Source organism: Sphaerodactylus townsendi, linkage group LG12, assembly GCF_021028975.2.
Source record: "Sphaerodactylus townsendi isolate TG3544 linkage group LG12, MPM_Stown_v2.3, whole genome shotgun sequence".
NCBI classification, from domain to species: domain Eukaryota; kingdom Metazoa; phylum Chordata; class Lepidosauria; order Squamata; family Sphaerodactylidae; genus Sphaerodactylus; species Sphaerodactylus townsendi.
Genome location: NC_059436.1, coordinates 56,515,257 through 56,638,061, shown reverse-complemented (window position 1 = coordinate 56,638,061; position 122,805 = coordinate 56,515,257). Strand labels below are relative to the sequence as shown.

The window sequence follows — 122,805 nt, the reverse complement described above, 5'->3', positions numbered from 1 at the left end:
GGCAGGAATCCATCGTTCATCTATCTTCCTAGTGCAGTGGACCTCTGGTGTCTCGGCATGGAGAGGTTGAATGTTCCTGTGGAAGGTTCGGTAGCCCCCAAAGAGGGCTCCGAGCTCTCCCTTCTGGATTTAGAGGAACCGGCGGGAGCGGGTCTCGCTGGTGACTCTTTCCCCTCATCGGATCAGCACGAAGTCTTCCCTTACTCGTTGGAACGAGGGACGGCGAAGACGACCATGGGGACTTACATGAGTCGTTTGGGGCGCTGTCTATGGATCGAGCGCCTGTGGATCGGATATCTACCACGTTTCGGTATGGATTACAAACCTCAGATGCAACCTGTCACGGAGGAGACGGGCCTGACCACTTTTCATGCGGCAACACAGGAGTCCATTGAACGATTCCTGGACTCGTATTTTGGTGATGCTCCCAAAGATCCACCGTGGCATAGCACTGGGGCCCGTCCGAAGACCACCGGTGAAACTGGGACTATACCAGGGATTGGGAGGGGTATCCGTACCGTCTTCCGATCGGACCCCCCAGATCCCGGACCAGCGGCTGCACCTGAGATGCCCCGTGGAGCCACCGGTGGGCGCGACGTCCTGCGTTCAGATGAAGAGGAGTCCGGAGAAAGCCTGCGCTCCCAGCCGGATCTATTCCCTCTCCCATCGAAAGAGAGCTGGGAGGAGGAAGTGGGCCGACTGCGAGATGCCCAAGAAGCATGGGCCCGTGAACGCCAGCTATGGGAAGAGGAACGAGAACAGCTGCAGCAAGAGCGTGAAAACCTGCAAAGAGACCGGGAACGGCAGCGCAAAGAAGTCCAACTCGAATTGGACCGTGCCAAAGATGCGCTGCAACGGCAATATACGCAGAATCTATCCGTCCATGATAAAGTCCTGGAACACTCCAAACTGGACTTACAGCGTCAACGCGATAGCGTTCAGGCCTTGCGTACGCAAAGTGAACTTACTGCAGCTGTTCAACGAGACGAACTGGCTAAATTGGAACGAGAGAAAGCAGCTTTGCATGCGCACCAGGACGCATTGACTTGCAAGGAGAGAGAGCTGGCTGCCTTGGAGAGGGAACTGAAGAGGCAGCAGAACAGGACAACCCAAGTTGGAGTCTACGCTGTCACGGGTACAGCCGGCGCCAGAGGAGCGACGCTGCTGGGTCCTGCTACCTTCCAAGGACCGGCTCCCACCAGAACGCCAGCGGCACCGGCGTTGGTACCTCCACCGATTCCGGCCCCCCCTGCGCAACCGCTGCCTCAACCTGCGCAACCACAGCCCCTGCGGGCGCCAAGGGCCGTGGAGAGGGGATATTACAGACCTCCAATACCTGCCCGTTTCGATGGGACCGCTTCCAAACTTCCCTACTTCATCTTGCAACTCGATGCCCACATGGAGGACTATGACGATTTATACCGGACTGAGCCGAAAAAATACGGGACATTGGCTCAGTCCTGGATGGGGCAGCAACCCGACTGGTTTGTGACTCTTTTGAACCTGCAAGATGAAGATACCGGCGACGGTGCCCGCATTCCTCCAAGCCTTAAGGGCTCGCCTCCAGATCCGGGTGCTGAAAACGAAGCTATCCGCACCATCAAATCTATTCAGCAAGGCAACCGCCGTTTGCAGAATTTGCCCGTGAATTTAGATGCGGCGGCTGCCCGACTCCCTCCTGAGTGGCCTGAGCCGCATGAAATGTGAATACTTCTTGGATGCTGTTGACGGCAAGCTGTGTGAAACGGTGTTTTAATTCGGATCCCCCGCACTATTGCTGATTGGATCGAATTGGGATCCCAGGTGGCGTCGTTTAGATGCGGCGCGTGCCGGAGGTCATTTTCCATGCGCTTAAAACCCACCACTACGACCCCCAAGCCAAGCCCAGCAGCCTCTACCGAGACCACCTCCGAGCGCCGTCGCCGACTGGGATTGTGTCTTTACTGCGGAGGCCCAGGTCATCTGGCTGCCAACTGCCCGAAAAAACAGAAGCCAACCGCTCCGGCCGCGCGCACCCCCATCTGCCAAGCCACCACGCAAATCCGGGCCGCCCCCAACAGGTTCATCTAAGGCAGCTATCGAAGGCGACCCAGAGGAGGGGGAAGCAGCTGTTTGCCTTTCTTCAGTCCCCATGGACATGGGTTCGACTCCAGACGCGGTGAGTGAAGGCAGCGCTCCCATTACAATCCAAGCGTTTCTGGCCAACCCCGCTAAGCATACTCGTATTATAGCCTCAGCCCTTGTGGATTCTGGCTGCTCCCATTGCTTAATGCGGCCCCAGGTGGCGGAGGAGCTAGGTCTAGACCAAGTCCCCCTGGCCAAGCCCATACCATTCACCCAAATGGACGGTAGTCCTCTCGGGAGCGAAGGACCAGCCCAGTTCAAAACGCAGCCGGTTCTCCTCCGCTGCGCCGACCATTGGGAGAAAATTAGTTTTATTCTGGCGCCAGTGGCCAAACACTCCATAGTTCTGGGCATGCCATGGTTGTTGTTGCATGAACCAAAATTCATTTGGAAAGAAAGGATTTTAGAATTCACTGACCCTCCCTGCGGTGAACACATGAATTGGGGGGAAAACTCGGCTTCTACTGACACACCCCCCACCCTGGCTTCATCAGCGATTGCTCCCGATTCTACCGGCATTCCACCGGCTTACCAAGATTTAGCCAGAGTATTTCAGGAACAAGAATGCGATCAGTTGCCACCCCATAGAGACACTGACTGCAAAATCGTAATACAGCCAGGGGCGCAACTGCCCAAAGGTAGAATCTACCGCATGAGTCCCAATGAGGAGAAGGAACTTCGTGCCTTCTTAGACAAGAACCTCGCCCGCGGGTTCATACGGCGGGCCACCAAACACACACATGCTGCTCCTGTATTGTTTGTAAAAAAAAAGATGGGTCTTTACGGCTCTGCACAGATTACCGAGGACTCAATGCAGTCTCCCTGTCCAATAAATACCCTTTGCCATTAATCAAGGATCTTTTAGATGCATTGGGCAAGGGACGCATCTTTACTAAGTTGGACTTGAGAGAAGCTTACTACAGGGTCAGAATTGCTGAAGGCTATGAACACTTGACTGCATTTAACACAAAGTTTGGACAGTTTGAATACTTAATAATGCCATTCGGGTTAAGTGGGGGCCCCGGAGCTTTTATGGCCCTTATCAACGAAGTTCTCCATCATTTATTGTACAAGGGTGTAGTAGTATACTTAGATGACGTTTTAATTTATTCACAAACCATGGAGGAGCATGAAGCATTGGTTCGGGAAGTATTGAAACGTTTGCTCAACAACTCCCTCTTTGCCAAACTTTCCAAATGCTGTTTTCACCAAACCTCTATTGACTATTTGGGTTACCGGATCTCGCCCGAGGGCCTAAAAATGGACCCTGCTAAGATTGATGCAGTCCTCCAATGGCCTGCCCCTACCAGCCGAAAAGAACTCCAATCTTTTCTAGGTTTTGCTAATTTCTATCGTGACTTTATACCCCAATTCGCTGAACTGACTCTCCCACTCACAGACCTCTTACGCACTAAGGGTAAAGATCCACAAACTGCCAAGCCCGGGGCCCCCCTTTCCTGGTCTGAAGAATGTCAGACAGCCTTTCAGCTTTTAAAATCTGCTTTTACTACCGAACCTATCCTGAAGCACCCTGACCCAGATCTCCCGTTTGTGGTTCACGTGGATGCCTCGGACAAAGCGCTTGGGGCAGCCCTGTTGCAGAGAAATAAAGATGATAGGCTGGTTCCGTGTGCTTATTTATCAAAGAAATTCTCCGTGGCGGAACTCAACTGGCCGGTAGGGGTTAAAGAAACAGCGGCCATCAAAGTAGCACTCTCCACTTGGCGCCACTGGCTGGAGGGCTAAACACCCTTTCAAGTTTGGTCGGATCACAAGAACTTGGCCGCCCTCTCCACCCCTCTCAAGATGTCCGCGAAGCAACTTCGTTGGGCCGATTTCTTTTCTCGTTTCTCTTTCGCGGTCCATTTTTTCCCCGGAAAAAACCAATAAACTGGCGGATGCGCTCGCCTACCGAGGAGGGTGGAGCTGCCCTTCACGAGAGACATTCCACACTGTCCTCTCCCCCTCCCAATTGGGGCTGGCTGTCACCCGATCTCAGACATCCACTCCTCCGCCCATTCCCAGCCTGGTCTCTCCTTTCCTACGGGAACTCGAGGAGGCGGGGCTGCGCGAGCCTCCGGCGGAGGAAGGTGACTCCCAATTGCGTTTGGAGAATGGCGTTTGGCGGCGGGGATTGTTGGTACGATGCCTCCCCTCCGTAAGCAGGTTCTCGAGGCCTGTCATGATGCCCGCTTCGGCTGGACATTTTGGCTTTCTAAAAACTCTGCATTTGGCCAGCCGTCAGTTGTGGTGGCGCACGAAGCGAAAAGACATTGAGAGGTATATTAAAGGTTGCTGTGTTTGTGCAAAAGCCAAGAAAGTTCCGGGAGAGCCCCATGGTCTGTTGACATCTCTCCCGGTGGCCTCCGCCCCTGGGAAGTCATCTCCATGGATTTTATTACAGATTTGCCAGAAAGTCATGGCAACACGGTCTTGTGGGTGGTGGTGGATGTATTTTCTAAACAAGCCCATTTCATCCCATGTGCTTCCATCCCCTCCGCGCCTAAGTTAGCGCGTCTGTTCATTCATCATTTTTACCGTCTACACTCCGCCCCCGTTAGGGTGGTCTCCGACCGCCCCCAATTCATTTCAAAGTTCTGGAAAGCTTTTCTAGGGTTGTTAGGGGCCTGCCCGGTTGCCGCCCTACCACGTTCAAAGTGACGGTGAGTCAGAGAGAACGAACAGAACCCTAGAGCAGTATTTACGTTGTTACACCAACTACCACCAAGACAATTGGAGCGAGCCGATTCCGTTTGCAGCATACGCCTCTAATCACGCGGTTCACAGCAGCACACGAAAGACCCCCTTCGAAATTGTGTCCGGTCGCTCCTTCCCGCCGTTACCGCAACTACCTGCGGAAGCATTGGATCCTCCAGAGTTTCAGCAGTGGATTTCATCTCTGGCCGAGGGGTGGAAAATGGTCCAGGCTGCATTACAACAGGCTAAAGACTCCCAAAAGCTGCAAGCGGATAAGCACCGCTCGGATTTCCCTCTGCGTGTGGGCGCCTGGGTGTATTTGTCTACCAAAAATCTCAGAGACGTGCATAAATTTTCAAAACTGGGCAAAAGATTTGTGGGACCTTTTCAGATTACTAAAGTGATTAATGATGTCACTGCCCGATTGGACTTGCCTAACTCTCTTAGTAATATCCATCCTGTCTTCCATTCCAGTTTACTCAAGGAGGCTCCCGTTTCCGATGCCTGGCACGACCCGCCGGAGAGACCCCCACCGACTATTATTGATGGCCACAAGCATTACGAAATTGACGCCATCCTGGACTCTCGCTTTAATCGCAAACGCTTGCAATATTTAGTCTCTTGGGTGGGGTATTCCTCTGGGTATAATCAATGGGTTTATTCCGAAAATATTGACGCCCCCGCCCTCATTTCTGCTTTCCACAGCCGTTTTCCGCACAAACCTGGGGGGGAGAGGTCTTTTTTAAGGGAGGCAGAGTGTAAAGGATTCAATGGTGTTGATGAGCGGGTCAGCCGCCTGGCCTTGACTACATTCCACAGCCCGGGCGATGGGCCAGCTTCTCTGGCGGAGACCTTATCTCTGCGAGGGAGATGAGACCTCCATTCCCATGGGAATCCGGGAGGGGGGATGGGATGGACAGAGTTATAACCTGTGCTTCTGGCGGGAGATCTTATTCCTGCCACTGTGTGTACGTGAGCTTTCTAGGATGTCTGAATAAACGGTCTTTTACACCCAAAAAGCCTTTTATTTCTGCTTCTATGGAATTCCTTACACCTACGCCATCATTGAAACATTTAATCACTGAATGGCTTTCTGCTTATTAAATTCTTTTTAAATTTATTAATTTAATAATCATGTTTATTAATTTAATTTGATATTATTGACTTTATTGTGTGCTCTATTTCTATGTTTTGTTCACCGCCCTGAACCCTCCGGGGGAGGGCGGTTTATAAATATAATAAATAATAATAATAATAAGTTTGGACGTACACTTGTCCTCTTTAAGAAGTGCAAATTGATCAGATATATTTTCTTTTAATCACTTTTCAGTAGCCATCTCTCCAATAAAAATAACTAATAATTATCTACGCTATTAATCATTCCATCCATACGACACCAGATACAATTTACCATTTGGTATTTTTCTCAGGGCCAAAAGGAACTCCACAAACATCAGACACCTGTAAAATGAGCACAGGGGCCCCCCAAGGCTGTGTACTTTCACCACTTCTCTTCTCTCTGTATACCAATGACTGCATCTCAAATGATCCATCTGTTAAAATACTGAAATTTGCAGATGATACAACAGTGATTGGTCTCATTCGAGACAACGATGAAACCGCATACAGACGGGAGGTTGAACAACTAGCCTCGTGGTGCCACTGGAACAATCTAGAACTGAACACACTTAAAACCGTAGAAATGGTGGTAGATTTCAGGAGAAACCCTCCCATCCTACCTCCTCTCACAATACTAGACAACACAGTATCAACAGTAGAGACCTTTAAATTTCTAGGCTCCATCATATCTCATGACCTAAAATGGACACCTAATATCAAAAATATCATTAAAAAAGCACAACAAAGAATGTTCTTTCTGCGCCAACTCAGGAAGCTCAAACTGCCCAAGGAGCTGCTGATACAGTTCTACAGAGGAATCATTGAGTCTGTTATCTGCACCTCTATAACTGTGTGGTTTGGTTCTGCAACCCAACAAGATCGACACAGACTTCAGAGAATAATCAGAACTGCAGAAAAAACAATTGCTGCTAACCTGCCTTCCATTGAGGACCTGTATACTGCACGTCAAAAAAAAGGGCTGTGGTACTGACCCCTGCATCCTGGCCATAAACTGTTTCAACTCTTACCCTCTAAACGTCGCTACAGAGCACTGCACACCAAGACAACTAGACATAAGAACAGTTTTTTCCCGAATGCCATCACTCTGTTAAACAAATAATTCCCTCGATAATGTCAAACTATTTATTATATATTTATTATATAATTACTGCACTACTTTTTTCATCATTCCTATTACCCATCTCCTCCCAATTATGACTGTATGACTATAGCCTGTGCTGACATTTCATTTTATTTTATGATTTTACATTTTATGTTTTTATTACTATTGATTGTTTCCTGATTGCTTACTAGACCTATATGACAATCATTAAGTGCTGTACCTTATGATTCTTGACAAATGTATTTTCTTTTATGTACACTGAGAGCATATGCACAGGAGACAAATTCCTTGTGTGTCCAATCACACTTGGCCAATAAAGATTCTATTCTATTCTATTCTATTCAAAGGGTAAAGATTATAAAAAGCAGTGAGAAGCATAGAGGTTTTCTAGCTCAATAGAAGCTACCAATGGAGAGTGATCAAGAAAGCCTGAGACAAAGCAGACCCAACCGACAGAGCTTCTTTATTAAAGAATGAAAAATGACAGACAGAATCATAACATCCTTTGATTATTCTATATACAGTGAGGTAGTCAGGAAAAATCATACTTAAGCACTGGCCAGGTTGCCAACAGCCCCCAGTAATAGGCTGGAGACAAAGTAAAACCATCTGCAATGCAATAATTAGGCCTGATCAATGGAACAGGAAAAAAACAATTATGACAGGACATTACAAACACAGAAGGTGCCCAGCGTGCAAAATGAATTAAGAATGTAAGGAAACTGTGATCACTGAAAAGGGCTTTAGGAAGTCACTGAGAGGCATTTCCAATTGAAACTCCTCTAATATAATTTACAGGGTATGATGTTTGTATAATTTATATTATACTCCTCTGCATGGGAGCCCCCCGAGGGGTCCAGGGTGGTTACGCGAGGCAGGCGGGGGCCAACCGTCCCGCCTTCAAGACCCCAGGAGGGGTCCCCTAACAGCATGGCTGATTCAGCATTAGAGCAGTGGTCCTCAAGGGTTAGAGAGGTTCTCCTGTCTTCTAGGAAGCCCTCCACTAGATCGTACTCTTATAAATGGGACAGATTCATGAAATGGGCTGGTAGCTGGGGTATTGTACTTGCGATCTGTTTGCTCTCACCAATGTGTTTGACTACCTGTTGTTTTTGAAGGACTTTGGATTTTCTGCAGTTCCAATTAAAGTACATCTGATTCTACCATTTCCTCGAAAATAAGACATCCCCTGAAAATAAGACATAGTAGAGGTTTTGCTAAAGTGCTAAATATAACGCATCCCCCGAAAGTAAGACGTAGCAAAGTTTTTATTTGGAAGCATGCCCGTCAACCAGAGAATGCAGCTGTGGAGCGGAAAATAAGACATCCCCTGAAAATAAGACATGGCGCATCTTTAGGAGCAAAATTTAATATAAGACACTGTCTTATTTTCGGGGAAACAGGGTATCAGCAATTTTTGCTTTTGATTTGGGAGTGGGTTCACATTCCCTGTTTGCTCACTTTCTGTCTAAATGATTCCTTGTGGAACTGAATCATTATCCACCCACCTGTCAAGAGACCCACCCATCACTGGAGTTTCACATTGATGCTCTCCAGGCTGATAGCCAAACCTTTTGAGTTGATGGCCAAGTGTGATTTCAATCTGCTCTCCTATGAAACTGCATTTCTAGTCATTATCGGCTCAGCCAGGAGAGGTGACCCTCAAGCACTGGGGATCCACTTTTCACAGCGTTTCACCCTGACCAAGTACTGCTCTGGAGCACCTCCCTATGGTGGGGCTGGCTTTTCCTAGGGGGCAGGAGATAGCCTTGCCCGTATATCCATCCCCCTTCTCCCTCGTCACCTGCTGACCAGGCTCTCCACACATGGGATCTTTGCAGGGCTTTGCTTTTCTATAGACAAAGAGCAGCCCCATTTCGGAAGGGCAGGGATCTCTTGGTAAGCTTCAAGGGTTAGGGTTAGGTAGGGAAGTCACCTCACAGATCCGCTTGGGCCTGAGACCCCCGCTGGTGCCCAGTGGGGGTTCCTGCTCCCGGGACTAGCGCCCCAGTGGCCTCTGCCACATGAACTTCTAATGTCAACATACTGGACATTGGTTGAGCAGCAACTGGGTCCTCTCCCACGACATTTGCAAAGCATTATTTGGTGGGTATTGATACATGCAAAGATGTGGCTGCTGGGAGAGCGGTTTTGCAAGCAATATTTAAGTTGACAGCCTCATCCTGCCCACCTGCAGGCGACTGAGCCGGCTCCTTTCCCACGGGGTGCCTGCATAGAAACCCACGGGATGAACCAGGGCGACAGGTAGGTAGGTAGGTAGGTAGGTAGGTGCTGCACTTCTGACCCCTGAGCTGGTTGTGGCCCGCCTCTGCATGGGAGCCCCCCCCCCCCCGAGGGGTCCAGGGTGGCTACGCGAGGCGGGCGGGGGCCCACCGTGAGGGGTCCCCATAAATGGGCCGTGACAGGGGGGCGAGGGGGGCCCTGCGCGCCTTGAGGCGCCGCACCCCCAGACCTCCGCCCCCTCCGCCCCGGCCCCTGGTGGGAAGGGGGGGGTCTGGCCACGAGCCGACCCCCGTGCCGGCAGCGCAGGGCGGAGCGGGGGGGGCGCTTCGGGGCCTGCCGAGCGGGCTCCCTGGCGTCGCCGCCCCCCCTTCACGCCCGCCCGCCCGCCGTCGGGGTGCTCGGCGGTACTAGTGGGGCGCCGGCGGGGGCGAGCCAGGCTGGCGGGGCTGGGGTCGGCGTGTCCGGGCCTGCCCTGCTTCCGCGCCGCCCGGGCCTGCTCCTCGAAGGGCCGGCCGACGTGGCACTCGTGGCCAGGAAAAGGAGGAGCAGGAGGCGGCGGCGGCGGCGGCGGCAGCAGGAGGAGGAGGAGGAGGAGGAGGAGGAAGGCGCCCGAGCGCCGCCACTTCCCCGGCCAGACCAGCGGCAGCGGCGGGCAGGAGGCGCCCCCCCCCCCGCCACACACCCACCCGCCCCCTCCGGAGCGCCCCCGCCCTCTCCACAGGCCATGGGGAACAACGACCTGATGGGCACCGCCGAGGACTTCGCTGACCAGGTGGGCGCCGGCGGGGGGGGACTGGGGAGGGCCCGGCGGGCAGCAGGGGAGGGGGCGCGGAGCCTCCTCTCGGCCGAGGCCCCCCCCCCCCCGTCTCCGGGCGAAGGAGGAGGGGGCGCTCTTGGCACCCGCAAAAGTGTGTGGGGGGGGAGGGATCTGGCCCCAGCTGTGTGTGTGGGGGGGGGGGGTCCAGACTCAGGGGCTGCCGGCCGTGCCCTCCCCCGCCCCACAGGGCGGAACAGCCGCCCTGGTCCAGCGGGCCCAGATGTCTCCCCCGCCCCCCCCGGCCACTTTGTGCCTCTGCCCCCCCCCCCCCCCGCCCGGCAATTAACAGTCGTACTAAGAACGTTTGGGAGGGAGGGCCGGGGACCCCGGTTGGTCCCGTTAGGGGTTTCTGAAGGGGATCGACCGGGCTCCTGTTGAGTCCCGTCCCGGGAATGGAGACCCTCCTTGGAGGAGACGGAGGGCAGCCCCCCGCGTTGAGGAGGGGTCTGGTCGCCGCCCCCCGCCCCCCGGTGCGTCTGCCTGCGGAGTCCACGACTCCTGATAGCGTCGGGGATTCTTTTGTTTCCAAAATGTGAAGCAGAAAAGTTGTTGCTGGGTGAGTCGGGAACGGGGCCCTCAACTGGTTCGCTAAACCAGAGTGTTTGTGCCGAGTGAGTCTGCGCATGGGCGGGGCGGCGGGGGGGGAGGTTCCCCCCCCCCCGGCCTTTAACCCCTGTTTCCTGCCAACCTGCACTTGGGACTTCAGGCAAGAGCAGAAGAACCCACTGGAAGGGAAGCAGTTAAAATGGGGATTCCTTGTTTGCTGGGTGAGCTTGTCTCCTCCCCTACAATGGAGGATCAGATGTGGGGGGGCATTTCCTCGGAGGCTGGGTGTGCAGCCTGTCCTGGGTGACACTTTTGTGTGGTTGTGAGCAAGTATTAGAGGATCCGTAACTCCAAAGCACTCCATGGCCTCCCTGCTCTTTCTAGTCTCCTGGTTAAAAATATGATTGCAAAAAACAATCCGATTTGCTTGTTCATGCTGGGAGCTTGCCAAATGCCCGGCCTCCCCAGATTGGGAGCCGCCTGGCCCATGGCTGAGTGCATGAAGATTCCCTGGTTTCATTGCCACAGCCCTCCTATGGTAGCCGGTTCCTCATTGGGCCTAAAATAAAATTTAAAAATGGGGACTGAGAGGAGAGAAGCTGACCCAAGCAACTTCTCGGGTCTCCCTTCAACAAACAGAACACCCATATGGTACGGTATTGAACGCAGACAAAAAAGGAAAGGGAAAGGGAAGCGTAGCAAACAGCTGCTGTGAAATTCTGCTTGTTTTCCATTAACACGCAAGTAACAACTGCCCGGGCATATTTCCACAGAGGTACAACCAACATTATCGCTTTGTCGCCTGTAAACTGTCCCTGTAAAAGTGTACTGAGTTTGGAGCTGCATCTGTCCTTGTTGGCTCTGTGATGTTGAACATGTGTCTGTGATGGGCCATGCGTGCCTGAAGCAGCTTTGTGTCTCTGGCCGGTCATGAGGTGTCCCTTTTTACACAGGAGTGCTGCAGACATCCTGCAAAACTTTCTGTCTGGAGTAGCAAAGGACTGTATATAACAGTGATGGCGAACCTTTTTGAGAGTGAGTGCCCAAACTGTAATCCAAAACCCACTTATTTATTGCAAAGTGCCAACACGGCAATTTAACCTGAATACTGAGGTTTTAGTTTAGAAAAAATGGTTGGCTCAGAGGTGTGCGTTACTCAGGAGTAAACTTGGTGGTAGCCGGTGGCTTTGCTTTGAAGCAACCGTGCATCTCTAGGGTGAATCATGACCCTAGGAGGGTTTACTCAGAAGCAAGCTCCATTGCCAGCAACCGAGCTTACTCCTAGGTTTTGCGCTTTTGTTCTTTGCATGAAAATCAGTGGGGTTTAACAGTGCTTAACAGGATTACCTACACTGCTTCCCCAAAACTTGGTCTTAGGTTTAATGTTAATAATCGATCCCAGCGGCCCAGGCCAGCCTAGATGTGGGGGGGGGGGGGGGCTCTGTTTGTGCGTGCCCACAGAGAGGGCTTTGAGTGCCACCTCTGGCACCCATGCCATAGGTTCGCCACCACTGGTATATAATTATCTTAGAACAGCCTGCTTTCCAGGGACTGGAAGAGGCAAAAAATGACCTCCTTGCCCGGGGATAAAAAGTCTTCTGGAAAGTTTGATTACTTCGTAGCTGGACTTCTCTAATGCCCTCATAGCCAGAGCGCTCACAGGGACATGTGGGGTCACATGTCCCTGGGCACATGCCAGGTGGTCATGGGGGGGGCCCAGAAAATTGCCCCCACACCCCTCCCCTTGGTTCTGCCGTGCCAGGCTGCTCCGAAGGAGCAATCTGGCTGGCCCGCCACCAGGTGCCCCTCGGCCCGGCAGACAGCAGGCTCCCGCAGGCTAATGTAAGTAGGGTGCAGGGGGGAGGTGGGCGGTGGGGGGTGCTCGGAGTAGGTTTTGCCCCAGGCGCCACCCCTCCTGCCTCTGCTGATAGCTGTGCAATGTTTTGGGACAACTCTGGGATATAGCTGCTTGTTTTATTGTGGTCAGTCTAGTCCGGGGACACCTTAAAGACGAAGTTTATTACAGCACGCACTTTCTCAAAGTCAGAGCTGGCTTTGTGGGCTGTGTCTGCCCAATATGGATAAACACTTCCCAAGTCTGGTGAAGCGAGATCCGCTTCACAGAAAGCTGATGTGGGAATAAATGTTGCCAGCCCTTCTCCGGGTGAATGCTGTGCTGAGTGCCAGCATGCCTTGCGCCTGGGACTAGGGGATGCCAGGGGTCAACCTCTGTCCAAGTCATGAGCCTGACTGTGAAGTGTGGGGCTGTAGAGCACCAGTTACGGTCATTTACCTTTCTTGTGGTCCAGACCACACACTGCCCCTGCTTGGCTCCCTTTGCTGGCCTCCTGCCCCTTTCTGCATCCTATGCAAGCACCTTATCCTTACCTTGGGAGCACTCCCAGACCCTGGTCCTCGGCCTTGACCCTCCCTCTTCCAATTCTCCCCCCACCCCTGCAGTGGTGTATCTGCCAGAGGGACATGGGGGGTCAATTGACCCCAGGCACCCCCCATTTGATCATGTGGGGGCCACCTCTCAGCCCAGCCCCACCAGGTTGCTTCTTCAGCTGGCGGAGTCTCCTCCAGCTGAAGGAGCAGCCTGGTGGGGCCAGGCTGAGGGGTGCATGACAGGCCTGTGGCAGGCTACTCCTTCAGCCAGCAGGGCTGAGGTCCTGAAGGAGCAGCTGGGCCAGGAGCCTGCCGGGCACCCCTTGGCCCAGCCTCGCCAGGCTGCCCAGGCCTGCCACCAGCTAAGGTACGGGGGGCAGGTGTTGCCCCAGGCGCCATTTCCCCCCTCTGCACCCCTGCCAGCAGTTCTCCCCTTGCAGCCTTCATGGTCATAATCTCCTGCCTCCTCCAAAACTCAATTGTCTGGTGTAGCTCCTTCACATCCCCTTGGTCCTCCAAGGTCATCATCCTGTCCCCTCTCTCTATTGCCTGGAACTCTAGCGGCCCAAATCGTCCTCTTTATTGTTCAGTCTAGTGCAGAGTGTTGTTCACCCTTTAGAGCCCATGGGACAAGCAGCAGGCCTGCAAGCAGCATTTGGTCTTCTTTGTCAAGACCTTGAGATTGTCAGCTCCTCAAAAGTATGATCAGAGTAGGGTTTGTGCGTTTGTGCAATGGGACGCTGCTTCATGGAAGGGCTTCTGAAATACCCTGTCTGACAAATTAAAATCCAGCAAAAACTTGCAGTCTTTCTATCAGTGTGAGATTTTGAGCCACTCCTTCAGATAAGTGATTTCTTGCTTGCCCTGAGAATAACTTACAACAAAAACAACAACCTTTATTAGGCATATAAAACAGGTTCTAGTATGTTACCAGACATTTGTAATGTACAAAGCAAGAGTAAGATCGAAACAGAGGAACTGAGTCTAGCACTAGACGTTACTTAGTTCCATCGCTTGAAGGAGAAATTTTGCTGCTTTTTCCAAGAGTCCCTGATGTCCGTGTTATTTAACAGAAACCCCACAACAAAATTGTCAGAGTCTCTTACAGATTTGTCTGAGGCCAGCCAAGGAGAGAGATTCCTGATATCCACATATCTCAGACAGTCGAGTATAATGTGAACAAGAGTCTCCACTTGATTTTTGCAGAGTGGACAAACCCGATTCTGGAGAGGGGTGGATAAATAGCAACCCTTCGTAATGGGAGATGGGAAAGTGTTGCATCTGGCCCTTGTAATAAATCCATCTCTGTTGGGGTTCAGTTAATAATTCAAGTTATTTGGCTATGTGCCCCTGTTCAGGTACAATTAAAAAAGGGGGGGTGAGCATGATTTATTTGCTTGCCCCAATAAGAGATGATATTCCTGCTCTAAGAGTTTGCTCTAAAATGCTCTAAAATGTTTGCACCCATTTTTTACAAAAACCATCACTTTCTTCTTGCACTTAGTCCCCCAAAAGGATCTTGTGGCACCTTCAGAGTTTTTTTGCATGTAAGTTTTTATGGGCTAGAGACAACTCCATGGGATGCTTGTGATGGAAGGGGCTTGGTTTGAGCACTGGGTGTTGGAGCCACTGCTGGCTGAGGTCAAAGGACTAGTCATCACACTTGGCACTTCTTTAGTTTTACTAAAATCTAACATTTATGTTGCACAATTCATTTCCAGGCTAACATGAAAGCTTTTCCTGTTTCCCATTTAGGGCTGGCCCCTTCATCCCACGGTTGGTCTTACAAGTCAGTTGGTGTCATGTGTAGCCACTCCCAGTCCTTTTCCAGTGCAAACTTCTGCTTTGGAGAAGGGGCCCTTGAGAACAGAGCAACTGCAGGGGAGATGCGTTGCTTAACTTTTTCTCCACCTGCCATTTATACCATTTCAGATTGCTTCCCTCCTCTCCCCACAAGTGAGTCTTTCTCTGTGGGGCTTCAATTATGTGTTTGCTAAAGTCCCCAGTGCAAATTCTGTGGACGAAGGGACTGTTCTCAGTATTTGAAACCTCACAAGGGAGAAAAAGCTTTTCATGAGTGACTGGGAATGGAGAACTTGCAGTTGCCGGAGGAGTCCAGAGACCCCTCTCCCCCTGTCACTTGTCTGATCTCTGGTCTCTTCCAGAAGAGGCTTTTAAAAGAGGAAGTGTTGGACCGGTTCAGGCTTTGATCTCTGTAGAATCCTGGACTCTAACATTTGTGCTGGACCTAGGTTGCAAAGGTGGGCTGTGCGTCCCAATGCTTTGCCATTCTGTTGCAAACCAGTTGTTAACGTTTCTGCAGAGGAGCAGCTATCACTTTATACTGCTGCTGAAACACTGCAGTACATAACTGTATGGTGTGCAGAGATTTTAGCAGGTTGCAGCTACAGGCTGCATGTATTGGCACAGTTGTCAAGCGGACACTCATACTGGAATGAGTGTTCTTAGTCTTTAAGGTGCCCTGGGCTTCTGTGTTATTTGGGTAATGGGGAATTCCTGAAAAATATTGGTTTAGTTGAAGCTTGTTCAGGTGAATAGGGCGGCAAATTGTGTATCCTAATACTACAGTCATAATCACTGCTGTGTCAGTCGGAAAACTGAAAGTGGAAACTGAAGACCCACACAGCTGTGGTGTGCCCTATCATCAGTTGTGCTCAGCTAAAATACTTGGAAGAAAAAATAGGTTGACCAGTTATATTCTGAACACGGATTCTCCAATTCTGGTGGCCCTTAATAGCCAACTGGTGTTTGTAGTTGCTTCTACTATTACCACCTCCCTCAGGAACTCTGGCATGCACTGGAGACTTTGGAGTGGAGGCTCTCCTTGCACTGGACACCCAAGAGTGAGGAAGTGGACTGGAAGAATATCTGGCTTCTGAGGTTATGGCAGGCAGACTGCACCCTGCCACCAGGGCCACACCCGGTGCTCTCTCTCCCTGCCCCGCACTCCCAACCTGGAAGGAATCACGGCCCTGGTAAAGCCAGTGTCATCCCCTCTCTTCTGTGCTTCTCCCAGAGTTTGGACTGTGAAAAAAAGCCCCAAAGCACAAGGTGGCAGGAGGCAAAACGCTTCTTTGCCTCCACTGCGTTTCGCCATCCTGGTTGCAGTAGTTGTTGTAGAAATGGGTTCTGGCGGATGGATTGTCCTTGTTACAAGCAAGTTATGGTTGGAGAAAGCTGAAGGAAAGGAAGATCCACAAAGATGGCAAAGCTGTATGCATCACTTGCCCTGGTTAACTGTGAAGTTATAAAGGCATCTGTTGGCTTTTTGCTGCTTATTATCAGAAACCAGTTACACAATCTATGTGTAATGTTAATTAAGGGTTTGGGGAAGGGTCTGGCTGCATCTGATCAGAGGTTAATTTGGTTACGGCTTTTCACAGTGAGCTGCCATAGGATCTACTGTACCGCCTTGGACTGATGAGCAGTGGGGGGATCTTTGGTACAGAAAGCAGACATCTTCTTGTGGCTCTGGTTGTATGTGTATTTCTATACAAAACCAAATTCCTTCATGGAGAACGGTTCCCACTAAAGAGAGCAAAGCAGAGCAGCTTCCAGGTACCAACAGTCGCTGTGCTGTGCCGCCCAAGCCTGTGCTCAGTGTGACCAAGGACTGGAGGGCAGCAGCGTTATACTGATAGACTTGGGTGGCACCAGGACGACTGCCGGCACCTGGGCATTGCTGTGCTTTGCCTTCTTTGTAGGAACAGTTCTTCGCAAAGGCTGTCAGCATGGCTGCAGGAGGAAAGACAAGGAAGTGAGCAGTTCTGGAATAACCCCCCCGCCCCCCATTCATCTCTCCCTCTCTCTGTGCATTCCCGCGGGAAGGAATAATTGGTTGTCCTCAAAGATGCCTTTGTGGTAGTGGTCAAACCTGCTGTTTGCCTCCTGGTTGCTGTATTGCCACAGTGCTTAGTGGTGGCTTCCCTCCCCTTGGCCGCAGTGATGGGCAGTTTGGTGATGCTTAAATAAGGCCTAATACGGGTTAAGAAAGTCATAATATCCATAGAGAGCTCCCAGTGCATCTTAGCCTCGCTGTCTCCCAGCTGCATGGCTACATGACAGACAGCTGTAGTAGCCAACTGAACACCGGTTTCACCGGCCTTGCCCCTTCTCAAGACATTTCAGGCAAACTCCTTGCTTTTTAAAAAAGTTGGTGCTCCCTGCAGTATTTATTCGTTATATGTGCTCGGAGAAAGCCAGTGTGGCGTAGTGGTTAGAGTGCTGGACTACAATCCAAAGACCCAGCTTCAAATCCCTGCTTTGCCATAGAGCAGGCAGGTTGGCCTTGGATCAGCCATACGCTTTCAGCCTGGCCTTCCAAGGGTAAAATAGGAAAAGCAGGTCCTTTGCGCGCAGAGGCGTAGGCGTCCGCCACCCACTGCACCCCCGTGCCCCATTTACCTTAGCCAGCAGGGGCCTGCCACGGGGTGCCCCTTGGCCCCGCCCTGCCAGGCTGCTGTTTCAGCTGGTGGAGCTGGCTGAAGGAGCAGCCTGGCGGGGTGGGCTGAGGGGAGGGGTGTGGGGGGTGATTCTCCACCCCCACGTGACCAGCTGGCATGCGCCCAGAGACATGTGCCCCCACATGTTCCCATGAGCACTCCGCCTCTGTTTGCATGACATTTTTAAAATCTCGCTCTCCCTGTGCACATCCCCCTTCTGTTTCAGTAGCCCCCTCCACCCCACCCCCACCCCCCTGGGCAAACTGCACATGGTGCTGCCAGCATTTTCTCTCCACTGGTTATGGGGCAGGTTGATTTTTCAGTGTAAAAGAATGATTTTGGGGGGAAATGGTTAAGAAACATCCCACCCTATTTTCACCACACACTGTCCTGGTCAACTCATAGATCCATCATTGTTTGGAAAGCAGACACTAGTCAATCTGCCATGTTATGTTTTTCTCTGCACAAGGGATGGCCAATTCAAGCTGCCATTAAAGTAAATAATGCAAAGGCACGGCTCAACTGTTCTATGCCCCACGAAATTGGATTCTAGGAGCAAAAACTGGATTGGAGGTTTTACAGTCCAAAAAATTAATTGCACTCCTCAACTTCCCTAGGTGTGTCCCAAATGCATTGTTATTCTTAGAAATAGGGGTACTTCCCACAATGACACACTTTTGTTTAATGGCTCTAAAATACTGGCATAGGTTCATTTTTAACCTGGGTGCAGGACTGGCGATGAAACTAAGACAGGACAGTTCCATCAGTCATTGGTCCAAAGCCACGGGATGCATTGGTCCAAAGCCCTGGAGCCCTTCGGGGATAGGGCGGTATAAAAATCCAAAGAATGAATGAATAAATGAATGAATAAATAAATAAATAGGATACTCTTCGTTTCTTCTGCATGTGGAATATGGCATTGTCTTAAGATTAGCCAGTCAAAGACTAAGGGATATTGCCTATTCAGAACTCTGGCTCTGTGTGCATGCTTTTTATCCCCCCACCCACCCTCCCCTCTTTCAATTGGAATCACATTTACAGGTTCCTTCCAGATTGCTGGGTATTTAAAGAACCGCAGGGTCCTTCCTTATGTTTTTATGTTCTTTCTATGTTCTAAGTGTTGCATCCTCTTTGCTCATGCCAGATCAAATGTATTACCCTCTGAAATGCTCTGTGGCAGATTTGCAGGCATCCCTCAGACCTCTGGACTAGGCCCCTGTTGAAAAGAAGGATGCTGATACAGTGGAGAACATTCTTCTTTCTCGTGATTCCTTCAGGTTGTTACAACAATAGCATTTTTATCCCTTGCTGAAGTATGTTCCCAGTCAGTCATCTCAGTTTTTTGAGAAGTTTTCATTAGAGTGTAAAAATCCAAGGATATCGTTAATGGGTGTTTAAATTCTTATCTGAGGTCTTGAAAACCCATGAACAAATTAGAAAAATACTGAAACAGTGAAAGCCTTCACCAATACAAAATACTGAATATTTTTTTCTGCTACGTATACATGTGGTACAGGCTGGTTTACTTCTGTGTTTTGTGTACTGTGTTCTTTTCTGTTTGGGTATGAATAAATGTAATCTTACTCCCTTGTGATAGTCTTTTTTTCAGATTGCTGAATTCTGTGGGAAAAAGAATCTACTTGTTGTAGTGTGGTGTGTAGTTCAGCTCTTGGCTCTCAGGCCCGGGACAGAATGGGTCCCTGGCCTTGACTTGGGCCAGGATGCTTTCAGAGCAGCCCCTCCATTCACCAAATGGTCTGTCAGCCTTTGTTAGGGTTGCCAATCTCCAGGTAGGGCCTGGAGATAGTGGATCTCTGGACAGCTCTCCAAGGTTACACGAAGACATTTGTAACGTCCCACCTGGAGATGCCAGGGACTGTACCTGGGACCTTCTAACCAAGGCCCGAACTGCTAGACCCGTGGTGGCGAACCTTTGGCACTCCAGATGTTATGGACTACAATTCCCATCAGCCCCTGCCAGCATGGCCAATTGTAGGGGCTGATGGGAATTGTAGTCCATAATATCTGGAGTGCCAAAGGTTCGCCACCACTGTGCTAGACCTTTCAGGGAAGAGCTGCAGGTCATCTCATCATCTTTCTGGGTAGATGGTGACTTTCAGCGTTTGTTTTAATCTGGCAAGCTGTGGAAATTGCTGCTTCGTTGAGTGATGGATGGTGATAAGGTGTCTTGCCTGGTATGACTCAGAATTCAGCTTTCTGTCTACCCGGCATGCCTCTTCCTGTTTCCACTGCCAGTGTCTAGAACCAGCACAAAGATCTCCCTTGTGGGGGAGGGCGCAGGTCTCTGTGATGGAGGAGCATCTGCTTGGCATGCAGGAGGTCTCCGGTTCAATCTCCGACAACTCCAGTTCAAAGAAAACCAGGTGGCAGGCGATGCCACCCTTGAGAGCCCTTCCTGCCTCAGTAGACAGCAACCATCCCTGATTAACCAAGGGTCTGACTCAGTATAAATATGCATATTTGTGTTGTCTGTTGGTAGAACAAACTCAGTCATGTCTTCGTGACTGCTGACTGCATGCATCAAGGGCTGAGTTGATGCCTTCCTTCCATGAAGAAATCAAAGAATAAGAACAGATCAAGGCACCAGCTATAGATAAGCAAACCCCCTTGGGCCTGCTGCTTGAGGGGATCCTGTTTTATCACTTGGGCCAAATCAAGTGGTCACTTTTCTGAACTGCACCCCTTCAGACATGGGGTGTGTGGGGGGCGGGCGTGGGTGGGCGTGGGCATGCATATATGTGTGTGAAACTGAGGTGGGATCTACTTCCCTGGTATGGTACCCCCCCCCCCATATTCCATTTTTGGCACCATTCTGCCCCCAAATCCTGTGGAGAAAGGATTCAAACCAGTGAGGGTGGGTGACCACTGGACAAGATGGTGCCCCAGCCCTGGCATCCCTTGCTCCAATGGTACAAAATAATTAACAGTTAAAAGACAACAGGTAAAAGACAGCAGTTAAAAGACAGGTAAAGGCTGTTGTACACAATGCTCTGGCATATTCTCAGTGGGGGCATGAAATCTTCTTTTGTAGTTTGAGTCCGACAAAAGAGCAAGCATCAGCTGGGCAGGGAAGGGGCCCTGCCTACCTGGAGGAACTCCTGCACCTGGTAGTACTCCCCCAGCAGGTGGGAGGGCTTTCTCAGGGATTCGCCAGGCACCTATGCTTTATGGGTCTAGGCACCTTTCTCTTTACTCAGGATTTGGCGAACTTCTCTGGAAGCCCCTCTGCAGCTGCTGATCTGGAGGGGGGGGGGTGAGGGAGTGGGGGTTAATTTCTTGTGATGATTTTATTGCCTTGTTTTAATTGCTGCTGTTTTATTTATTTAGCTTTCATTGGGACGTTTTATTGCTTTAACTTTGTTGTAAGCCATCTAGACACTTTGTATGAGGCAGGGATCGAAATATCTGTTCAGTCACATGCAGAACAAAAATGCAGCAGAACTGCCAATCCTCAAATGTGACTGCCCATTGTGTCTCAGCAGGAGTCAGTGTTCTAGATTGCCTCCTTCCAACTGTGTTTAAAGATGGGTTGAGCTACTTGGTGGGCGAGACTTCTGTGCACTGTAAAAGTCAGTTGACAGAGTAAAATAGGCTCCCAAATATACTTTTATCTGCTATTGGAAGTTCAGAGAAACACTGATACAACTAGGAGCAAATCCCTTTGAAGGCTGCCTTCAGAGAAGAGCCCCCCTCTAGTAAAACAGATTTGGTGCCTCCTCTGTCCTGCTTCTTACCTGCTCTTCACACCTGTTTCCTCCTTCTTCTGGCAGTTCTTGCGGGTAACGAAACAGTACCTTCCCCACGTGGCCCGGCTCTGCCTGATCAGCACGTTCCTTGAGGATGGCTTTCGCATGTGGTTCCAGTGGAGTGAGCAGAGGGACTACATTGATGCCACATGGAGCTGTGGCTATTTCCTGGCCTCCATCTTTGTGTTCATAAATCTCTTTGGACAATTAAGTAAGTGAGGCAAGGTGGCTTGTGTGACTCTGTTAGTGGACAGCATTACAAACTCTAAACCAGGAAACTTTAAATTCTAATCTCCGGCTGCTGAGCACAGTTGGATGGATAAGTCTGGGTTTCTGGTGTATCACTGGGCTAAAAGAGATTGCGAGGATAAAATGGGAATATCATCAAGCCCCACTGAGCCCTTAGAAGGGGCGGGGGAGCCAGTCTTCATCTGCCATTGCTAAAGCAGACCTCCAATAAAAAAGGCAGAGACTTGGTATAGCACAAGGGCTGTGTGAGCCAGGACTGCCCAGCTCAGGATCACAGCTCCGTCAGTGGCCTTGGGCAAGCGGCACTTCTTTCAGTTTCAACTCCCATGGCCTTATTCCAAACAGGGCCATCTGTCCATCTAGCTCAGTCCTGCCTCCAGGGGCTCATGGGTGGGAAAGCCTTCCCCAGTTGCCGGAGAACCTTCAGCTGCCGACACCGGCAACTGAACTAGGAACCTTCCCCACAACAGGCTGGTGCTGGGGCCTGAGTGGTGAGCCCTTTCAGCCTCGTCAGTCCTTTAGTCCATGTTGCTCAGCATTGACTACTCCAGTGGTTCCTAACCTTGGTGACTCTCGAGTCCAAACTCCCTTGGTGTTGGAGACTTATCCAGGGCCAGTTCAAGAGTTTTTGGCATTGGATTGTTGGCCAGAATCAACTAGCTGTCATGCGTTTTTTGGGGCTGTGTGACTGTGGTCTAACGTTTCACCTGCGTCTGTGGCTAGCATTTTCCGAGGCATGTCACAGCAATACCACAGCTGCACAACCAAGAAAACCCACAACAGCTAGTTTTTGGCATCCTTAGCACTCTTCTAGTTGAATGTTCCATTTTCTACCGTGGACATTCAGATAAGATTTGGAGAAACCAACACATGTCCCACAAAGGGTACAACTGTCCGTTCTGTGAGCCCCTAGCAATTGGTGTTCTGAAGCACACAGCCGTTGAGTCTGGAGGTCTTGTTCCAGCCTCTGACCACCTTCTTCTTCTCCATGACCCTCTGCTAATCATCGCCCCACTCCCCAAGATTTTAAGAAACTCACTCTAGTGTACTTCAGGACCAGAGGCGTAGCTAAGGGAAATGGAGCCCAGTGCAAAATCGGAGTTTTGCTGCCTCCCCCCCCCCCCCATTCTGTTTGTGTTTTTTGTATTTTTTAGTGTTTTTTCAGTATCTGGCCTGCAGGGGGTGTGGCTTTTAGGCTAGCAGCATCAAAATTTCAGGGTATCTTTAGGATACTCTCCTGATGATACCTCCCAGGGTTGGCGAAGTTTGGTTAGGGGGGCCAAAGTTATGGACCCTCAAAAGGGTAGCGCCATCTACTATTAGCTCCCATTGGAATCAATGAGAGATGGGGCACCCCCTTTCGGGGGTCCATAACTTTGGACCCCCCAAACCAAATTTCACCAAACCTGGCTGGTATCAGCAAGATACTATCCTGATGATACCACTTAAGTTTAGTGAAGTTTGGTTTAGGGGGTCCAAAGTTATGGACCCTCAAAAGGTAGCCCCATCTACTATTAGCTCCCATTAGAAACAATGGGGGATGGGGCACCTTCTTTGGGATCCATAACTTTGAACCCCCTGAACCAAACTTCACCAAACTTGGCTGGTATCAGCAGGAGTGTCGCCGGACAATATCCTGAAATTTTGGTGCTGCTATCCTAAAAACTGTGCCTCCTGCCGGCTGACAAAGTAAAAACACTAAAAATATTAAAAATACATTTTTGCTGCGCCCCCAGGCACGCGCCCGGTGCAACGCGCACCCCCCTGTCCCGTGGTAGCTACGCCGCTGCTCAGGACACATTTTATTCAACTCTTTAGCAATTAACAAGTGTGTGCAATGAACAAAGATATACATGAATAATATCTATGAATAATAGAATCATAGAATTGAAAGAGACCACAAGGGCCATCAAGTCCAACCCCCTGCAATGGCTTGGAAGATAATATTTCCAGGATCAGGGCTTCATTTAACCCTTGTCAAAGTGTTATCTCAAAGTGAAGTTTGTTCTTACAGACGCTGCTTCACACATGATGGTTTTCCAAAAGAGTGTCAGACTCTCGAACGTGGGGCAACCTGTAACATAAGCCTCCACATCCCCCCTCAACGTCCTCCACCAAAACTGTCTATGGGCCAAATGCAATGTTTTCACAAGCCCAAAGTGTCCTGCCGATTTTACATCATGACATCCCTGCAAAGCTAGAAGGCACGCTGCCGGAGGCACATAGAGTCGATCCCCCTTCCACCAGAACTCCCCCCGTTTCTCCAGTTGGTCACCACCCTCATCCTGCGGCATTTCAAGGGCCCCCGCCCCCCTGAGGGCCTCCACCAGCGATGCGGGCACGGCGGGGGGGCTGGGGCGACCCGCCGCTTGACTATGGGTGACGACTGCCAAGCCCAGTTGGGACGGGGAGAACACTATCCCGATTGGAGCGAGGTCCCCCGGGGAGGGATCAGGCAACCGGGACAGGGCGTCAGCCAAGCAATTCGACTTCCCGGGGAGGAAGTGCAGCATGAAGTTGAAACGGGAGAAAAAGTCAGCCCAAAGAAGTTGCTTGGCAGACAATTTCCCCAGGGCACGAAGCACTGCCAAGTTCCTATGGTCAGTCCACACCTCGAAAGGGAGGGCCGCGCCCTCCAGCCAATGGCGCCAGGCAGTCAAAGCGCACTTGATCGCCCCTGTCTCCTTGTCCCCAACTGTCCAGTGATGCTCTGCCCCTGAAAACTTGCGGGATAGATAGGCACAGGGATACAACCTCCTATCCTCCGTCTTCTGAAGCAGGGCAGCAGGTGACCCGCCTGCAGCTCCGTCCTTGCCGGCCATGGATCCGAGTGCGGGTCAAACTGGGAGATCCTGCTTAATGTCAGACTCTCGAACGTGGAAATAACAGAGACCCTAGGAAAGTCCAAAAGCAGTTTATTCCAGGTGACACAAAGAGTAACAATGTAAAGCAGGATCTGAGCTAGAGAGCTCAGATCCAGGACTTATATCCTTTAATCCCTCCATTTCGCCCCACACCAAATGTCCATTGTAATTTCTACTACAAAGCTACAAAGAACCTGGGAACCTTTCACACCTCTTTGAAGATGGGCTGGTGCGAGGAGATTGCTAACAGGAGATTGCTAGGAAGAGAAGAGGGAAACAGGAAAACAATTGCAAATCACACACAGCAAGACATCAAGATACTGACAGGCATGGTCCTGACAAAGAGAGAGTTTCAGATAGTGGCCTTGTTGGCCTGCAGTAAAACAGTGGTACTCGAATCCAACAATTTGATTAGAGACCGACAAGATTTTAAGGGTAGAAGCTTTTGAGAGTCAAAGCTCCCTTTGTCAGATACTAATAATGAGTATATGGTCTTGTGGCGATGGAAAAATTGGAAGATTTGGTTCAGGATGGGCTGGTTAAATGCATGTGTAACTCAGGAGAGACTCCCACAGATTTCAATGGCACTGACCCTCTAATACAGGGGTAGGGAACCTTTAACACTCAAAGAGCCATTTGGACCCATTTTCCATGGGAAAAGAAAACACTTGGAGCCGCAAATAATTTTTGACATTTAAAATAAAGATAACACTGTATATATTGGGTTTTTTTACCTTTTACTCCGCTCATTCTGAGAAGCGCATGGATGTGTCCGCCCTGCTGCCTCAGCAGAGGCTGGTGGAGCAGAGATAGGGCTTGAGCGGCACCGGCCTGCACCGGCCACTGGGAAAACACCCGCGCCTCCGCTCCAGACGGGGCAAAGTGCGAGAGGGGAAGTCTGTGCTTGCATGCCCCAGCCGGCCAGCCGGGCAAGTTGGTGCACCCGCCTCTGCTGCCTTTGCAGGGTGGGTGCAAGGAGATAGAATAGCCAGCGGCTCGGCTCATGGAGCCGCAGTGCAAGGGCAGAAGAGCCGCATGCGGCTCTCGAGCCGCAGGTTCCCTACCCCTGCTCTAATACCTCCATAGGATGGCAGCTGGCCTGGAACCAGGAATCATCCCTCTCTGTGTTTTTCCCCTCCCTTTCTCAGGTGGCTGCATCCTGGTGCTGAGCAGGAACTTTGTCCCATACGCCTGCTTTGGATTGTTCGGGATTATAGCTTTACAGGTGGGCAGTGGCTGCAACTCTGAACTCTGAGATGCCCTTTTGAAAAATTACCATCTGCCTTTTTCTTCACCTCTTATCTCTGTGCGGTATTTCTCACTTTAAAAAAAAATCTATTTGGAGGGTGGTCTGGGTTCTACTTTAAGCAACTTTCCAACAGCACCACCCCACAATATTATGTGGCAACCATTGGAGGCTACAGGTGAGTGTGTGGCCATTTCTTTGTGCTGCGGTGGGCTGCTCTGCTCTACATAAAAAGTGGGGATCATATTTTTTTGGTAATTTGGAGGAGGGCTGCCTTCCGCTCCTTGGAGGCATGGCAAGATAAAAATGTAAAATTATATATACTTAAAATTATATGTAGACACAATCTTGAAAAGCAAGTGCCTCTAACACAGTTTGGCCCGGCTAAAGACTCCACAATTATGGAACAACCTCCTCTGGGAAGAGTGGCCGCCCCCTCACTTCAGAAGGCAGCTGAAGATGGTTTTGTTTAGAATTGCATTTGATCAAAGCAGTCCTAAATTGTGATTTTAAAAATTGTATGTATTGTTATGTACTTTGGGGTATTTGTATATTTTATTCCCATCAGGGAAAACAGCAGCTAACAAATGTTTTGACTAAATCAATAATTAGGAGCCCGAGAATGACACAGGATGCTTCCCTCTCCGTGGAGGCTCAGGTGACCACCATTGCCAGAGGGCCATTTTCCCATCTTCACCAGGCCAAGCAGCTGGTGCCCTGTCCACCTCTCCCTGATTTAGCCACAGTGATCCATGCAACAGTCGCTTCCAGATTAGACTACTGTAGCTCCCTCTGTGCAGGGCTACCATGGCACCTGCAGGACCGCCTCTCCTCATACACACCCTGGAGGGCATGCTCTGCGAGCAACAACCGATGAGTGGTCCCTGGCTCTAGAGGCACCCGGCAGTCCTCAAGCCAAGCCTTCTCGGCTCTTGCCCTGGCCTGGAAGAACGGCCGAGGGAGACCCGGGCCTTGAAGGATCTGGCTGCATTCCGCATGGCCTTCCAGACTGGAATGCCTGTGGTTGAGGCAGAGGCAGTTGCATCTTAACTGGCCTGCCTACGCCTCCCTACACCGGTCTTCTTTTTACTTCCTCACCTGTTTTGGGTTTTCGTCTTCCTGTACTGTTCTTTTCCTTCATTGACTGGTTATCCCATATGGGATTTGAGCTGACAGGGCACCAACTGGAATTTTGAAACCAATAAGGCTTTTAATTGGACTAGGTGTACTAAGCATTTTTAATTGATTGTACCTTTTTAACTTTTAGCCACCCCAAAGCCTGACAATAATCCCGTATGGATGAAAATCTCAATGTAAAATAAAATTCAAAAACAATCAAGTTTTGGCGGAAAACAATCCCGCGCATTGATCTTTACAGAGTAACATCACCCAAAGGTGAAGTTCTCTGCCAGGTGGAGTGTATAATCCCAACATTATTAGTAGAGGTCATAACAAAGCAGTGGTGGTGGGATGTTAAAGGGAACTCAGTATGAGCAGCTGTGCAGCCAGATACAGAGTGCCTCTGCCTTCATTTCACTGCTCTGACTGTGGGGTGGGCTGACTGGGAAAATTCTCGGTGGCACCGCGCCCCTGCACCTCTAGAAAGCCCCTGGTGGCCTCAGCTCGGGTAAGCAGAGCTGGCGTGGTTCCCTCTCCCCCCCCCCCCCCATGGCACTGGTGGTGATGGCAGTAAATGCAGAGGGAGTCTGCACTAGCTGTCATCGTTGCCTGGCCTGGGTTCAAATCCTGCCAGTACTGCGGGTCCCCCAGCCCTGCTGAAATTTCCCCATCTGCCCTTGGCTCTGATCCCAAAGAGGGTGGAGTTTTTTTAAGCCTTACTAGGAGGATCGCTTTGAATATTTCAGGGTTTACTCACACATAGTTTGTTTTTTCCTAGACAATTGCCTACAGCATTCTATGGGACCTGAAGTTTTTGATGAGGTATGGATAATTTTGATGGCCTTCTTTTGTTCACTCCAACTTAAATGTTGCTTGCTTCTGATTGGGGATGGAAGAACTGAGTGAAAACTGTCCACAACAGCCTTGAGGATTTTAAGATGGCTCTGAGACAGCTGGAGGCTTGTCTCTTCTCTTGTCTGGCTGGTCTTCATAAAGGAATGGGAAGCTCCCAGAAAAAAAAAATTCTTGTATGCAGGCATGTTTGAACTTCTGTCTGTATCCTCTGTTGTCATGGTTTTTGGATGGTACATTGCAAGATCAGTTTTTGAGACTTTATTTTTTTGTACTAACTGTGCCTCCCCTGTTGTAGAAATCTCGCTCTTGGGGGTGGTCTCCTGCTGCTCTTGGCTGAGTCTCGGTCGGAAGGGAAGAGCATGTTTGCTGGCGTGCCCACCATGCGGGAAAGCTCCCCGAAGCAGTACATGCAGCTGGGTGGGCGCGTGTTGCTAGTCCTCATGTTCATGACGCTACTGCATTTTGATGCTAGTTTCTTTTCGGTAAGTGCTCAGACGTTTTTTAAAAACCCGCCTCTCATGAATATCTTAACTAGAAAGAACAGGAGAATTCTTCTATCTGGATGGCAACCGGCCTCTTTGGCTCTCCTATTAAGACAGCAACTGTCAGCCGCTAGTCACCTGCATAATGGCCAAGTAGTTATTGAAGCAGCAAAGGCATCCTGCTTAGGTCCAGGGCAGGGGTCGGGAACCTTTTTCCCTCAAAGAGCCATTTGGCTCACCCTCCCCCGCTCGCCCGCCCGCCCACTTATCGCGCCGCTCGGCCCACTCTACCATTCTCACCGCCTGCAAGGCAGGCGTAGATGGTTCCGGCGGTTTCGCCTGGACCGCTCGCTGGAAAAGTTTCCACCTGCCTCGCGAATAAATGGTTGGTATGCGGGCAGGGAGGCAAAGTGCCGCGCCACATACTTTGCCGGCCGCTGGCGAGTGACGCCGCCTTCTGCCCTGCTGGCTGCAGGGCTGCAGCATTTTAAATCGGCATGGCCGGCCTGAAATAATGCGCTCGCCTCTGCTGCTTGCAGGGCGTATGTAAAATGACTTATCTGCTCGGCCTGTTCGGTCGTCACCGGAGGCTTTGTCGCCTGCCGGGGGAAGATCGGAAGTTCGCCGGCTCGGCTCATGGAGCCGCGCAGAATGCAGAAGAGCCGTTTACGCGAGTCGCTGGAATCTCGACCCCGTATCCAAAGTAACTGGAGCAGGGGGCCGAGCTCTGAGCACCCTGTACCAGCTTCAGGGGGAAATTAACCGGCAATTTAATTGATAGACAGACGTCTTACCTGGACTAACCGGTCTTTGTGTCCGACGGCTACCGCCAGTCCTAATCGGACTTCTGCCCGCTTGCCCGAATGAGCTGGTGAATTTGTACCCATGCCGCGAACGAGGTTCCCTTGCTCTGATTGACAGCTACTTTTTTAAAACAGGGAACTCCTGCCTTGAGGTTAGGTGTTCAACAGCCGCCTTCTGTTGTAGTCAGTCCTAGAAAACACGCATGTATATACGGCGGAAGTATAGTGAAGGTGTCGGCCACAGGATTTCTTTTTTTTTATTTTTTTTATTTTATTTATTTCTTAGATTTATATACTGCCCGATCCCCGAAGGGGATCTTTGAATGAAACAAAATTTCCCAGTTTAACTTGCTATTCCCATGTTTTGTAAATGTAATTTTCTAAACCTAAGGAAGATGGTAAAAGCTAGGACATGAGCATGAAAAAAAAATGGAAGAGCTGCCCTGTGTGTTTTCTGACTTTAGTCTGAAATCCCATTGGCGACCTACATTCCAGAATGCCAGGGGCAAATGCTTTAACCTCTGCCGGTAACCAACAGGATGCTGTTCATCATTGGGATGATGCACCACCGTAAGGACTCTTGGTGGCCAGGCCTGGGGTGCCAGGGCAGCAAGCCTGCAGGGCATCCTGGGCGATATCCCTGCTGCTAATTAATCCCGGTGACACCGTACCCCACATCCTGAAGTTTTCACCGAAGAACTTCGTACTACTCGTCCCATGAACACGGATTCATTGCGGTTCTGGCGTCTCCTTTGCCTTTAACTCAGGTGTTTTTCCCGAACCGCCTTGAATGTAAACCACTTCAAAACCAATGCCTCCAATCCGTTAGATTATGGGGAGGTTCAGGGACAATGTGGTTTTAAATTTCCTGCCGTAGAGAATGATGCAAATGCCTTCCAGCCAATCAGAGCGCACAACCTTTTTTTGTTTTGCGCCAGCTGAGTCTATTGTTTTAACGTAAAACGAAAAGCAACCACATTTGCTTAAACGTAAGGCACAATACGTCGAGCAGCGGCAAAACCAAAAGCGGCCCCACTTTTGCAAGATCATCTAAGGGGTGGCAGACAGGCAAGGTCTGGCCCAAGGAGAGGCAGCCCAGGGGCTGGTGTGGTTCTTTAGGGGCATCTGACTACCAGGCATGCCCCCTAGAAGTACCAAAACATACGTAACCGCCATGTGCTCATGATTCGCGAATTTTTTTTCGCGACAAAAATAGTCAGTCCACCCCCCCCCCCCCCCGGCAACACGCGCCTGGCTGTTACTCAGGGGACAAGGAAGGAAGAGTTGCTGAGCAGATCGCGTGTTCAGTCGCGCGGTAGTGGGGATTGGTGCAACCGTTGCGCGTGACACGGAGTATTTTATTTTGCCTCACCATTAATATGCTATGGTGGGGAGGGCAAAACCCCCATTTAAAAAGGTGAAGCTGCCCCCTTTTGAAACCTGGTTGTATCTGTATTTAATTTTCAGTGGGGATTCGGCCCTGGAGTGCGGGTGGTACCGCGTTCCATCTTCAGAGCTTTTCTAACGTGTGTGCTCTTTCCTCTCCCCTGCCCTGCCCAGATCCTGCAAAACATTGTGGGTACAGCTTTGATCATCCTCGTGGCTGTTGGTTTTAAGACCAAACTGGCTGCCTTGACCTTGGTCATCTGGCTCTTTGCCATCAACATCTACTTCAACGCCTTCTGGACCATCCCAGCCTATAAGCCCATGCATGACTTCCTCAAGTACGACTTCTTCCAGACCATGTCAGTCATCGGAGGCCTCCTTCTGGTGGTGGCGCTTGGCCCTGGGGGGGTCTCGATGGATGAGAAGAAAAAAGAATGGTAGAGGAACCACCACTCATCATCTCGAAGCCTGGGAACTGACTCTCAAGAGGAATTCAGTGGAGCGACACCCCCCATAGATGTGCCTGAGTTCCCTGGTTTCAAGGCACAGGTTGTTTGGAGAGAGTTCAGTTTTTAAAAAGTGTACAGCCACGCAGATAATCCAAGATTAGATCATGTGTTGTAAGGAACATTTGCTGGGGTCATTGTTTTGTAATTCCCTAAAATTGAAGAAACTTGCTCGCTGGAGCCACACGTACCTCCCAAGTGGCACAACCAGTCGCCAACTCTCGAGCCCCTTTGATTTTCAAAATAAGAAAAAATTTAAACTACTGTGATCAGATAACCTGTTGTATACTTTCAGTGTGATGGTTAATTTTTATTTGGTTTTGTTTACATTCTTGTAATTAAACGAAGTCACCTCCCAGGTTGAGAGCTGGCAGCCTCGGGGCAATAGGTGGAGTATTGTGCCAGTGCCAGAGGCATAACGTAGTCAAGCGGAGCCCGAGGACAAAAATTTGAGCCCTGCGTAACTCCATGGGCGGCTACGCTGCCACCCCGTTCCAAACGTCACTATTTTTTTACACCAGGTAGTTTCAAAGTCACCATCACATTATAGAACATGCCCTAACCTACAAATCGGAACATTGCTAATAGGCCATGCCACGAGCAGGTTCTAAAAATTTTTGAAAAATCGTTTTCTAAATGCTTCAAAAATGTTTCACACTGCTGTGTTTCCATTTTATGGTGTATGGCCAATCCCGGCAACTGGAGTGAAACAGCATCACCTTTAACGCAAAACTTCAACTCGCGACCCCAGATTCTTCCCTTAAGGTAGATTTAAAAAGAAAATTTGGGTTCCCTAGCGAACGAGCGCTGGAATCCACCCCCAAACAGCATCACTTTCAATGGTGTTTAAACCAGGGAGCCTGCATCCTCCTTTTAAATCCAAACTTTAAAGCGTAGAATCAGTTCCCAGTTGCAACATTGAAAGCGCATTGCTGTTTTGGGGTGCATTCTCCCCCACCCTGAAATAGTATCACTTTCAGTCGCTTAAATCGGGGACTTTTGATTCTCCTCCTCTTTAAATCCATGCCCAAGCGGACGGATTTAACAGGTTCTGGGAGGGTGGCAGCCGTCAGGGGTGCATTTTCGATAAGATAAGAAGCACCAAAATTTCAGAGATTTTTCGAGGATCTCCTAGATGATGATCGTTCATTACTGCGAGGTTTGCTTTAAAATTCAAAGTTGGCGGAATCCCAAAACCGTAGCCCCCCCATCCTATTAGCTCCCATTGGAAACAATGGGGGATGGGGCATCCCCTTTGGAAGTCCATAACTTTGGACCCCCTGAACCAAACCTCACCAAACCTGGATGATACCTACCGTATAGTATTCCTAAAACCCCCCTGCAAACAAGGCGCCGGGCGATCCTAGTAACTGTGCCCCCTGCAGGCTAAACAGAAATAAAAATGCATGTAAAACCCCAAACAGATTCGTAAGGTTTCTTATGCTTCCCACAAGGGGGCACCTGGGGACATTTGACTCCCCATGTCTCCATTGCAGATACGCCACTGGCTTCTGCCCATGGAATGTGCTTTTCTGAAATGCATCTGAAATTCAGAGTGCAACCGGAGAGGGCTTTCGGCAAGCCATCCGCTTCTTTAGCCTGGGCCAGCTTGAAATCTCTTCCCTTAAAATCATGGGCGTTCCAGAGCCGTCTCGAGCTGTATTATCCCCTGGTCTGCAATGGCGAATATAGCAGTGACCCCAAGGGCGAGTAATTTCCTGATGAACACCCTTTTAGAGGTCATCTGAAATAGCCGAATTCTACCACACCTGTACCAAAACATGGTCATAATCGCAAAGAGTAGAAACTGCGATTCGGCCGCAGTCCTGGCCTCACCTGCCTTGTACAGAAGAACATCAGTTTTTACTCACTGTAACTGGGCTTGTTTAAGTCCATGTTTATGCAAAAGTATCAACCTCCTAAAACTTTGGGATTTTGCCAGCTGCCGTGGAACCCTACAGCTACTGGCCAAAGCAAGCTAAACGCACTAAACCCCTCTCTGTACAGCAATGGTCTTGCCTGCACCTAGTCCAGAGTAATTTCTGGCAGACTGACTGTAGTTTTAAGGAAGGTACATGCATGCATCTCTTGGGCCAGGTCCAAGTTGGATGGGATACCAGCCACATGGACCCCAAAGGGAAATCCAACAAGATTAGAACAGTCTCTCCAGAGTGCCTTTTATGAGGTCATGCCAAATGACACGTTCCAGGCTGGAGAAGATAAAAATGTTTCAAAAGGAGAATTCCTCAAGATGTGACACAGTCTGGGAGTGTTGCTTCAAGGAACACTCAGGTGTTTGAAGCAAATGATGACAAAAATCAACACCAGAGGCCATTAACAGTGGCTTGCTGTGTGTGCCCCCCACCCCCCCTGAGAAATGTCCCTGGGTGGAGGTTACAGACAGTTGCTCAGGTGGCCTTGCAGGTATAAAAGGAGCGGCAGCTACAGTGGCAGGGACTATGGCTATTGATGTGTGGACTATTTTTTCTGCCTGTCCTGAACCTCCCTACTATAAGCTTCATCTCTGTACATCAAGCCCCTCATAATTCTATTGCAGAGGATGGCTAAAAGTCACATGGGAGGCTGGAAGCAGGAGACTTTCAAAGCCCGCCCGTGCTTGAAGAACTAGGTCTCTATAACCCGATTTTGCCCTTAGAGGGAAAATATGATCCGTGAAAGCAGTTCACGTGCTTCTAAGCAGTACTTTAAGTGCTATAGGGGTTTCTAATCAACGTGCCATGAAGAATTTACACTACAGTATCTCACCAAGGTCAAAGAGCAGCAGGTTCAGCCCTGAAACCAGCAGAGACAAACGGAGCTGCTTTAGGATTGCAACAACTGTCAAAAGTAAGTGAGGCTTCGGGGATGGGAAGACAGTTGGGTCCCCCAGTCATGTTGGCTATTTTTATAACTTAGCCACACCCAAGAACATGCTCCTAAATTTTTTTTCAGAGATTTTAGTTCAAGGGGAAGAACTTTACTGCCACCTCTCTTTCCAAAAGGAAGCTGGTACATGTGTGTGCCTTCTGTATCCCAGACACTGGGGGCAAGCCACTCCAAGATAGCAGATGGTACCAGTTTGACTCATAGCACCATTACCCCACACCAAGTATTGAGGTCTTGGGGGCGGGGGGAGCGGGAGAAGAGAGGCTTGAACAGCCCCCTGGCAAGTGGCACTTGGAATTCTTAACAGCAGCTGCTGCAATAAGCACCAAGATGAATCAACTAGACCGTCTGCTGCTGTTATTAAAGTCTTTAGCACTGAGGGTTGCAGATTTGGGAATTACCTGGAGATTTGGCAGTGGAGCCTAGAGAGGGGTGTGATGCCATAGAGCCCTTCTTGCAATGTTGCCGTTTCTCCAGGGGAACGAATCTCTGTAGGCTGGAAGACGTTTGTGATTTCAGGAGATCTCTGGGTTCAACCTAGAGGTTTTCACCCCTATAAAAACTGAGGGATTTCTGTACTATGCCCTTGACCTAGAGACACCGCAAGAAAGTTTTCCCCAAGGATCTGTTTCCCACACTGCCTCGGTTCCTGCATAATATGTTGCTGGAAGGGAATCCAGCAACTGGTTTACATAAAAGGGTCAAAGGTTGAGAGGCCAAAATGAAGGACAGTAGCAAAAGGTTCCTGGGGAGGGCGGGGGGATGCTGCTAGTGGCCCATCTTTTTGGTGCCTCTCACAGGTATGCACATCACGCCGTGACTCAAGCACCATCAGTATGCACCTCCCCCTGCCCCACGCCACCCTCTCAGCAGAGTTCTGTCATTGGGCAAAGCCAGGCGGTAAATAGCCATCTTTGCCAGCTTCCCTGGCAGGCAAGGAAAAACTGCCTTCAGCAAGTGATCAAGTACAGGAGGGTAGTCTTTTTTAAGCCCCCAACAATGGCACCAGCAAGAACCAGACATCTCTGGTGTGGACTCCTTTGCAAGGGATGTATAGACTGCACATGGAAAGTGTATAAGCTGTGTTTTATGTTTCTGAATAAAATCACATATGCAACATTGGACCAGGACAGCCACACGCAGCTCACTGAAGAGGGTCACACAACATTCCTTTCCGAGAGCTCTTGGGTCTTCTGGGCTGACTTTTTGAACTTCTTCTTGATGGGGCCTGTCTGTTTCTGCAGAAGGAAAGATGGGTCATATCAGCAGAAACGGGGGGACGAGACCAGGCAAGGGCGTTGGCTTCTTCAAAAAACAAAACAAAAGCAAAGTGCCCAGTCGTCACTGTGGAAACCCACAAGGGCAACCTGATTAAGGCTTCCAAATGAGCCATCATGCAGGAACTCCCTCAGTGCCTCTTCCAGAGCCCCTTAAGCACCATGAGCTCCAAAACTTACTGCCCACATTTGTGGCTACTTTTTCCCCCACTTGGCCACTTGATGCACTGCCTGAAATTACAGAGCTGGGCTCCCCTGTTAGCGCCTCCGACCTGCAGTGTGAGTTGGGCCATGGCACCTCCTGGGCAACATGCTCATCTATCCTTTCAGCCTTTGATGGCCTCCACTTGCCCCCTCCCCAGCAAATATGTCATAGAATCTTTTCAACAGACACCTGGCACGGAAGAGCCCCCAACTGAGAGGCAGGCACCAGGATGCAAAGGGATCAGAATGCTGGGTTAGGATCAGAAAAGCTTGGGTCCAAATGCCCTTTCAGCCATCACGATCACTGGTCTCCAGGCCAGACCCCCTTTTGATCTGAGCTACCTCCTAGGGGGCTGTCAGGGTCAGGTAGGAGGCTGGGATAACACTGCGATGTACAGGTATTGGTATCGACATTATTATCATCCCCCCCGCTCAGCCCTCCTGGCTCACGTTTCTTCGTTTGCCTCCCATGGCTGAGCCCACATCCACGGCCTCGTCTCCATCAGCATCAGCTGTTGCTGGCTTGGCTGCCTCTTCGTTGCCGTCTGTCATGAATACATCGCTGTCCTTCTTGCTGACTGGAGGTCCTTTTGGAAACATCGCTGCTAAAATATAAAAGAAGCCAACTTCAGATCTACACACATGTGGATAGTATGATGGCAACTCTAGCAGAGAGCAGCACTCTGGGTCTAGAGAACAGGATGACAACTGGGCTGAGACAGACATGTTCAGGTGTGGAGTAGATGGATCTGACCTAATGTCCATCAATGCTAACTTCCAATCCTCAGCACTGAACTGATGTCTCTTCCCTGACCTTAGATGCTGCGCAAGGACACTGGGCCCTCTGAAAAAGGGTCCACTGCCTCAGAAAGCAGTCTGTCGTCTACAGTGGACCATTACACACCTCATGGCTGCTGTAATGTGTGGGAAAACCCCCTTTGAATCAGAGGATAAGACCAAATGGTTGGGATCAGTTAACACTGATTAACACTGAGACCCCAATCATGCTGTCTTGCCTTTACAGCATAACACAGCAGCAGATCACAGGGAAGCTGGCAGGGATTACCACCCCCAGCCGTGCTACCCCACCGCTCCGCTTCATCAGTCATGGCAGGCCTGTCCATGGACTCTGTTTCTGCAAAGCAAAGAAGAGACTCCTGGAATGAGCAGTGGTGTGTCTCAGCCCACATTCTAAGATGTCAAGAAACCCTTCTCATTCTGTACACACACACATCTTGTAAGCAATGTCCTTGTTTGATGTATGTCCAAGGCTTTCACGGCCGGAATCACTGGGGTGCTGTGTGGTTTCCGGGCTGTATGCAATTCATGCATTCACCTATTGACCTTTATCTTCATTGTTACTCCCAGGCTACAGACTTCTTTGTGACTCACATGCCAGGCTACTCTATTCAGAGGGCCTCACCTTTTGACCTCACAGTATATATACTCCACTTGCTTTCCATTCCTACTATCAGATCCTCTGAAGATGCCAGCCACAGATGCAGGCGAAACGTCAGGAGAGAATGCTGCTAGAACACTAGAATACAGCCCGGAAACCACACAGCACCCCAATTTCCTTGTTTCCTTGGCTACCCTCTACATTTCCACCTGAGGAAACCAAGTCAAGGTCAAGCAGGGGTGACTCTTAGGCAACTCGCTGCAGCTCCTCTTCCAGGTTATGCTGAGGCCTGCAGTCCCCTCCCGCCGCCATTCTTACTCACGCGGGTACAGGTCGCTCATGCTGTCATCTGTTTCCTCACCATCCTCATCACTGGGCGGAGGCTCCCAAAACTCCCTCTTCTGGTGGGGCTGCCGGCTGCCGTTTGGCTGATTGTTCCGGTGCCACTGTCGACGTGGCTGCCTCCGGAGAAGGCAGGCCGGGACATACTCCACACCCTCCTTCTGGCAGTCTTCATCTGCAAGGGAAAAGAGGTCTTAGGGACTTCTTTTTCAGAGGTTACATCAACCTGGCTCTTGGAACAACACAGCAAAAAGCCCCCTAAGGTTCACCGTGTTTTTCCCCAGGAGCAAACACAGCCACCAGGCCCTGGAAACATGGAGCTCAGGAATCCTTACCCATTTGACACATAAACTGAGCAGAAGCTTGGAATGACTTCTTTGTTGGCCCCGGGAATTACTTCTTTGTCATCATCGTTCCCCTCGTCCCTTCCCCCCACAAAATCTATCTTCTCTGGCAAGGGCAGGGTGCACACTCCACAGCTGCTTCCCCTGTAACCATTGAGCGGCCTTCAGGAGAGACTCTGCCCATCCCCCACTCTTGATGGTAGCCAAATTCCCCAGCAAAAGGGTCACCGCGGAAGCATTTTCAGACTCCTCAGAATTCTCCAGCAATACCTTCCTGGCTGGACATCCTGGCGGGCAAAGTTCAGGTGTCAGCTGAGAATTGTGAAGACTGAAAAGGGAGAATTTTATCTTGAAACGTCGTGCCTCAAAGAAGAAAAGAATCAAATGTCTTGGAAAAAGTTCCCTTCTCAAAATGGCCTCCACGGCCATTTCAGAAGTTGTCTATCATAAAAAAGAAATGAAAAAACCCACTATAACCCAGCTACACAAAAAGTGGTGCAATTTATAAAGGTGTGTTGTAATTATGCAAACAATTCAAATTGTACTTCACATACAAAGCTATGATGATGTCAACAGTCTCAAATCAGTGATACAATGCTGTGCCGTTGTTAGCGTAGCAAGTGCTGTAAATGCAACAAAGCAGTCCAAAAATAGTCTCAAAAATCCATAGCAATTTTGTCACGGAGTAACGTCAGATTTTGTAAGGTTGTCTGATGTCAATCCCCTGCTCAGGCAATAAAACATTGTGAGGTTCAAAGGATTTTATTGAAGGCAGGTGACAGATCCTCAATGATTGAAACAACACCTTGTAGAGAACAGGTTTATTCATTCAGAGGACAGCTTGGAAAAGCCAGAATTGACTTTTCTGCGTGCAAACAGCAGTAATATAATTAGAGGGGGAAAACCCCCAATGTAAACAGACAACAAAATATGTAGGCAGTTTGATAAGAGCAAGAGTCCGCTGGAGTTGACCTTGGCCAGCAGCTGGTAGTGAAAGCAGCTAGAAACAGTACACAGAGTATAATTTCCATCCCCCAAAAGCCCAAAGTGCTAAGCAGCCCCAGCACCCGTTAGGTATCCTGACAGCAGGTCAGGAACAGTAGAAAGACAGTTCTGGCGAACAGTTGATAATATGGATAGCACACTCTCCGCCCCCACATGGGAACAACAGAGATAGTAGTGTCCAGCCTGGAGGCTCTTCCCAGCCGTAAACCTCAAGAACAGAACTAGGAGATAAGTCGGCAGCTGCATAAGCAAAAACGCTCCCAGAGAATTCCCCCCTCCCAAACATGGCAACTTGACATCTGACATGAAATACTGTCTGACTGTAGGGAACACAGCTGCTCCTGGCTTTACACAAGTTTCGCTGAAACGTGGTCACTATTTCTTGTCTATACTTCCTTTTTGTATCATGAATCCTAATAGTTTCTCTGACCTTTTCTCATGTCAATTTTTAACTGTGATTACAAACACTACTGCTCTGAAGGCAAACTCTCTTAAGTGGAAACTGATCAGAATTTAATTTAAAAGAATTTTAAAATATAAGCATTGACAAGGAGTAGTGGCCACATTCTCTGTACAATGTCTGACATTACTCCGTGACAAAATTGCTATGGATTTTTGAGACTATTTTTAGACTGATTTGTTGCATTTATAGCACTTGCTACGTTAACAACGGCACAGCATTGTATCACTGATTTGTGTTTTTGTAAGGTTGTCTGATGTCAAGTTGCCATGCTGACAAGTTGCCATGCTGACATCATCATAGCTTTGTATGTGAAGTGCAATTTGATTTGGGGTGCTGTGTGGTTTCCGGGCTGTATGGCCATGTTCTAGCAGCATTCTCTCCTGACGTTTTGCCTGCATCTGTGGCTGGCATCTTCAGAGGAGATCCTCTGAAGATGCCAGCCACAGATGCAGGCGAAACGTCAGGAGAGAATGCTGCTAGAACACGGCCATACAGCCCAGAAACCACACAGCACCCCAGTGATTCCGGCCGTGAAAGCCTTCGACAATGCAATTTGAATTGTTTGCATAGTTACAAACACACCTAAATTGCACCACTTTTTATGTAGCTGGGTTATAGTTTCTCTTTTTTAATTCTTTTTTATGATAATTTGTGATCTATAACCCATTGGGTTGTTTGTATATGTATTATGGCTACTTGGAATAACGTTTTTGCCATTTCAGAAGTTGAAAATTATTCTGGAGAGCTTTGGACCCTGCCACTTAGGTGTTATTTATTTACAATAGATCATTTTTGTGGATTTTTAAAATCATATTGTAACTATAATCCACCTTGAATCTGATTCTGGAGAAAGGTGAATTGAATTACAATGCTGTAAATTAATTTATTAACAAACTAATCAGAATGATATAAGGCAACTCAAACACCTGGAGCAAGAGTTGCCAGGAAGACATACATCTCTTTAAGGCCTTCTGATACCGCCGCCCTCGAACATGATGCAGAACTTGTTCGGGAGTTCTGTTGAAGTGCCGAAGGGTGAGCTTGCAGAATAGCAGATGTCTCCAGGAAGAAACAAGAAAAAGGATTCACATTAAAACTTCCAGATAATCAGTCCATAAAGCAGTTAACAAAATCGCTAACACACAATCACGAACCTTAGAACAGCAAAAACCACACACCACAATCTTCAAAGAACGAACAGCTCTCAATCCACTCCGAATGCTTTGAGGAAAAGCATCACCTTCATCTGGCGCCTGATGACGAAGATGGAAGGTGTCGGGCTTCCCTGAGCATGGAGTCCCACAGCCTCACAGTCAGTGCCAAGAAGCCTCTGCCACCACACAATAGCCAGGAGCAGCTGCAAGATGCCCCTCTGAACATATTCAAATTCCCCCCCACTCCTGGCCACAGGCAGGCTCTGACTGAATGTTCCGCCAACCAGACCTCGACAAAGCTCCATATCCTGACTGCTGCTCTGCCTCTGGAGTAGACACAGATCACCCCACCTTAGTCTGTGATCAACGGACTCCACGCAGAGATCACACCAACTGGGAGTTAATGTCAGGGGCCTGCTGAATCTCATGCGATCTTTCTTGTGTGTAAAATTGTATTATATGTTTCCTACAGGCTACCAAACCACTCCCAAGCCACATTCAAGATGCTGGTTCTATTCTTAAAAGGCTGACATGGTTTGGGTCCAGGGTATCCAAAGAACCATCTCCTCTTCCTCATTCCTGCCCAGGAGTTAAGACCACAGGGAGCCCTGGACTGTCCCACCAATCAACTAAGCTCATCTGGTGGACACAACAGAGGGGGCATTTGATTTAAGCTGTTTTTTGTATTCTACTTTACGTATTTTATATTATAAGTTTTCTTGAACTCCATGAGGAAGAAAGGCAGCTAATAAATGGCAGCTAAATACATAACCTGCCTCGAGGGATTCCTTCAAATAAGTGGAAAATTGGCTGTAAAGTGTCTGAATTATTTAGGTAATTTGTATATAACACTGTCTCAAATAGTAACTTGGGATGGAGATGTTTCAGATTAGTCTGAATTAAAGTGTTATTTCATCCTATGTTCATTGTGCTTCTGACAACTTAAGGAATAAAACTATTGTGTTGTTCCTTTACATCCTGTTTCAAAAGCTTCAGTATTCTGAAGCAAAAATAACATTTTTGATTAGGAAACCCCCCTATTCTACAATGGCTGCAATTGAGGATATAGACATGCTACCACAGAGGAGGGAGCTGGTTCTACAACACTTCCTGAAGTCCTCTGACATTAAAACAGGGAGGGCAACACCTACGGGTTCTTGGTGCTGGGCACAATGTGGGGCTCATATTCACGATAGTCCCAGGTGCTAGAGACTTTGGTCAGCCGAAGGTATTTCTTGCTGGCAGTGTAGGCTCGAAGGGTAGCCAGCTGGCGTGGCAGCTCATGACCAGTCAACGTGCACTGCACCTGGGTGAGCAACACAAGAAGGGTTTGACTCAGCAGGCATCACTTGGCATGGGACAGAGGGGAACTCTGCACATGGCCAGTCACTCAGTCCTCAAACACATTCATTTGAACACAAACTACACATAAAAGATACCCTGCAATGTTCACACACACTGGAATTGCCTTGGGACTGGGCAGAGAGGGAGGTGGGAGAAGCATGTGGGAAGGAGACTCTTCCGTCATCTGTTGTTTTGGGCTGGGCACACACGGAAGACTCTTAAAGCAGTTAAAGAGCAGGACGAGGATCTGGGAAGCCCAGGTTCAAATCCCCACTCTGACCAGCAAAACTTTCCAGGTAACCACGGTTCAGTCGCTCTCTCAGACTCATCTACCTCACAGAGTTGTGGAGATAAAATGGAAGCGAGAAGAACTAATGCTCGCTGCTTTGGGCTCCAACTGGGAGGGAGGGAGGGAGGGAGGGAGGGAGGGAGGGAGGAAGGAAGGAAGGAAGGAAGGAAGGAAGGAAGGAAGGAAGGAAGGAAGGAAGGAAGGAAGGAAGGAAGGAAGGAAGGAAGGAAGGAAGGAAGGAAGGAAGGAAGGAAGGAAGGAAGGAAGGAAGGAAGGAAGGAAGGAAGGAAGGAAGGAAGGAATCAGTGGGCAAAGTTACTTGGGCTGTATTGTCTAATCATGTGTAGTGTAACGGATGCGCCCACACTGAAGGGCTGGTGTGTGTGAAAGGCCTAATGAAAAGGCCTTAGTGACAGCCAGAGTTATACAGAAGGATCCACTATACAAAAGAACCCACTTGATTGGTCAACAAAGGCACAGTTGCCTATGGCCAGGGTTAGGGGGAGCCAAAGTGCTGGAATAAATAGACACAGCAGAGCCTGTCAGTAGATATACACGCTCTGAAGAGATTCAGATACACAGATCAGAAGGAGCCAGAGTTTGACAGAGAGCGGTCTGTCAGGTCTGACGGTGAAGGATTCTGTCTTAGCCGACTTAGCTGACAGAAGTCCAGTCACTCTACAAGCTGAGGAGGCTTGTCAGAGAAAGGAGGCCCTGTGTTTGGTGCAAAGTGACGCGCCAGTCAGTGGCTTGACAGTGAAGACTGTCCAGACCTAGAGTCTGCCCTACCCCTGTGTAACACCAGTCTGGGAAAAGCCTGATCCAGAGGCAGTGAAGCCAAATTAGGATTAGTGTGAGTGAGGGAGACTATGTGTGCCTGAATCTCACTGGGCATAGGCTGTGTGTGTGTTTTCAGTGGGTTGTGGATCAGAAAGGACTAGTGTCTAGTAGATCTAGGGGGTGCAGGGTCTGAGCCCTGCAGAAGAGATATTCTGCGGGGGTCTGTGTGGGTGTGAAACCTAAGTAACATCTGAAACTCTAATTTTTAAGTGAAAAGAACCTCAGGAAACTATCAAGTTTTAGTACCTCTCATGTTTCAGTTTAAGATGCCTTTCTTTTGTTTTTAAAACAAATTTAATTGGTTAGAATGAAAGTTAGACGCAGGGTGGTCTGAAAGTTAGTGTGAGAGAGGTTGAAGAGTGCCTGTCTGTGAGACTAGAATTCCAGCCAATTTTGGGTTCCCTCCATTTTTGATATGGAACTCTGAAGGACAATCCCCTCAAACCAAGAGCGAATGTGAGGTGGGATCCTTTATTATATTTGGCAGCCAACAGCAGTTTTGGGATTCCTAGTTCCTTCCCTTTAATGGTGGCAGCAGAGTAAAAAGAAGATCCCTGAACACTAGTTGGGGATATTTTGGGTGGCAAAGGAAACCCCACTGGTCAGTTTACTGGGAACCTTGATTGTAGGCCACGTCCCGTTACAATTGGTGGCTAGTGGTGGGATAATATCTCTCCCTCGCCCGGAATATAAGGACTCCGTTACATGTAGTGTCCCCAAGAACACAGGCCTATGCTGGACTTGACAATGAGCATCCTTGTAGAGGGCATGTGAAATAGCTAGATTCACTGCATTAAACTGGCAGGAAGCTGCAACAGTAAGCGATGGGACAGGATTGATAGAAGGAGTTCTCGTAGCTCTTTTAGGCAAGAAGGAGACCATCAGTCTTGTTTCACTGTAACTTGCTTTGTTCAAATCGGGAGATGTAGAGTTTTGGGGCGTCTCGATGTAGCACTTGAAGTATTTTAGGTGGTCCTGGCTCTGGAGTTCTGAGGGTTTTTGAGCAGGAGGGAAGCAGGCACCATCACTGCTAAGAGAACGAGATGAGCCTCTCGGACCCCCTTGGATATAAAAATGGGTAAGGAACACCCATCACACCTGATGAACAAAAAGAACGGGAAGCCATGCAGGCGCTTCAAGCCAAATGTAAGTCACTTTCTATACGGCATAACTTTCTATATGGCATAACAAGCAGATCAGCTTCAACTGTCCTGGTTTCCCCCACAAAACTGGGATCTGATTAAAGTGATCAGAATTTTAAGAGATTCCCCCGAAAGCACACACAGATAAGTGACATTCCGGCGTCCTGTGCATGAGAAAGCACAGACCCGTGGCTGGTGAAGCTGCCTGGGCATTTCTGCATTCCTTTCTCAGGACCTTTCTAACCTCATTGCTGCAGTTTTGAGGTGGCTCACAAAATGGGATAGAGGGGCTCCGAATGGGAGGTAGTTGATAGGGTAGGTGGAGTTTGGGGATATATATAAGATAAAATTCTCCGTTACCAACACTCTGTTTCCCAGTCTGGCCAACCAGACCCCACAGGAAAACCAACAAATGGGGCGTGGAACCCCACCTCCCGCAGGAATTCAATGGTACGCTGCAGCTACACTGGGACCATAATAACCATCAGCAAGCAGATCAAGATGACCTCGGGCCAGCCACATGACCTACCTCCTACTCCAGGAATAAAATGGGCTGGGAGAATTACGTGAGCCATTTCTGCGCTCCTCTGCTGGGGAGAAAAAAGAGGAAGGCCAAATGAAGCACAACATGCTTACCCTTTGGGATGAGAACGAGAAAGCCATTCTCACCATCCGATTCGGTATAACCATTTATTAACTTTTGATTGGCTCACGTGATTTGAGCGGATTTAGTAAGCCTAACAAGCATTGTAATGCCGCCCAGAGCTCCTCACAGTGGGCGGTGTATGAAATCCAATCAATAAAACAAACAAACAAATCAATAAGAGCTCCCTTTTCCTGCCAAATTAACCTTTGAGGCGCATGTCTTTGCATCCCCCACCCCGCAGCCTCCGCTGACCTCCCCCCCCTCCCGGCTCCCTGACCCGCCGGCCCCGCCAATCTCTCGGCCCTGTTCCTCTGGCGAAGGCTGAGGTGGCCACCCGTGCCGCCCGGCGGGTCCAGCAACTGCCCGAGAGGGCCGCCCTGGGGCCGGGTCAGCCCGGACTAGACTGCCGCTGGGCGGGGAGGCTCCACGAAAGCCTCCCCGGGGGGCCCTGCAGCGGAAGCCCCCTGGCGGCGGCGGCGGCTCACCCGCGTGCCCGAAGGGAGGAGGCGCAGGGCCGGGTGCCGCTGCAGGAACCGCTCCAAGGTCTCCGCCGCCGCCGCCGCCGCCGCCGCCGCGGGCTCCTCGCTCATGGCTGCGCGCCGCTGCCGCTGCTGCTGCTGGGCCGGCGTCGGGCAGGGGCGGGGCTTAGGTTGCCTCCCCCGGCGGCGAGGGGCCAATCCCAGCGCCCCGCAGAGAAAGGGCACGGCGCCCTGCACTTCCGGCGGCCGGTGGAGAGTCGGCGTTGGCGGGGCGCGAGGCGTTCTACCCTTCTGCTCTCTATGGCCGGACTTTGGGAACCGGAAGAGGCCCTTCGAAACTTCGCGCTTCCAACTCGCTCGCGTCCAACAGGCCAAATGAACAAAATAAAGAGTAAAGGGGAAATCATCTTTAGTGCGTCACTTCCGATGATGAGGGCGCGCTCTCTCCTAAGCCAAGGTTTGTGCTCTACTACACTGTCAAAAACCATAAAGGTCTTGAGGGTAGAGCGGCATTCCATTCCAAATCCGGCTTTAGCCCACTCTTGCCTTTGCCTAACTTTTCATTCTAATAAAGCGTCTGTATGTCAGATCCGCTAATTGGAGGAAGCAGAACACCTGCGACCCGGAAGAGGAGTTCGGGGAGTAAAATGGCCGGCTGCTTGCGGTTGCTATGCGATTGTGGCTTGCGGGGGGTCTGGCGCGCTGGGCAGGTAGGGGGCCGAAGGGGCTCTCCTCGCAGGGCGCCTTTAGGACGGGGAGGCCTTCGTGCCTGCGGGGGGGGGGGGGGGGGGTATAGTGATTAAGAGCAGGTGGACTCTGATCTGGAGAACCGGGTTTGATTCCCTGCTTCTCCACATGAGCAGTGGACTCCTATCTTGTGAATCAGATTTATTTTCCTCTTCCTCCACCTGAAGTATGCCGGGCTGACCTTGGACCAGTCACAGTTCTCGCAGCCGCACCCACTTCACAAGGTGTCTGTTGTGGAGAGAGGAAGGGAAGGCATTTGTAAGCCCCTTTGAGTCTTCTTGCAGGAAAGAAAGGCGGGGTATAGATCCAAAGTCTTCTTCAATGCTGGGTTGGGAAATGAGGAGGGAGGGACTTAGGCAGGGTGGAAGGCCACAGAGTCTCCCTGCCAAAGCACCCATTTTCCTCAATAGTCTGGAGGTCAGCTGTAATTCTGGGATATCTCTGGCCTCACCTGCAGGCTGGCAGCCTTGCCTGTTGAGGTACTATTTGGAAGGAAAAAAGCAGGTTCGGGGTGATGTTGGCCGTTATCAGGTGGGGCCTGCAGAATTCCCAGAATCATCGCTGATCTCCAGGGGGCAGACTCGGGCACCACATCTGGGCATGCCCCCAACAATGCCTGCATATTGTCATTTTGAAACTAAAATGGAAGTTTGCCTTATCCTGTGTTTTTCATTGGGAGGGAAAGCTGTGTGGTGTTCCCGGATCTCAGAAGTTAGGCAGGGTTAGTACTTGTAAGGGAGACCTCCAAGGAAGACTCTGCAGAGGAAGGCCATGGAAAACCACAGCTTCTGTCTCAGTGGCCCTGAGAGCCCCTTGTTGGGATTGCTGTAAGTCAGCTGCAGCTTAATGTCACTTTACACTCACACATTATTACAATGCAGTGTGAGTAAATTCTGATCATCTCATGTCTTTTCTCCAGAGAGCTCAGGGCAGTGTACATAATGGTTTCTTTCCCTCTCTGTGTTTTATCATATCCATAGGTTTCTATAATGTGCAAAATGTAAATAAATAAGTACTGCATATACATATGGGTTACAGTGGACACAACAATCTATATACTTTTAAATCATATTCATGCCTTATCATTATTCAATAATGTAAACCTATGCCTATCGTATCTTCATATATAGTATGTGCAACAATATAGATACACAACACACTTACATTTACTCTCAAAGGAGTTGATTCAACCATAAAGGCTATTTCCCACTTTTGAATGAAGAACACCGGCACCTTGCCTATAAAGCACTAATGCATATCAGCTGGATTCTTGAAACTGATTTAAAGTGGTATGCATCCCTACAAATGGCAAGAAAAGTCTCTAGGTCTTTATTTAAACCAGAAATGTGACTTCTGAATTTAAAAATAATTCTATTTTCTGTTTATAAAATTAGTTTATGTAAATCCATATGGAAAATGTAGTACTGCAAATCTAAGGTCCTTATGGTTTGCTTGCACAAAAGTGTGTAACCATTGGTTCATCCATCCTTCATTGTTTAAATATATCTGTGCTCAACAGTGCACACTTTCACCGGTCTCAAGGTCATCCCCCGTATATTTTATTGCTGGGACAAAAAATAATATAAATACATTGTGATGTGTTGTAATTTGAGAAACCCTGACATTTCCACGCTACTCCTGAGAAGACGTCCTTTATCTCTTTGACATTCAAAGACAAAGTACACTGTCTACAGCTTCCACATTTGAAATGCCCAGTCAAAATAGGTTTCACAGTCTTCCCTGGGTAAGTTTGCTTTCACCAGTCTGTTTCAAATTGGATGTCCCTCTATATCCAATACGGGGTGGAATGGAGCACTCAGGAATCTCCTTGACTAAATCCTATTATCTGCTTGATATCCATGGCTTTGTTGGTGAAATCCAAAGCCCAAGTGAGTTGTGATACTGCTGGTTAATCTCATTAGGGACACTGCAGATTTTATTTTTAAAGTGGAAGGGTTATTTTGCCCAGTGGGTAGCACATTGGTGACATTGGATATGGCAGCTTTGTGCACCGATATTTCCCACGAGGAAATCAGATTGATTCCGTTTGATTTATTGGTCATCAGAGTTCCATTGGAACCTCCTACACATTTTTTTACTTTTAAATTCAGAAGTCACATTTTTGGTTTAAATAAAGACCTAGACTTTTCTTGCCACTTCTTGTAAGTGTTGTTGCACATACTATATATGAAGATACGATAGGCATAGGTTTGCATTATTGAATGATAAGGCATGAATATGATTTAAAAGTATATAGATTGTTGTGTCCACTGTAACCCATATGTATATGTAGTACTTATTTATTTACATTTTGCACATTATAGAAACCTATGGATATGTAAGGCTAAATACGAAAGCTAATAAGATTTCAAAAGTTCTGAAGAAGATTTACGAAAACACTACATCGCGTATGGCGTGTTCAGCGTCCATTCATAATATGAGGAGTTGTATCTCCCATCGTCATTGATACTTTTTGGACAGAATTACTGCAAAATAACTGCAGTGGTTGGATATTTAAAGGACAATTATAGAGAAACAAATGGTTACATGGACTTCTTTCTGTTCTGTAATTTGGTATAAATGGTGTTACTTATGTTAATTAATAAGTGTATGTTGACATTAATATAATACGGTTTATGACTATATATAAACTCATAAGGATTTACATCATAGTTTGAATTGGTATGTTACTTTAATTGCTGGAGCCTGGGTGCGATGCGTTGAATTTCAGCACTATTTAAGTGGCACCCTACATAGTTTTTGGTTTGAGTAAAGATTTAACCCCAGATGTTTCTGATGCTAATGACAGTGGCATTTGGATTCCACTATTTCCCAGTATAGTTTTTATGCTGGAAACTTGACTCTACTGTTTCCTAAAATGATGTCTGAATTCAGGCTTTGATGTTTGTAAAATGGTAATTTAATTTTGCTTTTAGCTACCAAACCATCTGAACAGAAGGACATTCTATGGATGCCCCCACTCTAAAGCTATCTGCAACCTGGTATGGCTACGAAGAGGTGAGTCATGGGGAGGATTTTGAGAGGGACATGGTGATATTTTTGTTGGATCCTATTTGGAGCCTCTCCTAGAAGAGGAAGAGGACCATGTGGAACCTCACGTGGAGAGACTGGTCTGAATGGATCAGTTGATGTTAGTTCTAACTATCCATTCTTCTTGTATCCAGACATTTAGGTACCACCTGTTCCCTCAAAAGAGCCCAAGAGGGTGCTGCAAGGATTTCATGCCAGCCATTAACTGGCTACAGTTGTTGCTGACCAGGCTCTCCCTTCCTAATTAGTTTCTCTGGTCTGTTGGGACTGTGGGAAGGTGGAAAAGCAGTTGTGTTGCCAACAGGCAGGGTGTGGCCAGGTCCAGCCACGCAGGGAAATGTGGGCAGCAAGCACAAGGGTGGTCAGTTCACAGTCCAATGAGTCAAGGCAGGCAGCAGGCAAGGTCATAGTCCAATAGGTCAGGGCAGGCATGGGCAGACAGCCCCAGGTTCAGAGCACAGGAATCCAAGCACACAGGGAGCTATAGCAAGCTTGGGAAGACCCAGCAGGAGGTGCACTCATTGTATCCAGGCAGAACTAAGCCCAAGGCAAGGTTTATATTAGAAGCTCTGATTACTAAGGCTGAGATCCTGCAAGAGCTCAGTCCTCCTCCGATGCAGATGCCTCCATCTCCCAGAGCCTTCTGCCATACCTGGCAGAGAAACAAGCACTCCTCCTTTGGCTCTGTAGCTGCTGCTGCTGCTGTTTCTGCCTCCTTTGCACAGCTGGCTCATCACAGGGCTGGATGGAGGACTGCAGGTTCTCTCAGCTGTGAGGCGTCAGGTGAGGAAGGGCTGGTAGCTGACTCTGCTGCCTGAACTTCCTCACGAGCAGCCTGCTCTGGCTGAACAGTGTGGTCAGCTTCTGCTTCCTCGTGAGGAGCCACTTCTGAGTGCCCGGCATTGGCAGGTTCTGCATCTGAGTCCACAAGGCTGGCCCATGACAGCAGTTGGAACTCCTGTCCTTTTCTTTAGGACAGGATTAGCTTTCAGTTGCCTTGAGCTGCTTCCACACTGGGCTACAGCTCGGTAGAAGAGTCTCTGCTATGCATGCAGAAGTTCCCAGGTTCAACCCCTGGCATCTCAAGTTAAAGGATGTGGCAGTAGGTGATGTGACAGACCTCTGCCTGAGACCCTGGAGCGCCACTGCCAGTCTGAGAGGCCAGTGCTGACCTTGATAGACCGGTAGAAGGCCACTTCATGTGTGTGCTCACCAAAGGATGGTACTTTTATTCTGTGATGCACAGTTGTATGCATTATTGTTGAAAAGTCACTGGATACCCCTGGTGGGTTGCATTTCTTGCCAGATTACTTAGAGATTTTCTGCAGATGGCATGAACACTTTCCATCTTGCTTTGTTCCCCCAGAGATTTCCCAGTGGCCTTGTTCATCTAAAATTTTCACCACTGCTGCTGCCAAGTCAGGAGAAGATGCAGCACTCAAATGGGGACTCCTTGCTATCCCTGTGGCTACATTTTGTCTTGGCACGTGGCAGGTGAGCTTGAGGCTTAGTTTTTGGAGACGCTGGGTGGAGAGCTGGTGCAGCTAAGTGTGTGAGCCAGACGGATCTTGGTTTCCTCAGCCAAGAACTCACTGTGTGGCCTAAAGCAAGCCTCCCCTGGAGTCGGTGGGTGATGGTGTCACCGACAGCCCTGAAACAGTTGTGTTAGAATGGCAAGTTTAATCTGCATCAGTCTCTTGTGCTGTCACAACTGGCAGTTAGTTGATGCTTTTTGTTGCTACTGTTGCACAATCTTGTATACTCTGCTGGAAAACTAATTTATTTAATTGTTCACTTTCCCAAGATGTTGTGGTGCTTTGGCAGACAGAGATTATGTTTGTTCAGATAGACAGCTTGGGTGACAGAGTGCCTGTGCTTGCTTAATGTTTGCGCTCTCTTCACCACTATACAGTGGTTCTTTCTCTCATTCTGGCAACATAGAAGCCTCTCCGGCACCTTCCCGAGAAGGGGGGTGGGTAGATGGCCTCCTGTCTCTTCAGTGATCTTGCAGATGGACTTTTGCTTTCTTTCACTTTCCCTATTCTGCCTTTCGTGGGAATGGGGAGGAGTGGGTGTGGGCTTTGGAGGGGATAAAGCAAGGGTCGGATATGCAAGGGGTTAGAACTGGCTTTTGCAAAGCCAGGTGCAATCTGTTCATTTCAGTAAAGGCTTCTGATTTACAATGATCCAGAGTCTGTCATTGAATGAAGTCATAGACCTGACATAGTTGTGGCACATGAGGGGGTGCTGAATGTCCACTGCGGCTGTTACACAGTGAGCTTGCACTGTGGCCTTAGGACTTCTTTCTTTCTTTCTTTCTTTCTTTCTTTCTTTCTTTCTTTCTTTCTTTCTTTCTTTCTTTCTTTCTTTCTTTCTTTCTTTCTTTCTTTCTTTCTTTCTTTCAGTCAATTGCATACTCTTGTTTTCTGCCCCTTCTTCCCAAGCTACTTGGTGAATCATAGATATGAGCTCGATTTGTGTCCATTAGCACCTTAGAGACCAGAAAGATTTTTGGGGTATAAACTTCAGAGAGTCAAAAATCCCTTTGTCCAATAACAATATGTGAGCTTTGTTAAATTCTGAGAGGGGAAGGTAATTTCATTTTGCTATTGGTTCGTGTCAGTGTCATTTACCGGGCATCATGTTGGATCTGGTCCAGAAAGACATGAATTCAGATGACTGGGACATTGTTCCATCAGGCCTCTAAATGTTTGGGCATTTATCAGGTTCAGCGGCGGAAATGGAAACTGAAGCTGATTGCTGACTTGGAAGCACGAGTTGCAGCACAGCCAGTCCCGCTGCCACTTGAGTAAGTACACGAGCCGGCTTACAGTCCATTAAAAATGGGGGTTTGTTTTCTGCAAATAGTTGTAATTTTTTTGACCCAGCTTTTGAATTGAAATGGGTGAAGTTTTTTTTCTAGTGGAAAGAAGGTATTGAGAGAACCTTCAGCTGTACAAATTCTGCCTCTCAGACTGCTGTCAAAGGCATAGGAGTGTGGCAAAGAAGAGGCAGAAGGGCCTTGTTGTGGCCAGCCCTCCACATTCCGCCCTCACTGCCTTGTCTGACAGTGAGAGGACTTTCCATGTCTTCGAGAGCAAGAGCATCCCCTGCGCTCTGCCCTCAACCTCTCCTCCAATAGATGTTCCTCGGTTCGAATGCAATTCTTTGTCTTACCATTTTCTGTTCTTCTGTTCTTCTGTAGCCTCCTGGAATTGAAGGAGTTGGAATATAGGCCAGTTAGAGTCCGGGGTTACTTTGACCATACAAAGGAATTGTACATCCTTCCACGGTCCCTGATAGATTCGGAGAAAGAGACCAGAGTTGCTGGTCAACTGATGTCAAATCCAGAGAGTGGAGGAAATGTGATTACACCCTTTTACTGTACAGATCTTGGGTAAGTTGGTTAACAGTTAGAAGGTTTAGACAGAACTGTGGTTGTATCATAGACACTGGGTGTGCTGTACAAGCTAGAAGACTAGAAACCTGTTCTGCTAATAAAAGTAATTATTTTGATTTTTTGAATGGTACCAAAATTTGTTTCTGAGGCCATGTGTGATTGTGGTCTCCATCTTCTGGGCTGAAGTTCCTGCCTGTTGAACCAGTGAGGGATAACAATGGGAAGAGACAGTGGCTCAGGAGTAAAGCATCTGCTTAACATATAGAAAATCCTGGGCATCTCTAATTAAAAGGACCAAGCAAGTTGGTGCTTTGGCAGGGGAAGTGCCGGGATCCGGCGGTAGAGCATCTGGCATAAGAAGGTCCGAGGTCCAGTCTTCAGCATCTCTAGTTCAAAGACTCAAGGTAGAAGTTGATGTGAAAAACCTGTGCCTGACACCAGGGTGATCCACAGCCAATTAGAATAGTCGAAATCCAGTTAAAGGAGATAAATATAAATTAAGGCATAGGGAGAAATTTACTAGCCAAAGAGCTTATAGAGCCCTGGCAGGGAGACATTTCCTGGTGTGGGAATTTCCTGGTCATGCATTCCCACCGAGTTGTTCCCTGTATTACCTACCAAAGGTGATGGTTGAAGAAAGGGGTTATTTCCTAAAAACGCTGGGCAGGCACCAGAAAAGACGCCAGCAGGTACATTGGCACCCACACGGGCCACACTGGGGACCTTTGTTGTAGCCAGCACAGACCTCACTGGACCAATGGTCTGATTCAGTTTAAAGCAACTGTAATAACAGTTCTTTTTTTTAAAGCCTTTGCTTCCCTTGTGAAGGCAGCTTCCATGAGCAAAAGATGAAAGCTGCACAGTTGTTCATTGTGTTTATGGCCCCTTGGGATGTTGCTGATTACGCAGAAGTGTTTTCTGCTGTTCTGAGAATTTTGGCAGTGCAGCATTCAGAGAACAGCACCCAAAAACAGAGCCTGCGCAAATGTTTTGGAGGGCCTCATAGGAGGCCTGTATGTGTCCATGTCAGGAGAGATGGTTAAAAAACCAGAGTATAAGTACTCAGAAGGGGTCACCTATGTGGACACAGAGAGAGAAATCATTTTTGTGTCATTCTTGTAGAAATACAAGCGTGCAGGTGGTAGAGCGTATTGCTGCATATGCAGGCATCCAGGAAAGCATACACTGTTGGTTTCTCCCTCCCTCCCTCGCATGCTACCCCTCCCTCCCTCCCGTTCCTTTGCATGCCACCTCTCCCCTCCCCCTCCGCTCCCTCGGCTAGGGTGGGCCATGTCCAGATGCTGGGCTCCTCTCCCTTGCATGCCACCCTCACTCCCTCCCTGCCTTCACTCCCCTTCCCTTCTATGCCACCCCCCTCCCTCTCCTCCCTTCCCTCCACTAGGTGGGTGGGCCATGTCCAGATAACAGGCCCACTCCTTCCTCTTCTTTGCATGCCACTTTCTGCACACATAGAATAACGCACTTTCAATCCACTGTCAACGCACTGTCAATTGTGTGTGTGTGTGGGGGGGGGGGGGTTTGCTGGAAGTCTCATTTCTTCCTGTCTCTCCCTATTTTGTCTCACAGAATCACAATTCTCGTCAACAGGGGCTTTGTCCCCAGAAAGAAGATGAAGCCAGAGACCAGGCTGAAAGGGCAGGTAAGGCAGGTACAGCCACACCATGACGGCACCTGGGACACCAGGTTCTGTCCCTGCAGTGCAGCCCTAACCAGAATCCGGCCTAACCAGAATAAGCCTCTTCACATTAATGAACGTGGAAGGGCACAACTGTGCTTAGGACGATGCAGCGAGAGAGCCATGTAATGATTTTGCTAATAGCATAGTCGTGCCCCAGTGGCCAACTGATCCCTGTTCTAACCTGTTAGATAAGCCAAGACATTTTCCCATGGTCAGGAGCAATGTGATTTGATGGTTAGGGCCTAAAGCCACTGGCTTGATAGGTGCTTGCTCATGTGACATACAAACAGGGCTGGGTGCGTAATAGGAGTCACTGATTTTTGCAGCCTCTTCCAACAAAGCCAATGGGTGTGTTTTTTTAGAACTTACTCCCTCGGCATCTCAGATGGGTGGTGCTGTGGGAGTGCGGTGTAGTATTCTCCCTTGTACATCGTAGGTTGCTTTGTCTGTTTCTTGTTGGAGGAAAACTTGCCTAATTAGAGAGACTGGTCTAAATCCCCTTCATTACTGGGCATCTTCTTCATCATCTTTTTGGCTTCTGACACAGCATCGTCCACATAAGGGATAGAAGCCTGGTTTGTTAAAATGGAAGCTGCGATACTCAGGAAATTGAGTGCTGTGCCCTCTTCTGTGCTTTGTTTGTAGGTATTGAATACATACGGCACAGCATAGTATGCAAGCTTAGGCAGGTGCATTGTACAAGAGATCTCACAGAAATTCAGCCAGTACACTCACAGAATTTACTGACAAGGGCTTGGAAATCTTTAAGCAGGATTTGCAAAAACAGAAGAGAGCTGCTATCTGGCTTGTTTCAGATCCGGGAAGAAATTGCGCTCACTGGAGTGGTGAGGCTGTCAGAAACCCGCAAACCCTTTGTCCCAGAGAACAACGTGGAACAGAATCGCTGGTATTATCGAGACCTGGAAGCTATGGCCAGAGTGACTGGGGCTGAACCCATTTTTATAGATGCGGATTACAGTAAGTCAGCCATCCTAAATTGGGGAACTGACATTGACAGCAGTGCAAAGGATTCCAAAAAGTGGTGCTCAGCTTACCGGGGTGATAAATAGTGCATGGCTGTGACCAAAAGGAAAGTGGCCTCTCCCAGGAAGAGTCTCTGGGTGCTGGCAGAGAACTGGGCTGTGTTGCATTTTTCAATGAAAGGCATCTATTTTCCCACAGGCTAGTCGAGATTCAGAGAGCCAGCACGTTATAATAGTTAAATGCAGTGGACTCTTGGGGAACCAGGTTTGATTCCTCACTCCTCCTTATGACAGCTGTCAGTTTTCTCAGAATTCTCCCAGCCCACTCAGAGGCAGGGAACGGCCAACCACCTCTGAATCTCTCGCCTTGAAAATCGTACAGAGTTGCCATCAGTCAGCAGTGACTTGACAGCACTTTCCACTATCACTTAGGAGTCACTTCTGTCTCTCTTTTGCATTCAGAGAGCACAGTTCCAGGGGGACCAATAGGAGGCCAGACAAGGGTGACCTTGAGAAACGAGCACATGCAGTATATTATTACTTGGTGAGTAAGCCTTTTTCTTCTTGCAGGGAATTAGGGAACAGACACTGGACTTTACTATGTAGTTGAATGCTGGCAAGGCTTCTGCCCACCCCCACCCAATGCATGGAGAGGCCAATCAGTAGACTCACCATCCTTCTGCCACTACTAGCACTTCCAGCTCTCCCGCTGGTCAAATGGTGATCTGCATGTTATGCCTGACTCTGGCTGGAGAAGCTGCCGAAGAAGCCTGGATTCTTATCCCTGCTGTCTGCTGTCCTTCCAAGGGGATGCAAGATGCTAGCGAAGAGCAACTGCTGTCACAGTGGAGGCAGCAAAGCTGGGGTTAGACAGGATATCCCCCCTGCAGTAACCTTGTTAGGTGAATCAGGGGCCGCCACTCCCTCTTCACAAATCCCGTGAGGCTGTTGCAATGGAGCAGAGTGAGCCACACACGCTGCCCTGAGGTTGTGCTTGAAAACCAGATCAGGAGGTTGTGCTTGAAAACCAGATCAGGAGCTGCTAACCCACTTAAGCTCTGCACCAGAGCTGCACCATTAAGTTCAGCATGGTGGATTCTCCTGAAATGACCTTTGTTCCTTTTCTGCAGGTATGGCTTGTGTGCAGCTACATCTTACCTGTGGTACAAGAAGTTCATCCAGAAAGTGCCCCTCTGAACCTCATGCAGGGTTAATGCAATGCCTTTAAGACCAGGTGTCTTCTGCTGACAGAGACTGCAATGACGCTGACTGTTTTAACAGTCACTAGGAATGTGACTGGAAGACAGTGTCTAGATATCCCAATGGAAGCTCGCCAGTTTCTCACAAGCACAATTCATCATTGGAAGACCAGGAGGTTGCTTCAAACAAAGGATAACAAACCCAGAATCATTAAATATGGAAAGTAGTGTGGAGAGGAGAGATAATAAGATGTTTGTTTTGCTGAAGGCTGTTATTCTGCAACTCAAAAAGCATGCTGAAAATTAGTGACTGCACAGAAATCAGGTTCTTGAAATGGTGGTAATAAATTATGAAACTTTTGCAGCTTTTAATTATTTTATGATTACTAAGAATCAAACCCTGCTATCTTTTTGTACTATGCTGCCTTGTGTTTGAGATTTGGCTGCATTTTGTCCTTCCTCTGCATTTTTATTATCATTATTGGACCCTCAAAAGGGTAGCCCCCATCTCCTTAGCAAAGAATGGGGGATGGGGCACCCCCTTTGAGGGTCCATAACTTTGGACCCCCTAAACCAAACTGCACCAAACCTGGGGGGTGCCATCATGACAGTCTCCAGATGATACCCTGAAAATTTGGTGCCGATACATCCAAAAATGCGCCCCCTGCAGGAGCATTCCAGAAATTTGCCCAAGAATCTTTGTTCTGCATTGAGTTTTCTGTATTGCTGTCAATGGGGGTTGCAGGCTGGGGGGGGGCACATTTCTGAAGGTACAGTCTCAAAACTTTCAGGATCTCATCAGGAGACTGCCCTGATGATACCCCCCAGGTTTGGTGCAGTTTGGTTCAGGGGGGCCAAAGTTATGAACCCTCAAAACTGTAGCCCCCATCTCCTATTCGCTCCCATTGGAAACAGTGGGGGATGGGGCACCCCCTTTGGGAGTCCATAACTTTGGACTCCTTGAACCAAACATCACCAAACCTGGGGGGTAGCATAAAGACAGTCTCCTGATGATACGCTGAAATTGTGGTGCTGATATGTCTAAAAATGCACGCCCTGCAGGCACCAATGTCCTGGTGCAAAAAAAATTTGGTCGTGGTGGAGTGGCCGCCCATGGGGGGGCGGGGCATCCAACTCCCCCCCCCACCCCCCCCCACCCTCCCCCCCCCCCCCCCCCACCCCCCCCCCCCCCCAACCCCCCCCCCCCCCTCCCCCCCCCCCCCCTCCCCCCCCCCCCCTCTTCTCCCCCCCCCCCCCACCCCCCCCCCCCCCCCCCCCCCCCCCCCCCCGCCCCCCCCCCCCCCCACCCCCCCCCCCCCCCACCCCCCCCCCCCCCCACCCCCCCCCCCCCCCACCCCCCCCCCCCCCCACCCCCCCCCCCCCCCACCCCCCCCCCCCCCCACCCCCCCCCCCCCCCACCCCCCCCCCCCCCCACCCCCCCCCCCCCCCACCCCCCCCCCCCCCCACCCCCCCCCCCCCCCACCCCCCCCCCCCCCCACCCCCCCCCCCCCCCACCCCCCCCCCCCCCCACCCCCCCCCCCCCCCACCCCCCCCCCCCCCCACCCCCCCCCCCCCCCACCCCCCCCCCCCCCCACCCCCCCCCCCCCCCACCCCCCCCCCCCCCCACCCCCCCCCCCCCCCACCCCCCCCCCCCCCCACCCCCCCCCCCCCCCACCCCCCCCCCCCCCCACCCCCCCCCCCCCCCACCCCCCCCCCCCCCCACCCCCCCCCCCCCCCACCCCCCCCCCCCCCCACCCCCCCCCCCCCCCACCCCCCCCCCCCCCCACCCCCCCCCCCCCCCACCCCCCCCCCCCCCCACCCCCCCCCCCCCCCACCCCCCCCCCCCCCCACCCCCCCCCCCCCCCACCCCCCCCCCCCCCCACCCCCCCCCCCCCCCACCCCCCCCCCCCCCCACCCCCCCCCCCCCCCACCCCCCCCCCCCCCCACCCCCCCCCCCCCCCACCCCCCCCCCCCCCCACCCCCCCCCCCCCCCACCCCCCCCCCCCCCCACCCCCCCCCCCCCCCACCCCCCCCCCCCCCCACCCCCCCCCCCCCCCACCCCCCCCCCCCCCCACCCCCCCCCCCCCCCACCCCCCCCCCCCCCCACCCCCCCCCCCCCCCACCCCCCCCCCCCCCCACCCCCCCCCCCCCCCACCCCCCCCCCCCCCCACCCCCCCCCCCCCCCACCCCCCCCCCCCCCCACCCCCCCCCCCCCCCACCCCCCCCCCCCCCCACCCCCCCCCCCCCCCACCCCCCCCCCCCCCCACCCCCCCCCCCCCCCACCCCCCCCCCCCCCCACCCCCCCCCCCCCCCACCCCCCCCCCCCCCCACCCCCCCCCCCCCCCACCCCCCCCCCCCCCCACCCCCCCCCCCCCCCACCCCCCCCCCCCCCCACCCCCCCCCCCCCCCACCCCCCCCCCCCCCCACCCCCCCCCCCCCCCACCCCCCCCCCCCCCCACCCCCCCCCCCCCCCACCCCCCCCCCCCCCCACCCCCCCCCCCCCCCACCCCCCCCCCCCCCCACCCCCCCCCCCCCCCACCCCCCCCCCCCCCCACCCCCCCCCCCCCCCACCCCCCCCCCCCCCCACCCCCCCCCCCCCCCACCCCCCCCCCCCCCCACCCCCCCCCCCCCCCACCCCCCCCCCCCCCCACCCCCCCCCCCCCCCACCCCCCCCCCCCCCCACCCCCCCCCCCCCCCACCCCCCCCCCCCCCCACCCCCCCCCCCCCCCACCCCCCCCCCCCCCCACCCCCCCCCCCCCCCACCCCCCCCCCCCCCCACCCCCCCCCCCCCCCACCCCCCCCCCCCCCCACCCCCCCCCCCCCCCACCCCCCCCCCCCCCCACCCCCCCCCCCCCCCACCCCCCCCCCCCCCCACCCCCCCCCCCCCCCACCCCCCCCCCCCCCCACCCCCCCCCCCCCCCACCCCCCCCCCCCCCCACCCCCCCCCCCCCCCACCCCCCCCCCCCCCCACCCCCCCCCCCCCCCACCCCCCCCCCCCCCCACCCCCCCCCCCCCCCACCCCCCCCCCCCCCCACCCCCCCCCCCCCCCACCCCCCCCCCCCCCCACCCCCCCCCCCCCCCACCCCCCCCCCCCCCCACCCCCCCCCCCCCCCACCCCCCCCCCCCCCCACCCCCCCCCCCCCCCACCCCCCCCCCCCCCCACCCCCCCCCCCCCCCACCCCCCCCCCCCCCCACCCCCCCCCCCCCCCACCCCCCCCCCCCCCCACCCCCCCCCCCCCCCACCCCCCCCCCCCCCCACCCCCCCCCCCCCCCACCCCCCCCCCCCCCCACCCCCCCCCCCCCCCACCCCCCCCCCCCCCCACCCCCCCCCCCCCCCACCCCCCCCCCCCCCCACCCCCCCCCCCCCCCACCCCCCCCCCCCCCCACCCCCCCCCCCCCCCACCCCCCCCCCCCCCCACCCCCCCCCCCCCCCACCCCCCCCCCCCCCCACCCCCCCCCCCCCCCACCCCCCCCCCCCCCCACCCCCCCCCCCCCCCACCCCCCCCCCCCCCCACCCCCCCCCCCCCCCACCCCCCCCCCCCCCCACCCCCCCCCCCCCCCACCCCCCCCCCCCCCCACCCCCCCCCCCCCCCACCCCCCCCCCCCCCCACCCCCCCCCCCCCCCACCCCCCCCCCCCCCCACCCCCCCCCCCCCCCACCCCCCCCCCCCCCCACCCCCCCCCCCCCCCACCCCCCCCCCCCCCCACCCCCCCCCCCCCCCACCCCCCCCCCCCCCCACCCCCCCCCCCCCCCACCCCCCCCCCCCCCCACCCCCCCCCCCCCCCACCCCCCCCCCCCCCCACCCCCCCCCCCCCCCACCCCCCCCCCCCCCCACCCCCCCCCCCCCCCACCCCCCCCCCCCCCCACCCCCCCCCCCCCCCACCCCCCCCCCCCCCCACCCCCCCCCCCCCCCACCCCCCCCCCCCCCCACCCCCCCCCCCCCCCACCCCCCCCCCCCCCCACCCCCCCCCCCCCCCACCCCCCCCCCCCCCCACCCCCCCCCCCCCCCACCCCCCCCCCCCCCCACCCCCCCCCCCCCCCACCCCCCCCCCCCCCCACCCCCCCCCCCCCCCACCCCCCCCCCCCCCCACCCCCCCCCCCCCCCACCCCCCCCCCCCCCCACCCCCCCCCCCCCCCACCCCCCCCCCCCCCCACCCCCCCCCCCCCCCACCCCCCCCCCCCCCCACCCCCCCCCCCCCCCACCCCCCCCCCCCCCCACCCCCCCCCCCCCCCACCCCCCCCCCCCCCCACCCCCCCCCCCCCCCACCCCCCCCCCCCCCCACCCCCCCCCCCCCCCACCCCCCCCCCCCCCCACCCCCCCCCCCCCCCACCCCCCCCCCCCCCCACCCCCCCCCCCCCCCACCCCCCCCCCCCCCCACCCCCCCCCCCCCCCACCCCCCCCCCCCCCCACCCCCCCCCCCCCCCACCCCCCCCCCCCCCCACCCCCCCCCCCCCCCACCCCCCCCCCCCCCCACCCCCCCCCCCCCCCACCCCCCCCCCCCCCCACCCCCCCCCCCCCCCACCCCCCCCCCCCCCCACCCCCCCCCCCCCCCACCCCCCCCCCCCCCCACCCCCCCCCCCCCCCACCCCCCCCCCCCCCCACCCCCCCCCCCCCCCACCCCCCCCCCCCCCCACCCCCCCCCCCCCCCACCCCCCCCCCCCCCCACCCCCCCCCCCCCCCACCCCCCCCCCCCCCCACCCCCCCCCCCCCCCACCCCCCCCCCCCCCCACCCCCCCCCCCCCCCACCCCCCCCCCCCCCCACCCCCCCCCCCCCCCACCCCCCCCCCCCCCCACCCCCCCCCCCCCCCACCCCCCCCCCCCCCCACCCCCCCCCCCCCCCACCCCCCCCCCCCCCCACCCCCCCCCCCCCCCACCCCCCCCCCCCCCCACCCCCCCCCCCCCCCACCCCCCCCCCCCCCCACCCCCCCCCCCCCCCACCCCCCCCCCCCCCCACCCCCCCCCCCCCCCACCCCCCCCCCCCCCCACCCCCCCCCCCCCCCACCCCCCCCCCCCCCCACCCCCCCCCCCCCCCACCCCCCCCCCCCCCCACCCCCCCCCCCCCCCACCCCCCCCCCCCCCCACCCCCCCCCCCCCCCACCCCCCCCCCCCCCCACCCCCCCCCCCCCCCACCCCCCCCCCCCCCCACCCCCCCCCCCCCCCACCCCCCCCCCCCCCCACCCCCCCCCCCCCCCACCCCCCCCCCCCCCCACCCCCCCCCCCCCCCACCCCCCCCCCCCCCCACCCCCCCCCCCCCCCACCCCCCCCCCCCCCCACCCCCCCCCCCCCCCACCCCCCCCCCCCCCCACCCCCCCCCCCCCCCACCCCCCCCCCCCCCCACCCCCCCCCCCCCCCACCCCCCCCCCCCCCCACCCCCCCCCCCCCCCACCCCCCCCCCCCCCCACCCCCCCCCCCCCCCACCCCCCCCCCCCCCCACCCCCCCCCCCCCCCACCCCCCCCCCCCCCCACCCCCCCCCCCCCCCACCCCCCCCCCCCCCCACCCCCCCCCCCCCCCACCCCCCCCCCCCCCCACCCCCCCCCCCCCCCACCCCCCCCCCCCCCCACCCCCCCCCCCCCCCACCCCCCCCCCCCCCCACCCCCCCCCCCCCCCACCCCCCCCCCCCCCCACCCCCCCCCCCCCCCACCCCCCCCCCCCCCCACCCCCCCCCCCCCCCACCCCCCCCCCCCCCCACCCCCCCCCCCCCCCACCCCCCCCCCCCCCCACCCCCCCCCCCCCCCACCCCCCCCCCCCCCCACCCCCCCCCCCCCCCACCCCCCCCCCCCCCCACCCCCCCCCCCCCCCACCCCCCCCCCCCCCCACCCCCCCCCCCCCCCACCCCCCCCCCCCCCCACCCCCCCCCCCCCCCACCCCCCCCCCCCCCCACCCCCCCCCCCCCCCACCCCCCCCCCCCCCCACCCCCCCCCCCCCCCACCCCCCCCCCCCCCCACCCCCCCCCCCCCCCACCCCCCCCCCCCCCCACCCCCCCCCCCCCCCACCCCCCCCCCCCCCCACCCCCCCCCCCCCCCACCCCCCCCCCCCCCCACCCCCCCCCCCCCCCACCCCCCCCCCCCCCCACCCCCCCCCCCCCCCACCCCCCCCCCCCCCCACCCCCCCCCCCCCCCACCCCCCCCCCCCCCCACCCCCCCCCCCCCCCACCCCCCCCCCCCCCCACCCCCCCCCCCCCCCACCCCCCCCCCCCCCCACCCCCCCCCCCCCCCACCCCCCCCCCCCCCCACCCCCCCCCCCCCCCACCCCCCCCCCCCCCCACCCCCCCCCCCCCCCACCCCCCCCCCCCCCCACCCCCCCCCCCCCCCACCCCCCCCCCCCCCCACCCCCCCCCCCCCCCACCCCCCCCCCCCCCCACCCCCCCCCCCCCCCACCCCCCCCCCCCCCCACCCCCCCCCCCCCCCACCCCCCCCCCCCCCCACCCCCCCCCCCCCCCACCCCCCCCCCCCCCCACCCCCCCCCCCCCCCACCCCCCCCCCCCCCCACCCCCCCCCCCCCCCACCCCCCCCCCCCCCCACCCCCCCCCCCCCCCACCCCCCCCCCCCCCCACCCCCCCCCCCCCCCACCCCCCCCCCCCCCCACCCCCCCCCCCCCCCACCCCCCCCCCCCCCCACCCCCCCCCCCCCCCACCCCCCCCCCCCCCCACCCCCCCCCCCCCCCACCCCCCCCCCCCCCCACCCCCCCCCCCCCCCACCCCCCCCCCCCCCCACCCCCCCCCCCCCCCACCCCCCCCCCCCCCCACCCCCCCCCCCCCCCACCCCCCCCCCCCCCCACCCCCCCCCCCCCCCACCCCCCCCCCCCCCCACCCCCCCCCCCCCCCACCCCCCCCCCCCCCCACCCCCCCCCCCCCCCACCCCCCCCCCCCCCCACCCCCCCCCCCCCCCACCCCCCCCCCCCCCCACCCCCCCCCCCCCCCACCCCCCCCCCCCCCCACCCCCCCCCCCCCCCACCCCCCCCCCCCCCCACCCCCCCCCCCCCCCACCCCCCCCCCCCCCCACCCCCCCCCCCCCCCACCCCCCCCCCCCCCCACCCCCCCCCCCCCCCACCCCCCCCCCCCCCCACCCCCCCCCCCCCCCACCCCCCCCCCCCCCCACCCCCCCCCCCCCCCACCCCCCCCCCCCCCCACCCCCCCCCCCCCCCACCCCCCCCCCCCCCCACCCCCCCCCCCCCCCACCCCCCCCCCCCCCCACCCCCCCCCCCCCCCACCCCCCCCCCCCCCCACCCCCCCCCCCCCCCACCCCCCCCCCCCCCCACCCCCCCCCCCCCCCACCCCCCCCCCCCCCCACCCCCCCCCCCCCCCACCCCCCCCCCCCCCCACCCCCCCCCCCCCCCACCCCCCCCCCCCCCCACCCCCCCCCCCCCCCACCCCCCCCCCCCCCCACCCCCCCCCCCCCCCACCCCCCCCCCCCCCCACCCCCCCCCCCCCCCACCCCCCCCCCCCCCCACCCCCCCCCCCCCCCACCCCCCCCCCCCCCCACCCCCCCCCCCCCCCACCCCCCCCCCCCCCCACCCCCCCCCCCCCCCACCCCCCCCCCCCCCCACCCCCCCCCCCCCCCACCCCCCCCCCCCCCCACCCCCCCCCCCCCCCACCCCCCCCCCCCCCCACCCCCCCCCCCCCCCACCCCCCCCCCCCCCCACCCCCCCCCCCCCCCACCCCCCCCCCCCCCCACCCCCCCCCCCCCCCACCCCCCCCCCCCCCCACCCCCCCCCCCCCCCACCCCCCCCCCCCCCCACCCCCCCCCCCCCCCACCCCCCCCCCCCCCCACCCCCCCCCCCCCCCACCCCCCCCCCCCCCCACCCCCCCCCCCCCCCACCCCCCCCCCCCCCCACCCCCCCCCCCCCCCACCCCCCCCCCCCCCCACCCCCCCCCCCCCCCACCCCCCCCCCCCCCCACCCCCCCCCCCCCCCACCCCCCCCCCCCCCCACCCCCCCCCCCCCCCACCCCCCCCCCCCCCCACCCCCCCCCCCCCCCACCCCCCCCCCCCCCCACCCCCCCCCCCCCCCACCCCCCCCCCCCCCCACCCCCCCCCCCCCCCACCCCCCCCCCCCCCCACCCCCCCCCCCCCCCACCCCCCCCCCCCCCCACCCCCCCCCCCCCCCACCCCCCCCCCCCCCCACCCCCCCCCCCCCCCACCCCCCCCCCCCCCCACCCCCCCCCCCCCCCACCCCCCCCCCCCCCCACCCCCCCCCCCCCCCACCCCCCCCCCCCCCCACCCCCCCCCCCCCCCACCCCCCCCCCCCCCCACCCCCCCCCCCCCCCACCCCCCCCCCCCCCCACCCCCCCCCCCCCCCACCCCCCCCCCCCCCCACCCCCCCCCCCCCCCACCCCCCCCCCCCCCCACCCCCCCCCCCCCCCACCCCCCCCCCCCCCCACCCCCCCCCCCCCCCACCCCCCCCCCCCCCCACCCCCCCCCCCCCCCACCCCCCCCCCCCCCCACCCCCCCCCCCCCCCACCCCCCCCCCCCCCCACCCCCCCCCCCCCCCACCCCCCCCCCCCCCCACCCCCCCCCCCCCCCACCCCCCCCCCCCCCCACCCCCCCCCCCCCCCACCCCCCCCCCCCCCCACCCCCCCCCCCCCCCACCCCCCCCCCCCCCCACCCCCCCCCCCCCCCACCCCCCCCCCCCCCCACCCCCCCCCCCCCCCACCCCCCCCCCCCCCCACCCCCCCCCCCCCCCACCCCCCCCCCCCCCCACCCCCCCCCCCCCCCACCCCCCCCCCCCCCCACCCCCCCCCCCCCCCACCCCCCCCCCCCCCCACCCCCCCCCCCCCCCACCCCCCCCCCCCCCCACCCCCCCCCCCCCCCACCCCCCCCCCCCCCCACCCCCCCCCCCCCCCACCCCCCCCCCCCCCCACCCCCCCCCCCCCCCACCCCCCCCCCCCCCCACCCCCCCCCCCCCCCACCCCCCCCCCCCCCCACCCCCCCCCCCCCCCACCCCCCCCCCCCCCCACCCCCCCCCCCCCCCACCCCCCCCCCCCCCCACCCCCCCCCCCCCCCACCCCCCCCCCCCCCCACCCCCCCCCCCCCCCACCCCCCCCCCCCCCCACCCCCCCCCCCCCCCACCCCCCCCCCCCCCCACCCCCCCCCCCCCCCACCCCCCCCCCCCCCCACCCCCCCCCCCCCCCACCCCCCCCCCCCCCCACCCCCCCCCCCCCCCACCCCCCCCCCCCCCCACCCCCCCCCCCCCCCACCCCCCCCCCCCCCCACCCCCCCCCCCCCCCACCCCCCCCCCCCCCCACCCCCCCCCCCCCCCACCCCCCCCCCCCCCCACCCCCCCCCCCCCCCACCCCCCCCCCCCCCCACCCCCCCCCCCCCCCACCCCCCCCCCCCCCCACCCCCCCCCCCCCCCACCCCCCCCCCCCCCCACCCCCCCCCCCCCCCACCCCCCCCCCCCCCCACCCCCCCCCCCCCCCACCCCCCCCCCCCCCCACCCCCCCCCCCCCCCACCCCCCCCCCCCCCCACCCCCCCCCCCCCCCACCCCCCCCCCCCCCCACCCCCCCCCCCCCCCACCCCCCCCCCCCCCCACCCCCCCCCCCCCCCACCCCCCCCCCCCCCCACCCCCCCCCCCCCCCACCCCCCCCCCCCCCCACCCCCCCCCCCCCCCACCCCCCCCCCCCCCCACCCCCCCCCCCCCCCACCCCCCCCCCCCCCCACCCCCCCCCCCCCCCACCCCCCCCCCCCCCCACCCCCCCCCCCCCCCACCCCCCCCCCCCCCCACCCCCCCCCCCCCCCACCCCCCCCCCCCCCCACCCCCCCCCCCCCCCACCCCCCCCCCCCCCCACCCCCCCCCCCCCCCACCCCCCCCCCCCCCCACCCCCCCCCCCCCCCACCCCCCCCCCCCCCCACCCCCCCCCCCCCCCACCCCCCCCCCCCCCCACCCCCCCCCCCCCCCACCCCCCCCCCCCCCCACCCCCCCCCCCCCCCACCCCCCCCCCCCCCCACCCCCCCCCCCCCCCACCCCCCCCCCCCCCCACCCCCCCCCCCCCCCACCCCCCCCCCCCCCCACCCCCCCCCCCCCCCACCCCCCCCCCCCCCCACCCCCCCCCCCCCCCACCCCCCCCCCCCCCCACCCCCCCCCCCCCCCACCCCCCCCCCCCCCCACCCCCCCCCCCCCCCACCCCCCCCCCCCCCCACCCCCCCCCCCCCCCACCCCCCCCCCCCCCCACCCCCCCCCCCCCCCACCCCCCCCCCCCCCCACCCCCCCCCCCCCCCACCCCCCCCCCCCCCCACCCCCCCCCCCCCCCACCCCCCCCCCCCCCCACCCCCCCCCCCCCCCACCCCCCCCCCCCCCCACCCCCCCCCCCCCCCACCCCCCCCCCCCCCCACCCCCCCCCCCCCCCACCCCCCCCCCCCCCCACCCCCCCCCCCCCCCACCCCCCCCCCCCCCCACCCCCCCCCCCCCCCACCCCCCCCCCCCCCCACCCCCCCCCCCCCCCACCCCCCCCCCCCCCCACCCCCCCCCCCCCCCACCCCCCCCCCCCCCCACCCCCCCCCCCCCCCACCCCCCCCCCCCCCCACCCCCCCCCCCCCCCACCCCCCCCCCCCCCCACCCCCCCCCCCCCCCACCCCCCCCCCCCCCCACCCCCCCCCCCCCCCACCCCCCCCCCCCCCCACCCCCCCCCCCCCCCACCCCCCCCCCCCCCCACCCCCCCCCCCCCCCACCCCCCCCCCCCCCCACCCCCCCCCCCCCCCACCCCCCCCCCCCCCCACCCCCCCCCCCCCCCACCCCCCCCCCCCCCCACCCCCCCCCCCCCCCACCCCCCCCCCCCCCCACCCCCCCCCCCCCCCACCCCCCCCCCCCCCCACCCCCCCCCCCCCCCACCCCCCCCCCCCCCCACCCCCCCCCCCCCCCACCCCCCCCCCCCCCCACCCCCCCCCCCCCCCACCCCCCCCCCCCCCCACCCCCCCCCCCCCCCACCCCCCCCCCCCCCCACCCCCCCCCCCCCCCACCCCCCCCCCCCCCCACCCCCCCCCCCCCCCACCCCCCCCCCCCCCCACCCCCCCCCCCCCCCACCCCCCCCCCCCCCCACCCCCCCCCCCCCCCACCCCCCCCCCCCCCCACCCCCCCCCCCCCCCACCCCCCCCCCCCCCCACCCCCCCCCCCCCCCACCCCCCCCCCCCCCCACCCCCCCCCCCCCCCACCCCCCCCCCCCCCCACCCCCCCCCCCCCCCACCCCCCCCCCCCCCCACCCCCCCCCCCCCCCACCCCCCCCCCCCCCCACCCCCCCCCCCCCCCACCCCCCCCCCCCCCCACCCCCCCCCCCCCCCACCCCCCCCCCCCCCCACCCCCCCCCCCCCCCACCCCCCCCCCCCCCCACCCCCCCCCCCCCCCACCCCCCCCCCCCCCCACCCCCCCCCCCCCCCACCCCCCCCCCCCCCCACCCCCCCCCCCCCCCACCCCCCCCCCCCCCCACCCCCCCCCCCCCCCACCCCCCCCCCCCCCCACCCCCCCCCCCCCCCACCCCCCCCCCCCCCCACCCCCCCCCCCCCCCACCCCCCCCCCCCCCCACCCCCCCCCCCCCCCACCCCCCCCCCCCCCCACCCCCCCCCCCCCCCACCCCCCCCCCCCCCCACCCCCCCCCCCCCCCACCCCCCCCCCCCCCCACCCCCCCCCCCCCCCACCCCCCCCCCCCCCCACCCCCCCCCCCCCCCACCCCCCCCCCCCCCCACCCCCCCCCCCCCCCACCCCCCCCCCCCCCCACCCCCCCCCCCCCCCACCCCCCCCCCCCCCCACCCCCCCCCCCCCCCACCCCCCCCCCCCCCCACCCCCCCCCCCCCCCACCCCCCCCCCCCCCCACCCCCCCCCCCCCCCACCCCCCCCCCCCCCCACCCCCCCCCCCCCCCACCCCCCCCCCCCCCCACCCCCCCCCCCCCCCACCCCCCCCCCCCCCCACCCCCCCCCCCCCCCACCCCCCCCCCCCCCCACCCCCCCCCCCCCCCACCCCCCCCCCCCCCCACCCCCCCCCCCCCCCACCCCCCCCCCCCCCCACCCCCCCCCCCCCCCACCCCCCCCCCCCCCCACCCCCCCCCCCCCCCACCCCCCCCCCCCCCCACCCCCCCCCCCCCCCACCCCCCCCCCCCCCCACCCCCCCCCCCCCCCACCCCCCCCCCCCCCCACCCCCCCCCCCCCCCACCCCCCCCCCCCCCCACCCCCCCCCCCCCCCACCCCCCCCCCCCCCCACCCCCCCCCCCCCCCACCCCCCCCCCCCCCCACCCCCCCCCCCCCCCACCCCCCCCCCCCCCCACCCCCCCCCCCCCCCACCCCCCCCCCCCCCCACCCCCCCCCCCCCCCACCCCCCCCCCCCCCCACCCCCCCCCCCCCCCACCCCCCCCCCCCCCCACCCCCCCCCCCCCCCACCCCCCCCCCCCCCCACCCCCCCCCCCCCCCACCCCCCCCCCCCCCCACCCCCCCCCCCCCCCACCCCCCCCCCCCCCCACCCCCCCCCCCCCCCACCCCCCCCCCCCCCCACCCCCCCCCCCCCCCACCCCCCCCCCCCCCCACCCCCCCCCCCCCCCACCCCCCCCCCCCCCCACCCCCCCCCCCCCCCACCCCCCCCCCCCCCCACCCCCCCCCCCCCCCACCCCCCCCCCCCCCCACCCCCCCCCCCCCCCACCCCCCCCCCCCCCCACCCCCCCCCCCCCCCACCCCCCCCCCCCCCCACCCCCCCCCCCCCCCACCCCCCCCCCCCCCCACCCCCCCCCCCCCCCACCCCCCCCCCCCCCCACCCCCCCCCCCCCCCACCCCCCCCCCCCCCCACCCCCCCCCCCCCCCACCCCCCCCCCCCCCCACCCCCCCCCCCCCCCACCCCCCCCCCCCCCCACCCCCCCCCCCCCCCACCCCCCCCCCCCCCCACCCCCCCCCCCCCCCACCCCCCCCCCCCCCCACCCCCCCCCCCCCCCACCCCCCCCCCCCCCCACCCCCCCCCCCCCCCACCCCCCCCCCCCCCCACCCCCCCCCCCCCCCACCCCCCCCCCCCCCCACCCCCCCCCCCCCCCACCCCCCCCCCCCCCCACCCCCCCCCCCCCCCACCCCCCCCCCCCCCCACCCCCCCCCCCCCCCACCCCCCCCCCCCCCCACCCCCCCCCCCCCCCACCCCCCCCCCCCCCCACCCCCCCCCCCCCCCACCCCCCCCCCCCCCCACCCCCCCCCCCCCCCACCCCCCCCCCCCCCCACCCCCCCCCCCCCCCACCCCCCCCCCCCCCCACCCCCCCCCCCCCCCACCCCCCCCCCCCCCCACCCCCCCCCCCCCCCACCCCCCCCCCCCCCCACCCCCCCCCCCCCCCACCCCCCCCCCCCCCCACCCCCCCCCCCCCCCACCCCCCCCCCCCCCCACCCCCCCCCCCCCCCACCCCCCCCCCCCCCCACCCCCCCCCCCCCCCACCCCCCCCCCCCCCCACCCCCCCCCCCCCCCACCCCCCCCCCCCCCCACCCCCCCCCCCCCCCACCCCCCCCCCCCCCCACCCCCCCCCCCCCCCACCCCCCCCCCCCCCCACCCCCCCCCCCCCCCACCCCCCCCCCCCCCCACCCCCCCCCCCCCCCACCCCCCCCCCCCCCCACCCCCCCCCCCCCCCACCCCCCCCCCCCCCCACCCCCCCCCCCCCCCACCCCCCCCCCCCCCCACCCCCCCCCCCCCCCACCCCCCCCCCCCCCCACCCCCCCCCCCCCCCACCCCCCCCCCCCCCCACCCCCCCCCCCCCCCACCCCCCCCCCCCCCCACCCCCCCCCCCCCCCACCCCCCCCCCCCCCCACCCCCCCCCCCCCCCACCCCCCCCCCCCCCCACCCCCCCCCCCCCCCACCCCCCCCCCCCCCCACCCCCCCCCCCCCCCACCCCCCCCCCCCCCCACCCCCCCCCCCCCCCACCCCCCCCCCCCCCCACCCCCCCCCCCCCCCACCCCCCCCCCCCCCCACCCCCCCCCCCCCCCACCCCCCCCCCCCCCCACCCCCCCCCCCCCCCACCCCCCCCCCCCCCCACCCCCCCCCCCCCCCACCCCCCCCCCCCCCCACCCCCCCCCCCCCCCACCCCCCCCCCCCCCCACCCCCCCCCCCCCCCACCCCCCCCCCCCCCCACCCCCCCCCCCCCCCACCCCCCCCCCCCCCCACCCCCCCCCCCCCCCACCCCCCCCCCCCCCCACCCCCCCCCCCCCCCACCCCCCCCCCCCCCCACCCCCCCCCCCCCCCACCCCCCCCCCCCCCCACCCCCCCCCCCCCCCACCCCCCCCCCCCCCCACCCCCCCCCCCCCCCACCCCCCCCCCCCCCCACCCCCCCCCCCCCCCACCCCCCCCCCCCCCCACCCCCCCCCCCCCCCACCCCCCCCCCCCCCCACCCCCCCCCCCCCCCACCCCCCCCCCCCCCCACCCCCCCCCCCCCCCACCCCCCCCCCCCCCCACCCCCCCCCCCCCCCACCCCCCCCCCCCCCCACCCCCCCCCCCCCCCACCCCCCCCCCCCCCCACCCCCCCCCCCCCCCACCCCCCCCCCCCCCCACCCCCCCCCCCCCCCACCCCCCCCCCCCCCCACCCCCCCCCCCCCCCACCCCCCCCCCCCCCCACCCCCCCCCCCCCCCACCCCCCCCCCCCCCCACCCCCCCCCCCCCCCACCCCCCCCCCCCCCCACCCCCCCCCCCCCCCACCCCCCCCCCCCCCCACCCCCCCCCCCCCCCACCCCCCCCCCCCCCCACCCCCCCCCCCCCCCACCCCCCCCCCCCCCCACCCCCCCCCCCCCCCACCCCCCCCCCCCCCCACCCCCCCCCCCCCCCACCCCCCCCCCCCCCCACCCCCCCCCCCCCCCACCCCCCCCCCCCCCCACCCCCCCCCCCCCCCACCCCCCCCCCCCCCCACCCCCCCCCCCCCCCACCCCCCCCCCCCCCCACCCCCCCCCCCCCCCACCCCCCCCCCCCCCCACCCCCCCCCCCCCCCACCCCCCCCCCCCCCCACCCCCCCCCCCCCCCACCCCCCCCCCCCCCCACCCCCCCCCCCCCCCACCCCCCCCCCCCCCCACCCCCCCCCCCCCCCACCCCCCCCCCCCCCCACCCCCCCCCCCCCCCACCCCCCCCCCCCCCCACCCCCCCCCCCCCCCACCCCCCCCCCCCCCCACCCCCCCCCCCCCCCACCCCCCCCCCCCCCCACCCCCCCCCCCCCCCACCCCCCCCCCCCCCCACCCCCCCCCCCCCCCACCCCCCCCCCCCCCCACCCCCCCCCCCCCCCACCCCCCCCCCCCCCCACCCCCCCCCCCCCCCACCCCCCCCCCCCCCCACCCCCCCCCCCCCCCACCCCCCCCCCCCCCCACCCCCCCCCCCCCCCACCCCCCCCCCCCCCCACCCCCCCCCCCCCCCACCCCCCCCCCCCCCCACCCCCCCCCCCCCCCACCCCCCCCCCCCCCCACCCCCCCCCCCCCCCACCCCCCCCCCCCCCCACCCCCCCCCCCCCCCACCCCCCCCCCCCCCCACCCCCCCCCCCCCCCACCCCCCCCCCCCCCCACCCCCCCCCCCCCCCACCCCCCCCCCCCCCCACCCCCCCCCCCCCCCACCCCCCCCCCCCCCCACCCCCCCCCCCCCCCACCCCCCCCCCCCCCCACCCCCCCCCCCCCCCACCCCCCCCCCCCCCCACCCCCCCCCCCCCCCACCCCCCCCCCCCCCCACCCCCCCCCCCCCCCACCCCCCCCCCCCCCCACCCCCCCCCCCCCCCACCCCCCCCCCCCCCCACCCCCCCCCCCCCCCACCCCCCCCCCCCCCCACCCCCCCCCCCCCCCACCCCCCCCCCCCCCCACCCCCCCCCCCCCCCACCCCCCCCCCCCCCCACCCCCCCCCCCCCCCACCCCCCCCCCCCCCCACCCCCCCCCCCCCCCACCCCCCCCCCCCCCCACCCCCCCCCCCCCCCACCCCCCCCCCCCCCCACCCCCCCCCCCCCCCACCCCCCCCCCCCCCCACCCCCCCCCCCCCCCACCCCCCCCCCCCCCCACCCCCCCCCCCCCCCACCCCCCCCCCCCCCCACCCCCCCCCCCCCCCACCCCCCCCCCCCCCCACCCCCCCCCCCCCCCACCCCCCCCCCCCCCCACCCCCCCCCCCCCCCACCCCCCCCCCCCCCCACCCCCCCCCCCCCCCACCCCCCCCCCCCCCCACCCCCCCCCCCCCAGGCTGATGGGAATTGTAGTTCCTGAACATCTGGAGAGCCGCAGGTTCCCTACCCCTGCCCTAGAAGCTTTAGCTTATAACTGTGTGTAAATGAAGTAGCCCCCACTGAAGGAGAACGACAAATTGGAACCTACCATTGGAACCTACGTCTTCTCTTCAGTGGGGCCAAGTCATTTACTTTTTCCCACCATAGGGTTAATCTAAAAGGTGAGATTTATTTTTCAGGTTAAGCAGAGCTTGTTGGAGGGGGAGGGGAAGGACGGCTCCTGCACTTCTGGGGAGGAGCACGTTTTCTATAGCCCTGCTCGGACAGTGAGGAACATGACTAAACTGTGTATGACTGATGAGAAGACACCTTGTTAGGTTCCAATTCATCTTTCCGCTTCCTTCTGCAGATTGAAGAAGAAACCCAGGTGTCCCGGGCAACCCAAGGCGAGCAAGACAACTACGAGATGCACGTCAGAGCAGCCAATATAGTGAGTCGGGGTGGCCTAACCCACTGGAAGGAGAGGCTGGGGGGCAGGTCCCACTGTGGTTGGTTCCTAAGCTGTTTTAGAGATGCCAAATCTACCTTTAGCAATAATGATTGGCATTTTCTCTCTTCTGTTTCCTCTCCTGCCTGCTCTGTTTAATGAGGTACATGGGATTAATGATGTCCTATGGCAGATGAGCAAGGACAGGCAAAGGGGGGTTCCTGCTGCATCAGTACTCTTACAGGCAAGTGCTGGGGGCTACTGAAAGGACTGTTTCTGCCTTCTACAGGTCTGAGTAGGAAGGATGTCTGAGGGGCTTGCCTCAGCTAGGAGGTTTTGGTCTCCCCAGAATGTAGACTCTTGTCTTTTTTTCTCCCTCTGAGTTTACCAAGGGTACCTCCTTTGCTAGCACAGGCAAAGTTGGAAGAGGCGAGCAAATAAACTCAGCAATGCAAGACATATTGTTGTAGGAAAAAGAAAAGAAAGAGACAGCCTGGTGTAGTGGTTAAGAGCAAGTGGACTCATTTGATTCCCCACTCCTCATTCCTGCTAGGAGACCTTGGGCTAGTCACAGTCCTTCGGACCTCTCTCAGCCCCACTTGCCTCACAAAGTGTCTGTTGTGGGGAGAGGAAGAGAAAGGAGTTTGTAAGCCTCTTTGAGCCTTCTTACAGGGGGTATAAATGATGGGGGGGGGTATAAATCCACATTTTCTTTTCTATGGCCATATATACTTGCAGCTCTTTGGGAAATCTGTCACCCAAAGGGGCTTATAATTTAACATATATACCCTGATCTGGACATCCCAAGCTAGCCAGATCTCACAACCTAAGCAGGGGTCAGCCCGGCTTTAATACCACCAAGGAAATCCACAGTTGCTGTGCAGAGTTAGGCAAACAATTTCTGATCTCGTCCCTTGAAATTCCATGAGGGATTGCCGTAAGTCTGCTGCAACTTGGCGGCAAAAATGGAACAGAAAACAAGTGCTTTCAGGAGAGTGCATCTCCACTGTTTAAACTTCTGACTCTTCCAAGTAGATCCGGGCTGGGGAGTCCCTCATGAAGCTGGTCTCTGACCTGAAGCAGTTTCTGATCCTCAATGACTTCCCCTCAGTCAACGAGGCCATCAACCAGCGCACCCAGCAGCTGCGCGGCCTGCAGGAGGAGTGTGACAAGAAGCTGATTGCGCTGCGGGATGAGATCTCCATCGACCTCTATGAGTTGGAAGAAGAGTATTACTCTTCCAGGTACAAATAAAGCCCTGCGAGATTGAGGCTGACCCCGCGCCTTGGCCTGTCTCTGACCTTTAGGCAGCAGCTGCCCTGGCGGACTGCTGAAACATCTGTGCTCGGGCAGCTGACTCTGCACTGGGAGGGAGGGGGGCCAAGCCCCATTGCAGTTGGGTTTGCATTTTCTATGGCAATTTAACACCTCTGTTTAGGTGGCCATCATACCGTGCAAATCAGGGCTTGCTCTGTGGAGATGCAGAAACAGAGCAACTTCCCTAGATGGCATTTCCAGGTTTCTTTCAGTCAATATTTTGGCTGTAAGTGCAAGAGTCATAAACATCACGGACACTTCCATTGTATTTCTTTTGCCCCATATATTACCTTATCAGCTTTTGTTTGTTTGTTTTTGTTCAGGGGAGGGGGGTGTATTTTGGTTTCTTCTATAACCAGCAGAGAAATATATGATGCAATTTAGAATCCCAGGAAGCCTTTCATAATTTTTACATCAACTGTGTTGCCCCCTAAATGGCTTCATACACATGAAAAGCATCTCTGTGCTTTGGTGTTGCTTTGAAGCATGGATGTTTTTTGTTCTATGTATAATTTTAAAAAATAGTTAAGACACCCCACCCCACCCTCCACCCCATTTCTGAGCTGGTGAGCAACTAGAGATGAAGATGCTTTTTAGAAAGAGTCACGAGCTGACAGAGGACTTATTCTAATGGGATCTCTTTGCAGTCAGCGTCTGCTTTGCAGGTGCATCAACAAAAGTTACTTGCCTTTGGAGTTTTACTACCCACCCTAGCCACAAGACAGTTCATGTGTAAAACTAAGAAATGCCTGAAACAGGAATCTGCTTTTTTAACTGCAAAACATCTGCTCGGCATCTTCTTGTTGCCAAAGACCAACATAGTGGCAGGTGCAGTCACAGATAGAAGATAAATCCCTTTGCCTCAATACCATTTCAGTTGATCCCGAGGGGGAGGGGGGGGGGGTTATCCAAAGGTTTGTTTCTTATTTGTTCTGAGATAAAATTGAACATTTAAAGCATTTTCCATGATCTGGCTTGTGACTTAAAAAAAAAAAGTTAATTGGGCATCAAAGGCTGTTTTTTTTCTCCTGTCCTTCATAAACTATAAATGACATTTGGACCGTGGGCACTGGGAGGCTTTGTGACAATCAGGTGTTTTGTCTCCTGCCCCTTTTCCAAACAGAACTTATTTCAAAGGTTTTCCTTTGGACTGGTTCTATCCTAGTAATCAGTTTTGCTCATCTGTTACTTTTTATAGCATTACTCTAAGAACGTAGATAGCATCTTTGCCTTCTTGCATGACAGTTAATGAGTCAGTCAGTCAATTCAGGACTTTCAAATGGAGGGATCTCTTTGCAGTGGGATTGCTAGTCCAATGAAATCTCCATGTTCGAAGGCAGTGTACCTGTAAATGTTACATGTTGACAAAGAACAAAAAGTGGCCACGCCTTTCAAGCTAAGCCTGTGAACTTCATCAGGGCTCTGGGAGACAGATTATTGGACTAGATGGGGTGTTGACCTGGTCCCGTGAGCCTGTTCTTCAGTGACCTTTAGGCCATAAACCTTCCTTGCCCCAGCTGAGCTGCCTCTCCTCCCTGCTGGCCCTCCTGTCCACAATAGATTCCCTTTTGTTACCTGCCCCATTCTGGATTCACATTTCAAATGACATTTTGTGTCAAGTGCACTAAAGAAGCCAAACTCTTACCATGGGTAGAGGTACATCTGGTCAATGTGGCCTGCAGTGCAGGTTCTCTGCAGTTCTCTGATGGGGGATGGACTGCAGCAGGACAGCGTGGAAGAGCACGCTTCTGGTGTTAGAGCCAGGTGAAGCCATCATGCCCTGTGGTCCTGGGAGGGGGAATTACATGTTAGAATCATAAAGTTGGAAAAGACCACAAGGGTCATCAAGTCCAGCACCTCCTGAAAGATGGCCATCCAGCCTCTGGTTAAAAACTTCAAAAGAAAGAATACTACTACTTCTCTCTTTTCTGAAAGTTTGGTCATCTGTTCCAGGAAGGCATCATCCAACTCTTCAGTCTGGCTTGGGGGTCTTTAATAGACCCTTCAATGAGATCACTGTTGTTTCTCTCCCCTTAATTTTTACCCAGATGTTCTCAACCTGGCTTCTAGGATTGAAGTCATGGACCTGCTCACAGATGTAATCATCCCTGACATGTAATGCTGCTCCTTCTCCTTTCCTAGCTGATCTACTTCTCTGAAATAGATTATTCCCCTCACTTGTTACATTCCAATCATGAGACTCACTCCACCAGGTTTCAGTTATGCCTATTATATCATATTTGCTTTGCCGTGCTTAGAGTTTGAGTTCATCTTGTTTATTTCCCATGTTCTGTGCATCAGTGTAGAGACATCTAAGCCCGCTCATTCCCCCTGGCTGCTTATTTAAGGTTTTTTCCCTCCCACTGTTGGGGTTCTTGAACTATTTCCTCAGTTCTCTCTATAACCTTCAGATTATTATCACTAGATAAATTCCCTCCCCAACATATCTCAGTTTAAAACCCTCCTGATCAGGTTTGTGAGCCTCCTAGCAAAAATGTTCCTACCTACAGCCGTAAGGTGCAATCCATCCCTTGCCAGGAGTCCATCTTCATGAAACTGCAGACCATTGTCCAAGAAGCCAAAACATTCTTGGTAGCACCACCTGGGAAGCCGGTGCTTCACCTCCACTGTTCTGTTGTGGTTCATTGGCACCTGCATGTTCTCACCCTCCCAGGCCCCCCTGCTGGGCTGAGGCAGCTGCCCCAAATCTCCACTTCCCAGGCCCAGGGCCACTTCTCAGACTCCAGGTTTTATGTGTGGCTAAAATAGTGGGCTTCTGATGCTGACAGATTAAGGTGATATTATGTCATACGTCCGGGATAATATTTTCAGCACTGAGTCACACCTACATCTGTTTGTGTATGTATACCCCCCCATACCTCTGAGAGCTAACGTATACATATATCTTATATTTGTACCAAAAATATGTCCCCAAAACCTCGGCAAATAATTATTATTTTATTATAAATAAACAGCCGTGAGCAAAACCACCTGTGGCTGCAGTAGTGGACTTTTTTTTTAAATTGAAAAGTGGCCCATCCTTTGGGCAAGCAGCTCCTTTTTCCTCCTCTGTGTTCACAGCTTGCTTCTTTGCCTATTTTTGTTTCCAAAACTTCTGATATTTCCTTGTTTCCTTTTGCATCTTCTGTGCACTTCAGAAGGGGGCTTATACCTGGGACGAGGGCCCAGAGAGGGCCTTTGAAACTCCTGTGCCATGCCAGGTTTGACCATGTGTGTTTATGCATGCACAGACATTGCCTGATGTAGCAATACAGCACAAATGCTCTCTACTCCTCCCTCACTGGGATGTCCATGGGCCTTCCCTGCACCCACCCTGCCCTCCTCTTCCCTGAAACACCCTCCTTTGTAAAAGCTTGAAAATTAGTCTTTATCTGTTGAGGAAAATATGCAGCAATCCATAAAGGGAGATCGAGCCCAGCCCCCTAAGGGAGGGCCGGAGAACCTCGTTGTGGCGTCCAGTGACCATTTTCTATTTCCTTAACGCTTGCGTCTCTTGCTTTTCTCCCTCTTCCCTTCCTCTGCTGCTACTTTCCTCTTTCATCTCCGTCCTGCCTTTCTTCTGCCGGGAAGCTACAGTCTGTGTGACGGCAGTGACCTTCCGCTGTGTGAGGCCTACTGGAGACAAGAACCTGCCAGGGGCTCCCCTGAAGACCTCCCCACACCTCTGGCAGCCACCATGATGGAGCAGAGTATCCAAGCTTCTCAGGGGCCCACCGCCTCGCACCCTCACGTCAATGGGCATGGAGCCGCCCCCACGGAGCATCCCTGAAAAGGACCCCTCTGCCCCCAGGCCTGGCTGAATTTTGAGCGAGGAAGGATCTGGCTCTCCGAATGAACCCAACGGCTTCCAGCTCTCCAGAAGTCTGCTGCATTTGCTGGAGAGTGTTTCTTAAGAAATGTCAGAGGGTAGCTAGCTGGAGGTGGAGCTCATAGTTGTAACAGGACACCGGCCTTGTTTGTGGCAAAACATTTGGGCTTCAGCCAGTTTGATGCAACTGCATGAGAGTTTCAGATAGGGCTGTTTGGGGTTTGATAGCCTCAGAGGGTTGGTCAGCAGCAAAACTGTTAGATTTGAGTCCAGTAGCAGCACCTCAGAAACCAGCAAGATTTTTGGGGTGTGAGACTCAAAGTTCCCTTCATGTGTTGTATCTGACAAAGGGAGATTTAACTCTCAAAAGCTTATGCTCTAAGCATCCCGTTGGTCTTGAAGATGTTACTGGACTCAAATCTAACTGTTCTCTTTGAAAAACAGATGTTCATATAACATGGTGCTTGTATTATTTCAATTTCAGGGTTTCCATATTTTATCAGCATTTTATTCCCTGGACCCAAAGGGAGTTAAGTTTCAGGAAAATCTACTTCAGTAACATCGGCAATCCAGGTAGGTCGTCTGGAGGGTGGGATTAAATGTCCTTTGTAGGAAGGGGCAGGACTGGGGGAGCTCCCCCCTGCCCCACCCCACCCCACCCCACCCCACCCCACCCCACACTGCCTTCTGGCAGGCAATAAGCAGATGGAGCCTATTCACACCACCAGCCTTGGCCCAGGAAGGCTTTTTTTCTCCAGAATCTCTGTGCTTTCTGTCTTTTAAAGGCATGGGGGCAGTAAAACAAGCAGGGACTGATGCCCTTGCTTTCCACTGGCCTTTAAAATATCCCATTGCTCTTGCAGCTCTTTAGAGTAGCCTGACACAGAAAAATAGGTGAGGTTCCCTTGGCATGGAGGAGAAATGAGTGAAAAACCTCTGCCTGAATTCTTGAGTTAACTCTGGCAGGGTTGGTTTTTTAAAAAGGAGAAAAAGCAAAAACCTAGAAAGGTGCTGATTGTCAGACTCTCGAACATGGAAATAACAGAGACCGTAGGAAAGTCCTAAAGCAGTTTATTTCTCACAACGCGTAGAGTAACAATAGAAAGCTGGATTTAAGTTAGAGAGCTTAGATCCAGAGACTATATCCTTCAACACCCCCCCTGTATTGCCCCACACCAAATGTCTCTTACAGTTTCTACAACATTTGTACTACAGAGCTTCAAAGAATCTGGGAACTGTTCACACCTTCTTGCAGATGAGCTGGCGCCAGGAGGTTGCCAGGGAGGGAAGAGGGAAACAGGAAAGCAGTTACAGGAAAACATTTGCAATTCCCACACAGCAAGACATCCGGGCACTGACAGGCTTGGTCCTGACACTGACAACCACTGTTCCATGCTGCTCAGCCCTAAATACTTGGGTGTCCTGTTTTCAGTGTTCTTCCACCAGATCAGCCATGTAAGCTAAATCAGTACTACCCTCTCCATCCTGCGGATACTAATTGCGTGCCCCCACCTGGTCCATTTCCCAATCTCGGTGCCACCTGCAGCTTATCTGTGACTAAGAACCACACAGTGTTTCTCCATTTCCTCTGGAGTTTTGTGGGGGACCAAAACTGCAGTTCAGAGCACACTTTGCTGGAATCAGTGCAATTGACTGAAATGCTTAGTAATCTTGCTTAGAATTGATCCCTTCAGGATATCAGGATATGGCTTTGAGCCCCATTCAGAAGGGGGGAGTGCCACGTGGCCACTCTGGTGAATTTGGCCACACTGGAGTGCTTACCCTGGTGGAGGGGTGATTTTGCCACTGTGGGGCTGCCACGGCCCTCCCCAGCACAGGAATGTGACACCAGCAGCCACTCCCCCCCAGGCATGATGGGGTCATGGCCACGGGAGGGGTCGACTGCATTGCTGGCAGGTGTCAGATAAGGCATGGTCTCTTCGTCTTCTTCCCCCACTTATGAGCTTTATGGGGTGTGTGGGAGGTGTTGCAATGGGAAGGGCCCCGCAGAATTCACTTCCCTGCTGCCGCCTCTAACGACAAAAATGCCCACTAGCTGTTGCAAACCTATTCTGCAGTGTAAGCTAGAGACTGGAGCAGATGTGTTCTTGAGCCCTCTTAGACGTGTGGAGCTGCTGAGGGCCCCTAATTTCCTGGTCCTACACCTGGGCCTTTAACAGTAGGATGACATGCACACACTAAGAAGCCACAAGTGCATTTCTCCCTGCTTTCTGGTGGCAGCAGCTCTACCTTTTTAATGTCTGTGTACTGTCTTATTTCCCTGCCCTGGATAGCTGATATCAGAGGATAAGTAAGGTGGACTCTGCCAAGTAGTTGGATGGGAGACCTCCAAGGAATGACAGGGTCATAATGAAGAGTCAGGCAATGGCAAACCACCTCTGAACATCTCTTGCCTTGAAAACCTCAATAGGAGTCATGATCTGATGATCAAAAAACAAAGCAAAAAAAATCTTGCTGCTATAGACCCAGGAGTTAAGCCAAATTTTACAAGCTGGTAATCTGGGCTATAAACATTTCAGTGTCTGCAGTCTGTATGTAGGAATACATGTTTTTTTCCCTTTGTGTAAGCTGACTGAATAAAACCCATTGAGTTTTGTATTGTTACAAAAGATGTATGTGGCTGTTTTATTCAGCTGGAAATGCACAGACTACAGAATGACAAGACCAAAGCTGGAAAGAAAAGGCAACTCCACCTGGCAAAGTATTTGTCCATATCCAGTTCCGTTTCACAGGGAACAGCAGACTCCATGGTTATTTATTCCTTCCTTTCTACCCTGCAGTGTGACTTGCAAGCATTTTTAAACTACTGAAATAACAACAAGCTCAGCAGCATAAAAAACTGAGCCACCAGTTCAGTAAAATGTTAATACCGGTCTTGTGGTATCTGACAGCATCACTTTGCCACTGTGTAATCCACCTTGCATCTCTGTGAGAAGATGGGTTGCAAATGAAGATAAACAATACACCCAGGTGGGGCTGTAAGAGGAGAAGACTTGGGTGACTTGAGTGCAAGAGAATTCCAGGCCAAAAGAGGGAATGGCACAGCCCCGTTTTATTAAATTGCTGCTTATGAAGAAAATAGCTGCCATAATGCTGCCTGCTTTCCACAATTTGGATGGTCATTTGTGAGAAAATGTGTCCTGGATTTTGTTCTCTGCTCAGGCCAAGACGAGGCTTCTCTGACAGCAAAACGTGCAGGCTGTCGGACCTTGCAGGGTTCAGTGTCAGCCAGTTTCTGTTAAATGCCCGGGAGAAACAAAATGCATTTCCTTAGATAGGCGTGTTATTCTTTTCAGCGGCACTTCCCCCCCTTGCTTGCGGAGGAGGTTTTGTGCATCCCTGGGGATGATGCCTGTCGGGCTTTGTGATGCTGCGACCGGCTTCGTGCCGCCACCGGCGGGATACGGGGCCGGGAGGTCCCAGGTGGCGCCGAAGGGGTCGGTCCAGCACGCCGCTTCCGTTCCGGCCAGGGCGGCGGGCAGGTCTCCAGCCGGGACCGAGGACAGGCGCCTCCCGCAGCCACTGCAAGAAGCGTTGCCCACTCCGGGGCGCATGCGCACACTCAGCAGCTCCGCCGCCTCCCATAATGCTCGCGCTCTGAAGGCGGCCCAGCGGAGCGCCGAGCAGGCGGCGCTCGGCCATCGACTCGCCCTCCTGTGGAGCCGCGTGGCTTCCCTTCCGCGGCCGGCGGGGCGGGGTGAGTGGAGGGAGGGAGGGAGGGGGCTGCCGTGGGGTGAGGGTCGCGCGGCAATGGAGCGAGTGGCGCCCGGGCGGAGGCGGAGGGGGCCGCGGTCTCGGCTGTTTGTTTAACCCGCCAGGCCTGGTCTCGTCCTCCTGCCTCCGCGTGTGCGGGGACGGGGCGCCCCTTCGTCAGCGGCAGGCCTCCGGGGGGGGGGGGGGTTGCCTATGACTGTGCTTTTCCTGCGTGGGCCCCCGCCTGGACACGTGGCCTCCTTTTGAAAAGTGCGGCGTTTTCTTCCTCCTCCTCCTCCAGGCTTCCTTTGCGCGTCCCAGATGAGAGGCGGCCTCGCTTTTGGAGGCCAAGAGGGACGGAGCCGCTCGTCTAATTGCGGGTCATCCCTTCGCCAGGCCTGGCTCGGAAATGGCCACTTTAGCCTGCAAGGACTCTTATTTGCAGCGACTTGCGAAGAAGATTTGCACCCCGGAGATTCAGGAACCACGAAAGAGGAAACCCGGTACAGGTTCAGGAGTTTTCATTGTTCTGTGCGGTTGTTGCATTAGCAAACGTGCTTCCCCTTAATTTGCAACCTTGTCCGGGCAGAGGGCCGGGGGCTGCAGGTGGTTACTCTACACAGCTTGTGATAGATGGATTCTTTTGGTCTTCAGGCTGAATGTCCTGGCGAGTTAATTTCTGGCAAAAAGAGTTGCATAGTTCTGTCTGCGGATGCTGGGAAAACAAATTTTATACTCAAGACTTGACTGGACTCTTTGAAAACAGACCTGTTGAAACCTCTCTCTCAACCCCCACCCCTCTTCCTCTCCCAGCAGTTTCCACCCATGTTGGGGATATTCTTTCAAATGATTGAATTACAACATTTCTCCAAAATTTGGGGTATTTGGGCTAATGCATGTACTCTTTCTGATAAGCTTCATTAAAACAGTTTGCAATTTAACTATAAGAAACCCAATTACGAGTAATAGAAATGGGCTTGGGCCTTTGACTGTTTCTGGCGAGTTGATGGTTTCAGCAGCCTGGTGCAGTTTGTCTCCTGTCTTCCTTTCACGGCACAGAGAAAGGGCTCCCCCCCCCCCAGGTGGCTGCCCTCCAGCTGTTGGGGACCCCATCAAGACAGAAAGCCAATGCTCCCTGGTCTGCCCCTCCTGGCACACCAAAGAAAGGCTTAGGTTGCTTCCTTCTCAGGGAATGAAACTCACTTATCTGCCTTCACGCCTCCTCAGGAACTGGATCAGGGGATGATGGTGCTAAGCCAAAGAAGAGAAAGAGAAAGAAGCCAAAGAATCGAGCTCAGGTTGTGGGGGTTCCCCCCGCAGGCAAACCAGCAGTGACTGATGCCTGCAGAGTGGCAGCTGGGCCAACAACCTTGGGTCCAGGGCTCCGAGCTGCATCAGGTGCCAGTGGATCCGCAGCTGCTGGGGGGAAAGGGAGCGGAGGCCAGAATGGCATTTCAGGTAAGGATGTTTCCGTAGTCATCAAGAGTAGGGGTTGGCTTGGTATGACTCCAGGTTTCATCCCAGTGGGGCCCCAAAGATATTTGCAAAACACACAAAGAGAAAAAGCGCAGTAGTACAACACTCCTCATTTTGGACTTGCCCTGGATCTCCTTCTCTGTTTCACTTGGTTCCTCAGATGCTCTCTGACTTGCACCTCTGGTCATGCCCAGGCGGAATACTTGGGATGGAGGAGAAAACCAGAGCTGAGCTCGGATCTCATTCAGCTGGCAAAGAGCTCAGTCATGCCATCTGGTGTGCCCCCCCCCCCCAGGCATTTATTCAGGTTCTTCCTTGCTTGGGGGAAGAAGTGGGAAAGTGAGACAAACAAGGTATGGGGGTGGAAGAAAGTCAGGGGCCACTGACAGGCCCCTTTCCTCTCCCTCAGGATGGGTGGGCCACGAGAAGAGCCAGTAGGTGGATGGGAATAGAAAACAGGGCTGCACTTGTTTATAACCGGTGTTTATCAAGTGGTCTTCTGTGCAGGCATGCATCCCCCCGCCCCATTGTGGACTTTGTGGAACCTTGGTTTCTTAGGGACTCCAGCAACTTCACGGGGAGAACTGAGGGAACAGCACCCACCTCTTGGTCATGGGGGAAAGCGCCAGATGGAGGGGAATATTCCTTGACAGAAACCTTGGGTTCATTCCTGTAGCTAGTGGAACATGATGCTCTATAGCTTTCCAAGACCTTTTGCTAGTCCAGAATACTCAGCCTTTCCTTCGGGCATTTTGGAGTGTGCTCTGCATGCTGCCTTTACTTGGTGCCACGGCAGAAAATTGCTGGGTCACCTGCCATCTTGTGCATCATAGATAGTGATGGATTTGAAGATGGAGAAATGGGGTAGGGATGAGCTGGATTCTGTTATGGTATGTTTGTGCAAACAGAGCAGATGTGGATGTCTGAGTGTACCATTTTACTCATCTGCAGAATTTGTTCAGGTTTATGCAAGGAGTTGGGCTGGATATCAAAAGCCCAGCCTCTCTTGCACCTCTTTAAATAAAACTCCTACCATTCATTTGGTTTCTGAGAGCTTGAGCAGTCCCCAACCTTTTGTGAGCATTTGGGCACATTTAAAATTCCAACAAAACATTGCAGGTGCCCCAACAAAATGGGTGCTGCTGGAGGTGGAGCCAGCTTCAAAATGGCTGCCATACTTCAGATTCTGGTGCTGTGGTAGCAGCCCCTGCCAAAGCGACATTTTAAAAAGCCTGCACTGCCCTCAGAAGCCTTGCTGGGTAAAAGCCCTCCTTCACCCACCCACGTACTAAAGACGCTTGGCGGGCACCAGAAAAGTATCAGTGAGGACCATCATGGCCACAGGCACTTTGTTGGTTTAGTGGGCATTGATCATGTATGATAAAGCATATTGATATAATTTTAGGGACTATAAACTTGCTTATAGTGAGCAGCAGTGGCGCAGGAGGTTAAGAGCTCGTGTATCTAATCTGGAGGAACCGGGTTTGATTCCCAGCTCTGCCGCTTGAGCTGTGGAAGCTTATCTGGGGAATTCAGATTAGCCTGTGCACTCCCACACACACCAGCTGGGTGACCTTGGGCTAGTCACAATTCTTTGGAGCTCTCTCAGCCCCACCCACCTCACAGGGTGTTTGTTGTGAGGGGGGGAAGGGCAAGGAGATTGTCAGCCCCTTTGAGTCTCCTGCAGGAGAGAAAGGGGGGATATAAATCCAAACTCTTCTTCTTCTTTTTAAAAAGAGAAGCCGAGATTGTCAAGAAACTGTACAGGCACCTTTTGTTCTGTGTCTCTGGGGCTGCCCTCTGGCACTTTAATGTCACTTAAACACCAGTTACAAAGGGGATGTGTCCCCTTTGCTGTGCCTGAGAGCTGTACAACCTGAGGTGATTTTTTTTCCTTCCTAAAGAGCTGAAAGTGCCCATCTTGGTTTCCAGCCCCCCAAGCCCCTGAACTCCATGGTGGGTGAAACAGCAGACTTGGAAGCCAGAGAAGTGGGACAGTGTGCTGCTTTACCCAGCCACGTGACTTGGTATCTGACATACTAAGTCTTTGTGGTCTTAAGCATGCCTCTCATTTGGACTGAGGAGCAGGCACGGCCTACTGTCCAAGAAGCAGAACGTGTCCTTTCATGGTTTCACGAGTGCCCTGCTGCTTCCCAGTCTCTTGCCTGAAGAGTCCCCACCCTTCTTTCCATGCAGGTGGCAAGAGTGGGCCTGATTCTTTTTGCACCGTGACTTTCCTGCGCCAGATGCTGCACAAGAAAATACAAGAAGTCTCTGGTCAGGTAGGATATGGCCTCATTAAAGTGACTGTTCTCAAGGGGTGGCAAAGACCTGAAAGTTAAATCAGTTATAGATGTGTGGCTCTCACCCCCCTCCCCACCAGTTTTTATCCTAGCAATTCTGTACTACTTTGCTGCTTATTCGGATCCTAACTAAAATGGCCCAAAACCTGCGAAGGGTAGGTTTTGCAATTAAAATAAACTGAAGAAGTTTTTGTTGCGATGTTGCATGACTTCTGAGTGTGAGCTTTGACAGGAGCTATTTTAGTTCAGAGTATATCTGCTTCCATGTTTAGGGGCGAGGGTATTTTATGTGTAAAATATACCCTCCCAAACATGTGATACTTAGTGCAGCACTCAACTTCCTGACAGTCTTGGTTAATGCATCTCTCACCTTCTCAAAACATCACATTTCTACACTGAATGGCTGCAAAGATGGGGGTGGGGGGTGTATGTTTTTTTGTACCTCCTTGTTACAAGTATCATACCCCTGGACCCAGGTGCCACCCGTGCCTGGGGTCTGGGGCAACAAAGACAGGCAGAATAAATTGTGCAAATAAACCAAAACCAATGGATTAAGCATAGTTGTGTAGCTTTTGACATGGCAGTTTGGTATCATTTTTGAATCTTTTAAAGTGCAAAGTCTTCTCTGCCTTTTAATATCTAAAGTTTGTCCAGGTCCCATAAGCAATTCTGCTTTCTTTTCAAGTTTCTGTTTCTTAACAGGGACGGTCCAAAGAGCTTTCTCCGGCTGCACTGAAGAAGCAGCAGCGAAGGAGATATGAGAAGGAAAGAAAGAAACGCCGAAGAAAAGAATTAAGAATGGGGAAAACTGAAAAGAAAGAAGCAGAAGAGGTGTCAATGGGAGCCACCTTGGAGCTCCCAGCTGCCAAGACTAATTGCAAGTCTGAGATTGTCTTCAACAAGGTTGAAGTGCATGAAGGGCAGCTGAGCAAAGTGGAGAGGAGGAAAGAAAAGAGGCAGGCTTTGAAAGGCAACCTCACTCCCCTGACAGGGAAGAATTACAAGCAGCTGTTGAGTCGGCTGGAGATACGGAAGAGCAAGTTGGAAGACCTGAAGGACAAGAATGAGAAGAAGGCCCAGGAGCTGGAGACCAAGATGAGGTGGACCAACGTCCTCTACAAAGCCGAAGGCGTCAAGATTCGGGATGACGAGGACCGGTTGAAGGCGGCCCTCAAGCGGAAGGAGCAGCGCAGGGCCCAACGCCAGAACCAATGGGAGAAGCGAACTGAGCAAGTGGTGGAGAAGATGCAGGAGCGCCAGGACAAGCGCCACAAGAATCTCCAGAAGAAGAAGCTAGCTAAGATGGAACGAAAGAAAAGCAAGGCCCGCAAGAAGGGCCGTGTCTTGCCAGAGGACCTTAAATGAGCTGGACTTGGGGGATATCTCACCTGCTGCAAAATGAACATTAATGGGACATTAATAAAACAATTAATGGACATTAGTGGAACTGTTGTCTGTAATGTCTTGGGTGCTGTTTGTATTTTTGGACCCAGGGAAACATCAAGCAGACCTTTCTGTTTGTCTGTGTGCCTCATCCTGCCACAGTGTTAAAAGAACACAAACCTGGTTCTGCCTTGAACTACTTAACAGTAAGCTTAATTTCTGCGGGACCTTTCCCCCCCCCCCCCCCCCCCCGGAGTCATGTGTCAAATTTCCTTCCATGGGATTTTTCCAAGCAACTTTACCAGACTCTAGTGGTAGTGGAGATATAGTAACTGAGCCAGTGTTAATAATGGGAAAGAAAAATTAGTGAGTCTTTATTAAAGCTGTTTATAGACCATCTTTTTTTTTACTCAACATAGTTTACGCAATTTCAAGAATTTTTACCAAAGAAGGCAAAATTAAATTAATAAACCATCCATGCAAAAAGACAGTTAATGAGATTTTACAAGGTACGCGAACCTACCGGAGTCCTTGCAAGTTAAAGCTGTAAACCAAAATGTCTTGCATCTCTTCCTAAACTGAGGGAAGGAGGGCGGCACCCTTCCTGACCTCTTTAAGAAGACAGGAAGTGGGAACCCACAAAGACTTTCTTGGGGGCATCCCATTTCTCCCTTCCGCCACTATTTCCTCTTTCCTTCATGGTGTCTCCCCTTTTCCTGCTTCTCTTTTTAGAGATGCCAGATCAAGGTTGGGCTCCTTCCCAAGCAGCAGCCAATCCACCTTTTTTCTGTCCCTCTGTATGACACTTTCCCTCTCCCGCCTGCCCACAGCAGCCTCTACATAGGGCAGCCAGAGAGCCAGGTCCACTTGTGTGTGGGGGGAGGACCTCACTTTTCTCTGCATCCCCCTCCCCACACTATTTCCTCTTTCCATTCCCTCGCCTTATTCTCTCACCCATTTGCCAACTCTCTTTTTAGCTACATCCCATGTTCAGCTATGTTTATTCATTTTACCCCAATTTTCCTTATAATGGAGACCAAAGCAGCTCACTTTATTTTCCTCTTCTTTTTTTCAGGTTAGGCTGAAAGAATCTGACTAGTCCAAAAATTAACCAGTGAGCTTCCAAAGCAAGATAGGGAATTGTAACTGATTTGAGGTGAGTCCTGGAGAGTTCTCAGAATTACAACTAAACTCCAGACGACAGATCTGTCCCGCTGCAGAAAATGGCTGCCTTGGAGAGTGGATCTCCAGCCCTCCTCTGGAGGTTGGCAGCTCTAGTTCTACTGGAAGAAATGGCTGCTTTGGATGGTGGATTATATACTTCTGGAGTCCCTTCCCTCCTCAAACTCTTTCCCAAGGCATTATCCATCAAATCTCCAGAAATTTTCAAACCTGGAGTAGGCAACCTTATCGCTCTCCCGGAAAGAGCCCCTTGAAAGGAGGGAGGGGCCACCCTTGGCGGCAAGGGTGGAGGAGGTAACTGGCATTCCCCCTCAATACCGGGATTACAGCAAGTTTTTGAGGAGCAGGAGTGTGACAGAAAGGCGGACTTAAAATTGAATTAATCCCGGGGGTGCAAACTACCGAAGTGAAAGTACCCTTCCATCACCCAGATATGATCTCTGTCAATGCAAGTTGTTACCAACAGCAATAAGCTAGGAAGGCCCCTCAATCACCAGGCACTGTTCCTGACACTCCCATTCAACAAACTACTTTTATCTGCCCCTCTAAAGGTTTCTGTTCCCCTGCAGCCTCTGCTTGGTAGAGTGGTAGGATCCTTAGGTGGGAGTGATCATGTTTTCCTGGAGTTTGTTATACAGTGGAAAGGAGATGCTAAGCATAGTCGTACACACATTCTAGATGTTCTCCCCATCTTCAAAAAGGAGGACCCTAATAATTACCGTCCAGTCAGCCTGACATCAATGCCAGGGAAGATTCTGGAGCCGATCATTAGACGGTCTGCCAGCACTTAGAAGAGTGTGATCACAAAAAGTCAGCATGGGTTTCTGAAAAACAAGCCATGCCAGACCAATCTTATCTCTTTTTTTGATAAAGTGACGAGCTTGGTAGACCAAGGGAATGCTATGGACGTAGCATACTTGGATTTTAGTAAAGCTTTTGACAAGGTGCCCCATAATATTCTCGCAGGTAGGCTAGTGAAATGTGGACTAGGTAATGCAACTATTAGATGGATTTCTAATTGGTTGTCTTATCGAACTCAAAGGGTGCTAATTAATGGCTCATCTTCATCTTGGAAAGAAGTGACTAGTGGGGTGCCACAGGGTTCTATCCTGGGCCAAATGCTATTCAATATTTTTATCAAAGACTTGGATAATGGAATGGAGGGCATGCTAATAAAATTTGCAGTTGACACCAAATTAGGAGGGGTAGCTAATACCCCAGAGGACAGGGTCAGAATTCAAAATGACCTAGGCAGATTAGACAGCTGGGCCAAAACAAACAAAATGAGTTTCAACAGAGATACTACACACAGGCAGAAAAAATGAAATGCACAAATAATAGGATGGGTGACACCTGGTTTGACAACACTACATGCGAAAGGGATCTGGGAGTCTTAGTAGACCATAAACTAAATATGAGTCAGCAGTGTGATGCAGAGGCCAAGAAAGCCAATGCAATTCTGGGTTGTATCAATAGGAGTATAGTGTCAAGATCGAGGGATGTAATTGTACCTCTCTGTTCTGCATTGGTTAGACCTCACCTGGAATATTGTGTACAGTTCTGGGCATTGGCTGGATTGGGTCCAGAGGAGGGCAACCAAAATGGTAAACCAAAAAGGGTCTGGAGTCCATGCCCTACAAAGAGAGGCTTAGGGAGCTAGGGATATTTAGTCTGGAGAAGCGTAGGTTAAGGGTTAGTCATGATAGTCATTTTTAAATATTTGAAGGGATGTTCTGTCGAAGAGGGAGTAAGCTTGTTTTCTGCTCCCTCAGAGACTAGGACACGGAGTAATGGATTCAAGGTGAAGGAAAAGAGAGTTTACCTAAATGTTAGGAAAAACTTCCTGAACATTAGGGCTGTTCGACAGTGGAATTCACTACCTCGGAGAGTGGTGGAGTCTCCTTTGGAGTTTTTTAAACAGGCTGGATGAGCATATGTCGGGAGTGCTTTGATTGTGTGTTCTTGCATTGCAGGGGGTTGGCCTTGATGGCCCTTGTGATCTCTTCCAACTCTGAATGTAACGAACTAGCAAAGTCCAGGCCATGGGTCAGCAACCTTTTACACTCAAAGAGCCATTTGGACCCATTTTCCATGGAAAAGAAAACACATGGAGCCGCAAATACTTTTTGACATTTAATATGAAGATAACATTGTGTATTTTGGTTTTTTACCTTTACGCTTTGTATAAAAAATTATAGTGTATTGCTTATGAAATCCATGAAGTACTACAAAGAAAAATATAGGATTTTATAATAGCATTTCTGATTAATTCCACAGCATTGGATCAACACAATTATTTCACTTTTGGGCTCACCCTGGAAATAACATTATATCATTGATCCTGGATGTGATTTTCAGAGCATTTTTTTCCCTGCCATCCTGCCAAGTGGTGGCAAGCAGAAGATCAGAGAGAGAGAGAAGTGATAGTTGGTGCAATAAAAAAGATATCAATGTTAATACTTTCTACCTAATCTGAGGGACAAATTGGGTTGTTGATAGATGCATTAAGCTGGAATGTGGATGTAGTCATTTTAGTTTTAAGTTCTACAGACTGCAAGGAAATCAGTTCTGCACAGTCAGACTCAGGGCACAAACCATTAAGGCAGCATGTGATGGATATGCTGTGTGATAGATATGCTGTGTGGTGACAGGTGGGTCACTAGGGAGTATGAGGTGCCAGAGTTCTGTCAGAAGCTGGTTATGGTGTTTCCCCTCTCCCTCCAGTGGCTGGGCTTGACAATCCTTCCCACCTTCCCTTTCTGGGGTGGTGTTATCCCCGTCTGTGGCCCCGATCTTAGGGGGCCTGAAAAACGTCAAAGACCTAAGCCACAGGCTAGTCCCCACCCCCAGGACAACTCTGAACTTTCCTTTGCTTCCCCTTCTCTTCAGGGTCCACTTCTTGCCCACTGCTTGGGCCCTTTCCCCAGTCTATTTCCTCCTTTCCTTCTTGTTCGAACTCTACTATTTCCATCCAGCTTTCTGTTCCCTTCTCAGTTCTTCCCCCCTCTGGGAGTTTTCCATGGTATTCGGCCTCCTTTTCTGCTGTTTTTCCCCTCCCTGGGGTTTTTATCCAGCTCTCTGCCTCCTCTCTTTCTGCCTCTATCTCTTGTTCCTCTTTCACAGTCTTCTCTCCTCTCTAAAGCCTTCTCTCCTCTCTAAAGCCTCACTCTCCGTTCCACCCTCTACCCTTCTGTCCATGGCCTCGCTCATCCGCCCAACCCCGCCTTAAAAGCTGCACCAGTGCCTTCTGGGGCATTCCTGGCCTCGTCCTGGGGTCTCGTTTTCATGCCTCAGCCAGTCAGCTGCGGCGTGTTTTCTCCTGCCTCCCGGTGTCCTGCTGCTGCCTCTCTGGGCCTGCCGGCAAGGAAGTCAGCCCCAAGCGGGGTGGTGCCACCGCGTCCCGCTTGCTGGCCTGTCACCGCAGTGCTCGTCCCATCGCCCTGGAGGCTGGGACCGGGCCAGGGACTGCTGCTGCCGCTGGGACTCGGGGCTGTGCGGGCTGACGGGGGCCCGATGCTGCTGCCAGGGTGCGCAGCTGCATGGCTGGGCCAGTGCCTGCCATCGCCCCTTCAAGTCCGGGGAGGGGCCTCCGGGCCACCCCCGGACACTGGTCACCACCTAAGCCTGGAAGCCTTCCCAAACAGCTTTTTCTCCCCCACTGCAGGGAGGGGGATTCCCCACACTCCCGCATGAACAGGGAGCGTGCAGCCAGCGGCCTGGCCTGAGCCTGGTGCCGATTTTTCTCCCCCCCCCCTCTCTGCAGGGAGGGGGATTCCCCACGTTCCCCAGGAAGGGGCAGCCACGCCGGGAGCCGCACCACAAGGGGGAAAGAGCCGTTTGCGGCTCGCGAGCCGCGGGTTGCCGACCCATGGTCCAGGCCAAAGTAACCGTTCTCAGTTCTTTATTGCACTGGCAATCATAGTCGCGTACAGGCAATGTGAGGTCTGATAGAAGATTTTACACAGTGGCATATCACATTCCCGCCAATACAGAATAAACAAAGCATAGTTTCCCACAGGCAAGTAGAGATAACCTACAAGCGAAAATCCCCATCCCAGGCAGAAAGCCAGAAGCAGCCGGCAGCCACCTCCCAAGGACAGACCACACACTCACCACATCCTGACATTCCGCCCCTCTTAAGATCCCCCTCCCCCAGCTTGTGAGGGAAAGCTTTATGAAATGCAGAAACTAAGGTAGGGGCGTGAACATCCAAAGCATTAACCCACTGATTATGACCAGTGGGAAATCCCACCCATGAAACAAGATATTGTAAGCGCTGGTGGTGCTTGTGGGAATTCAGGATAGCGTCGATCTCGTAATGCTTGTGGCCATCAATCAAAACTGGCGGAAGAAATTCCCGAGGGCCGTGCCAGGCATCGAAATCTGGACAGACCAGACACCACATCCTGACACTGATTCTACTTGGGAAAATTACAGTTGTTGTCCACAATGGGGACCAAAGCAGCTTCCATTAGTCTCCTTTTTATTCACACAACATCTCTGTAAGGTAGGTTAGGCTGGAAGTATGTGACTGCTTCAAAATTGCCACGTGAGCTTTTGCAGCAAAATGGGGATTGAAACCTGGGTCCCCCAGACCCTCCTCTGGAGCTCTAATGGCTATGCCACACTGGCTTTGATAGGGTGGGTGCTGCTGAAAAGAAGCTAGGCCTGGTTGAGTCAAGCAAGTCAGATGGTATCATGCCACCCAGAGGTTGCTGCCAGGACTAGGGTTGCTAATTGCCAGGAGGGACCTGGAGGTCTCCCAGAATTACAACCAAACTCTAGATAACAGCACTGTCTCCTTGCGGCTGTGGCATTATATTCTGCTGAAGCTTCTTCCCTCCCTAAACCCTGCCCTTCTACCTCACGACAAAATCATGAGGAATTTCCCAACCTGAAACTGGCATATTTTAAAAAGATTTCAGACTTTCCTCAAATCTGGGGCTCTTTTCAGGCTTGTAGAGGGATCTGTCTGGCCTGTTCACAGCTCCAGTCACCAGATTTAAGTATCCTCAGGTTTTGCCAACTTTGTTGTTAGTATACTGGCAATAAAGCCTATTGTGTGAAAAAATACAATGGCCTGTAGAAAACTTGTTGAACATTTCTATCATTGTTCATGAAATATTAAAAAGCAAGATGTGGAAGTGTTTGCAGGATGTGAATCCTCCTGGGGCAAGAGACGCGGAGCCCCTCCTGCTCACGCACCTGCACAGGTCTTTAAAAAGCGAGTCGTCACTGATAAGCCTAGTTTATATACATATCAGAGGTTGAAGAGTTACCCAAGTAAGTGCCAGTTTTTTCAACTGAACTAAAAATAATAATCTGGCACCCAGCAAGTATGTTTAAAGCAGCTGTCAGTGAAGAGAGGAAAACCAGGGTTAAGAGGCACTGAATACAGTCCACCTGTTGTTTAAATAAAACAAGACACGTCAGTTTGCTCACAGGAGAAAGAAGGCTACAGAAAAACCCTGTGAGCATCAGAGTTTAAGGGCCATGAAATGTTCACTCTGCCTAGATGCAAATAAGATAAGGCTGGTGGCTGATAAGAAAGGCAGTAACCAGATGTCACAACTTCCTCAAGCGGTAATTAATTCAGTTAGAACCTTTTTAACCCATTATTTCCGCATCTCAGATATTTAAATTGTGCTGCGAGCTTAAACAGTTCAAATAAACAACAAAAGACATCCAAACAGAAAGAAGAAAAGTGCAGCAAAACTGAAAATACACACACACACACACACGGTCATTTCCAACATGCCCACTAACTACAGAGAGAACCTGTTAATCTGCCTCATTTCTGAAGTGGAGAAACTCTGGGCAGGGCTTTGGCACGTGATTTTTAAGCTGTCCAGTGGTCATATTATGAAAGGAGATCACTATCACTGTTGAGGCCTAAATTAATAGAATTCACCAAGAAGTGTTGTATTAATATATTGTCGAAGGCTTTCACGGCCGGAATCACTTGGGTGCTGTGTGGTTTCCGGGCTGTATGGCCGTGTTCTAGCAGCATTCTCTCCTGACGTTTCGCCTGCATCTGTGGCTGGCATCTTCAGAGGATTTGATGTTGGGAAAGCAAGTGGAGTATATATATCTGTTGGAGTGTCCAGGGTGGGTGAAGAAACATTGTTTGTGAGTAACAATGAAGGCAACCAGGTCAATAGTTGAGGGCATCTGAATAGAAGTATGAGTAACAATGAAGTCTATAGCATAGGAGTAACAATGGAGATAGCAAGGTCACTGGTGGGAGCATCTGAATAGAAGTTTCCTGGCCTCTGATCCTCTGAAGATGCCAGCCACAGATGCAGGCGAAACGTCAGGAGAGAATGCTGCTAGAACACGGCCATACAGCTCGGAACCCACACAGCACCCAAGTGTTGTATTAATTCAGCAGCGTTGTGTCTATTTCATTCTTTTACTAAATAACGGTGTTTCAAATCAGCAGAATGTCTTGAAAGACTAAAATATTCTTCCATTGTTTTCTGCATGTTATTTTTAATGTTATATTTTGGTGGATGACAAGCCAGTGTAGTAAAGTGATTAGATCAGGGGTCTGCAACCCACGGCTCGGGAGCCGCACGCAGCTCTTTCAGCCTTATACTGTGGCTCCGCATGGCCTGGAGGTCGGAGGGTAGTGTGGGCATGTCTCTCCAGCCCTCCACAGCAGCGCTGGAAGGAAAGGTGAGCGGAGGGGCCAAACCGGAGGCGGCTCTGTGCGCAGCCGCCTCTCCGGCTTGGTAGATCTTCGGGGCCGTGGAAAACGGGTCCAAATGGCTCTTTGGGTGGTAAAGGTTGCCGACTCCTGGATTAGATCATCACATTGTGGATATGGGAAAATTTAACTGAAGTTCTACCACGAAACTTGGTGGGTGACCTTGAGCCAGTTCTACACTCTTGGGATAAAATGAAGGGAGAATAACATAGCAAGATTTGCAGGGGAAATGCCGTGGATAAGCAGGTTCATGTTTGTTTGCTTGTTTGTTTGCTTGTTTATTAGATTTTAAACCACCCATTCCCGAAGGGCTCTGGGCGGCGTACAGCAGGCCAGCAACAACAATAACATAGTAATATTAAACAAAGCAGGCCACGAACAACATTATACACAATAATAACTAAGTTAATTTAAAACAATTTACAAAATCTGTAAAACCATAAAAACGCAGCAGCAGCAATATTATATGGCGCCCGATCCCAAGGCCGGGAGGGGACAGTAGTGCTAATTAGATATTATATCGGGCATGCCATGTTATTTGGAGCTATTAGTGCTCTTGACTGGTTAAGGGAGTAAAAAAAAGTTGGAATCTCGATTGGGTTGGCTGGATCCTGCTTTCCTGCTTTCCTGTCTCTCTCAGGCTGTCATTGTTGCTGGGTAGCTGCTTCAGCATGGGGCCTGTCTGTAAAGGGAAAGATTTGTCTTCCACCCCATGACTTATCCTAATCTCCTATACTAGCCAGCGTGCATTCACTTTCTAGGCTCCACTGTGATTTCATGGCATCGCATGCTGGCAATGCTGTCTGTCTAGAACAGCCAGGTCAGTTTCTAGATGAAAGAAAGCTGACATTAAGGCAATGTTGGAGGAACTTGCAGGAAAACATTTCAGTCTCCCAAGATGCTCTGTAACTAACCTGAAAGTTGCCTTCCTTCAGCAAAAGATCTCTAGTGTGAAATTGCTGCATTAGAGCATAGCAGAAAGTTTTTTTAAAAATATTTTTATTGCTTTTCCAAAAGGTTGAGAAAGGAAATATACATTGGTTACTTCTCCATTTTGTGAGCGCAAAATAGTACAATCAACAAATAATTTAAAAATAAAGTAATTTCTCAGACGTTACTGTCTAGACTAATACAAATAGTTTGCTGCTCTTCCTTTCTTATCTACCCCTCCTTCCACCCTCTTACCCCCCTCCCTCAAACCCTCCCCTCTGACTTCCCCTCTACTTATCTTCCCTTGCTTTGCCTGATTAACTACGCATGTTAAATTTTAATATGTATTCGATCCTGTACAAATTCGTTAAAATCATAGAGGTAAATATTTCTATAATCTACGTTCGTTGTAAGTGGAATGACGTTCTTCAAACTTTTTTTATATAATAAATCCACGGCTGCCACGTTGAGTAATACTCTTCGGTTGGTTTTCCTCTGAGATTAAAAGATATTTTGTCCATTACGAACATTTTTTGAGTTTTAGTTCTCCAGTCCTCCAGGGTTGGAATTTCCGCTGACTTCCACTGCTGAGCTATCGCTATCCTTGCTGCTGCAATCATATGAAACAATAAATATTTACATTTAAAGGAGATCTTTTCTTTCAACAGGGCTGGATCTAAAAGGTAAGTCTCCATCGATTTTTTATATTTAAATTTTAGTATATTGTTAATTTGTGTATGGATCTCCGCCCAGTATCTTTTTATGTGTTTACATGTCCACCATAAGTGGATAAATGTTCCAGGTTTTTGTTTGCATTTCCAGCACATGGGGGAAATCTTAGAGTCTATTTTATTCAGGATGGTGGGTGTTATATACGTTCTAAAATACATTTTGAGATTGTTTTCCCATATAGCCGCGTTTGGAGTGAATCTATATATATCTTTATAAAATTTTGTCCACTGTTCTAACGTTATAATTTCTTCCGAGTTTTGTGCCCATTTCACCATATTATTTTTGATCATCTCCTGTTCTACTTTTTGTTCCAACAGGATTCTATAAATTGTACTTATATTTTTAATATCTTGTCTAATCAAGGCTATATCCAGCTCTATCTTATTTTTCCCTATTCCCCAGTTTTTCTTGTCTTCTTTCAAACTGTTTTGTAGTTGTAGGTACGTATACCATTGACAAGTATTTCCTTTTATAATAATATCATCTTTGTTTTTCATTATAGGTTCTTCTTGGTTCCACTGAATTATTTCCTCATATCTTGGCCAATGCTCTTCAGAACTCCTTTCTCCTCCAAACATGGATTCCAATCTAGAAACCCATGTGGGCATTTTATTATAGAATTTATTTCTGTATTTTATCCATATTTTTAAAAGTCTATTCCTAATAAAATGATTTTTAAAGATTTTGTCTGCTGCTTGTTTGTTCCCTTTCTGTGGCCATAGGCAAGCATGCCAGCCTTTTTGAATGTCATGCCCTTCTAGCTGTAACAGCTTGCAATCACATAGTAGAATCCATTCTTTCAACCATGTGATTGCTGCTGCGTCATGATATAATTGTAGGTCCGGAACTCCCAAGCCTCCTTGATTTTTATTTTGTATAATCCACTTATATCTCACCCTTGGTTTTTTTCCTTCCCATAAAAACCTGGTTATTTCTCTTTTCCATTTTTCGAAATTTACTTTAGATACTATGAGGGGGATATTTATGAAAAGGAAAAGGAGTTTGGGTAGGATGTTCATTTTTATTATGCTAATTCTTCCTAGCAGGGAGGTTTGTATTCCTGACCATTTTTTAAGTTCTTCTTTAATTTTTGCCCATTGTAAGTTGTAATTGTTGTGAATTAATTTATGGTTATTCTCTTCTAGAGTTACACCCAGGTATCTAATTTTTTTCCCATTGTTATATTTATTTTGGCTTCCAGGCTTCTTTTTTCTTTTTCTGTCATATTAATTGCAAACATTTTAGTTTTTTTGAGGTTAATTCTGAAGCCTGCCAGCTTTCCATAGTCTTCTATTATGTTTAATACTTTGGGTGCTTTATTTATTGGATCATCGATAATCAGGGCTACGTCATCTGCATATGCCAGGATTTTCGTAGAGTATTTTTTGATTTTTATCCCTTTCAGGAATTCCTGATGTATTATATTTCTTATTAATATCTCTAATGTTGTTATAAATAATAGTGGGGAAATTGGGCATCCTTGTCTAGTGCCCCTCCTGATTTTTATTTTTTCGGTAATATCTTCATTTATCTTAATCACAGCTTCTTGCTCTGTATATATTGCTTTTATCGCCGTGAGGAATTGATCTTCTATTCCCAGTTTCATTAATACTCCTAACATAAAGTCCCAATTAATTTGGTCAAAAGCCTTTTCCGTGTCCACAAATATTATTGCTACAGGTAGATCTGGTTTTTCTTTTAAATATTCTAGTATGTTGAGGATTTTGCGGATATTTGTATTTATGTGTCTTCTAGGGAGAAATCCTGTTTGTTCTTCTGAAATATAATTGTTGAGAACTGTTTTAAGTCTACTGGCTAGGATACTGGTAAAAATTTTATAATCTAAATTGAGGAGGGAAATTGGGCGAAAATCTTTTGTCTCTAGAATTTCTTCTTTGCTTTTTGGTATTAGGGAAATAAGGGCTTGATTCCACGATTTTGGGATTGTTCCCGATTTCATAATTTCATTATATAATCTTTCCAGGTGGGGTACTAATTCTTCTCCGCTTCAATTGTAATAAATTGTTTGTAATTTGGGTTGTAGTTAATAGTTCAAGTTGATCTTTAACTAGTTTTATTTGTTTTATTATCGATTTTTTGTCTTTTCTCTTTTGTAATTTTTGTTCTAGTTCTTTCAGCTTTTTTTTCCAATTTCTGATTTTCTCCTTCTCTTATTTTCTTTATTTTAATTTCTTGACTTTTTAGATAGCCCCTCATGACTACTTTATGTGCTTTCCACAATATATTCTCATCTTTTACCGTACCTAAGTTTATTTCCCAATAGTCTTTCAATTGTTTTTTAAGTTCCTCAATGTTAGATAAACACCCTAGGCTCCAATCTTTCATTATTCATTTCTTATTCCTTTTTTAAATTTGGATTTCCCATCTTATTGTGTTATGATCAGATATTACCCTGGGTTTAATTTCAATTTTTTTTGTATTTATGTCCATTTTTTTGAAGCTAGAATCATGTCTATTCTAGAGTGTGATTGAAACCTATTTGAGTAAAATGTATAATCTTTTTGTGTCCCTGCTTTATTTCTCCATATATCATGGAGATTTAGTTCTTGAATCATATCGAAGAACACTTTCGGTAACTTCCCTTCTTTCTCTTTTTGTTTCTTGTTTCTTTCTTCTCTTGTTTTCTGTTTGCTTTTTAAATTTTTACTAGGGTCTATTACCCCATTGAAATCCCCTAACAGAATCAATTCCTGCCTTGGTGTTTTTGTTAATTTCTTCTTGAGTTTCTGATAGAATTCTACTTTCTTTTGGTTTGGGGCATAAACTCCCACGACCAAGGTTGGCATGTTATCCAGCATTATTTCGATCCTCAGAAACCTCCCTCTCTTATCTTTGAATATTTCTTTGGGTTGAAGGTAATCTTTAACATATACTGCCACCCCCCTTTTCTTTTTCCTGTAGCTTGCATGAAATAATTTTCCTAACTTTTTATTATCTATGTATTTTTCCTCCCCACTTTTAATGTGTGTCTCTTGTATGCATGAAATTTGTGGGTTTTCCTTAATTAAGTAAGCGAATACATTTCTTCTTTTCACAGGGTGATTTAGACCATTTACATTACAACTGATTATATTCAGTCCCATTAACAAATCCCCCCTCCCTACTTCCCTTTTTTCTTACTTTTCTTGGAAAGTCGATGTGAGTGAGTTTGATTGTTTCTGTAAGAACTCTTGTGCTTGGGGGACCGTAACCAGGTTGATTCTTCTTCCCTTCCATGCAAACGATACTCCCTCGGGTATAATCCAACGGTATGTTGTGTTTGTTTCTTTAAGCAGGTTTATCAATTTTTTATAATCCTTCCTTTTCTGCTGGATGGAGACCGGTAGCTCTTTCATGATGATGATTTTTGCCCCGTCTAACTTAAAGTTCTTTTTTGAGTTAGCACGTAGTAGTTGATCTTTTAAGTCCCTTCTTACTACGTTTATCACTATGTCCCGGGGGTAGCTTCGATTTCTGGAAGATCTAGTGTTCACTCTGTAAATCTGGTCCACTTCTCTTGGAATATCTTCTCTTTGCAGTCCCCATATTTCTATTAGTAGAGGCATTATTCTGCTAATTGTGTTTTCATCTTTGACTTCTGGGACCCCTCTTATCCTCAGCATTCTCTCCTTTTGGGTGTATTCCAGAATTGCTAAAGTATCATCCTGTCACATGTTGTGATCGCTGATGTTTTCTACTGCGTCTTCTATCTCTACTAGTCTAATTTCTTTCTCTTTCAGATCTTCCTTAAAGGCGAGTACTGCATCTTCCAACTTTTTTATGTGACCAAGTTCTTTTTTTAAGTCTTTTATTTCTTCTTCCATTCTGGTTAATCTCTCTTTAGTTTCTTGTTGAAAGGTGGCTGTCTCTTTTTGTGTGCATAATGAGACTTCTAGTAGTTTCTCTATTTTGGCATTAAGATCTGCCATTCTCTCAGGAGTTTTGGGGTCACCAAATCCGTTTTTTAAACCTTTCAGTTCATTTAGTTGTGTTTGTCTGGACTTTATTCCTGACGTCATTCCCCTTGCTTGGGGACACTCCTTCTGTTCTCGGGATTTTCCCTCCCTCTCACTTACTTCAGTCAGCTTCAACTTCAACCTTGCTTATTTCGCTTTTGTTTTTTTTTATTCTTTTTATGGGCGAGCTTCAAATCTTTTTGATGCTCCAGCTCCCACGTTCCGTTCTGTTTGCTAAGACCGGAAGTCCCAGAGCTCCTTCACTTTGTTTTGGTTAGTAATTTCCTCTCTGGCGGCGCCTGTTTTTTACGTTTCGTTAGTCAACTCTGAGAGTTCTTAAAGGGCGCAACACCAGTTCCCGGCGCCTCCCCAAGTCTTAGCTATCCCCTTTACCCTTTCCTTATGGTTGCTGTTGCTCTCAGCGTCGACCGCACCGGTTAAAAGTAAGCCGTCAGTTCTGTTTTGTTTTCTTGTCTTTTCTTCGGGTCTCAAGTTGGGACGAGCAGCGCGTCACTTTCCCTCGTCTCCTGGATGTCTCTCCCCGAAGTTTCCTTCTCGTCTTCCACAGACTATTATTTTATTTTCTACGTTTTTTCAGTTTTGGTTTTGTTCTCTTAAGGCTTTGTTTTCCGCATTTCACATTTAGGGTGTAGAGTGCGTTATTCTCCTTGTTCCTGTATTTTTTCCATATTTTCTGCTGCCGGGTATGGCCCCTTCTTTTCGGCTAAAGCCGCTGTGGGCTCTCCGCATTGTTTTTGCAAACGGAGGGAATTCCAGCCAGTCGTTTGACTATGACCGGCAATATCACCCCCTCTCTGTTTGTCTCGATTTCCTCTCCCTTTTGAGTGGAAATATCCTCCTTTCCTGGTAGGATTTGCTCGATATCCCACAGATGCAGCTTAGTTCAGAGGCTGCCGAAGGTGGCCATGTCCCCGACCGGAAGTCCCTCAGTCTTTGGCTTTGATTCGAGCATAGCAGAAAGTTTGATTCTCTGTTTGGATTACAGTTGTGACAGGTTCCTTTCATGCTACAGCTGTTAAATTCACTAAGTCACAGGTGTCAAACTCACGGCCCTCCAGATGTTATGGACTACAGTTCCCATCATCCCCTGCCAGCATGATGATGGGAATTGTAGTCCATAACATCTGGAGGGCCACGAGTTTGACACCTGTGACTTAGTGCATTGAACTAGTTGTTGTAAAGGACCTTGTGGATACTCACATTCTGAAATATTTCCCACCCTAACTCATGTTCACAGTGCCTAACCGTCTGCCCTACTTCCTGGTGCAAGTGGATGCCCATATGCAGGATTATGGTAGACAGTATGCCAGTTAAATTGATAGGGGAGCATTGCTGGAAGGGACATCAGCAGACTGGCATGTGGGATTATTTCATTGCCAAGCCCCCAAACTTTGCTCCCTCCAGCAGTTTCTGATGGCCTTAAGCCGGTGCTTTAAAAACCCATTTCTAGCAAAGCAAGCCAAGAGAGAAATTATGCATACGTGCCCAGGGAACAAATTGTTTGTGGAATTTTCCAAGAACTTTTGAGCTTTAGCTTGTAAAATACCTGATTGGCCAGAATGGATGTTGGTGCATGCCTTTAAGGAGGCTTTACATCCCGAACTTTGCCGTTGGCCGATAGTAAACAGCAACCCAGATATTCTCATGGAATGGATCGTGTTGGCTGGCAAAGCAGAAATGAGAATGAAGGATGCAAGGAGTTACGATAATAAATCATTCCTCAGCCACAGGCAGGGGCCTCGTAAAGCCTCCAGCCGCAACCTCCAGAGCCCGAAGAGACCCCTTACGCCCACCATCGCTGGCTGAGGCTCTGCTTGTATTGTGGAGACAGCAGTCATTTAGCAGCCACTTGTCCTGCCAGCAGCTGAAGGCCCACCTCAAATGCGCTCAACCAAGTCTACAACTTCCAAACCAAGCAAGCCCAAGAAGTGGATTTAGAAAGCTGCATTGGAACTGGATCTATCCTTCACTAATTCTGAGGGAGAGGCAACAGGGGTTGGATTTGTTACTAATGCTCGCAACCCGGATCTGCCTCCTGATGCGGCCGAAAGGGTGAGTGCTGACAACAAGCGCCCCTTTCCCAATCTGGCCAACAAGTCCTTGATCAGCGGGAGGAGATATTTATTGGAGGTGTAAATGGCGTTGAGACCTTGTTAAGTATGTACATAAATGGAGAGATCCATCCTTATTCTTGACAAATAGTGCTGGTGCTGCAAAGCTGCTAGTGGCTTTCCGAATAAAGTTCCGAGCTAAATTTTTATCCAAAAACTTCCAAAGCGCAGCATCCTCAGCTGGGCTCATGGGATAGAGGCACCCCTTGGGCAGCTTGGCACTGGGATCTAGTTCTATTTTACAGTCAGTTTTACAGTGCGTGGTTGGAGCACTTCGACTGGCCGTCCGATTGGGCATGATAAGGTGACGTCAGACCTTGCTCCAAGTCCAGTAGACTCAAAAATGATTTCCAGAACTTAGACACAAATTGTGGGCCACGATCCAAAATTATTTTCTCAGGTGCAGAATGTAATCTATAAATGTGTTGAATGAATAACATAGCTAGCTGAGGGGCAGTGGGAATGGAAGTGCAAAGGATAAAATGAGCCTATTTGGAGAACAGGTCCACTACCATCCAAATCACAGTTTTCCCATGGCTTTCAGGAAGATCTGTAATAAAATCCATAGAGATGACTCTCCAGGGGCCATTAGGTACTGGGATGGGTTGTAGAAGGCCATGGGGTGTTCGTGGGGCGGATTTGGCTGTGACACACACAGGGCAACCTCGTACATAAGCATCAACATCCTTCCGCATACCAAAACTGCCTTTGGAGGAGGTGAAGCATTTTCAAAAATTCAAAGTGCCCAGCCGATTTAGAATTGTGGCCCTGCTGGAAGATGAGCTTGCGCAACGAAGGTGGGACAAACAATCACCCTTCCTCCACCACCCATCACGAAGCATCATCGATGGGCCCCCCTCCTCTGGGGAGATGTAAAGGATTCAATGGTGTTGATGGTGAAGTAACCTTGAGTGCATTCCACAGCCCGGGCGATGGGCCAGATGCATCGGCGGAGACTTTATCTTTGCGCGGGAGATGAAGACTCCGTTCCCATGGGAAGCAGGAAGGGGGGATGGGGTGAATGGTGTTATAACCTGTGCTTCTGGCGGGAAGTGCCATTCCTGCCACTGCGTGTACTTGAGCTTTCTAAGATGTCTTAATAAATGGACTTTTACTCCCAAAAGCCTTTTATTTCTGCTTCTATGGAATTCCTTACATTGTGGCAGGAATCCTAATTCATCTATATTCCTGTGCAGTGGACCTCTTGTCTTGCGATGGAGAGGTTGGAATGTTTTCACTGGCGAAGGTGCGGTAGCCCCCCCAAAGAGGGCTCCGACCTTTCCCTTCTGGATCTGGAGGAACCGACAGGAGAAGGCAGGCCTCGCTGGTGGCTCTTTCCCCGATACCTCGTGATCAGCACGAAGTCTTCCTTTACTCCCCGTTGGAACGAGGGACGTGACGGCATCACCATAGGGACTTCCATGAGGTCGCTTTTGGGCTTGTCTATGGATCGAGCCTGTGGATCCGGATCTCTACCCGTTTTAGTGTGGATTACAAACCCTCAGATGCAACCTGTCATGGAGGAGGACGGGCTTGACTTCACCTTTCATGCTGGCAACTCCAGGAATCCATTGAACGATTCCTGGACTCGTATTTTGGTGATGCTCCCAAGGAACCACCGTGGCACAGCTTACTGGGGCCCGTCCAAAGGACACCGGGACTAAACCTGGAATTGGGAGGGGTATCCGTACCGCTTCCCAATCGGACCCCCCTAATCCCGGCCAACTAGCGACCGCGACCTTCAGAGGTGCCTCGGGGAGCCACCGGTGGCTACGGGCGACTACGGTGTCTCCTGATGTCTCGGCTTCCAGACGGCGAAGAGTCCGAAGAAAGCCTGCATTCCCAGCCGGATCGGTTTCCTCTCCCATCGGAGAGAGGACTGGGATGAGGAAGTGCAGGCGACTCGCGAGATGCCCAAGTGGCATGGAACCGTGAAGGGCTTGCGCGTCCAGCTAAGTGGGAGGAGGAACGGGCACAGTTACTAGCAAGAGCGCGAAAACCTGCAGAGGGACCGGGAACAGCAACGCATAAAGAAGTCCAGTCGAGTTGGACCCCGTGCCAAAAAAACGTTATCAAACGCACAATATGCCCAGAAATCTGTCAGTCCATGATAAAAGTCCTGGAACATTCCAGACTGGATTTTTACAACGCAACAGCCAAAGCGTTCAGGCTCTCGCGCCGCGCAAAGTGAAGCCTTCACTGAAGCCCTTCTAAACGGGACGAACTGGCTAAATTGGAATCCAGAAAAAGCTGCTTTGCATGCGCGCAGGATGCATTGATCCCGCAAGGAGAGAGAGCTGGCACTTTGGAGGGAACTGCATGGAAGCAGCAGACCAGGAAGCCCCAAGTTGGAGCTCTATGCTGTTACTGGATCATGCCGGTGCCAGGGGGCCACGCACTCTGGGTCCTGGGCCACTCCAAACGCCAGCGACACCGCCAGCGCCCCCGATTCCGGCCCCGCCCCGCATAACAGCGCTGCCTGCCCAACCTGCTTCAACCCGCGCCAACCACCTCCCCAGCAGGCTTGCCAAGAGCCGCCGAACGGGGCTACTATCGGCCCCCCGATACCAGCCTCGCTTTTGATGGGACCGCTTCCAAACTTCCCCTACTTCATCTTGCAACTCAATGCCCACTTTGAAGACTATGATGATTTATACCGGTCCCTGAGCCGCGAAAAAATACGTGGACATCGGCTCAGTCCTGGATGGGGCAGCAGCCGACTGGTTCGGGTGGACTCTTTTTTGGATTTGCAGGATGAGGATTCTCTCGCACGAATTACCCGCGCATTCCTCCAAGCCTTAAGAGCTGCTTTCAAGATCCAGGCGCCGGAGAATGAAGCTATCCCCGCGACCATCAAAACCATCCAGCAAGGCAACACGCCCGCTTTTGCAGAATTTGCCCGTGAATTTAGATGCGCGCGGCTGCTCGACTTCCTCCCTGAGTGGCCTGAACGCATGAAATGTAATACTTCTCGGCGGATGCTGTGAATGACGGTAAGCTACGTGAAACGGTGTTTTAGTAATTCGGGTTCCTCGTTGACTCATTGCAGATTGGATCCAGTTAGTCCTGGCAAGTGGCGTCTCGCTTTGAACTCACGGCGCTTCATCGAAGGTAGGCCTCCATCAAAAAAACCACACTCTTCAATACTGTGTCCACCAGGTCAAGCTTCGCAGCCAGCCCCTAATACCGGAAACCACCTTCTGAACGCCCGTCGCCGACTGGGATTGTGTCTTTTACTTCGCGAGGCTGCCAGGTCACACTCTAGCCGCCAACCGGGTCCCAAGAAACAAAACCAACCGCCTTCCAGCTCCTCGCACTCCGTCTGCCAAACCACCACGCAGGTCAGGGTCAGCCTCCCCACGAGGCTCGCTCTAAAGCGGTTACCGGCGCACTCCAGAGGAGGGGAAGCAGCTGTTTGCCTTTCTTCAGCCCCCATGGACATGTGGGCCCGACTCCCCTGACGCCTTGGTGAGTGAAGGCAGCGCCTCCCATTACTGTTCAAGCTATTTCTTCTGGCCAACCCTCAGCTAAACACACTCGCATTATAGCCTCGCGCCTTGTGGGATTCGCCGGCTGCTCCCACTGCTTAATGCGGCCCCCCAGGTGGCAGAGGAGCTAGGTCTGGACCGAATTCCCCTTGGCTAAGCCCATACCATTCTACCACCCAAATGGACGGCAGCCCCTCGGGGAACGAAGGACCGACCCAGTACAAAACACAAGCCGGTTCTCCTCCGCTCGCGCTTTCGACCATTGGGAGAAAATTAGGATTTTATTTCTTGGCGCCAGTGGCCAAACACTCCATAGTTTTGGGCATGCTCTTTGTTATTGTTACATGAACCAAAGTTCATTTGGAAAGAAACCCGGATCCTAGAATTCACTGGACCCTCCCTCGCGTGTGAACACATGAATTGGGGAGAAAACCCAACGCCTCCTGACACACACGACCCCTCCCTGCTGGCTTCCCTCAGTGATTGCTCCCGATCTCTATTGGCATCCCACCTGCATATCATGATCTAGCCAGAGTTTTTCTTTAGGGAGCAGGAATGCGATCAGTTGCCACCCCACAGAGACACTGGGCTGACTGTAAAATTGTCATACAACCAGGGCACAACTACCCAAAGGGTAGAATCTACCGCGATGAGTCCCAATGAGGAGATAGCTGAACTTACGTGCCTCCTCTTGGACAAAGGCGAACCTTGCTCAAGCGAGGTTCATACGGCGAGGCTACCTAAAACTACACAATAATATCACGCTTGCTCCCCGTTTTGTTTGTCAAAAGTTAGAAAGATGGGTCTTTACGGCTTTGCACAGATTATCGGCGAGAGGTCTCAACGCTTGGCCTCCCCTGTCCAATAAATATCCTTTTTTGCCTTTGATCAAGGACCTTTTAGATGCACTGACGGCAAAGGACGATTTTTACTTAAATTCATTGTGGACTTGAGAGAAGCTTACTACAGGGGAGTCAGGAATTGCTGAAGGCTATGAACACCTGACCGCGCTTTTAACACAAAGTTTGGACAGTTTGGCGGAACATTTAATATTATGCCATTCGGGTTAAGTGGGGGGCCCCCGGAGCTTTGTATATGGCCCTTTATCAACGAAGTTCTCCATGATTTACTGTACAAGGGAGTTAAGTTGGTATAACTTAGATGACGCTTTTAATTTACTCACAAACCAAGTAGAAGGAAAAAGGCATGAAATATTGGTTCGAGGGTATTGGAAACGCTTTGCTTGACAACTCTCTTTGCCAAACTCTCCAAAATGCTGTTTTTCATCAGACCTCCATTGACTATTTGGGTTACGGATCTGGCCGAGGGCTTAAAAAATGGATCCTGCTAAAATTGACGCAGTCCTCCAATGGCCTGCCCCCACCAACCGCAAAGAACTCCAGTCGTTTCTTGGTTTTGCTAATTTCTATCGTGATTCCTTTATACCCCAATCTCGCTAGAACTCGACTTCTCCTCTCACAGGACCTCTTACGCACTCAAGCGGGTAAAGATCCACTGTCGTATCCGCCAAGCCCGGGGCCCCTTTACCACCTGGTCTGGAGGAATGCTTTCTTCAAACAGCCTTTCAACTATTAAAATCTCATGCGTTTACTGTTCGAATTCCTATCCTAAAGCACTTCTGACCCAGATCTCCCGCTTGTGGTTCCACGTGGATGCCCCTCGGACGTTTTAAAGCACTTGGGGCAGCCCTCAAGGTTGCAGAAAAAATAAAAGCATGGTGAGCTGCTTGGTCTCCGTGTGCTTATTTGGTCTAAAAAATTCTCTGGTGCCGAACTCAACTGGACTGTGGGAGAACAAAGAGACCGGGCGGCCATCAAAGTAGCACTCTCCACTTGGCCACTGGCTGGAGGGGGCTAAGCACCCCTTTCAAGTTTGGTCGGATCATAAAACCTGGCAGCTCTTTCCACCCCCCTCAAGATGTCCGCGAAAACAACTCTCAAGTAATGGGCCGATTTCTTTTCTCGCTTCTTCTTTACAGTCCATTTTTTCCCTGGGAAAACTAACAAACTAATGCTGACGCTACTCGCGCCTACCAATTCGGGAGGGTGGAGCTGCCTTAATGCGAGACATTCCACGCGACTGTTCTTTCCCCTCCCAGTTGGGGTTGGCTGTCACCCGATCTCAAACGCCCACTTCTCCTCCACCCCTATCTCCCAGTCTCGTCTCTCCTTTCCCCTGGGCGGAACTGGAGGAGGCGTGGGCTGCACGAGCCTCCAGCGGCCGAAGGTGACTCCCAATTGCGCTTTGGAGAATAGAGTTTGGCGGAGGGGAATGTTGGTATGCGTGCCTCTCCCTCCGCCAAGCAGAAATTCTTGAAGCTTGCCACACGATGCCCGTTCGTCGCTGGACATTTTGGCTTTTTGAAAACTCCTGCATTTAGCTCCGCCGGCAGTTCTGGTGGCGCACGCAGCGCAAAGACATTGAGGCATACATTAAAGCGCTGCTCGGTTTGTGCAGAAGCCAAAACTATCTCCCTGGAAAGCCCTGCATGGGCTATTGAAATCCTCTCCCCGTGGCCTCCCGCCTCTTGGGAAGTCATCTCCATGGATTTTTATCACAGATTTGCCCGAAGTCAGCTTCTATGGCAACACGCGTTCTTATGGGTGGTGGTAGACTTATTCCTCTAAGCAAGCTTCCATTTTTTTTTATTCCCATGTGCTGCCATCCCTCCGCCTCCTAAGTTGGCACGGCTGTTTATTCAACATGTTTACCGCCTCCATTCACGCTTCCCCGTTAAGGTGGTCTCCCCGACCGCGGCCCCCAATTCATCTCAAAGTTCTGGAAAGCCGTTTTTGGGTTGTTAGTTGGGGGTCGCCGCTCGTCACGCCCTACCACGCCTTCAAAAGTGACGGCGAGATCGGAGAGAACGAATAACAGAACCCTTAGAGCAGTATTTACGTTGTTACACCTCAACTACCACTCAAGACAATTGAAGTGCCGAGAAGGCTTTAATTCCGCTTGCGGAGTACGCCTACAAATAAATGCGGTTCTATAAGTAGTACAAAGAAAACCCCCCTTTGGAAATTGTGTCTGGTCGCTTCCTTCCCGGCCGTTGCCACAACTACCCGCGGCAGCTTTGGACCCCCCCAGAATTTCTCAACAATGGATTTCATCCCTAGCCGAGGGATGGAAGTCGGTCCAGGACCGCCTTTACAAATGTAAGCTGTAAAGGACTCCCAAAAAACTGCAAAGCTGGATAAACACCGCCTCGGATTTTCCTCTCATGTGGGGCTCTTGGGTGTATTTATCTACAAAAATCTCAGAGACGCAAGTGCATAAATATTCCCAAACTTGGCAAGAGATTTGTGGGACCTTTTCAGATTACTAAAATGATTAATGATGTCGCTGCCCGCTTAGATTTGCCTCTAACTCTCTTAGTAACATCCATCCTGTCTTCCATTCCAGCTTGCTCAAGGAGGCTCCCGCTTCCGATGCCTGGCACGACCCGCCGGAGAGGCCCCCCCACCGACTATTATTGATGGCCACAAGCACTACTGGTAAATTGACGCTATCCTGGACTCTCGCTTTATTCATCGCAAACGCTTTGCAATATTTATGTCTCTTGGATTTGGGATATTCCTCTGGGTATAATAAATGGGTTTATTCCGAAAATATTGAAGCCCCCACCCTTATTTCTGCTTTCCACCGCGCCTTTCCGCATAAACCTGGGGGGAAGGGGTCTTCTTTAGGGGAGGCAGAGTGTAAAGGATTCAATGGTGTTGATGGTGAAGTAACCTTGAGTGCATTCCACAGCCCGGGCGATGGGCCAGATGCATCGGCGGAGACTTTATCTTTGCGCGGGAGATGAAGACTCCGTTCCCATGGGAAGCAGGAAGGGGGGATGGGGTGAATGGTGTTATAACCTGTGCTTCTGGCGGGAAGTGCCATTCCTGCCACTGCGTGTACTTGAGCTTTCTAAGATGTCTTAATAAATGGACTTTTACTCCCAAAAGCCTTTTATTTCTGCTTCTATGGAATTCCTTACAGGAGACAGGTTTCCTACCCGCCTCTAAAAAGGAGGAGAGCAGAGGAAAAGGAGGTGTGGGGAGCACGGAGGGTGGTGAGCCATGCTGTAGGCGTGTTTGCGCTCGAGTGACTGCCAATCCGAGCTAGGTGGGCGTAAGAACAGTATGAGGTTCAGAACGTAATTCCATGCCTTCCCCCGCCCCATCAGGAAGGTGGGAGAAAGCGTCCGCGATCTTGTTGGTAGAGCCTGGGAAAAAATGGACAGTGAAATGAAAGCGGAAAAAGAAATCAGCCCTTATCACCCACAGTCCAATTCAGCTCTGACTCAGAGAGTTTTCTGGATAAGTAAGCGCAAGGGTATAGGTGGCCATTCTCGTCCCATTGTAAGAGAGCAGACCCTAAGGCTTTATCGGAAGCTCTACGTGGACGATGAAGGAGGGAGTAGGGCCAGCATGCCGCAATATGGGCACAGTTGTAAATGTTCGTTTTAGTGAATCAAAAGCTCATTCCGCACATGCAGAATAATGCACTTTCAAACTGCTTTCAGTGCTCTTTGAAGCTGTGCGGAATGGCAAAATCCACTTACAAACAGTTGTGAAAGCATTATTTTGCGTGTGCGGAAGGGGCCAAAGGCTGATTGGCAATCAGCCGACCAAAGTAAAGGAGCACTCGGGCGGGAAGCCTCCGAGCCCTTTCCTTTGTATTTGAGCAGGTCAGTGAGATGGAGGGCTAACAAGGCAAAATTTGGGATAAAGTCACAATAAAGGTTTGCAAAGCCCAAAAAGGATTGTAACTGCTTGCAGGTGGACGGAGGAGAACATTCCACTACAGCAGCCTGGGTCCATTTCAAGTCCTGCCTCAGATACTCAGTAGCCCAGAAAATCCAGTTTATGCTGATGGAAAACACATTTAGACAATTTAACATAGAGGGAATTGTCCAATAGGCCAAATGAACCAAAATGAACATGAATATCCTCATTCTCAGAGTAAATTAAAACATCATCAAAGTACATCACCACTTCTTTAAACAATAAGTCCTGCAAAACGTCATTAATACCAGGAGCCCCGGATAAACTGAAGGGCATCACTTGGTACTCATACTGGCCATAGAGGGTGTTAAAAGCTGTTAAATGTTCAAAGCCCTCGGCAATACGCACTCGGTAATAAGCAGAGGTGGGATCCAGCAGGTTCTCACAGGTTCCCGAGAGTAGGTTACTAATTGGTGATTTTGCTATGTGATTTTTGCCTTAGTTACGCCCCTCCTCTCAGCAGTAGCGCACAGAACTTGAAGCAGTCTAGCAGGAGGTGCACCAGCATGCATGGCAGCCTGCGCCTGCGTGCATTCGTTTCCCGCCCAAGGACCAGCGCAGCAACTGCATCCTTGCCACAGCCCCACCTGGGAATGCCCCGCCCCCGGAATGCCCAGCCATGCCCCCATCGTGCCCCGCCCAGCCCCATTGGCACTACGCCACAGTTTGAATCCCACCACCATGGGAACCTGTTACTAAAAATTTTGGATCCCACCACTGGTAATAAGCCTCATGAAGATCCAACTTTGTAAAGATTTTCCTCTTGCCTAAGGAGGCCAGCAAGTCTTTGATGAGAGGGAGTGGGTACTTGTTGGAAGTGGAGACAGCATTTGAGCCCCTATAGTCTGTACACAACTGAAGTGACCCATCTTTTTTCTTGACTGCAAAAGTACTCTTTGTAGCTTTATGTATGAAACTGAGCCAAATTTTGTCCAGAAAGTCCCTCAGGGCTTCATCTTCACAGCAACTTGTAGGGTACAATCTGCCTTTGGGTAACTTGGCGCCTGGGATTAACTCTATTTTACAGTCAGTAGGTCTATGAGGTAACATATCACATTCAGTTTCCTCAAAGACACAATGTAGGTCCTGATATGGAGCAGGAATAATGGAACTTTCTGGACCTTGCACCTGAGGACGGGCGTCCTCCATGGGCAGTAATGGAGGGTCACTGTGAACATGATCGCCACAGGGTGGTGCAGTGAGGCGGACAATGCAGCCAACCCATTTGATGATGGGATCGTGATCTTGCAGCCATGACATACCCAGAACTATGGGATGCTTGACTATGGGAACCACAATGAAACTGCAATGTTCCCAATGTTGGGCACACTGAAGTAATACCTTTTCAGTTTTATGCAACGCAGCTGTGCCCCCAAACAGGCTCCTGTCCATCTGGGTTGGCGCAGTGGAACTGTTTCTAATCCCAGGGCTTCTACCACTGTGGGATGCATGAGGCAATGAGAACTCCCTGAGTCAATCGAAGCCTGGACAAACATCCTGGTGTTTTTCGGGGGGTTGTCAAAGTCATAGACAGTTCTAACAGCTTTCCCCGTGCACTCACCCATTCTCCAGATGACTGCACCGCAGCTGGGGTTGCAGGAACAGCAACGAGGCCCGTACCGGAGCCCTCACCCTCAGAATCCACCAAGATAGGATCCAGTGGAATAGCCATCTTTGTACCACCCTTCTTTGGCCCCGGCGGCTTGGCTGTGGATGATTTTCTCATTGGGGGGGCTTGGTAGGGGGTTTGACAGGTGACTGTCTGGCTGGGCAAACTGCAGCAAGATGACCAGACTCTCCACAATACAAACGCAACCCCAAACGACGTCTGCAAGCCGACAGGGTTTCACCAGAGGCCGGGAGTGCGGGGGCCGGAGGTTTGTGAGGGGCCGATAGAGGCAGTGCTAAATGATGGGACCCAAGGTCCAGGATTCGAAGACTTTCAGACAGTCAAACAGGCGGGTTCTCCACCCATAACAACCCATGTGTGCAACTCAGGGTTTAAGGCACCTATGAATGCAAGGACCTTCATCTGATCAGGCCAATCGGTCACTTTGCTGGCCAGCGCTCGAAACTGACTAGAGAACTTCACAAACAGTTTAGAGCCTTGTTGCAGACGAAGTAGGTCCTGCTTAGCCTGTTCACCCATATGTGGATTCTCAAAGCACTGGTGGAGAGCCATGATAAAACTGGGCAGGGTGTTGAGCTCTGCCGCCGTACGGTAGAACAGTTCCACATACCACTCGGCCACATCCCCTTCCAGTGCGGCCCCAACATCGCGAACACGCTCCATTTCATTGTGATAGTGCTGGATCCACTTGAATGAGAAAAAACAGAAGCTTCTTAGGGGTTCCGTCAAAACGAACTGAGAGGCTGAGCCCCGAGGGGAGGTAATACAGGAGCCTGCACTGGAGGAAGTGCCGGAGCCTGAATCTGCACGGGAGGTGGTTCAGGGGTCTGTGCTGGTGGTTGAATCACATTAACAGGGGGAATTTGCGGACCAGGAGTTCCCAGAGGGGGGGTATCTGGCAGGAGCAGGTTGCTGAGGCAGTTGAGGCACTTGCTAAGGTGGTGGGAGTCAGCGCTGCCAAACTATAGCACATGAGCAGCCTGAGTCCCAGCCAGGACGTGCTGAGGAGCGGTCTCGGATAAAAGAGGAGCCACCGAGTCGGCATCAGCAGCGGTGGACCTCAAGGTCCTTTCCAACTCTTCATTATCACAATCCAACAAAGAACATTCAGTGTGAGACATCGACGGTGGGAGCTGACCATGTAGATGCCTCTGGCAAAGCTTTGAAAGCTGCCCTCCTTCAAAGGGGCCGAGATGGCAAGCTGTATCCCTGTGCCTACCTTTCCAAGAAATTTACTGGCTTTGAAGTAAATTGGACTGTGGGGGTCAAGGAAACTGGAGCTATCAAACAGGGTTTGGCCACTTGGAGACACTGGTTGGAGGGACCATTAGAACTTGGCTGCATTGAGTACTCCGGGGGGTTGTTGGCTAAGCAGCTTAGCTGGGCTGATTTCTTTTCCCGTTTTAACTTCACCATTCAATTTTTCCTGGGCAAATTCAACCATCTAGTGAATGCTCTTTCCCACCTCCCAGAGGAGGCAGCAGAGGGGGTGGAGTTGCAGGCTCCTCAGACTATTCTCTCCCCGCCTAACTGGGCATGACTGTCACTACCCTGTCGCAGATACACCTCCAAAGTGTTCCCGTTACAACTCCGATTGTGTCCCCTCCCAGCAAGCTTCTCTCCTTTTTGGAGGCGGGCAAGCACCCTGTCTGCCCCAAGGAGGGTGGTCCATCGCTGAGCCTTCGTGATGGACTGTGGAGGCAGGATGATCTGTTGTTTGTGCTGCCTGCTCTTCGCAAAACGATTATCCCGCAGGGGCATGATTCCAAAACTGCTGGACATTTTGGCTTTGTGAAAACACTCCACCTCCTTAGGAGGCAGTTTTGGTGGCACTCAATGCACAATAGAGCTATAGTTTGGCAGCGCTGACTCCCACCACCTCAGCAAGTGCCTCAACTGCCTATATCAAGGGTTGCCCTACATGTGCAATGGCAAAGAACAACCCTGGTAAGCAGCAAGGGCTCTTGCATCTGATCTCAGCCCCTGATGCCCCTGGAAGATCATCTCGATGGATTTTATCACTGACCTGCCTGCTAGCCATGGCAAGACTGTAATCTGGATGGTAGTGGATTTATTTTTAAACAGGTGCATTTTATTCCTTGCTCGTCTATTCGAAGTGCTCCTAAACTGGCAAAACTATTTATCCAGCATATCTATTGTGTACATTCTGCACCTGATAAGATAAGGACCAAGGCAGTCAATTTGTTTCTAAGTTCTGGAGGGTGTTCCAATGGCTCTTGGGAGTGGAGCAAGCCTTATCTTCAGCTTATCACGCCCAATCTGATGGCCAGTCAGAATGCACCAATCAAACATTGGAGCAATACCTCAGGTGCTATAGCTGTAAGGAATTCCATAGAAGCAGAAATAAAAGGCTTTTTGGGTGTAAAAGACCGTTTATTCAGACATCGTAGAAAGCTCACGTACACGCAGTGGCAGCAATAAGATCTCCCGCCAGAAGCACAGGTTATAACTCTGTCCATCCCATCCCCCCTCCCGGATTCCCATGGGAACGGAGGTCTCATCTCCCTCGCAGAGATAAGGTCTCCGTCGGAGAACCTGGCCCATCGCCCGGGCTGTGGAATGTAGTCAAGGCCAGGCGGCTGACCTGCTCATCAACACCATTGAATCCTTTACACTCTGCCTCCCTTAAAAAAGACCCCTCCCCCCCAGGTTTGTGCGGAAAGGCGCGGTGGAAAGCAGAAATGAGGGCGGGGGCGTCAATATTTTCGGAATAAACCCATTGATTATACCCAGAGGAATACCCCACCCAAGAGACTAAATATTGTAAGCGTTTGCGATTAAAGCGAGAGTCCAGGATGGCGTCAATTTCGTAATGCTTGTGGCCATCAATAATAGTCGGTGGGGGTCTCTCCGGCGGGTCGTGCCAGGCATCGGAAACGGGAGCCTCCTTGAGTAAGCTGGAATGGAAGACAGGATGGATATTACTAAGAGAGTTGGGCAAATCCAATCGGGCAGTGACATCATTAATCACTTTAGTAATCTGAAAAGGTCCCACAAATCTTTTGCCTAGTTTTGAAAATTTATGTACGTCTCTGAGATTTTTGGTAGATAAATACACCCAGGCGCCCACACGCAGAGGGAAATCCGAGCGGTGCTTATCCGCTTGCAGCTTTTGGGAGTCTTTAGCCTGTTGTAATGCAGCCTGGACCATTTTCCACCCCTCGGCCAGGGATGAAATCCACTGTTGAAACTCTGGAGGATCCAATGCTTCCGCAGGTAGTTGCGGCAACGGTGGGAAGGAGCGACCGGACACAATTTCGAAGGGGGTCTTTTTTGTACTGCTATGAACAGCATTATTATAGGCGTATTCTGCAAACGGAATTAGCTCGCACCAGTTGTCTTGGTGGTAGTTGGTGTAACAACGTAAATACTGCTCTAGGGTTCTGTTCGTTCTCTCCGACTCACCGTCACTTTGAACGTGGTAGGGGGCGGCAACCGCCGGGGCGCCCCCCAACAACCCTAGAAAAGCTTTCCAGAACTTTGAAATGAATTGGGGGCCGCGGTCGGAGACCACCTTAACGGGGGCGGAGTGTAGACGGTAAACATGCTGAATGAACAGGCGCGCTAATTTAGGAGCGGAGGGGATGGAAGCACATGGGATGAAATGGGCTTGTTTGGAAAATAAGTCCACCACCACCCACAAGACTGTGTTGCCATGACTTTCCGGCAAATCCGTAATAAAATCCATGGAGATGACTTCCCAGGGGCGGGAGGCCACTGGGAGAGGTTTCAACAGACCATGGGGTTTTCCCGGAATGTTCTTGGCTTCTGCACAAACAGAGCAACCTTTAATATACGTCTCAATGTCCTTGCGCATCGCGCGCCACCAGAACTGACGGCGGGCCAAATGTAGAGTTTTTAGAAAGCCAAAATGTCCAGCTGAGCGGGCATCATGACAGGCCTCGAGAACCTGCTTACGGAGGGGGGGAGGCACGTACCAACAATCCCCCCGCCGCCAAACGCCATTCTCCAAACGCAATTGGGAGTCGCCTTCCTCCGCCGGAGGCTCGCTCAGCCCCGCCTCCTCGAGTTCCCGTAGGAAAGGAGAGACCAGGCTGGGAATGGGCGGCGGAGTGGATGTCTGAGATCGGGTGACAGCCAGCCCCAATTGGGAGGGGGAGAGAATAGTGCGTGGAATGTCCCGTAAGGCAGCTCCACCCCCCTCCCCGGGAAGGCGCGAGAGCGCATCAGCCAGTTTATTGGTTTTTCCGGGGAAAAAATGGACCGTGAAAGAGAAACGAGAAAAGAAATCGGCCCAATGAAGTTGCTTCGCGGACATCTTCGCCAAAATACGAGTCCAGGAATCGTTCAATGGACTCCTGGGTTGCCGCATGAAAGGTGGTCAGGCCCGTCTCCTCCATGACAGGTTGCATCTGAGGTTTGTAATCCATACGAAAACGGGTAGATACCCGATCCACAGGCGCTCGATCCATAGACAGCGCCCCAAACGACTCATGTAAGTCCCCATGGTCGTCTTCTCGTCCCTCGTTCCAGCGGAGTAAGGGAAGACTCGTGCTGATACGAGGACGGGAAAGAGTCACCAGCGAGACCCGCTCTCCCGCCGGTTCCTCTAAATCCAGAAGGGAGAGCTCGGAGCCCTCTTTGGGGGCTACCGAACCTTCCACAGGAACATTCAACCTCTCCATGCCGGGACACCAGAGGTCCACTGCACTAGGAAGATAGATGAGTTTAGGATTCCTGCCACAATGTAAGGAATTCCATAGAAGCAGAAATAAAAGGCTTTTTGGGTGTAAAAGACCGTTTATTCAGACATCGTAGAAAGCTCACGTACACGCAGTGGCAGGAATAAGATCTCCCGCCAGAAGCACAGGTTATAACTCTGTCCATCCCATCCCCCCTCCCGGATTCCCATGGGAACGGAGGTCTCATCTCCCTCGCAGAGATAAGGTCTCCGTCGGAGAAGCTGGCCCATCGCCCGGGCTGTGGAATGTAGTCAAGGCCAGGCGGCTGACCTGCTCATCAACACCATTGAATCCTTTACAATAGCAACTACCACCAGGATAACTGAGTGGACCTCTTACCATATGTGGAATATGCGTACAATAATGCAGTGCATAGTAGTACAGGAACAACACCTTTTGAAGTAGTCTTGGGATGCTCAGCCAAGCTCCCCCCCCTTTCTGGGGCAACCTGCTGTCGATCCTCCTGAATTGCAGGAGTGGATTCAGCAGATCGCAGAGGGCTGGGACCCCATCCTACGAGCCCTCCAGAAAGCTAAGGACACTCAAAAGAAACAGACTGATAAGCATTAATGCCCTATCACCCTTGCAGTGGGGGATATGGTTTACCTATCTACTAAGAACCTCAGACATTCATGAGTTCAAAAAACTGGGACATAAGTATATTGGTCCATTCAGGGTGACTCGTATGATTAATGAAGTGACTGCTCAGCTTGACTTGCCTAAGGCACTGTGTAATATTCACCCTGCTTTTCATTGCAGCCACTGCTCCAGACGCCTGGCACCCTGCAGCATCTCCTCCTCCTCCAGTTCTGATTGATGGTGCCAAACACTTTGAAATCCAGGACGTTCTGGACTCTTTGCATCTATTGCAACCACTTGCAGTACAATACAATACAACAACCTTTATTAGGCATATTAAAATAGGCTCCAGAGCATTATAGACATTTCTGAAGTACAAATCAAAAGTACATTCAAAACACAGACAGATAAACTGTATCTAGCATTGGATGTTACTTAGAGAATTCTGTCACTTGTAAAAGAAATTTTGCTACTTTTTCCAAGAGCATGGCCTCTGTGCTATTTAACAAAAGCTCCACAACAGAGTTGTCAGAGTCTCTTTCAGATTTGTCTAAGACCTGCCCAGGAGAGAAATTCCTAATACCCACATATTTCGGACAGTCAAGTATAATGTGAGCAAGAGTCTCCACTTGGTTTTTACAGTGGGGACAGACCCGATCCTGGAGAGGGATAGATAGGTAGCGACCCTTTGTAATGGCCGATGGAAAAGTATTGCATCTGGCCCTTGTAATAATCCATCTCTGTTGGGGTTCAGTTAATAGTTCAAGATATTTGGCTATGTGCCCCTGTTCTGGAACTATTCCGACAGAAAGGGGTGAGCATGATTTATTTGCTTGGCCCAACAAGATATGGTATTCCTGTTCTAGAAGTCTGCTTTTTAAGGTTTGCAGAATCTCTCTGGGTGACAGCATACAGAGATCTTCAAGTATTAAACCTAGAGAGTGGATTTTTGATTTAAGAAGTTGATACCATTCCGAGGCAAATAGGTCTGGGTGCACAATATATGTTAAACTGCGCTCATCAGAGTTAAAACATAGTTTGATCAATGGGAGTATTCCATCAACCTTAGAAGTTTTGTGCATCCAGTTAGAGGAGGAAAACTGGAGTTGATCTTGGAGAACCAACTAAAACATCTCCATTGGTTATTCAACCAGAGCAACGTTCTGTGATTGCCTGGATTTATTTAGGGATTATTGGAGGTTTGGATTAAATAGGACTGCAACATCAGAACAGCGTCTCTTCTCCCTTGGACCATCCAAGAGGGACTTCTTTGGTCCATTCATGAGTTCTGTGATGGGTAGACTCATCTTGAGTCTGACTCATGATCCTGGTACTTTGAGGAAGCGTCTTATAAGTGTGTGAATCACTTCTCCAAGCCTAGATATGCCAGTGTCTGGAGAAAAAAGTGGTATTGGGGAAAAAAGTTCTTTCCTTTGTCTTCTAAGCTGCATCTACTTTCAAGGGGGAAAGTTTTTCTGAGTCCACTGACCATGCTTGTGTAGCGTTTTATAGCCCCAGTTCCTGCATCATCCATTTTTTAAAAAAAAGTTATGTTAAAAAGATCATACGTATCGGTTCCACTGAAGCCATGAAATCTCCCTGTTGAAGCAGAGAATTCCTCTATCTCATCTCAATGTCTGCTCGCTATTCAAGGTCTGTTGTTGTTTTTACAGTAATAGACAAGGTGACCGCTGATGTCTCAGATCTGTGGAACGAGCCTTATCTGATTTTGGAAGAGACTTCCTAACAAAAGATTCCAGCAGTTTGTCTCATGCTACCATGTTTCAAAGTTAGTGGGCTACAACTGAACTTAATCAATAAAGTCAAATCATGGAAACGATAACAGTTCGCGTCTTGGTTTGATTTCCGAGCATTTCTTATAAGTTTTTGCTGTGGCATTAAAGAAAGGGGAGAGAAAGGCCAGGTGAGGTAGGAAAATACAAATATATGACACATGCTTTACATTAGCAGGGGTTGCAAATGTGGGGGAGTGGTTAAGAGCAGTGGACTCTAATCTGGAGAACCATGTTTGATGCCCCACTCCTCGACATGAGCAATGGACTGGATTTGGGGAACTGGATTTGTTTCCTCTGCTCCTACAAATGAAGCCTGTTGGGCAATCCTTGGGCTAGTTATAGTTCTCTGAGAATTCTCTCAGCCCCACCTATCTCTTTACAAGGTGTCTGCTGCGGGAGGGTAAGGGAAAGTGTCTCTAAGCTACTTGGAGACTCCTTACAGTTGTGAAAAGTGGGGTATAAATCCAAAACTACTTCTCCTCCTCCTCCTCCTCCTCCTCCTCCTTCTTCTTCTATCAGAGCTAGTTGCAAAATAACCTGAGTTATTCCCCCTGTCCTCACTATGTTACCAAGTTTTTATAATTGATGTGGAATCAGAGGACGGGCTAGAAAGAGTTGCATCAATTAAGCCGTTAGCCATGCAGCCCAGATAAAAATTCTACAAAATAAAAGCCAAAAAATATAAAAGTTTCCTAGAGCATTAAAAAAATCTTTTCTTGGGTCTTCTCAGAGCGTACAAGCCACTTCTTGTGGCATCTGATCACCTTACTGAAGATCTCTCAAAGGTCTTAGGCCGTTTCCTATCGCCATCGAGGTGCCTCCATCGCCGGCAAGAATTCTGCCGGGCGCGTGGAGGCGCTGAGGGGCCGCTCGCATGCAGACATGCGGACGGCTCCTCTGGAGAGGCCGTCAGACGGCATGGCGGCTCTGCATGGAGCCGCCTCGTCCCCCCTTCCTTTTCCCATGTACCTCTCGTGGTTTCGCCGTCCTGGCGGGCCTTCTCAGCCCCGCTCATGCTTATTCGACCTCCAGGGGCTGGAGGATGGTGGAGGCACTTGAAGAGGCCAGCTGCGACGGCGATACGAGAGGTACATGCGGTGCGAAGGGGAAACAGCGTGTTCCTCGGGCGGTGCGCGGTTCGGGTGATTGCCTCCGGGAAGACGCTTTCCCCTCAACAACAACCTGCTTTAAAGGGTTGTTGGTTTAGGGCGGCCTGACGCTTCTGGGGGAGTGGGGATGCAATCAGGTTGGCGCTGCTGCAGTTGCAGCATATCTGTGCGAACGGCGGCCCGGGGTTTCGCCGTTATCACTTTGGTGTCAGTCAAGGCTTTGGCCCGTGCGGAGCGGGCCTTTGACTTTGCCTCCGTACTCGAGAGAAAGTAGGGGTTTTATGTTTGCCTGTTTGTACCGCCTTTCTTTAGGTAGCTGATTACTACAAGGTACTCAGGTATTTTGTTCTCTTGATAGCTGATGTACCTGTGGATTAGACTAAATTGATACTATTGACCATAGTCTTCTTTGAATGCCCCTGGTTTTCAGAGGTACGAAATTAGTTGATCGTGCCTTTGATTGGAAAGCATATTGCTTCAGTGGAAGCCAAATGCCTTTGTAAGTTGCTTAAAATAAGTTGAAGAATACAGAAGACTTGGTGGATTGTAAACATTTTCTGATGGCAATGAAGGAGTCCACAGACCTCTAAGCCTCACCAGTATTTTAGTTGTGCTTCCTGTTCATGATGTTGGTTGAATGAAGAGTAATGCAAGTAAAAAAGTTTGCAGCACTCGGAGAGCTACTGGTAGCTCATGAGCTACGGATGGAGACCTGCATTCCGGTACCCGAATTGAGGGTCTTTTCTGGTGCATATCCTTCTGCTGGTTCCCCAGCTGATGAGCACCGCTGGGGCAGGGCACTGTAATTGGGTGGGTTTTCTCTAGAGGAGACAGTTCAGGAAATGGTATACCGTGAACCTATACCAGTTCGTGGAAACCTATGGCGGAACCTCAGTTTTCGCTGGTAATCCATCCAAAAAAGAATCGATGAAAACCGAAAACCGATGAAAACCGAGGCAAACTTCTTCATAGGAATCAATGTAAATCCAATAAATCCATTCTAGGCACTCCAGAAAACATACTGACACATTTTTGGTGAATAAACATAGTGTTTAATGCTGAAAACAGTAACAAACAATTAAATATAGGACCAGCTTCAGAGCCAGTGGGACCGGAGCGCTGTCGCACCAGAAAGCTTCGTCCAAAGAGGTCTGTTTCTGACGCCTCTTTAAGATTTCCATTCTGAAATGGGGCAAGACATTGTCATTAAACAAGTTGCGGACATGTCTTGCAACAGCTTTGTCTGGTTGATTTTTCTCCACATACCCCTGCAACTTACTGCAAATCGATGACAACCGAGGCAAATCAATGAAAACCGAGACAAATTTTTCACTGAAAAATCCTCAATGAAACTCGAAACTGATGAAAACTAAAGGCAATGAAACCGGAGGTTCCACTGCTTTGTTGATAAAGATAAAGAAGAGGACATATGGTGGCATACAGGCAGGTATCCTACTGGGGAATAACAGATCCACCACCTGACATCAGATCCCTAGCAGAGATCCGTGCATCTAAATGGTGCTTCCAGCCAGGTCACAGTAGTTTGTTTCTGTCTTTGGTCGATTATAATAAGGTATTCATTGCGCTGCAGGGCGCGAATGTTAGTTTCTGAAGTCGACTTTCTTTGGATGGACATATTTTCTGGAGCCCTGCTTTCACTTTTCATTCTCTCCACACAAGCAAGCAAAGCACCCACTTCTAGCGTGACTTTAATTTGCTTCACCGCTGTGAGCAGGCAAAATTTGCCAGTGATTACAGTTTTGTCCTGGACATCCGCATCTTTACACCGCTGCCCAACACCTTACCTCCACGCCCATGTTGCTCCGGCTTGTGCTGTTGGCATCTGTGGGTAGCCAGCAAGTGGCAGCTATAGCGAAAGAAGCTCAACCACATGAGCTTACCCAAATCACATTAACCTCTAAATTCTCATATTGAGATATGGATATCTTGATAGAATAATAATAGTGCTTGGTCCCTCTGTACACCCAATTTTCTCATGCACTCAGCCCTTCTGTTTCCTAGGGATAATATAAATCCCCCCCCCCCCCGCTACAGGGCTTGCAGCAAGCAGATGTGGAGGTAGATCTAATGCAGCACATTAAAATAATAAGCACTATTGAAATAACAAGCCTTTCTTTCTTCCCAAGGCAGCAGCAGCTGGGAGTGTGTGTGTCTCTCTGTGTGTGTGTGTGTGTGGGGGGGGAAATAATGACGAAGTTCTTAGGATTACAAATAATCCCCTTCTTCCAGCATGGTGAGAGAGCGGTTCAGGGAATTGCTTTGTTACTTTCATTTGGGGGAAGGAGTATTTTTTGAAAGGGGCTGTAATATTGATGAGACTGTAATAAATGCAGTATCATGTAATTGCAATTTAAAGGGCTTAAACAAAGCTGGCAAAATTGTGACTATGTGCCTTTAAGAAGGAGCGATGGGTGGAAGCCAAGAGAGCCAGTAAAAGAAGTATATTCTCAGAGACTTCTAAGCAAGCTGCACACAGTGAGCTGTGGAGCGTCTCCTTCCATATGGCCACAGAGAAACACACGAGGAGACCCCCACAACAACTCCTTAATTTCACTGCTAAATAAAGAGCCTTAAGGTAAGCGCCTTCCGTGCATAATGAATTTAAAAAATGTCTCCTATATATTCTTGTGTTCCAGGGGTCCCCAAACCATGCAATTCAAATAAAATGTAAAATTTTAAGGCATTTGTCCTGCCCGGCCA

At 53.8% G+C, this 122,805-nt stretch overlaps 5 protein-coding genes across 12 annotated transcripts; 4 read left to right on the top strand and 1 right to left on the bottom strand.

Annotated features, from left to right (window-relative positions):
- Positions 1 to 9,600: 9,600 nt before the first annotated feature.
- SURF4 (surfeit 4) lies at positions 9,601 to 31,157 on the top strand. The gene is made up of 6 exons (XM_048512885.1): positions 9,601 to 10,079; positions 21,313 to 21,499; positions 25,550 to 25,626; positions 27,545 to 27,588; positions 27,917 to 28,103; positions 30,467 to 31,157. Exons 1-6 carry the CDS (start codon positions 10,032 to 10,034, stop codon positions 30,731 to 30,733), a joined length of 810 nt encoding a protein of 269 aa, XP_048368842.1. The 5' UTR covers positions 9,601 to 10,031; the 3' UTR covers positions 30,734 to 31,157.
- A 3,596-nt stretch (positions 31,158 to 34,753) lies between these two features.
- SURF2 (surfeit 2) lies at positions 34,754 to 45,009 on the bottom strand. 2 transcript variants are annotated; one of them, XM_048512366.1, is made up of 6 exons: positions 44,619 to 45,009; positions 41,024 to 41,178; positions 39,674 to 39,777; positions 36,887 to 37,081; positions 35,616 to 35,770; positions 34,754 to 34,922 (listed from the first exon to the last, which is right to left on the bottom strand). In XM_048512366.1, the coding sequence occupies exons 1-6, from the start codon at positions 44,721 to 44,723 to the stop codon at positions 34,842 to 34,844; spliced, it is 795 nt and encodes a 264-aa protein (XP_048368323.1). In that variant the 5' UTR covers positions 44,724 to 45,009; the 3' UTR covers positions 34,754 to 34,841. The 2 variants fall into 2 exon arrangements, with proteins under 2 accessions (XP_048368323.1, XP_048368322.1); XM_048512365.1 differs by having other exon boundaries at positions 35,616 to 35,767; positions 44,619 to 44,969.
- LOC125441652 (surfeit locus protein 1) lies at positions 44,933 to 56,051 on the top strand. 4 transcript variants are annotated; one of them, XM_048512361.1, is made up of 9 exons: positions 45,151 to 45,322; positions 48,296 to 48,377; positions 49,777 to 49,904; positions 51,137 to 51,219; positions 51,616 to 51,807; positions 53,398 to 53,470; positions 54,325 to 54,487; positions 54,955 to 55,036; positions 55,623 to 56,051. In XM_048512361.1, exons 1-9 carry the CDS (start codon positions 45,194 to 45,196, stop codon positions 55,687 to 55,689), a joined length of 999 nt encoding a protein of 332 aa, XP_048368318.1. In that variant the 5' UTR covers positions 45,151 to 45,193; the 3' UTR covers positions 55,690 to 56,051. The 4 variants fall into 4 exon arrangements, with proteins under 4 accessions (XP_048368320.1, XP_048368318.1, XP_048368319.1 ...); XM_048512363.1 differs by lacking the exons at positions 45,151 to 45,322; positions 49,777 to 49,904 and adding an exon at positions 44,933 to 45,069; XM_048512362.1 differs by lacking the exon at positions 49,777 to 49,904 and having other exon boundaries at positions 45,158 to 45,322.
- A 15,888-nt stretch (positions 56,052 to 71,939) lies between these two features.
- Positions 71,940 to 80,075, top strand: MED22 (mediator complex subunit 22). Its single transcript, XM_048512294.1, has 3 exons — positions 71,940 to 72,302; positions 73,335 to 73,543; positions 77,208 to 80,075. Exons 1-3 carry the CDS (start codon positions 72,279 to 72,281, stop codon positions 77,404 to 77,406), a joined length of 432 nt encoding a protein of 143 aa, XP_048368251.1. The 5' UTR covers positions 71,940 to 72,278; the 3' UTR covers positions 77,407 to 80,075.
- Positions 80,076 to 81,019: 944 nt separating this feature from the next.
- On the top strand, positions 81,020 to 86,379 carry SURF6 (surfeit 6). 4 transcript variants are annotated; one of them, XM_048512290.1, is made up of 5 exons: positions 81,020 to 81,163; positions 81,461 to 81,668; positions 82,387 to 82,617; positions 84,832 to 84,917; positions 85,641 to 86,379. In XM_048512290.1, the coding sequence occupies exons 2-5, from the start codon at positions 81,569 to 81,571 to the stop codon at positions 86,301 to 86,303; spliced, it is 1,080 nt and encodes a 359-aa protein (XP_048368247.1). In that variant the 5' UTR covers positions 81,020 to 81,163; positions 81,461 to 81,568; the 3' UTR covers positions 86,304 to 86,379. The 4 variants fall into 4 exon arrangements, with proteins under 4 accessions (XP_048368247.1, XP_048368249.1, XP_048368250.1 ...); XM_048512292.1 differs by having other exon boundaries at positions 81,021 to 81,163; positions 81,461 to 81,662; XM_048512293.1 differs by lacking the exon at positions 82,387 to 82,617 and having other exon boundaries at positions 81,021 to 81,163; positions 81,461 to 81,662.
- The last annotated feature ends 36,426 nt before the right edge of the window (positions 86,380 to 122,805 follow it).

What these genes read in the sequence shown, in the direction of transcription:
- SURF4 (XM_048512885.1), top strand. Translation starts at nt 10,032, where the DNA reads ATGGGGAACAACGACCTGATGGGCACCGCCGAGGACTTCGCTGACCAG. An exon ending in TCGGGATTATAGCTTTACAG is followed by an intron (nt 25,627 to 27,544) that starts GTGGGCAGTGGC and finishes GTTTTTTCCTAG; the next exon opens with ACAATTGCCTACAGCATTCT. An exon ending in GACCTGAAGTTTTTGATGAG is followed by an intron (nt 27,589 to 27,916) that starts GTATGGATAATT and finishes CCCCTGTTGTAG; the next exon opens with AAATCTCGCTCTTGGGGGTG.
- SURF2 (XM_048512366.1), bottom strand. Translation starts at nt 44,723, where the DNA reads ATGAGCGAGGAGCCCGCGGCGGCGGCGGCGGCGGCGGCGGCGGAGACC. An exon ending in TCCTCCCTTCGGGCACGCGG is followed by an intron (nt 41,179 to 44,618) that starts GTGAGCCGCCGC and finishes TTGCTCACCCAG; the next exon opens with GTGCAGTGCACGTTGACTGG. An exon ending in GTGCCCAGCACCAAGAACCC is followed by an intron (nt 39,778 to 41,023) that starts GTAGGTGTTGCC and finishes TTCTTCCTGGAG; the next exon opens with ACATCTGCTATTCTGCAAGC.
- LOC125441652 (XM_048512361.1), top strand. Translation starts at nt 45,194, where the DNA reads ATGTCAGATCCGCTAATTGGAGGAAGCAGAACACCTGCGACCCGGAAG. An exon ending in GGGTCTGGCGCGCTGGGCAG is followed by an intron (nt 45,323 to 48,295) that starts GTAGGGGGCCGA and finishes TTTTGCTTTTAG; the next exon opens with CTACCAAACCATCTGAACAG. An exon ending in ATGCAGTATATTATTACTTG is followed by an intron (nt 55,037 to 55,622) that starts GTGAGTAAGCCT and finishes CCTTTTCTGCAG; the next exon opens with GTATGGCTTGTGTGCAGCTA.
- MED22 (XM_048512294.1), top strand. Translation starts at nt 72,279, where the DNA reads ATGCACGTCAGAGCAGCCAATATA. An exon ending in ACGTCAGAGCAGCCAATATA is followed by an intron (nt 72,303 to 73,334) that starts GTGAGTCGGGGT and finishes TCTTCCAAGTAG; the next exon opens with ATCCGGGCTGGGGAGTCCCT. An exon ending in GAAGAGTATTACTCTTCCAG is followed by an intron (nt 73,544 to 77,207) that starts GTACAAATAAAG and finishes TCTGCCGGGAAG; the next exon opens with CTACAGTCTGTGTGACGGCA.
- SURF6 (XM_048512290.1), top strand. Translation starts at nt 81,569, where the DNA reads ATGGCCACTTTAGCCTGCAAGGACTCTTATTTGCAGCGACTTGCGAAG. An exon ending in AGGCCAGAATGGCATTTCAG is followed by an intron (nt 82,618 to 84,831) that starts GTAAGGATGTTT and finishes CTTTCCATGCAG; the next exon opens with GTGGCAAGAGTGGGCCTGAT. An exon ending in TACAAGAAGTCTCTGGTCAG is followed by an intron (nt 84,918 to 85,640) that starts GTAGGATATGGC and finishes GTTTCTTAACAG; the next exon opens with GGACGGTCCAAAGAGCTTTC.